The sequence below is a fragment of the Malania oleifera genome, chromosome 7 (assembly GCF_029873635.1).
Source record: "Malania oleifera isolate guangnan ecotype guangnan chromosome 7, ASM2987363v1, whole genome shotgun sequence".
NCBI lineage: Eukaryota > Viridiplantae > Streptophyta > Magnoliopsida > Santalales > Ximeniaceae > Malania > Malania oleifera.
Window position 1 is genome coordinate 38271570 of NC_080423.1, and position 144179 is coordinate 38415748.

The 144179-nt window shown below is 35.5% G+C and overlaps 1 protein-coding gene across 1 annotated transcript; it reads right to left on the minus strand.

Annotated features, from left to right (window-relative positions):
- Positions 1 to 66890: 66890 nt before the first annotated feature.
- LOC131160736 (protein SUPPRESSOR OF FRI 4) lies at positions 66891 to 106557 on the minus strand. Its single transcript, XM_058116613.1, has 7 exons — positions 106046 to 106557; positions 99965 to 100065; positions 73948 to 74071; positions 68520 to 68914; positions 68208 to 68362; positions 68060 to 68113; positions 66891 to 67313 (listed from the first exon to the last, which is right to left on the minus strand). The coding sequence occupies exons 1-7, from the start codon at positions 106237 to 106239 to the stop codon at positions 67242 to 67244; spliced, it is 1095 nt and encodes a 364-aa protein (XP_057972596.1). The 5' UTR covers positions 106240 to 106557; the 3' UTR covers positions 66891 to 67241.
- Between the last annotated feature and the right edge of the window lie 37622 nt (positions 106558 to 144179).

Sequence of the window (144179 nt, forward strand, 5' to 3'; positions counted from 1 at the left end):
GGTTTTGTTGGAAAATTGTGAATATATTGTGATATATATTATGTTATGGAGATGGTCGTGCCTTGATTTGTTTAAACTGTATATCTTTGGAAAATCATGATTTTAGATTACCAAATAGGTGTGGATTGTTTGGTTATATGAACATGCATGAGTTGTGTTTTGCTGCAATGAAATAGAAATTGGGTTCCGAATTGTTCCAGGTTGTGAAAGAGTGTCCGGCTCTATATCCAAGGGTGTGAAATACCACCTGTCATATTTGGCAAGAGTGTTTGGCTCTATATCCAAGGGTGTGAGCCTTACCGGCTGATCACCGAAGGGTGTGGATCCACCAGTTGTATCGGTACGATGCCATGGGAGCCTGGGGCTACACCATGTGCCAAGGATGCCATGTAATGCGGTCCAGCTTCGAGCCAAAGGGTGTGACGACACTGGGTTACTTGATCATGTGTGTGTGTGTGTGTGTGTGTGTGTGTGATGCACTATACTGGAACTGTTTTGTGAAAATACTGGAATTGCATTAAACTGTGTATGTTTATTGTCATGATAACACTCATATGCCACACACCGATATAATCTGGATCTGCCTTACTGGGATGTGTCTCACCCCTACTATACGTACATATTTTTCAGGTCCTTCAAGTAACTGGAACTAGCATCCTTGTGTAGAGAGCGTAGTGGTAGGTGTACTGTGCATTGCACTTGTGTAAGTGCTAGGACTTTATTGGGTTGTCTTTTTGGGGTATGGTTGGCACCAGGGTTTATGTTTTTCTTTATGGAGCCTAGACTCATTTTTTATAGACTCTGGTATGGTACGATGTATATATAGAAAGAATGTTTTCTGCTGCCTATTTGTCATATTTGTGAATGTGTATAAGGTGCTTAGGAACCTCACGGGATCAGACCCTCATTCATTAGGTATTGTATCATTGATGATTTGTATGATACAGAGACAAGTTAGGTTACTAATTCACCCCTAGGTCCCGTTACTGGGTTCAGGGCGTGACAGTTTGGTATCAGAGCTAACCAAGTTGTTAGGTCTTGTAGACATGGTTAGGCGTAGCTATATGGACATACCAGAGCATAGGATGTGGAAAATGGGTAAAGTGGGTCGAGGGTTGTTTTGTTGTTAGATAGGGACTCGATGGCGGTGCTTCATGTTTTTCCTAGAATGATGATTTCAGTAAAATCATGGCAAACCATTGATGACTTTCATGTCGGTGTGATAGGACGGGCCTAGACCTGTGAGGTGGTAGTTAATATGATTAGTTATAGATGATTGTGTTAACAAGATTCCTATTGTTTTTCAGAATGGAGCCCAAGGATAATAACTTGGAAAGTGGCTCCGAAGAGATTGCGAGTGATGAGTCTCCTTCAGTGCCTCAAGGATTGATGAGGCAAGTTATGCAGGAAATCGGAAAGAGTGTCAGGAGACGCGAATGCTCTCCTACTGCTACGGGGTGTACCATAGAGAGGTTCACACATATGCACCTTTCGACGTTTTTAGGAGGACCCGATCCGATGATGGCCGAGGACTAGGTCGAGAAGACCAAGAAAATTCTAGAAGTCCTCCACAGCACAGATAAGCAGAGAGCTCTCTACACTACCTTCTAGCTATCTAGAAAGGTAGGGCATTGGTGGACTGCGGTGAGTCTGCTGTAGAAGCAGAGAGCCGGTGTCTTAGAGATGACATGGAGCCTTTTCAAGGAGGTGTTCTTTGAGAGATACTTCTCGGTCTCCACTCGCGATGCTAAGATGGATGAGTTTTCTGCTTTGTCGCAGGGAGATATGACGGTGGAGAGGTATGTTGTTCGGTATATAGAGCTATCCCGTTTCGCACCATGTTTGATCTCAAGTGAGTACGAGAAGACTCAGAGGTTTAAAAATGGCTTGAGGAAGGATATCCGTAGGCTAGTGGGTATGCTTCAAATTCGAGAGTTCTTGGTTTTGGTGGATAAGGCCATGGTGATCGAGACCGGCATTCGCGAGGATGAGGTGGATCAGGAATCGAAGAAGAGGATAGTACCTTCTGGTTCTCAGTCTAGATCTCGTCAAGGATCATGGAAGAAAAGGAACAAGGGCTCGGGTTATAGTCAGAATACTGAGCATCAGGGTTCTTAGGGGAGCCAGTCGAGTGATCGTTGTATCAGGTGTCACAGATGGCATAGCGGTGAGTGCCAGCCATTTGGGGGTAACTGCTACAACTGTGGACAATAAGGTCACATGGCTCGAGATTGTCACGCACTAAAGAGGGGTACGCCCATTTCGACTCAGAATTAAGGGAGTAATCAGGTATCCCGGGGAACCTATCAGGTGAACACAGCTCCGGCAAGAGTATACTCATTTACTCCAGAGGACACTGAGCATGCGGGGAATGTGATGATAGGTACTATGATATTGCTTTTAAATAAAGCTGTGGTTTTATTTGATTCAGGAGTGACCCATTCCTTTATATCTGCTAACTTTGTAAAACTATGTGGGGCTGAGACCCGAGTTATGAATGAAGAATTGTCTATAGTTACACCATCTGGGAGTGTATCATTTTGTAGGAGGATGTTAGAAGACTACCCAGTGGTAATTCAAGGAAAGTTGCTACCAGAGAATCTTGTAGTATACGATATGTGGGGTTTGATGTCATACTGGGGATGGACTGGTTGTTCTCCAGTTATGCTGTGATCAACTGTCGTAAAAAGGTGGTAGTACTCAGACCTCCTGGGGAGCAGGAGTACAAATTTGTGGGATCATGTGTGCGTTCGACGCCACAGGTTCTATCGGCATTACAGACGAGGAAGCTACTCTTGGATAAATGTTAGGGGTACCTAGCTTGTGTGAGGGAACCCTCATAGGATGAGTTACAGCTCGAGGATATTCGAGTAGTTAGCGAGTTCCCAGATGTGCTTCCAGAAGATTTACCCAGTTTACCTTCAGATCATGAGGTGGAGTTTGTGATAGAGTTGCTACCTGGCAAGGCACCAATCTCTAAAGCTCCATACCGAATGGCTCCAGCAGAACATCAAGAGTTGAAGAAGCAATTGCAGGAATTACTGGACAAAGGCTTTATTGGACCTAGTGTTTCGCCTTGGGGAGCTCTAGTGAAGAAGAAGGACGGGTCTATGCATATGTGCATTGATTACTGTGAGATCAATAAGGTGACTATAAAGAACCGTTACCTATTGCCTTGTATTGATAATCTCTTTGACTAGCTGCAGGGGATGCAAGTCTTTTCGAAATCGACCTACGATCAGGGTATCATCAGGTAAGGGTTCGATCTGAAGATGTTGCCAAGACTACTTTCTGAACCAGATACGGTCACTATGAGTTCGTAGTCATGCCTTTTAGGTTGACTAATGCTATGGCAATGTTCATGGATCTGATGAACAGGGTTTTCCATAAGTACCTGGACCAGTTCGTAGTGGTGTTCATTGATGACATTATGGTATATTCGAGGAGTTCGGAAAAGCATGAAAACCATCTGAGGTTGGTACTACAGATTCCGTGGGAAAGGAAGTTGTATTCCAAGCTAAAGAAGTGTGAGTTCTGGTTGAATCAGGTCACATTTTTAGGCCATGTGGTGTCTAAAGGTGGAATCTCAGTTGATCCTAGCAAGATTGAAGATGTGGTCGACTGGGTGAGACCGAAGAGTGTGCAGGAGGTTTGGAGTTTTCTGTGACTGGCGAGTTATTATCGTCGGTTCGTGGAGGGTTTCTCTAAGTTGTCTAGACCTCTAACACGATTGACCAGGAAGGGGGTGAAGTTTGATTGGATAGAGGATTACGAGCAATGTTTTCTAAAGTTGAAGCACCATCTGGTTATTGCTCCGGTTTTGACCATTCCTTCGGGGGATGGCGGTTTTGTGATCTATAGCAACAGGTCTCTGAAGGGTTTGGGATGTGTGCTTATGCAACAGGGTAAGGTAATAGCATATGCTTCTCGAAAACTTAAGGAATATGAGAAGAATTACCCTACGCATGATCTGGAATTAGCTGCTTTAGTTTATGCTCTAAAGATCTAGCGACACTACTTGTATGATGTGCAGTGTGAGATTTTCACTGATCACAAAAGCCTCGGGTACTTTTTCACGTAGAAGGAGTTGAATATGAGGAAGAGATGGTGGCTTGAGCTTATCAAGGACTACGATTGCACCATTAGCTATCACCCAGGGAAAGCCAATGGGGTGGTTGATGCATTGAGTCAGAAGTCAGAGCATGCAGCAGAATCTACAGTAGTAGTTCAGCATCACATCAGACAGGATTTGAAAAGCCTCGTTATTGAGTTGGTGGCCGAAGATCATCAGGCTTTCATTGCTATCTTAGTAATCCATCCGACTTTACTTGAGCAATTTAAAGCCGCGCAGGCTGTTGATACGGAGTTAGTTGGGCCAGCTTCGGGCTGAAGGGTGTGATGACATCGGGTTACTTGATCATGTGTGTGTGCGTGTGATGCACTGTACTGGAACTGTTTTGTGAAAATACTGGAATTGCATTAAACTGTGTATGTTTATTGTCATGATAACACTCATATGCCACACACCGATATAACCTGGATCTGCCTTACTAAGATGTGTCTCACCCCTACTGTACGTACATATTTTTCAAGTCCTTCGAGTAACCGGAACTAGCGTCCTTGTGTAGGGAGCGTAGTGGTCGGTGTACTACAGATTACACTTGTATAAGTGCTAGGACTTTATTGGGTTTTCTTCTTGGGGTATGGTTGGCACCCGGGTTTATGTTTTGCTTTATGGAGCCTAGACTCATTTTGTATAGAGTCGGTATGTTACGATGTATGTATAGAAAGAATGTTTTCCACTGCCTATTTTTCGTATTTGTGAATGTGTATAAGGTGCTTAGGAACCCCACGGGGTCAGACCTTCATTCATTTGGTATTGTATAATTGACGATGTGTATGATGCAGGGACAAGTTAGGTTATTAATTCATCCCTGGGTCCCATTACCAGGTTCGAGGTGTGACAAGTAGTAAGATGGTATATCCACCAGGACAAGGCATGGATACGTACCTAAAGAGATTTGGCCAATGCCTTTGTCATCCAATATCGTCATGTGGTGGAAATGGCTCCAGATCAGATGACTTTGTAAAAGATGGAAAAGAAGCCCACAAAGACATTTAGAGAATACGCTCATCAGTCGAGAGACATGGCTATTCAGGTGGACCCTCCAATAAATGACCGGGAGGCCATTTCTTTGTTCGTGGTCACATTGAAAGACCCCTACTATAGGCATCTTTAGGGAGTAACTCCTCACAATTTCATGGACATTGTAGTCGCAAGAGGGAGGATAGAGGCCGATATCAAGGCAGGCCTGATCAAGAACAATGGAAATGAGGTTGGTCCAAGTAAGAAATGGTCCAAAGACAAGAGAGATGACGAGGTTTAGATGACTCAAGAGCGTCCTTACCATAAGGGTAAGAATCAATGGATAAACAAAAATTCGGCTTTTGAGCCCGCAGTTAATCATATAGCACAACAGGGTGCACGCCCACGTTTGATTGCTTGTGGTCCTCCACCGACTTTAAGGCAACAAAACCCGCGGATGCCAGAGGGAAGAATAAGAAGAGTTGAAGTTCGACCAATTCCAATGACCTACACAAAATTGTTTCCACAATTGGTTGAAAGGCATTTAGTTGCACCCATACCAACAATATTGATACAACCCCCTTTCCCCAGGTGGTTGTATCAAGCACAAGGTGCAAGCCTTAAGAGATGCGAGATGGCTAGATTTTGACGATAAAAATCCCAATATGCATAGGAATCCATTGCCAAATCATGGTAGTGATGTGGCTAACATCGGCAGATTGGAGGATTGACTGTTACCAAATTACTGAATCAATGTTAAAAAATTTCCCGAGAGGATGTTTCCATTTTGTTTAAGTCATTCTGAATTTGAATTGAATGAAATGTAGTTCAGTCTCACTACCTTGTTCCAAAATGTGACTAGCTTCGACTTGCATTTTATGTATTGACATAGGAAATGATTTCATTATAAGAAAGTAGTTAGTTGACTGTGTGAATCTACTCATTGGGGCAACAACAACAAAAAACCCGACAATATATGAAGCCTTGTTGATAATGGAGAATTTTAAGAAAAGAAGACACAAACAACTTTTGCTCAATGAAATTGATGAACGAATGGGTGTCTTAGAAGTGTGGCGAACATATTTCAATCAAATGAAGGGTGGTCATTTTGGGTCAACCAATTTTTCCCCTAAAAAAACCAAGCATTTATTTACTAGTCAAAAAACCTTTGAGCTTGAAAATTAAGACATTTTCTTCAAAGAAGTCACTTTCCAACAATTAAACTGGGCTGGGGTTTTCAAGGGTCCGACAAATCATGCAAGACGATAACAAAATACCAAAATGATGGTAGGCCATTTTTTTGCTACCTAGAAAAGCCGAGAAAAAGAAAACACCCTTTGCTACCCCCTTTGAGCTCAAAATATTCAATTTCCTATTTAACCCGTCAAATGGTCACACCCCACACTGGGGCAGTTTACAAGTCTAGTCCCAAATGAAGTCTGAATGAAAAATGAAGTCATAATTTCTTTCGCAAAAGGAAAGGTAATATATGACGAAAGAACAAAAGAAAGAATAAAAGCAAAGAAGAAGTAAAAGACATACCCCATTTGTGATCTTTGACCAATTTACCCCTTGATAATATTGATAATTTTGAGTCTTATATACCCCTTCTTCTTTAACCAATATCCACAGCCTACATTATGGTCTGAATGAAAGACTTGACTAGTTTGGCACACGTTGTTGTCTTAAATGATTTGTCAAACTCAATGTTGAGTTTGAACTACGTAATGACCTAATCTTGAAAAGGTATGTAGGCAGCTTGTCCAAGTGATATGTTCAGTCAATGCTTTGCAAACTGGGGCAGAGATTTTTATTATGGGATGGGATTTTTGAGCCTTAGTTTCCTTATTCTTGTTGAAACTAGAATCCCTGACCTACATTTCATCCCATGTCTTAAAGTCCACCCTGAAATTGGAATTTTGATTGGGCTACTTAATAAGACACTAGACAAAAAGTTCGACATGAGCAAGAAAGAATTTCTAGTTAGAAGGTTGACAATGTCACATCATGCTCATAGACATAATCATGCTCGTAAATAATTTGACTTTGTGATACCAAGTGAGTTTTTAGATTTGATATTTATTGAAATTTTTGACATGTGATACCAAAAATACTTTATAGATACCAAAGCTTAATATCACATAATGTATAGTTCATGGATACCAATATAATTACTATATCTTTCATAACTCATAGATAAAGAGCAGTATGTTTATCCTTGTGATTCATTTAAAATCATGCATGTTCAAGAATTATCCTTATATAAAAAATTTATGCTTATGCTATATATTCTCATTCTTAATTTTCAACATAGTGAGCTATACTTTTCAATATAAATCAAGTCAAGTTAATTAATACACATGTAGCATATAGCAAATCAACACATCACATGTAGGCAAGTAAGCATGTAGCATGTAACATCAAGGTGCTTATATAATAAGTTCATATTTGATATTTTCTTTATATTTTCTTACGTTAAGCCTTGTAAAAAGTCATCCTATGATTTTGGCCAACAATGTCATTTTCTATTTTATATATGTGTGAAGTCATTATTTCATTTTTGGCACCTATATTTTCTTGGGTTCGGAGGATTTTTCAAGGGAGGTTTCTTTTATTTTTCATACTTTTTTGGTTTTAACACCTTTCCTCTTAAACGGACATTCAAACTTTATATGCCCCTTTTTCTTGCATTGATAGCATATGGTGTTTGTATAGGCATTACAAGATGTGCAAGTATAGTCTTTGGATTCTTTCGAGAAATATCCCATTTAAGAATTCTTTTTCTTTTTATTTTCAATTCCATTGAAACCAATGCCTTCTTTATTTAGAGACATTCTTTGTAAGCCAATCATCTTATCAAGGTTTTCCTTTCCTTTTGTGAAGTTGTAAATAATTTTATCCTTATCTTTGATTTGATTATTGAAATCATTTAACTCTATGTCTTTCTTATTATCAACCTTCTTTAATGATTTCTCTAATTCTAAAGATGATTTTCTGATTCTATCTTCTAATTCAGAAATATACATATCTTTCTCATATACGGTAGAGGATAAGGATCGAGAGTCTTCTATCATTTGGTCATTCTTGCTTTCTAGTTTCTCAATTTTCAAGTTGTTTTCTTTTTTAACAAGATTTTTGGATTCTATTTCTTTCATTTTTGATTCATACTTATGTTCTAATTGCTTGAGTTTTGAGTCTTTATCTCTTTCAGCATTCTTTAGGAATTCTAACTCTTTCATTAAAATTTCATTCTTATTTTTCAATGAGGTGTTTTGTTTATTTGCTTTCATCAGCATCTTATGCACTTTGAATAGATCATTTTGAAGTTCATCATAAGATGGCATACCTTCATCACTTGATTCATCACTACAAGAATTATTTGAAGATTTAGTTGAGGAGCTTTTTTCGTTATCCCATGCCATAAAGCACGTGTAAGCAACCTCTTGGTCACTTATTTCATTCTCTGAACTACTTGTAGTATCCCAAGTAGTGGCTTTCATGGCCTTCTTGTTTTTCTTTTCAGACTCTTTCTTTAATAGTGGACATTCTGGTTTTAAATGTCCAGCTTTATTGCAATTGTAGCATTTAGGAGTTTTATTCTTTGATTTCTTTTTGCTGATATCTTTTTCTTCTGATTCGGAGTCTTGATTTCTTCTTTTGAATTTGTTTCTCCTTCTTAGTATCCTTGTTAGCTTTTTAGATATGAAGGCTTCTTCATCTTCATCCATTTCACTACTTGAGTTTTCTTTTAAAACTTTAAGGCTATTGTTTCTTGAGCTTTGGTTTTCCCACTCTTTTCATTCATTGTCATTTCGTATGTGATAAGAGAACCTACAAGCTCATCTAAGGAAGTGGTTTTTAGATTTCTTCCTTCGGTTATAGTAGTGGCTTTTGGTTCCCATTTAGGTGGCAGGCCTTTAATAATTTTCCTTATCATCTCATAAGTAGTGTAGGTTTTTCCTAGTGCACGTAGGGAATTGATTATATGAGTGAACCTAGTAAACATATTTTTAATTGATTCATCCGAGTTCATCTTAAAGGCTTCATTCTCGCTTGTGAGCATATCAACCCTATTATCCCTAACATCCATTGTTCCTTCATAAGTAACTTCTAGCTTATCCCATATTTCCTTAGCTGATTTACAAGTCATTACTCGATTAAATTCATTAGCATCCAAGGCACAATATAAAGCATTTATAGCACTTGAATTTGTTTGGAGCATTTTATAATCTTGAGCGGTCATATCTTTCTTCTCTTTTGGGATTTGTTTTCCATCTACTATCTTAGTGGGAATTTGATCTCCATCTATAACAACTTCCCATACTTTACAATTCATTGTTTAGAGATAGATTTGCATTCTCTTTTTTCAAAAAGTGTAGTTCAAACCACAAAAGATAGGAGGCCTAGTTGAAGATTGTCCCTCTCCAAAGGGAGCTATGCCTAAGTTAGCCATTAAGATCTTTTTACAACTACTTGTTAGGATTTGTTATAACCCCGCTCTAATACCAATTGAAATTAGGAATAGTTTCCCAAGAGAGAGGGTGAATTAGCTTTTAAAACTTTCTTTTTAGTTCTTTAAAGTGCTTAACTTCTTTTAATATTTAACCAATTCTTTGACTTGTTTATCTATTTTTTCAATCAAACAATAACTTGGTTTCTCTTAAACAATAAATTCACTTCAACACTATTAGATTGATGAAATCATTCAAGATTTAGCACTTTCTGAAATATAAACACAGTTCACTCAATCTCAAACTTTATACCATACAATCACAATATACTAATGTTATATGTAACTTCCAGCTTTTGTATTGTGTTAATCCCTGTAGTAAATGCGAGTTTGAACAAAGCCCTGTATATATAAAAATGCTTCTTTAATGTGATGTTCAATATAAGATCCAATTGCTCTTTCCAAACTTCAGAATTCAAATAAACTCTTAAGTTAGTTTATCTTTGGGATGTTTAGCCAAGTAACGTATTCCTGTATGGTTTCCGCAAAGAATGGTTCAACCAACGTACTCCCTTTCGATTTTCACAACCCAAATCAAAATCAAACTTTAAGGTTTACTTGATTTCCAAATATATGTAGTTTATATGATTTTCAAATTTAAACCATCCGTGCAATTTAAATATGTACTGAAAATAAAGAATAGGGAAAGAGAGAGTGAGACGGAGACTTTTACGAGGTTCGGCTCCCAGCCTACGTCCTCACCTTTGGAAAACCACCAAAGGATTCACTAAACATGTTCCGTTGACAGGTGGAACAAAACCTTTACAAGCGATACCCCACGCTCAAACACTCCTTCACTAGGCTAGAGCCTGCCTCTCCAAACGATGTCCCCTCGTTCAGTCACTCCTTTAGGCTAGAGCCTGCCTCTCTAAGCAATATCCCCTTACTTAACCAACGATCCAAACAATCCTGGGAACGTCAAAGAACTACAAGAAACAAGATATAATATGCGTACAAATATACTCTCACAAAGAGCAAGTTAGTACAAGTTCAACACTATATACTTCAATGTAAAATATCTATATGAAATAAAATGAAGTTTAAGTGTAGAATTCACCAATATCCTTCTTAGATGAGGATTAGTAGTAGCAATTCAGAGGAAGAAGGATTAACACTTCAGAATATCTTAGCAAAATATTTTTGCAATGAGTGAGCAAGAGAACTTGTAAGAACAAGAGTGCTTTCAGCTTCACAAACAGATTTTTCAATTCTTGGTTTAGTTTTGATTTGGAAAACCATGTATTTATAGGCAATTAGATTGTTTCCATGTTACTAAAGTTTCCTTGGAGTGTTTCCCAAGTTTTTATAAAGTTTGGAGAGCAAGCAAATAATATTTAAAATATAAAATTTTTGAAATTCCTGCCCGTTAACAGTGTTCAGATGACTGAAGTCTCGAGTTCAGTCATCTGAGGAGGTTCTGTCTCTTTAGAAAATTCAGAAAAAAATCTTCGGATGACTGAACTTAATCTTCGGTCATCTAAAGTTATTCTTCAGACGTCTGAAGTTACACTTTGGTCATCTGAAGTGCATCTGTGTGTTGTTCAGTCAGCTGAAGTTCCTCTCGTGAACAGTGTTCGGTTGGTTGACAGTTGTGACCCCGCTTTAGTGTTTCGCCCATAACTTTTTTCTGTATAACTCCAAATTAGTTTTTATTGGTTTCAAAATAAAACTAATAGAAAATCCTTCAACTTTTATGTTGAACATATTTTAAAATAAGGAGCTTTTGATAGAGAAAAATTCACATGCGGATGTATAAAAACTGACAGCATTTGGAAAAACTCTTTTTGGTGCTTTTCATTCCAAAAATGATTCTAACCTTTTTAAAATAATTTTTGACTTAATAAAAATATTTTTCCAAGTATTTTTAAAGGTATCTAGGTCCAAGAAGTTAACCTAAGAGCTTCATAATATTTCAAACGATATTTTAAACATTAAAGCACTTACATGAGACTTCTAAGACATTAACATTCTAAACGCTCAAGTCTTCATGCTCGCTATGGCTCTTGGTCTTCAAGCTTTAATATTCTTTGAACTCTCTCACTTTGCTTTTCTTTGGCTCTTTTGACTTTAAAAATTCCTTGGCTTTCAACAAATCATGCATGACCTCATATTCTTCAAGGTTTAATATATCATCTTTAAATTCATGTTTTGACTCATTTAAGTTTCATTTGATCCTTGTGAGCACTTTGACCTTACTTTCTTATATGTGAGCCCTAAAATAACATTTACTCTCACAAATATGTTAAATTCCACTTGTTTGTTAGCATCAAAACAAGATAACAAGATTTTAAGCCTTATAAGGCCAACAATGGCCACAAGCAGTTAAAGATGAATTTACTAGGGCAAATTTTGTGTTAAGCTTCTCCGTAGCCAATCCTGGTGTCTTCACATCAGAGTAGAAGTTGAAAGATTGGCCAACAATGTAATTGGGGCAAATGACAGGTTGAATTTCTAACGAATCAATTCAGGGACCCTCAAATGGGACTGGAATCTGAAAATTGGCTAAGATGAGGGTTATTGATTATAGGCACATTTGAAGAATAAAGTTCATGTATCAACATGCATTTCATCCATCAACATGCATTGCATAAGAAAGAAAATACAAATGGAATCTCATGCGACATGCATACATCTTTGCATTCATGCATCATTATGCACACATACACATAGCAACATATTCTAGCATCACAAGTAGCAACATAACAACATGTCACTACATTCTAGCATCTCAGGTAGCAACATGCATACATATAGCAATAGAGCTCCATCCATTCATACTTATCTTATTAGGCTTTTGAATAATCCTTTTGCACCCTGGGCTGAGTCATTATTGTCTTGTTGGTATCTGAAACTGGGGCAGCTGACCCCAAACACAGAATGACATACCTTGGAACTGGGGCAGCTGACCCCAGGCACACAATGATTGACCTAGAAACAGGGGCACTGGCCCAGACACAAAATGATTTAATTTGAAACTGGGGCACTAACCAGGCCTAAACTGATTTAATATGAAACCGAGTCACTAGCCCAGGTCTAAATTGATGTCAACATCAAGATCTAAGTTGACCATTTTTGGAATGGTCATTTTCGAAATGATCTTAGTTGACTATTTTTGGAATAGTCTTACCCAAAGTTGACCGTTTTCAAAATGGTCCCATCCCGCATTGATCATTTTCAGAATGATATTAGTTGACTATTTTTGGAATAGTCTCACCTTAAGTTGACCGATTTTGGAACGGTCCCATCCCCAAGGTGATCATTTTCGGAATGATCTTAGTTGACTATTTTCGAAATAGTCTTACCCAAAGTTGACCATTTTCGAAATGGTCCCATCCTGCTTTGATCATTTTTGGAATGATCTTAGTTGACTATTTTCGGAATAGTCTCACCCTAAGTTGACTGTTTTCAGAATGGTCTCACCCCCAAATTGGTCATTTTTAGAATGATCTTAGTTGAATATTTTTGGAAGAGTCTTAGTTGACCATTTTCAAAACGGTCACATCTCACATTGATCATTTTTGGAATGATCTTAGTTGACTATTTTTGGAATAGTCTTACCCAAAGTTGACCATTTTTGGAATGGTCCCATCCCGCATTGATCATTTTCGAAATGATCTTAGTTGACTATTTTCAGAATAGTCTCACCCTAAGTTGACCTTTTTCAAAACGGTCCCATCCCCAAGTTGATCATTTTCAAAATGATCTTAGTTGACTATATTTGGAATGGTCTTAGTTGGCCATTTTTGAAATGCTCTCATCCCGTGTTGATCATTTTTGGAATGATCTTAGTTGACTATTTTCGAGATAATCTTACCCAAAGTTGACTATTTTCAGAATGGTCCAATCCCGCATTGATCATTTTTTAAATGATCTTAGTTGACTTTTTTGGAAATAGTCTTACCCAAAGTTGCCCATTTTTGAAATGGTCCCATCCCATGTTGATCATTTTCAGAATGATCTTAGTTGACAATTTTCAGAATAGTCTTACCTAAAGTTGACCGTTTTCGAAATGGTCCCATCCCGTGTTGATAATTTATGGAATGATCTTAGTTGACTATTTTCGGAATAGTCTTACCCAAAGTTGACCATTTTCAGAATGGTCCCATCCCGCACTGATCATTTTCGGAATAGCCTTACCCAAATTTGACCATTTTCGGAATGGTCCCATCCCACGTTGATCATTTTCAGAATGATCTCAGTTGACTATTTTCATAATAGTCATACCCAAAGTTGACCGTTTTCGGAATGGTCCCATCCTGCATTGATCATTTTCAGAATGATCTTAGTTGACTATTTTTGAAATAATCTTATCCAAAGTTGACCATTTTCAGAATTGTCCTATCCCACATTGATCATTTTTGGAATAATCACAGTTGACTATTTTCAAAATAATCTCACCCTAAGTTGACCGTTTTTGGAATGATCCCATCTCGCGTTGATCATTTTCGGAATGATCTTAGTTGACTATTTTCGAAATAGTCTTACCCTAGTTTGACCATTTTTGGAATGGTCCCATCCCGCGTTGATCATTTTCAGAATGATCTTAGTTGACTATTTTCAAAATAGTCTCATCCAAAGTTGACCGTTTTCAGAATGGTCTCATCCCTCGCTGATCATTTTCAGAATGATCTCAATTGACTATTTTCGAAATAGTTTTACCCAAAGTTTACCATTTTCAGAATGGTCCCATCCCACACTGATCATTTTTGGAATGGTCTTAGTTGACTATTTTTGGAATAGTCTTGCCCAAAGTTGAACGTTTTTGGAATGGTCTCATCCCGCACCGATCATTTTTGGAATGATCTCAGTTGACTATTTTCGAAATAGTCTTACCCAATGTTGACCATTTTCGGAATGGTCCCATCCCGTGCTGATCATTTTTTAAATGATCTTAGTTGACTATTTTTGGAATAGTCTTACCTAAAGTTGACCATTTTCAAAATGGTCTTGTTCCACGCTGATCATTTTCAGAATGATCTTAGTTGACTATTTTTGGAATAGTCTTACCCAAAGTTTACCATTTTCGAAATGGTCCCATCCTGGGTTGATCATTTTTTAAATGATATTGGTTGACTATTTTTCAAAATAGTCTTCCCCAAAGTTGACCGTTTTCGAAATGGTCCCATCCCGCATTGATCATTTTCGAAATGATCTTAGTTGACTATTTTCTGAATAATCTCAACCTAAGTTGACTGTTTTTGGAATGATCCCATTCCACATTGATCATTTTCGAAATAATCTTAGTTGACTATTTTCGGAATAGTCTTACCCAAAGTTGACCATTTTCGGAATGGTCCCATCCCGCATTGATCATTTTCGAAATGATCTTAGTTGACTATTTTCGGAATAGTCTCACCCTAAGTTGATCATTTTCAGAATGGTCCCATTCCACGTTGATCATTTTCGGAATGATCTCGGTTGACTATTTTCAGAATGGTCCCACTGCTGTATAGCCTTGGTTGTCCTTTCCCCCATCTTTAATTGATAGCGACAAGAGGTACCAAATTGATTTAACAGCCTTAGAAAGTAATGTGGCCTGATTAAAATAAGTGTCTTTTATCTTTGCAGACTTGTTGTTACAAATAACGTGTGAGAGTTCCTATTATTACATTAAAGCAACAAGGCCTACAGAGAGGGGCAGTTGTAGACACCCCAATTTTAACCAGGCCATTTTCAGGAAGGAGATCCGACGCAACAAAATTTGACTTCGAATCTCAGAAATTGGATGATCCTTTCAAAAAAAATCTAATCGAGTCCTTTTCAAAATTAAAATTCTTTTATTTAAGTCCATGTGCTTCAAATTGAATCTCGGTGTTTTAAATTGAGTCACGGTGTCTTAAACGAGTCCTAGTATTTTAAATCGAGTACCTTCATTTTTTTGGAGTCATGTTTATTGAGTCCAAGTCTGGCGATTTCTGTTAGTTTAAGTTTTACCTTTTTAGTTTTCTCAATGCTGGGTCTCTCTTTTCAGGAGAATAATATTGGAGAATGAAAATACAAAAGAAAAAAAGGGAAATGCGTAAGAAAACAAAAATGACTACAAATATATATATATATATATATATATATATATATATATATATGTATGTATATTAAGTATATATGTATGTAAAGAAAAAATGAGTCACACTACAAACAGTGGTTGCACCAAGGCAACTCAGAGGGACATGCCTAAGGCCTATAAAAGGCTAAATGCACAGGGGGTTGGGACATCCACTTTTCATCCGCCACCTTTCTACCCTCTTCCATCCCCTAACTCGCACGCAGCAGAGAACGGTTCCCCCTCTTCCCGCTCGCTCCCTCTTCTCTCCCTAACCACCTGCATAAGCTTGCAACCTCACCATCTCCGACCACCTATGACGTCATCTTCCCCGCATGTCTTTGCACGCTACATTCACAGCAGCTCTCCAACTCAATCTCCCACTCTCATAGTCACGGCCACACTAGAGCAGTCGTAGCTGTCTCTTTTCTTCTTTCTCACAACTGGTTGCAACCTTCACCGTTTCTCACTCTCCCGTCTCGGCCTTGGATCTGCATTGTCTCTAGCACTTCCGCCATCTCCGGCAACACCCCCCCCCCCCCCCCCCAATCAACCTCGGCAACATAAAACACCCACAGCCTTGCTTACTCTCTATCTCTTCGATTCACGCACGCAGGGGCACTGTTCACGCGTCACCTTTTCTTTCAGGAATTCTCCCAAAGCCTTCATCATTCGTCACCTCGCCACTCTCTCGTCTCTCTCTCATCATCCTCACGCACCCCATAGAACCACCATCATCTCCACACCATCCCCATATCCCATCCTCCCTCCTCAACTTCTTTCTCACTGCCTCTCCATCCCTTACAGAACCACCATCATCTCCACGCCATACCCATCTCCCACCGTAGCCACCATCTTCACAATTCCCCTATATCTCTCTCATCATTCTTCAGTCCTCTGCCCACTGTTACTCTCATAGACATCTCCTCTTCACTAGCATTAAGCACCCCGGCCACCATCACAGTAACCCAACCATACACACCCACGCAACACCTCACCATCTCCGGCCACCCTCGACATCACCATTGCTCGCCTCACTCCCTCTCTCATCTTCATGGCTCTCATCCTCCTCCACGCCGGCCGTCACCAATCTCTGCAGATCCAGCCACGCACCACCACGGCTCCTTCTTCATCTTACAACTCGGATACCTTCTCCGGCAGCCCCCCAGTTGCAAACCTTCAACAACTTTGCTCTGGCCACTCCAGATTCCCCCTCTTCTCTCCCTAACCACCTGCACGAGCCACCTCAGCACACACTCTCTCACTCTCTCTCTCTCTCTCTCTCTCTCTCTCTCTCTCTCTCTCTCTCTCTCTCTCTCTCTCTCTCTCTCTCTCTCTCTCTCTCTCTCTCTCTCTCTCTCTCTCCTCTCTCCCTCACACCATTACAGCCCCTCTGCTTCATTGCCACAGCTACCATCCCCGCCATCTTCACGTCCACACCAGACTACACCTAATAGAACCACCACCATCGCCACCACCATACACCACATTGGGCCATAGCAGCAACCTTCAAACACCCCACCATCTTCTTGGCCATATTCGGATCACCGGGCTCTCCACTCATCCTCACGATTTCACTCGCATACAGGGAAGGTTCGGGCTCATCCTCCAATAGATCTGACCTCATAGGCTCTCCATTCTCTCACCCAAGCTCAGCCATCCACCCATCATCGTCTCAGATTTATAGATCTCCAGCAGCACTCCTCATCAACTTCGTCTACTCCCCATGGCCACAGTCACGACATCCCCCCGCTGTGAGTTCCCTGCATGCTAACCCATACTTAGGCGCACACACCAACACACACACACACACTGCACACACATTACACGCACACTACACGTAGAGCACTCACCCACGCACACTGCACATACGGCACTCATTCACTCATAGTTTACACACACCTGCACACACACTTTTACACAAACTAACTCACACACCAAAAAACGCCACTAACACACAATTGTTACACACACGGTATACTCTCACAGCAGCACACTCTTAATGTCTTATCTATAGGCTAGCCTTGTCTAATTAACAGAATTTATTCTTGCTGTTGTGTATCAGAGAGTTGCTTGAATTTTATTGGGGGGATGCATGTTTTTGGGTTGGTGATGTGTGATGAATTGATTGATGATGATATATAATTGGGTTTTCTTTGGGCAGTTTTAGAAAAATAAAATGACAAAAAACCTTTTCAGTTATTATGCCTATCTCATGTATTGTGGTTTATTATGATGTTTAGTTTGTTAGGGTTATTTTTATCATCATGTTCAATATTTTAGTTTTATTTATTATTATCTTTATCATTATGCATTCATGTTTAGTTTGTTGTTAGGATTATTTTTATCCTCATGTGTTTTGATAGTTCAGTATCACAATGCATCATTATATATTGTGTTATTATATTTAGTATGTGTTATGGTATTTATATTTTAGTTATTATGTTTATATTATCTATGTATCGTGGTATTTATTATATATGTGTATATGTGTATGACTGTAGGGATATCATTTTTAAAATCCATCACACTTTGTTTTCTATGAAAATATCATTATTAAAATCCATACACCTCACTTCATTTTTGAGTCATCCCAAGTTCGCATTCGGGAACATCGCGACACCCATTCTTAATTAACACCGGTCAATCACCCATTCACGGGCAGTCGACCACGTGTAGTCAACTTTTCAAAAACATACCAACTATAGGATGATTTGGACTCCTCCATGTATATATATGCAATCTAACATATCCCTAGATGACATGCAAATGTAAAAACATGCTTAAAAACCATGCATATCCTTCTTTAGAAAACATGCTTTGTTTCACAAAAACACATGTATGCTTTTAATAAACTACTATATGCTAGAATGTTCATAACCCTACATACTACAACAAGCGAATCCAATGACTACACTCACTGGCTAGAACACACATATACACAACATTCATTCATTTAAAACACAAACATGCTTAATCACTACATAGTTTTAAATTAAACATGCATGGAAATGTAAGAACATGAAGTAGGCTAACCTAAATTCAACTAATATGTAGGAAAATGGAAAAATATAGGTACACACTAAGGAATGGTTAAAAGAAGTGAGAGAAAATGACAGAATGAGAGATAATGTAAAAAGAGGATTATGGTATTGATGAACATATTGAATGACAACTGGACTTCTCTCGCCTAAAACATGTTCTCTATGTTGAGAATTTCACTTGTGAGTTTGTCCCACATTGAAAATTTTGAGTGGATGATGGGTGCTTATATACATGGTTGGGCCCAAGACCCAATAGGCTTAACCTTTTGGGTCAAGTTGGTGCTCACTCATGTGTATCAAGTCCACCCATGGGCTCCTCTAGTGTCAACAAGTGGTATCTGAGTTTGGTTCATATAAAATATGGAAGATGGCGTAGGTACTATTTATTTGATCTGATTGAGTTGGGTAGCAATAAGCCGAAAAAAAAAAAAAACTGAACCTGACTGGAAGAAAATGCATAGGAAAGCAGTTGGCAAAATTAGACAGTGGGTGAATAATAGTGTTTTTCATCATGTGACTCAAGAGACAGATGCCCAAATACTTTGGAAGAAGTTGGAGAGTCTTTATGAGAGAAGACTACTCACAACAAAGCTTTTGCAATTAGAAAGCTTGTAAATTTGAAGCTTAGAGAAGGAAAATATGTTACTGAGCATTTGAACGATTTTTAGAATTTGGTAAACCAGTTAACCAACATGAAGATGATTTTAGATAATGAACTACAAGTTTTGTTGCTATTAAGTCCTTTTCCAGATAGTTGGGAGACTCTTGTAGTATCTCTTAGCAACTCAGTCCCAAACGGTGTGTTGACCCTATTGTTTGTTAAAGATAGCTTGTTTAATAAAGAGAATGGTAGGAAAGAAATGGCTACAGATAATACTCAGGTTCTTGTTACAAAAGATAGGGGAAGAAGTTGATACAAAAATGAAAGGGGTAGAAGTAAAAGTATAAGAAAGTCAAGGTCAAGATTTAAAAATCTTGAGTGTCATTATCGTGGTAAAAATTTTCATATCAAGAAGTACTATTACAAGTGGAAGAAAGAAAATAAAAGTAACAGTAACAAGCAAGAAAAGAAAAATCAGGATAGTAATGATCACGTTGCCACTATTGTTGGAGATGATTTGGTTCTTGCTTATGATGATAATATAATTAGTGTTGTCTATAATGAAATTAATTGGGTGGTTGACAACGGTGCCTCTTTTCACATGACATCAAGGAAGGCACTGGAATTTTTTATATACTTTCGATGACTTTGGAGTTTTGAAGATGGGAAATGATGTAGTGGTACCGCTAGTAGGCACTGGAATTTTTTGCTTAAAGACCAACAATGGAACAGAATTGATACTTAATAATGTCAGGTATGCTCCTAGTGTTCGACTGCATTTAATCTCTACTAGGAGACTTGATGATGATGAATATTGTAACTTCTTTGGTAATGGACAATGGAGACTTAAGGGAGGAAATTTAATTGTGGCTCGAGGTAACAAATTTTCTAATTTATATTTTATGAATGCTTCTATTTACTTGAATTCTATGAATGCAGTTGATAGCGATATCACATCAGAGTTATGGCACAAGCGACTCAGTCACATAAGTGAGAAAGGACTCGATTGCTTGGCCGAGAAGAATTTGTTGTCTGACTTAAATGGTGCAAAACTAAAAAGATGTGTCTATTGTTTGGTTGGGAAGCAGAAAAAGGTTTCATTTAAAAGTCATCCTCTTTCCATAAAAATAGAGTTACTTGAGTTGATTCATTCAGATGTTTGTGGCCCAATAAAGGTAAGGACACTTCATGGTGCACTTTATTTTGTTACTTTTATTGATTATCATTCAAGAAAGCTTTGGGTTTATGCTTTGAAATCCAAAGATCAAGTGCTTGACATATGTTTAAAGATTTTCAGGCTTTAGTTGAGAGAGAAACTAGCAAAGAAGAAAAAATGTATTAACACTGATAATGGTGGCGAGTATTGTGGTCCATTTGATGTGTACTATAGACAACAAGGAATCTGACATTAGAAGACAGCTCCTAGGACTGCTTAGTTGAATGGTTTGGTAGAAAGGATGAACAGAACACTAGTAAAGAGAGTCGTATGTTTTCTTTCAGAAGCAAAACTACCTGGATCATTTTGGGGTGAGGCATTATATACTGTTGTTCATGTGATTAACTTGTCTCCTACTATTGCACTTCAGAGTGATGTCCCTGACAGAATATGGTATGGGAAGGATGTTTCCTATGACCATCTACGTGTGCTTGGCTGTAAAACCTTTATTCATGTGCCTAAAGATGAAAGGTCCAAGTTAGATGTCAAGGCAAGGCAGTGCATTTTTATTGGGTATGGTCAAGATGAGTTTGGCTACAGGTTTTATGATCCAGTGGGAAAGAAACTTGTGAGAAGTTGTGATGTAGTCTTCATGGCGGATCAAACCATTGAAAACATTGGCAAGACATAAAATTCTCAGTTTCAGGATAGTGATGGCTTAATTGACTTAGATTTGATTCCTTTTGAAATTTTTTCTAACACAGTTGAGATTAGCAATCAGTATGATATAGAGGCAAATGTTCAAAATGATCATGTGGTGGAAGATCACAAAACTGCTGATGAGGAAGGTGCTTCGAATATTGAACCACCTACAGCTTCACTCAAGAGGTCTACTAGAGACCGACAGCCCTCCACGAGATATCCTATAGACGAGTATCTTCTTCTAACTGATAAGGGAGAACCAGAGTGTTATGAAGAAGTCATTGAAAGTAAGTAGAAGCAACAATGGTCTAGTGCTATGGAAGATGAAATGAAATCTTTTCATGACAACCACACTTTTGAGCTAGTAAAATTACCGAAAGGTAATAGAGCTTTGAAAAATTGGTGGGTCTATAGATTAAAACCGGAAGAGAATTCTTCACTCCCATGGTACAAAGCTAGATTTGTTGTTAAAGGCTTCATTCAGAAAAAAGGGGATTGATTTTGGGGATATTTTCTCACCAGTAGTGAAAGTGTCGTCAATTCGTGTTGTTTTGGGCTTGGTTGCTAGTCTCGATTTGGAGGTTGAGCAAATGGATGTGAAAACTGCTTTCCTCTATGGCAATCTCGAGGAAGAAATCTATATTAACCAGCCTGAGGGTTTTGTGGTGAAAGGTAAGGAGATTTATGTTTGCAGATTGAAGAAGAGCTTATATGGCCTGAAACAAGCTCCTACACAATGGTATAATAAGTTCGAGTCTGTCATGGTTCAACAAGGCCACAGGAATACGACTTCAGACCATTGTGTATTTGTTCAAAAATTCGCTAATGATGATTTCATTATTTTGTTGCTTTATGTTGATGACATGCTCATTATTGGTCACAATACTTCTAGAATTGACAGGTTAAAACACATGTTGAGCAAGTATTTTTCCATGAAATACTTGGGACTAGCAAAACAAATTCTTGGCATGAGAATCTCATGTGACAGAAGTTCTAAGAAGTTATGGTTGTCTTAGGAAAAGTATATTGAGAAGGTACTTCAACAGTTTCACATAGAGAAAGCCAAAGTGGTAAGTACTCCTCTTGCTACACATTTCAAGTTAAATAGTAAACAGTCTCCTAATGATGAAAAAAGGAGAGACACGGAAAGTGTTCCATATGCATCTGCAATTGGTAGCTTAATGTACATCATGGTTTGCACAAGGCCAGATTTAGCTCATGCAGTTGGTGTAGTTGGTAGATTTCTCTCTAATCTAGGTGGAGACAATTGGAATGTTGTGAAATGGCTTATGAGGTATCTTTGTGGTATAGCTGATTTGAAACTCTATTTTGGTTCTGAAAAACCTGTTTTGGTTAACTATATAGATTCAGACATGGCTGGAGATTCGAATTCAAGAAAATCTACTTTAGGTTATTTGATTACCTTTACAAAGGGAGCTGTGTCTTGGCAATCCAGGTTGTAGAAATGTGTTAGTTTGTCCACTTCAAAAGCTGAGCTCATTGCAGTTACTGAGGCATGTAAAGAGTTCTTGTGGATGAAGAAATTGGTTCATGGACTTCGATTTACTCAGAAGAGGTTTGTGTTATTTTGTGATAACCAAAGTGTTATTCATCTCAGCAAGAATTCAACCTTTCATTGTAAATCAAAGCATATTGATGTGAGATGTCATTTGATTCGAGATGTTTTGGATTCTAAGTTGCTTGAACTTAAGAAGATCCACACTAATAAGAATGATGTTGATATGATGACAAAGGTGGTGCCTTGTGCGAAGCTTGAGTTGTGTGTCAAGGCAGCCGGTATCAAAATTGTTTGATGATCTTAATGAATGTCTTCTTCCTCTTATGAGCTGAAGGGGGAGATTTGTTAGGCCCAACCCACATTAAAAAAAGAAAAAAAAAAAAAAAGGCATATGTGCTTAAAGCCCATTAGGGCAACCAAATTAAAGGAGGCGGCTGTGGAAGTGTGTTGTGCTGCACTAGAGAGAAAAAAAAAACACAACAGCTATTGTTGTTGTGTGTGGGGAAGAACACTCACGGCCATTTTCATCAACTCGATGATCAGAATGTCTTTTGTGATCCAATTTTGCTGAAATTTGGAGAGCACATTTAGGATTTGTCAACCTTCAATATGGACGGTGGAGATCTATTTCAGAGCTTTGGAGGACTTGATTTGTAGTACTGATAGTAACTGCGTTCGGATGACTTCTTTCCTCATTCTTATTGTATCACGATTCTTTTGTGAATCCTTTTTGCTCTAAGCTTGTGAGCATTTTTGGTGACTGTACTGCTATAATTTTTGCCTCAATTATAGTGAAAATTTTACTGGGTCTCATAAGCCCCATGGTTTTTACCCTTCACATTGGAGGGGTTTTCCATGTTAAAATCATGGTGTTGTGTGATTTATTATTATTGTTGGTGGGCTATTTTTGCTCGTCACAGATTTATTTTTGGGAAAGATTTATCCGTTGTGTTAGTTGTCTTGTTACTTTCCCAACAAGTAGTATCAGAGCCGAAGGTTTGTAATTCTGGGTGAGCGACATCATAAAAAGTCGTAACGTGAAACTAATTCTCCTGACATGCTAACAATTGGAGGACCAAGTGTATGATAAAGGCCAATAAGGATTATCTAGGCTGAGAATGGATCCGAATAGGGTCAAGACGTGGGAAGTATGACTGGTTTGAAGGCACGTGGAATGCAATCCGAGCCACATAATGTAAATGCCCCAAACCCGAAACTGGGGTCCGGAGTGTTATTTAAAAATGAATCTCTGATACCAAATAATTACACAATGGAAGACCTCAATATTCATATACCAGAGTATTAAAAACTTTTGATTACAAGAATATCTCCAATAAAAAATTTAACACATCCTTGGAAATTCTAAGATAAACCACAAATAACAAATTTAACAATTGATCTAAACCTCTCTATCTAGTCCCACCCATGCTATACTGCGCTACTTCGATTCCTGTCATACTCCACAAGGCATTTAAAAAATAATTGATCATGATGGGGTGAGACACTTCTCAGTAAGACGGAATAAATTATCATCAGTGTGTGGCCAATGAATTTAGTGTATACAAAATATATGTAACGACCTCAAAATTCATATATTTTTTTAAATAATATATATATAGACCGATACTCATCTTACTCTGATACCCCTGTAATGACTACTGAAATACACCTATGCAGTGGAAAACATAAAACTTTACAACCATATATACAATACCATAATTCAGTATCTCCCCAAAATATACTTACACAAAAACATAACTCTCCAATATCATCTATCAAGACTCCTATGATCTACCCAAAATACTTCTCCCTGAAAACACTCACCCTACAAACATGGCAGTGCAACCGACCTCCTTATCTCCGAGCCTGATCTGCTCTTCTAGTTGGATCACCTAAAAATTGTTAAATTACTAGGATAAGACAATGCTCAGTAAAATGAAATATGTTATTACCAGTGTGTGGCAACTGAGTTTACATAAATAATATATTGATAAATAAATAAACTGAGGTATCATGTAAAATATAACATTGTGTAACTTACATCTATGTCACTTATAATACAACTGCATTATCTGAACTTTTTATTTATTCATACTACTAATATTATAATATATCTGTTGTTATTCTGTAAATCTATATATATACATATATATATATATATATATATGTATTAGTGAAAACTACCCTAAAAAACTGTATGTCGTGATTTAACCCCTCATGACAGGGTTGTGCGGCCCATAAGGGGAACTTAACTCTGGTTGGCCCACCAGGATAAGTCAACTAATATTATATCAATCCTTAGACCGGCCATACTGCAATCCTTCCAAAGGCTTGGTAACTAACCTCTCCCTCGTCAAACCGACCACCTCTACCTAGAATTCTGGGGAGCCTATAATACCTCCTAGGCACGGTTGACGGAAATCCACACACTATCTGAGATATGTGGTTGTACTTTGATCTGAAATAGCTACGATACTGTGCTCTGCTCACTAAATCTGACTGAAATTATTCATCAGGGTCTGATACTATATAATACTAATATATATATATATATATATATATATATATAATTATCTTACTGTTTCATCTTGATTCCAAAATAACCATAACACTATAAGACTGATCTAAAATATTGTAATATCTGACTGAAATATCTATAATATCTGACTAAATAAACTGAAATATCTGAGTGTTATGGTTTTGAAATTCTGGAAATCATGGTATTCTCTAAACACTATAAAATATCTATCTATAAAATATATGTCTATGTATACACGGTAATTCATAATTCTGTAAAATCTAAAAAAGCATATTTCTGTGCAAAAATACTGTAAATCATGATATTCTGAGAAATTGTATAAATTCTGAACTATTCTAATATTAACTCATGCCACACAACCAAATAAATAAAAATCCCTATACTGAAATCTATATTTTCTGATAATGAAGATAATTTATACTCTGTAGAATTTACCCTAAAACACATATATATTACTGATAAAATTTCTAAAATTCCTAACATAGCATATTTCCCTTACCTTCGCTGACTAAACTCGCCAACTGATTCTAACTCACGCCACAGCGTTCATAATTCCAAAATCCTGAAATCATACACATACACATCTTCCTGTTAATTAACTGAATTCCCAAAATAATTTTCATACTCACATTTCCTGAATTCATAAACTATTTATCATTTACCTAGGTTCCTGAAAACATCCTCTAAAAATTCTTAGCCTACCTGTCGTGTATACACCAACCCTGAATTTCACAAAATCCCAATTTCTCAATTTAACCTCATAAATACATTCACATCTAATCTTATACCTTCAATAATTAAATAATCCCCTAAATAACACCCTTACCTCAGTTTTGGGATGGTGCCCCAAAACCCCAAATTGAAATTCTACTCCACCTACATTGTAGAGAATCTTTCTAGGAACCGTGGTGATTCCTAATCATTGAAATTAGGCTTATTGGAGCAGAAATTGTAGAGAGAAGGGAGAGGGGTCATGGGTTTCTAGAGAGAGAAAGAGAGAGAGTAATTTGATTTGGTTTAAAAAAATAAAGCTCTTGGTTCTTTATAACTTCCAACACTGGCTAGAAAACCGTCACCGATTTTCTATGCTTCTCAAAAAACTGTCATCGATTTTCTCTTAACCGACTCCAAAATTATCATTTTACCTTTTACCCCGCCGCGGTTAAATCCTAAAATCATCGCCAGTTTTCTGGTTCCTTGAGAAGACCGTTGCGGGTTTTCTCCTACCTTAGCCAAAAATCCATTTTTCCATTTTCTTTTATTATTACAATTTCTGGGTCCCTACATTCTCCCCTCCTTACAAAATTTCGTCCTCAAAATTTACTATCTGTGCTATACACCATCCTCTGAGGAAAAATTGGCTACTTATTTTATTAGTTGTCCTCACTTATGGTAGAGGAATACCATGGTTACATATACGGTTCTTGGAGATTACAAACATATACATAAAAAAAAAAAATTCTCCCAAAAACAAAAAAACTACCTATCCTATAGCCTAATATACAACTCATACACACATCATTCTTTTCTGCATAAAATAAAACCAAATACATAAACTAAATTTACTTTACCTGAATCGCTATTGTTCTTTCTGTCTAATATTGGTCCCCACCGAACAGATGTAGGCATCTGTGTCGTATCTCCTCCTCTAACTCCCATGAGGCCTCATCCACCTTATGATTTCTCCACAATATTTTTACTAGTGGAATTCTCTTGGTATGCAACTCTTGTTCTTTTCTATCTAAGATCTACACTGGTATCTCTTCATATGCTAGGGTATCCCTGAGCTCTATCTCCTCATAGCTAATCACATAGGAGGGATCCGGGATATATTTCCTCAACATGAAAACAGGGAATATATCATGTATTCTAGATAACGCTAGTGGTAAAGCTAGCTTGTAGGCAACTGGACCCACTCTTTCTAGTATCTCGAATGGGCCAATAAACCTAGAGCTCGGCTTACCCTTCCTCCCAAACCTCATAACTCCTCTCAGTGGTGCTATTTTCAAAAACACTTGATCTCCCACATCAAACTCTAACTTCTAAGGGCGAGTATCTACGTAACTTTTCTCCCGACTCTAAACTGCACTAATCCTGTCTTTAATTAGTCAGACTTTATTGTACGCCTGCTACACTAATTCTTGTTCCAAAACTCGCCTCTCACCCATTTCATCCCAATATAGTGGAGAACGGAACCTCCTACCATACAATGCCTTGTAAGGTGTCATCTTAATGCTGGCTTGATAGCTGTTATTATACACGAAATTAACCAGTGGCATATACTGGGTCGAGCTACCCCCAAAATCCAGCACATACGCTCGTAGCATATCCTCAAGTATCTGGATCATCCTCTTTGTCTGCCCATCTGTCTAAGGATTAAAAATTGTGTTGAATGATAACTGAGACCCCAAAGCCTCCTGTAAGCTTCTCCAAAACCATGATGTGAAATGTGGGTCTCGATCTGAAACTATAGATACTGGCACTTCATGAGGTCAAACTATCTCCTGAATGTATATCTCTGCCAATATATTCATGGGGTAGCTAACTTTAATAGGTAGGAAGTGAGCAGTCTTTGTCAGCCGGTCTACAATTACCCAAATGAAATTCTGGTCATGTAACATTGGCGGAAAACCTATGACGAAGTCCATAGATATATGGTCCCACTTCCACTCGAGGATGTGGAGTGGCTGCAACTGTACTTCCGACCACTAGTACTCAACCTTTAACTGTTGGCATGTCAAACACTGCTCCACGAATTCCACCATCCCCCTCTTAATTCCACTCCACTAGAAAGATTCTCGAAGGTCCCAATACATCTTAGTGCTTCCAAGATGAACTGTGTAAAGGGATCTATGAGCCTCCTCTAAAATAACCCTCTTTATCTCAGCATCTGCATGAACACACAGTCTAGTATGAAATCGTAGGGCTCCTTCATCTGATATACTAAACTCCTCCCCCTATCCGTCTTGCACTTTATCTATCAGTTCTACCAACTCTGTGTCATTCCTCTAGGCAGCTTTAATTCTTTCTTGTAAGGTAGGATGTAACACCAGGTTGGCAATGAATGTCGTGTGATCACCCTCTATCAACTCCATGCCTAGCCTCTCCAAATCCGTCTAAATAGGATGCTGAATCTCCACTGCTGACATTGTTGCTTCTACTGCTTTCCGGCTCAGTGCATTACCCACTACGTTTGCTTTCTCTAGGTGGTAGTTAATGGTGCAATCATAATCCTTAATAAGCTCTAACCATATTCTTTGCCTCATATTCAATTCTTTTTGAAGAAATACTTTAAACTTTTATGATTAGTGAATATGTTGCATTTCCCACCATAAAGATAATGCCTCTAAATCTTTAGAGCATACACCACTACAGCTAGTTCTAAATCATGTACTGGGTAGTTCTTTTCATACACTTTAAGCTGCTGAGAAGTGTAGGCAATAAATTTCCCATGCTGCATCAACACACACCCGAGGACGTGTCACTGTATATCAAAAACCCATCCTCTTCTGATGGAATAGATAACACTGGTGCAGTGACCAGCTGCCGCTTTAACTCTTGGAAGCTCTGCTCACAATCATCTATCCATTCAAACCTCACATTCTTCCTTGTGAGTCTTGTTAGTGGACCTGATAATTTAGAGAATCTGTCCACAAAACGCCAGTAGTATCCTACCAAACCTAGGAAGCTTCTAACCTCCTGAACATTCCCCAGTCTCACCCAACTCACTACTGCTTCTATTTTACTCGGATCAACTAATATGTCATCCCCGGAGATCACATGCTCGAGGAAAGTGACCTGCCTCAACCAAAATTCACATTTCTTAAATTTTGCATACAATTTCTTTTCCCTTAACACCTGTAAGACTAGTCTCAAGTGACCCTCATGCTCCTCATAACTCTTTGAGTAGACCAGTATATCATCAATAAATATCATAACAAACTGATCTAAGTACTGATGGAACACCTAATTCATTAGATCCATAAACAATGCTGGTGCATTAGTCAATCCGAATGGCATTACTAAGAACTCATAGTGCCCGAACTTGGTTCGAAAAGCTATCTTCGAAATGTCCTCTGCTCTAACTTTCACCTGGTGATATCCCGACCGTAGGTTAATCTTAGAATAAACTTGAGTCTCCTGAAGTTGATCAAATAGATCGTCAATTTTAAGAAGAGGATATTTATTCTTGACTGTCAGTTTATTTATTTCTTTATAATCTATACACATCCTCATAGTCTTATCTTTCTTCTTCACAAATAGGACTGGTGCTCCCTAAGGCAACATGCTAGGCTTGATAAATCTTTTATCCATCAACTCCTGCAGCTGGTCTTTCAATTCTTTTAGTTTAGCTGGAGCCATTATGTACAGCACTTTAGATATTGGTGCCAACCTTGGTAGTACATCCACAATAAATTCAATCTCTCGATCTGGTAGTAAACCAGGCAATTCCTCTAGATAGACATTTGGAAATTCTCTAACTACTAGAATATTAGACTGTTTTAGTTCTTCCCTTGGCAACTCCTTTATGTAAGTAATATATCACTGGTAACCACCCTGAAGTAGTCTCCTCGCCTAAATAGCTGATACTAATTGTGGCGAGGCGCACACACGTGAACCTATAAATCTGAATTCTTGCTCACCTGGGGGTCTGAAAATCACATCTTTTCAATGACAATCTATGCTAGCATGATTAGCTGTCAACCAGTCCATACCCAATATCACATCGAACCCCTACATATCTAATACCATAAGATCGACTGGTAGTACTTTCTCCTGAATGCCCATTGGAAAATTTTTAAGTTTCCTCCTTCATTTCATTGACTCACTCGAAAAATGAGCAGCTCGGAAGCTATCCCAAGTATAGGAGTACTGTCATGTAATATTTAGCCCAAGGGCTAGATCGTCTCCTCGGGGAATGTAGTTCAATCTCAAATTTTATATAATTCCAATCAGAAAATAAGAAACAAAAGGGCACTGAATACAGTTCAGATTCAGGTTTTTTGGTTTGTTTGAGATATTCTTCAAAGAATTAAAATAACATGCAATTTAAATTCTAAATCCTAACATGCACTAAATTAACACTAAGAAATGGAAATCCTATGTTTAATAGCCGAGCAAGAATTGAAACACACGTTTGAACTTTGGAATAAAAACTAAAGACGATAACTTTCCTACTTAATATAAGCACACAATTAAAAATAAACTTATTCAAACACAAATTCAACAATAACCAAATTTCTAACGCAATTAAGAACTTAAACCAAAATTAGAAATTTAACAACTAAACAATAACTAAATATAATAACAAAATTCGGACTTTAATTAAACGAGCTTGATTCTAAATAGAACCCGACAAAATTTAATTTTAAAGAAGACAACAAATTTAAGTCCTAAAGAAGATATTTTCTTATTTTTGTATTTTTCTCTTTTTTCTTCTTTCAAGAAACCAAACCAAACCTTAAGCAAATAAAAATTAACTCAAGCAAAAATTAAATCTAATACTAATATTAACTAAGAGGGAAAAAAATTAAATAACTTCAATAATAACACCCAAACAAGCTTTAAAAATTAAAACTTTAAATAAAATTAGACCAAAGAAAAAATAACAATTATTCAATTCTCTAAAAGTAATGAAAAAAAAAAAAGAACTAAAGAAACAAAGAAGAAAGGAAAAATAGAAAGAAAGAGAGAGAGGAAGAAGGAAGAAGCTGGCCGTGGAGGTTGAAACAGCAGCAGCAGCAACATCCGTGGACAACAAGGTGGTCTCGGCTTGGGTGTTTCCACGGGCAGCAGGTGTCTTCTTGGCTGGAGTAACTTGGAGCAGCAACAGCAGGTAACCACAGTAGCAAGGAGTCTCGGGTACTTGGTTGGCCGCACACAGCAGCAAGGAGGGCGATCGCAGCTGGGAGCAATTGCAGCAGCAGCAAGGAGGATGATGCTCACGGCTGGTAGCAGTAGCAGGCAGGGAGAAAAATAAAGGAGAGAGGGGAAGAAGAAGGATAGGGAGAAAGAAGGGAGGAGAGAAGAGAGAGTTGCTGGCCAAGAGTGAGAGACAAGGGAAGCAAAAGGGTAGAGAGGGAAAGTTAGAAGAAGAGAGGAAAGGGGCGGGCTGCTGGGTAGTGAGGAGAAAAGAAAAATATAAAGGGAGAGGGTGAGCCACTACCCTATGCCCAGCGCACGGAGGACCCGGCTACGTGGCCGGGTCAAATCAAGTAAATATTTATTTATTTATTTTTCTTTTTTTCTATTTCTTATTTCTTCTTTCTTCTTCTTTTTATTTTTCAGCAAACAATAACAATTTTGACCATCCTAAAGCTTGTATCTCTCAAATCTTGAAACATGAAAGTCGTAGAGCACTTTCTCAGAATTCTCTAGAATTTTGAATCATCTTGATCGGAGTTTGGACAAAAAAATTATGCATAAATTACGAAGCGGTGCCGGTTTTAGCTTCCAATAATTTCCCTGTGATAAAAAAATACCAAAAATTCATAAATTACTCAATAAAACTCATATATTATCCATAGGATACAATATTAAAATATTGAGAGTAATTAGGTATTTAATTAAAAATATAAGTCTCAATGCATGAATTAAAGCACTTAATTACACAGTTTAAACACATAATCACTCATTACTGATCCAGCCGGCGTTGCTACTAACAATTCAACATCCATCAATTGTGCCTCAATCTCAGATAATTTAGCATATCCTAATGACAAAAAAGAATAAGTGGCACTTGTGTCAAAGAAAACAATAACTTTATATGGTAAAGCAGTAATAATACCTATCATGACGTCTCTAGCAGCCTCAGCATCTCCTAGCATCACTGCATAAACTCTCGTTGATGATGTATTCCTCTACTAGCCTCCATGGGGCACCTGGTAACCACTCCGGAATGGTCTGTGAACTGGTGTTTGGGCCAAGGGTCCCTGACATGACCAAGCCCTATGTCCTGGTCTCCCACATCGGTAGCAGACATTTTCTCCCATCCTACACTCACCTGGATGCATCTGTCCACATCTAGGGCAGATGGGATAAGTATGCTCACCCGAAACTCTCAGTGTCCTATCATCTACCTCTGTCCTCCTCTATACCAATCTCCTCTCCATGGGCCTGACTGGAACCTGCCTGAAAACCTGGAGGCATGGGGCTCTTCCCCTAGCTTGGTACTCCCACATCTTTCTGTTTGCTCTCCTCTGCTACTGTGGCTCTGTCTACTAACTCAGAGAAGTCATGTATCTTTAGAACTACCACCTACTTGTATATATCTCGCCTCAAACCTCTTTCAAACTTCCTAGCCTTTTTAGCTTCATCTGGCACTATGTATAGAGCAAATCATGACAACTCTATAAACTTTGCCACATACTACCAAACTATCAACGGCCCTTGAGTCAAACCCAAAAACTCCTACACTTTAATCTCTCAAATAATGGAGGTAAAATATCTGTCAAAGAGTATCTCTATGAATCGGCTCCAAGTTATAGGCTCTGGTATGGGTCTCTACTCCTCCAATAATTTCATGGTTATCCACTATCTTTTGTCCTCTCCTGTCAACTTATACGTGGCATAAAGGACCCTCTGCTCGTCGGTGTAGTGAAGCACCATCAGTACTTTTGCTATCTTCTGCATCCAATTCTCAGCAACTATAGGATCAGCTGCTCCTGAAAATGCTGGAGGGTGCATCTTAGCAAACTTCTCTATCGTGCACCCTTGTGCTGCAGATGGACCACCTTGCTCCCTGGAGCTCCGTGCAATTTTAGCCATGACCTGCTGAGCTACGCTGCATAAAACAGCATTTGAGTCTCCGCCGCCCATGCTAGAGGGCCCTACTCCATCTCCGCTAGCGTGAGCACTACTACCTCCAGGTTCCATCCTACAATAATAACAAATTATTCTAAGAATCTGAGCCTTATAATACTATTCTAACTAAAATATCCTCATACCTCTTATTACTTAATATAAGGTCTAATCCTACCATATGGAAATAGAAATTGATGATAGTTTACTATGGTTTTCCTGAAATCGTCACACCAGGAAAAACACAAAAATCACCCCAAAGTTCCTGTTTCTAGACTGCAGAACAAAACCCTAAATTCTCATCCTAGATTCCCAACATTAAGTCACTGATATTCTATTCTATCTTTCTCAAAATTCCATTCCTATATTCTGGTATTGTTTTTCATTGTACTCTAGACTCTACAGATCCTAGAAACCTAGGCTTTGAAACCAAAATGTAACAACCTCAAAATTCATACTTTTTTTTAAATAATATATATATATACTGATACTCATCTTACTCTGATACCCCTGTAATGACTACTGAAATACACCTATGCAGCGGAAAATATAAAACTTTACAACCATATATACAATACCAGAATTTAGTATCTCCCCAAAATATACATACACAAAAACATAACTTACCAGTATCATCTATCAAGACTCTTATTGTTGACCTTATTGGTCATATCTCGTTTTGATTATGACAAATACTATGATATTTAATGGTTAATGAGTTTGTGTGTAGGACAATCGGAGGTATCATATAGTGCACGCACATGGACTTAAAGAAGACAAAGACCCTAAAGATTGTTTTGTGTTGTAATTTATATTTATCATTTTGGGCCTGTAATATTTAATGCATTTCATGCATGTAAAAACTACAAAGCTCAAAGACCATAGAATGACTCTAGGTCCCTACACATCTCCTGAAAATTTCAAGACCATAGATGGACCCTAGGGAACACCCTTCGGTCGACAGACATCGGATTTTTTTGGTGCACTCAAAAAGGCCTAGAAATGACCCTAAGACACTCACTCACAAACTTGCATGTGTTAGAATTTTGAATAGGGTGATTGTTGCATGAAATAGGACTGAAATGCATAAAATTTGAACCTTTGGTCGACCAGCACCTCACGTTCATTTTGCCCCCGATCAACCAAACCTGGTCCAGGTCAACTGGTTGACCACAGCCCGGTCAACCAAACTTCTATAATTCAATTGGCCCCTGTTGACTGAACCCCCTGGAAGTCAACATTTTGACTTCCTGGTCGACCGAGAGAAAATTGTATTGCACCAACCTGGTTGACCGAGTTCCCACGCGTAGGAATTCAATGGTCTAGTCAATCGACAGGCCCAGTTCAAATCAGCCTGGTCGACCGAACCTCGCAAGAATTGAAAAATCACCCTTGGACATACATGTCCGGTCGACCGAATGGGCAGTTCATTTTTGGCCTGGTCAACCAAACCTCAAGAACTTCGGTCAACCGAACTTTGCTCGATCGACTAGTGCTCTCGGGTTGGACATTATTTTTTACCATGGTTTAATTTTTAAACAGGGTTAATGGGGTTAAAATAATTTAAAACAAATATAATAATACCCTACATGTCCTAACGGCTATAATTTTTCCTATCTCTATATATAGGGCTTCATTTGCAATAATTAGCATGAGATTAGCCAAAATAATTAGCAAAAATCCTCTCAATCTCAAAAACCTATTTTTGCCTATTCCACTCCATATACTCTCAAACATTCATTCCTTTGATACATCCTATCCTTGTGAGAGTGTTATATTGTGTTATTGATTATATTGTATTGCTAATACTCCCATTGTCTTACTTGAATATTTGATATTGATTTTGGGGAGTTTAGCATAGTTTATCCCACGCATTTAACTTGATAAATATTTTGTGGGGATAAATTAAGTAAGCTTACGATATTTGCATCTTGTTGCAAGTGTCCAATAGCTTGGTTTTTTTTGTGCAAATATTTTTTCAAACAAGCAAATATTTTAAAACTAGTATTGTGCATATTACATTGAAGAAAACCCTTTTGAACTAGTTCGATTATCTGATTCGTATCTTTGGAATATTCATTTTCTATTGAAGTACTTTGCTTAGATTCTAAGATATTGCTTGTATTGAACACTCATGAGCATCATGCTGATTATATTATATTGAGTGTAGATTGCACATATACACCACTGAACTTATAGTTCTTACATGTTTGGTGTGAATTGATTATACTGTGCGTAACTGGGTACATATCTGCTTTACATGAAAGCATAATCACTGTACCATTTGATTGAGTGAATATTGTTGTATTTCCAGGCGTGGCCTGAGGGGGCGGTAATCCAACCCGATAAGGATTGTGTAGGTTGAGATCAGCCCTATGTTAATTGACCTAGTTGTAAAGGTTGAGGTCAGCCCTGTGCTAATTGACCTGGTTGTTTAGGTGCTGCCCCACCCATTAAATGACCCTATAGTGGTAATCCTTGTGCTTGTTAGTCAAGGCAGGGACATAGGCAATTTGGCCAAACCTCGATAACATTTATGGGTATCGTCTTCTTTACTGCTTTATTGTGCATGCTTGATTAAATTTCTGTTGCAGTTTAAATCCCATTGTATATTTGCATTGATTTATTTTACATGCACTAGATTGACCTTAGGATTGTGTAATACTGTTGATTAGTGAATTGACCTAGGGGATAAAATTTTTAAACACCAATTCACCCCCCCCCCCTCTTGGGATTGCACCAAAGCGAACACCTATGATCTACCCAAAATACTTCTCCCTGAAAACACTTACCCTACAAACAAGGCAGTGCAATCGACCTCCTTATCTCCGAGCCTGATCTGCTCATCTAGCTGGATCACCTAGAAAATGTTAAAGTACTAGGATGAGACAATGCTCAGTAACATGAAATATGATATTACCAGTGTATGGCAACTGAGTTTACATAAATAATTTATTGATAAATAACTGAACTAAGGTATCATGTAAAATATAATACTGTGTAACTCACATCTATGTGGGTTAAAATACAACTATATTATCTGAGCTTTCTATTTATTCATACTACTAATATTATAATATATCTTTTGTTATCCTATAAATCTGTATGTATGTATATATATATATATATATATATATATATATATATATATATATATATATATATCTGAAAACTACCCTAGAAAATTGTATGTCATGATTTAACCCCTCATGACAAGGTTGTGCAGCCTATAGGTGAGACTTAACTTTAGTTGGCCCATTAGGATAAGTCAATCAATACTCTATCAATCCTTAGACTGGCCATACTGCAATCCCTCCAAAGGCTCAGTAACTGGCCTCTCCCTCGTCAAGCCGGCCACCTCTACCTAGAATTTTGAGGAGCTTGCAATCCCTCCAAGGCACGATTAATGAAAATTCACACACTATCTAAGATATGTGGTTGCACTCTTATTTGAAATAGCTACGATATCGTGCTCTGCTGACTGAATCTGACTGAAATAATTCATCAATGTCTGATACTATATAATACTAATATATATATATATATATATAATTATCTTACTATTTCTCATGATTCCAAAATAACCATAACACTGTAAAACTAATCTGAAAATACTGTAATATCTGACTGAAATATCTGTAATATCTAATTGAATAAACTAAAATATCTGAGTGTTATGGTTTTAAAATTTTGGAAATCATGGTATTTTGTAAACACTGTAAAATATCTTTCTATAAAATATTTGCCTGTAAAAATATATGTCTATAAAAATATCTGTCTGTATATAAACTGTAATTCATAATTTTATAAAATCTAGAAAAGCATATTTCTATGCAAAAATACTGTAAATCATGATATTCTGAGAAATTGCATAAATTATGAACTATTCTAATATTAACTCATGTCACACAGCCAAATAAATAAATACCCCTGTACTGAAATCTGTATTTTCTGACAATGAAGATAATTTATACTCTATAGAATTTACCCTAAAACACATATATATTACTAATAAAATTTTTAAAATTCCTAGCATAGCATATTTCCCTTACCTTCGCTAACTAAACTCGCCTACTAATTCTAACTCACGCCCACGGTATTCATAATTCCAAAATCCTGAAATTATACACATACATATCTTCATGTTAATTAACTGAATTCCCAGAATAATTTCCATACTCACATTTCCTGAATTCATGAACTATTTATCATTTACCTGGGTTCTTAAAACATCTCCTAAAAATTCTTAGCCTGCCTGTTGTGTATTTCACAAAATCTCAATTTCTCAATTTAACCTCAGAAATACATTCACATCTAAGCTTATACCTTCAATAATTAAATAATCAACCCAAATAATACCCTTACCTCAATTTTGGGATGGTCCCCCAAAACCCCAAATTGAAATTCTACTCCGCCTACATTGTAGAGAATCTTCCCAAGAACCCCGTGGTGGTTCCTGATCGTCGAAATGAGGCTTATTGGAGCATAAATTGTAGAGAGAAGGGAGAGGGGTCATGGGTTTCTGGAGAGAGAGAGAGAGAGAGAGTAATTTGATATGGTTTAAAAAAATAAAGCTCTTGGTTCTTTATAACTTCTAGCACTTGCCAAAAAACCATCGCCGGTTTTCTATGCTTCTCAGAAAATCGTCGCCAATTTTCTATTAACCGGCTTCAAAATTACCGTTTTACCTTTTACCCAACCGCGGTTAAATCCCAAAACCATCGCCGATTTTCTGGCTCCTTCAAAAAATCGTCGCTGGTTTTCTCCTGCCTTAGCCAAAAATCCATTTTTCCATTTTCTTTTATTATCAAAATTTTCGAGTCACTACAATATAACCATTTGTTAATCAACAACAACAACTATTAATACATTTATAGACTATACTCGCATATACATCATTATTTATAAGCGAGAGTTCTCAAGAATTGGGGAGATTACAAGCCCATAACATGCAGCGCCCCTTTGCTCTAATACCTTATATAACCTTACCCATTTAACTTGGGCATAGCTACAACTGATACCTATCAAGGCACTTGCCTTACTCAACAAGCCCCCGAGTGGAGAGTTTACCTCGCCCCAATCACATGTAATACCACAGTATAAAATACATTTAATATTTCACTATAAATAACTTTCACATACAAACTATAACTCACACCTATACAGTTAGAAATACACATTTTCTTCACAATATAATCAGTTTAGTAAATAATATCATTTACATAAATTTACATATATGCATAGAAGAAACCCCTTTTGGACATACAACATCATCATGTATAAACCCTCATGAACGGATTGTGCGATCCAAAGACTGGACCTAACCCTGGCTGGCCTACCACCAAACTAAGTCAAACATCATGTCTGCAAGTCTGATTTGCCTACCCAGCCTAGTCTAGACTCCAGGGAGGTACACAACCCTTCCGTGGCCAAATCGACTTTTCATTACCAACACTTCTATTCAAAACAGTGTGGTTGCACTATCTCAAATACTAGCTTTTGTACCGTGCTCTCCTCACAACTTGTCCTCAAGGTTCTTAAACCATATAATGCAATTTAAGTAATAAAAATTGTTATATAAACTCATTTCGTAATTCTGTATAAAACTTATCATATAAAAACCCAGCATTCAGCCATTATAGCAAACCCCAGCATACAACCATCACATCAAACCCAGCATATAGTCGTCATACCAAAACTTGGTGCTTAGCCGTCATATCAATCTCGACATTCAACCATCATTTCAAATTTTCACCATTTTCACCACATTTTTAGTATTTCCATCAAATAGTCCAAATCACATTTTCACGATAATACCACCAAAAAAAATACTCAGATTCAATTATGCAATAAAATATAATTAAATCTCATGCCACACGATTTATTCAATAATTATAATTATATAAATTACTGAAAAACAGGTCATTTTATACCCAATATCTATTTTACCGAAAATACCGATTTAATTATTTTCACCATTTATTTAACTCAAAATATGTATTTAAAGGAAAAATGGAGCAACCCTACTCACTTTAATTCTTTACAAAATACGTATAATAAACCAAACCAATAATTTTAAACAATCAAATCATTTAGAAAATCTACTACAATAATCCAAAAATCAAATACTTTAATTCAATTGGTTCAACTTTAAAATAACAATTATTATAAAATCCCTAGGCTCACAAATGCCAATTTAATTAACTCATAATAATAATAATAATCCAAAATTCAATTTTCATATACTGGAATATTCAGAAAAACGTGTATATAATTCCTGTAATCTCATATTATAATTCAATCAGTTAAATTATAAAAATTCTTGACATAATTTATTCCCCTTACCTTAACCTTGAAGTGGTGCCTAAGAAGCCCAAACCTAAAATCCGCTCCGATTAACTTGCATAAGGATCAAAACCGAGACCCTAGTGTGGTGTCCGATCGTTAATTTGGCTAAAGATTTAAAAGAAATTAAGGAGAGAGAGAGAGAGAGAGAGAGAGAGAGAGAGAGAGGGAGAGAGAGAGAGAGAGAGAGAAAATCTCTCTATTCTTTTTTCATCTCAGGAAATAACTTCCTGAAGCATTATGCTTCAGGATTTGATATATATTATTATATTATATTATATTAATATATTATTATATTATTTATTTATTTATTTATTTTTTATTTTTTATTTTTTATTTTTTTAATCACTACACCTAAATATTTTTGGAGTCATTACATGTAAGGCGCTAGTGGTAAGGTCTATTTGAGCAACTGTTGGGGAATTGGGCTTACTCCCATAATGGAGATGGTTTCGTTCAAGGGGGAGCAGTTGGAATTTACAAGTGAGGGGGAGATTGTTGAGAATTCCATTTGTGAGTTTGTCCCACATTGGAAAATTTGAGTGAATGATGGGTGCTTATATACATGGTTGGGCCCAAGACCCAATAGGCTTAAGCTTTTAGGTCAAGTTGGTGTCCACCCATGTGTATCAAGCCCACCCATGGGCTCCTCCGGTGTTGACACTCTAGTCCCTTTCTACATTGTTGTGCATGCTCAAGGAAGCCCCATGACTTGTTTATTTGTCGGCAATCCATAGGAGGAAAATAAAAGGAATTTGAAATTTAAAATTTAAAATTCAAACTAAATTAACTACCATGCGCATGATGAGGTAGTTAGCCCTATCTTGAGTATTGCATGACACCTATCAATTGTCAAGGACACATGACAAACCAAGGAAACCAACCAATCACAAGAAAATAAGTGTCATTCAAAAACTGTGCAAACTGATTGACTGCCCTTAAAGGATTAGTTGACCGCATAACGAGCTCATGCCAACTGCTTCACACATGTGCAAGTAGATTCATGTGGCAAAAGGGTCATGCTGGAATTGGTGTATTCCCAAGAGGGGGTGAATTAGGTATCTAAAATTTATTCCTAGGTATGCCCAAATCAGTAGCAGTAATACTCAACCTAGGGTCTGTCTATATACTCATAAACCCAAATGCGTATATAAATGTAAGATGCGAAAATTAAATCATGCGCAACATTCATAATATAACATACACGTGCAGCAAATAAATTACAGAAATGTAAAGTGCACACAGGATATGTTATTGGGGTTTGGCCAATACTACCTACGTCCCCCGCCTTGGCTTCAAGCATAAGGATTACCACTATTGCTCACTTAACGGGTGGAGCGGCACTAGTTACAACCAAGTCAAACTCCCAAGGCTAACCTTAACCTTTACAAGCTCTCCTTATGGGGCAGAGAAGGCCCTACCGATCCTTACGGGTTAGATCAAACCCCCTCAGGCCATGCCTGTAATACAACAGACAATTTAAATTTGCGTACAATTTTAATGCTTCTAAACACAAGCAGATTTGTACCGATACAGCACAGTATAACAATGCACATCAAACAGATAAGAACTATAAAGCTCAATCTGATGTCAATATGCAATCAAGTCCTAGAGTGTATTTTCAAACAATCTTTGAAACAATGTATCAATATTAATCAATCACAACTAGGGTTTCAAAGAGTAACAAGAGTATTCAAAATATTTTTAAAATGATTTTCAAAAATATTAGCTCAAGAGATATTTAAAAAAATAAGCTTGTGAAAAATAACTTTAACACAATCAAAAACACAAGCTTAATGAGCCTTGCAATAATGATGCAAAGACTCACTAGCTACAAGGTTTTCCCACACAATGATTATTAATTAAACTGGGGGAAAAACCATGGCTAAAACTCTCAATCAAAAACAATCAATCAACTAGAACAATGAGAGCTTTAAGCAAGTGGAATCAATGTGTATCACTCAAGAACACTCTTAAGAAGCTTGATTTATCAAGGAAATAGCAAAGGAAGAGTGTATGGGCTTTGTATTTTAAAAATATGCACTCAACAATTCAAGGGATTTTTAGGCTAATCCAAACGCTAATCCCCATTTAATGTGCAAATGAAGTCATATTTATAGACATTGTAAGAATTATGACCGTTAGGGACATCAAGGGAATAATTAGAATTATTTTAATTAAGATTTAAAAAATTAACCCTATTTAACCCCAATTAAGTGTGGTAAAAATTAGGTCAACCCAAGAGTTTCGGTCGATCGAGTCATAGGTTTAGTCGCCCGAACAGACACATAACCAAAAGGCATTTTTAAAGTTCGGGTGCCCGTGGATAGATTCAGGTGGCTGAACAATGCGATTTTCCAACCTGCTCAAGGTTCAGTTGCCTGATTAGAAGTTTGGTCTGCAGAACTTCAACATTCGATCGCTCGAGCTCAAAATGAACTTGAAGTTCGGGCACCCAAGGATGCTAGGAAAAGTCAAGGCTCGGGTTCGGTCAACCGTGGACATTTAGTTCAAATAAGTTCAGTCGCCCGAGCCACAGTTAACATTTTGAATTTTCACCTGTTTGGTCGACCGAGGCATTTTCAACACCACGGTTTAGTCACCCAAATCTTTTATCATTTTAGGACCTAAGTTAAATTTGTAACCTGACAACATAGATGATAGTGGGGACTTATTCTAGGTGTCAATGTAAGGTCCTAGGGTCTTTCTAAGGTCTTTATACCTAGACCCAAAAATCCAGTGTCAGTCGACCGAAGTGTGATCCCTAAGGTCATTCAATGGTCTTGAGCTTATAGGTTCCTACATGCATGATATGCATCAATTATTACAAACCGTTGGAATTTAAATAATATTACAGACCCAAACTAAAAATACAAAGAAATTAAACACTTTGGGTCTTCTTTTTCTTCAAGTTAATATATGTCGTCATCTAATTTCGTCAATTTGATCCTGCACACAAACTCGAAAAACATTAAATACCTTGTTTTGTCATTATCAAAAATGAGATAGGATTCAAAAAGTCAACAATCTCTCCCTTTTGATGATGACAAATACAAATGCAAAAATGGGTAAAGCTAAATAAAGCTCCCCCTAAGAATATATGCATACCAATTTTTGCAAGTGTATTTCTTCCTCTTTTGGCATCAACAAAAACGATCTATAAAAAAATTAATATAATTATTTTTGAAAAATATGACAATTAAGCACACAAACAATATAGCAGATCATTTAAAGATTTAAATGACATGAAAATATAGTTAAACCAGAAATATCCTCAAACCATTGCAATTTAAACATTTCATAAGACCCGTAGAAATTTGAAATTTGAAGACATGTGGCATATAAAAAATAGGTTTGAGCATAAACATTATCTAACTAGTTCGCATGCATTTTCATGTGTAGTTACCGAACTAGTTATGTAATTTAAAAAAAAATAAATATGTATATAGTATTAATAATAATAATAATAATAATAATAATAATAATAATAATAATAATAATAATAATAATAATAATAATAATAATAATAATAATAATAATAAGTCAAGAGATAAGGAGTTTTAGTTTTGAAATTTGATCTTGCCAAAAAGTATATGTAAATAAATATGTGTGTGTGTGTGTGTGTGTGTATTCCCTTTTTCATGTTTACAAAAAGGCACTGGGGTTGCTTGCTAAAGAAGAAACTTTAATTTAAAGCACATGCAAGTTAAATTTTTTTGGTGAATATTTAAGCATAAAACATCGCATGACCAAAAAAATACAACCACATGAAACTTAATGATATCGAGGATAAAACAAGATCATATGGAAAAAACGGATGACTATGGCAAAACTACATATTTTACCTTAATATTTTCAATATAATCATTTTATTTAAGCACAAGTTACACTTGATTAAAAACATATCTAAGCTAAAAAGTGTTGGAGAGCATAATATGATAGAATTTTAGTTTTGGATGCTCCCCCTATCGATTTGAATTCTAACTTAGATACAGTGAACTGCTTATACTAAATAAATATTAATTTTATTAAGTATGTCATGAAGTATAAGCAATCATTTTTAAGTCATTTAAAAAGAGTACTGGATTAAGATTTATTCATTTTACTGTTCGACCAGTATAATCATCCCTATAGGTCACACATGCATCAGAGAATATATATTAAAGCATGAAATAAAGCACATAACCAAGAACAATCCATATCAAAACATAGAGCTTTAAAAGTGGGATATGATGTTTAGGGTTCTTAGAAGAGCCTCAATATTCAAAAAGTAAAGCATGATGCATTTGAGTTCTTTATGCTCTTTCTCTAGGGATGGAGTTGGGCTCACCTAAATGTTTGAAGATTATGTAAGGATTAAATTTAATATTTAATTAGTTTTCGCTCATCCTTTCAAAAATATTTTAATATTTAATTTATCATAATCATCTTTGTACAGGTTTTATTTTGGAAAAATTCTAACGAAAATTCAGCAGCATGCCGTCTGTAAATTTGACATTTTCCTATAAAACCTCTACCTAATAAAAGGTCGTTATCAACAAAATATTCATATAAATCATGCAACAACCTAAATTCAACTACCAGCATGCAGTTCACATCCACTGCATCCGCCATGCAGGAGGCATTCTAGACTATGCATGCAATCAGGTAGCACAATTAACAATTCACATGACATATAAATCATCCATAAAAGAGATTCAATCATTTATTGCATTATGGATATCAGTTTGCAATGTCATTTATAACAACATATGAGCATAAAAGATATGATATCAAGAGAGCATTTCAATTTATAACCATGAAAGAGTAGGGCTCCCTCTGAGTTATGCACTTAATCATTTTATGCCTTTTCATCTTAAAATATCTTAGCGAAGTTTCTTAAAATTATAAATGATTTAATATTGATGGTGAATGCTTTAGGCTTATCGGACCAAAAAATCACAATGAATATTTGTTTAGATGATAAGCCAATGTCTGCCTCTTTTCTTGTGAATCTCAATGCGTGTAAAAGGGCACGGGATTAAATACTCTTAAGGATTAAAATTCCTGTTAAGTTCGAAAAGTATTCATTATGAGTGGACATTTTCCAAAATATTTTCGTGCTTAGTAATCATGTCCAAGTATGAGCAAAGAGCGTCTAGGAGAGTATAAATTTTTTAATACAGCTCTTTGGACAGTGGTATGTATCATTTAGATATAATTATAATTATGAAGCAAGGATATAGCTGGGTGAGTAGAAGGAATGTCTTATGATGAGCACTCAATATATATTAGTCATTTATAATCAATAGTGCTTCAAGCTTAGTGTGATGGCTGAACATTTTATTAGGCATTTTAGGCTTTCAAGATGAGTTTAGGACAAGATGTTTAAGTAAAAGGATTCATTTCCTAAAACTCAAACTTGTGCAATGGACAAAGTATGCTTAACTTTAGATGATCATATTTAAGCATGAGTTAAGCAATTTGACTTATTTACTAAGAAAATAATGCTTTGTCCATTTGGAAGTGGATTTTTATTCAATTATGTTATAGATAATGTTTTCATATGTTGTCCAATCATCATGATATTTCTTCATTAAGTGATTAAATTGGATATTTTACTTGAATTTTCATATTGGCTTAATTATCTAGGATTCTTAGTATTCAATATAGTGTATAGTGAATGCATCTACTAAGAATTCTCATTTTAAGCACCAACCACTTCCCAAGCCTACAGTCATCACTACCCTTAAACTTAGGAATTAAGGAAGAATTAAATAATTATGCAATATTAATTTAGATCCATTTTCCCTTAGGTCTTATGGGGTTGCTTTGCTAATTATCCATTTTATTTCCTTTTCTGAGCCTCTGGCACTTCTGAGTAAACAATTAAACCATACATGCCACATAGTTTTGCAAAATAAGCTGGTATTGAATATACATAAAAGATTGTGCTTATTTATTCTATTTTTGCTCAATGAGGCATGGCAAATAAGTTTGTAAGATAAACCCGTTTTGAAACATTTACTTCTTTTAACTCCTAAGGGTTTACCATGATTATTCCTTTCATTCTTAGCTTTGGGTGTTATGCTAGAATAATCATCCATTACTTCTTCCAAGCAAATAATTTTCAATATTTTCTTAATTTTTTTCTTTTCAAGAGTGGCATAATATTCTTTCAATTCTTTCAACTGATTTGCCACTTTCTTATTTTCATTTTTTCAAGATTGTTTTCTATTTAGACATCTGAACTAGAAACTTATGCATTTTAGATCAAGTACATTCTAGTTCTTTGTTTGAAGGCATGCTTTCAACAGCAAATTCAATACATGATTCATCACAAGAATTCTTATAATCAATATCACATGAATCATTGCATGCAGTAATATCATCAGAAACAATAGATGATTCATCATAAGTTATATCACAACATTTTTCATATGAATCATCGCATGCATTATCAATAGAACTGTCATTATATTCAATAGATGTTTCAGCATATGATATGTCACAGAATTCAACAACAGAATCATCTATAGAGGATGAGATAGGATCATATACCTCTCTATCTGTTAATGCAAATGTCCTATCATTTATCACTCCCCGAGTGATGATCTCATTCTCTCGAGATTCTCCATATTTCCTTTCGAGTTTATCCCAGATTTCCTTTGCACTTATACATGCCATAATCTTAATAAAAATGCTAGAATCTAAAGCACAATATAGAATCTCCATGGCATATGAATTTGCAGGCACTAAAATAGTGTCATTTTCATTCAAAGGCATACAAATCCCTTTTCAATCACCTGTCAGGCTCTCTAATTTATTGATTTTATGAAAATGCTCATTCTTATTTTCCTATGGGTGTAATTAACAACAAAAAACAATGGAGGACTAGTAGGTGATTGTCCCTCTCCGAATGGGGATACACCAATACGAGCGATTGCAATCTTTTTCAAAAACGTTTAAGTCTAGTGCAACGAGACTCTTATACCAATTGTTGGAATTGGTGTATTCCCAAGAGGGGGGTGAATTGGGTATTTAAAATTTATTCCTAAGTATGTCCAAATCGGCAACAGTAATACTCAACCTAGGGTCTATCTATATACTCATAAACCCAAATGCACAAATAAATGTAAGATGTGAAAATTAAATTATGCGCAACATTCATAATATAACATACACGTGTGTTGACTTTACAAGGCTTAATATCCTCTTTTGATGCTAACAAACAAGTGAAACTTAACATATTTGGTTGAGTAATGATATTTCAAGATTTAAGAATGAGAATACAAAGTAAAATGATCACAAAGATGAGTCAAAGCATGGATTCAAAGATGATATCTATTAAAACTTGAAGATCATGAGAGTGTGGATGTTAAAAAGAATGTGTTAAAAGCTTAAAGCTTGAAGACAAGAAAGTCAAAGAAAAACAAAACAAGAGAGCTCAAAAGACAAGCATGAAGACTCAAGAGCTAAGAATGTCCAAAGTCCTAGAAGTCTTTATGTAAGTACTTCGCATTTTAAATATTTTTTGAAATATTTTTGAAGTTGTTTAGGATTCAAAGACTTAGAGACCAATTCTTGAAAAACCCTTGAAAATGATTTTGAAAAGTTATATTTAAGTCTTTTAAATAACAAAAGGTTTAAAAATAAAAAATAAAAGTTTTTCAGAAAATGAAACTGGTTAGCCGACTGACCAGAACACACTGAGATTGGCCAGCTGACTGACAAACAACAAGAATGAATAAACTTGCTCAACCGATAGACAGTTTGAATTAAAATGAGTCAACCAACTGACAAACCCGATCTGTCCAGCCGACTAACTATTTTGAATGTGATTGAGTCAACCGACTAACATTTTACAAAATTTATATTTTTGGCAAACAAAAAGGCCTCAATCGCCTGTCCAGCTGACTGACTACACGAGATTTGAATTTTTGAACTTCGACGGGAAAATTCTAAAAATTAGTTTTTCAAATATGAATGTTATAAAAGCTTGGTGGACACTCCAGGTAACTTGGGGAACAAGGAAACTAATCCTAAAAAGTCTATAAATACTCTTTTAACCTCAAGAAATTAATAACCAAGGCAATCACACGGTATTCTTGAAATCAGACTCTCAATCTCTCTCAAAGTTCTCTATTGCTCACACTCCATCTAGGAGATATCTTTTGAATTGCTAGTGAATCAAAAGCTTACGGTTCTAATACTGAGTTTTCTCAATCACTAAAGAACCCTTGGTGATCTCTTTACTTGAGCTTCAGTTCTATTTCATATTGATATTCAAATTCTTGAAGTACATAGTGTTGAATTTGTACTAATCTGCTCTATTTGAGAGTATTCTTGTACGCAGTGTTTACTTCATATTTTCTTGTAGCTCTTGGGCAATTCAAGGTGTTTGGATTGTTAACCAAGCGTGGGGTATCTCTTAGAGAGGCGGGCTCTAGCCTATTGAAGGAGTGACCGAGTGAGGGGTATCACTTGGAGAGGCAGGCTCTAGACTACTGAAGGAGTGTGTAATGGTGTTGTTCTGCCCAAAAAAGAACTAGTTTAGTGGAATCCTTTGATGGTTTGCCAAAGACAAGGATGTAGGCTGAGGATAAGTCGAACCTCGTAAAAACCTGGTGTCATTATCTTTCCCTTACTCTCTTTAATTTTCAGCATACATATAAACTGCGTGGATGTTTTAAATTCTTAATTATAAATACTACGAAGTTTAGAAAATGAATAAATTAAAGTTTAAATTGTTTTTACACTTACGAAAACTGAAAGGGAGTACGTTAGTTGATCCATACTTTGCGGAAACAATAAGGAAGTACGTTGATTGGTGAAACACTCAAAGACTCTTTAACTGAAAGTTTATTTAAAGTCTAAACTTTTGGAAAGAGTGTTGGATTTTATATTGCACTTCATTTTGAGAAAGCAAAATCATTAATATAGGGTTTTATATCAGCAAACTTGCATTATCAATCTTTACTTTGAGAGGTTGAATCAAAATCATATATACAGGGCTACAAACAAACAAAAGCTAAATTCTTGTAATAAGCTGAATTTTATATCTTGGTTTGGATATTGTGTTTGATTGGATAATTGATTGGTTTGGTTGATTGATTGGTTACTTGATTGATTAAAAATTGTGTGGTTGTGAATTGTATAAAGACTTAAGTATTTATTGTGTATTGAATAAATCAACAAGAAGTTAAAAAAATCATTAAAAGAAGTAAAAGAGGTAAAAGATTCTTAAAAGGAATTAAAAGAAAATTTTTAAACCCAATTCACCCCCCACCCTCTTGGGACTACACCTTTGTTTTCAACGTGCAGTAAATAAATTGCGAAAAATGTAAAGCGCACACACAATATGTTATCAGGTTTCGGCCAATACTGCCTGCATCCCCGCCTTGGCTCACAAGCATAAGGATTACCACTATTGCTCACTTAACGGGTGGAGCAGCACTGGTTACAACTTGATCAAATTCTCAGAGCTAACATCAACCTTTACAAGCTCTCTTTATGGGGCAGAGAAGGCCCTACCAATCCTTATGGCCTAGATCAAACCCCCTCAAGCCACGTCTGGAATACAACAGACAATTTAAATTTGCATACAATTTTAATACTTCTAAACATAAGCAGATTTGTACCGATATAGCACAGTATAATCAATGCACATCAAACAGATAAGAACTATAAGCTACTGCCAATAAAGTGTGCTAACTCTCAATCTGATGTCAATATGCAATCAAGTCCTAAAGTGTATTTTCAAACAATCTTTGAAACAATGTATCAATATTAATCAATCACAACTAGGGTTTCAAAGAATTCCAACAAGAGTATTCAAAATATCTCAAAAATAATTTTCAAAAATATTAGCTCAAGAGATATTTAAAAAAAAAAATAAGCTTGTGAAAATAACTTTAACACAATCAAAAACACAAGCTTAATGAGTCTTGCAATAATGATGGAAAGACTCACTAGCTACAAGTTTTTCCCACACAATGATTATTAATTAAACTGGGGTAAAAACCATGGCTAAAACTCTCAATCAAAAACAATCAATCAACTAGAACAAGGAGAGTTTTAAGCAAGTGGAATCAATGTGGGATCACTCAAGAACACTCTTAAGAAGCTTGATTTATCAAGAGAATAGCAAAGGAAGAGTGTAGGGGCTTTGTATTTGAAAAATATGCACTCAACAATTCAGAGGTTTTTTAGGCTAATCCAAATGTTAATCCCCATTTAATTGTGCAAATGAAGTCATATTTATAGACATTGTAAGAATTATGACCGTTGGGGACATCAAGGGAATTATTTGAATTGTTTTAATTGAGTTTTGAAAAATTAACCTTGTTTAACCCCAATGAACCGTGGTAAAAATTAGACTAACCCAAGTGTTTCGGTCGACGGAGTCATAGGTTCGGTCTCCTAAACAAACACATGAGAAAAAAGGCATTTTTGAAGTTTGGGTGCCCGTGGACAAACTCGGGTGGCTGAACTATGCAATTTTTCAACCTGCTCGAGGTTCGGTAGCCTAATCAGAAGTTCAATCTGCCTAACTTCAACATTCGGTCACTCGAGCTCAAAATGAACTTGAAGTTCGGGTGCCCAAGGACACCGGGAAAAGTTAAGGCTCGGGTTCGGTCAACCGTGGACGTTTAGTTCAAATAAGTTCGATCGCCCGAGCCACAGTCAACATTTTGACTTTTCACCTGTTCGGTCGACCAAGGCATTTTCAATGCCACGGTCCAGTCACCCAAATCCTTTATTATTTTAGGACCTAAGTTAAATTTGTACCCTGATAGCATAGATGATAGTGGGGACTTATTCTAGGTGTCTGTGCAAGGTCCTAGGGTCTTTCTAAGATCTTTTTACCTAGACCCAAAAATCCAGCGGTCGACCGAAGGGTGATCCCTAAGGTTATTCAATGGTCTTGAGCTTATAGGTTCCAACATGCATGATATGCATCAATTATTACAGACCATTGGAATTTAAATAATATTACAGACCCGAATTAAAAACACAAAGAAATTAAACACTTTGGGTCTTCTTTTTCTTCAAGTTAATATATGTCGCCATATGATTTTGCCAATTTGATCTTGCACACAAACTCAACAAACATTAAATACCTTGTATTTGCCATTATCAAAAACGAGATAGGATTCAAAACGTCAACAATCTCTCCCTTTTTTATCATGACAAATACAAATGCAAAAATGGATAAAGCTAAATAAAGCTCCCCGTAAGAATATATATGCATACCAATTTTTGCAAGTGTATTTCTCCCCCTTTTGGCATCAGCAAAAAGGGTATATAAAAAAATAAATATAATTATTTTTAAAAAATATGGCAATTAAGCACACAAACAGTATAACTAGTCAATTAAAGATTTAAATGACATGAGAACATAGTCAAACCAAAAATATCCTCAAACCATTGCAATTGAAGCATTTCATAAGACCCGCAGAAATTTGGAATTTGAAGACATGTGGCATATAAAAAATAGGTTTGACCATAAACATGATCTAACTAGTTCGCAAGCATTTTCATGAATAGTTACCGAACCAGTTATGCAACTTAAAAAGTATATGTAAATAAATATGTATGTGTGTGTGTGTGTGTGTGTGTGTGTGTGTGTGTGTCCCCCTTTGATGTTTGCAAAAATGCATTGGGTTGCTTGCTGAAGAAGAAACTTTAATTTCAAGCGCATGTAAGCTAAATTTTTCTGGTGAATTTTAAGCATAAAACAACGCATGACCAGAAAAATACAACTATATGAAACTTAAAGATACATTCAAAGATAAAACAAGATCATATGGCAAAAAGGGATGACTGTGGCAAAACTACATATTTCACCTCAATATTTTCAATATAATCATTTTATTTAAGCACAAGTCACACTTGATTCAAAATGGATCTAAGTTAAAAGTGTTGGAGAGCATAATATGATAGAATTTTAGTTTTGGATGCTATAGAATTTTAGTTTTGGATGCTCCCCCTATTGATTTGAATTCTAACTTAGATACAGTGAACTGTTTATACTAAATAAAGATTAATTTCATTAAGTTTGCCACAAAGTATAAGCAATCATTTTTAAGTCATTTAAAAAAAGTATACTGGATTAAGATTTATTCATTTTACCGTTCAACCAGTATAATCATCCCTATACGTCACGCATGCATTAAAGAATATATATATATATATATATATATATATATATATATATATATTAAGGCATGAAATAAAGCACATAACTGAGAACAATCCATATCAAAACATAGAGCTTTAAAAGCGGTATATGATATTCAGGGTTCTTAGAAGAGCCTCAATATTCAAAAAGTAAAGCATGATGCATATGAATTTTTTATACTCTTTCTCTAGGGATGGAGCTGGTCTCACCTAAATGTTTGATGATTATGTAAGGATGAAATTTAATATTTAATTAGTTTTCACTCATCCTTTCATATAAATCATGCAACAACCTAAATTCAACTACCAGCATGCAGTTCGCATCCACTGCATCCGTCATGCAGGAGGCATTCTAGACTATGCATGCAATCAGGTAGCACAATTAACAATTCACATAACATACAAATCATCCATAAAAGAGATTCAATCATTTAATGCATTATGGATATCAGTTTGCAATGTCGTTGTAATCAGTTTGCAATGTCGTTTACAACGACATATGAGCATAAAAGATATGATATCAAGAGCATTTCAATTTATAACCATGAAAGAGTAGTGCTCCCCCTAAGTTATGCACTTAATCATTTGATGCCTTTTTCATCTCAAAATATCTTAGCCAAGGTTCTTAAAATTATAAATGATTTAATATTGGCGATGAATGCTTTAGGCTTATCGGACCAAAAAGTCACAATGAATATTTGTTTAGATGATAAGCCAATGTCTGTCTCTTTTCTTATAAATCTCAATGCGTGTGAGAGACACAAGATTAAATACTCTTAACAATTAAAATTTCTATTAAGTTCTAAAAGTATTCATTATGAGTGGGCATTTTACAAAATATTTTCGTGCTTAGTAATCATGTCCAGGTAAGATCAAAGAGCGTCTAGGAGAGTTTCGATGGACCAAGCCATAGGTTCGGTCGCCCGAACAGACACATAAGTAAAAAGGCGTTTTGGAAGTTCGGGTGCCCGTGGACAAGTTCGGGTGGCTGAACTAGGCGATTTCCCAACCTGCTCGAGATTCGATCGCCTGATCAGAAGTTCGGTATGCCGAACTTCAACATTCGGTCGCTCAAGCTCAAAATGAACTTGAAGTTCGGGCGCCCAAGGACGTTGGGAAAAGTCGAGGCTTAGGTTCGGTCGACCGTGGATATTTAGTTCAAATAAGTTTGGTCGCCCAAGCCACAGTCAACATTTTGACTTTTCACATGTTCAGTTGACCGAGGCATTTTCAACGCCACGGTTTAGTCACCCAAATCCTTTATCATTTTAGGGCCTAAGTTAAATTTGTACCCAAATAGCATAGATGATAGGGGGGACTTATTCTAGGTGTTTGTGCAAGGTTCTAGGGTCTTTCTAAGGTCTTTTTAAACCCAAAAATCCAGTGTCGGTCAATCGAAGGGTGATCCCTAAGGTCATTCAATGGTCTTGAGCTTATAGGTTCCTAAATGCATGATATGCATCAATTATTACAAACCATTGGAATTTAAATAATATTACAGACCCGAATTAAAAATAAAAAGAAATTAAACACTTTAGGTCTTCTTTTTCTTCAAGTCAATATGTGCCGCCATATGATTTCACCAATTTGATCATGCACACAAACTTAACAAACATTAAATACCTTGTATTTTTCATTATCAAAAATGAAATAGGACTCAAAAAGTCAACAAGTCAGTTGACCATCTATTAGTGATCAGCCAACTGTATATGAAACAATTTTATATTTCTCTTTTTCTATCTTGAAAACTCAAAAATTTCATTTCAATTATTATAAGTTTCGTTAAAAAATGACTATCGATAACGACACCAAACTGGGAGCAACAGTCCACCTCCAAGACATGCTCTAGGTTAACAAAAAATAAATTGAAAAAATTACAAGTGAATAAGGTCATAATAATTGCAATCATGTTTTTAGTCCTTTTTTATTCTAGTACTATCTTTTTTCCTATGAAGAGTGAGGATGAAGTAATTATTAAAAGGAATATTGTATCATTATTAGTAACATATGATATGCAACAAATTCACCTATATCTGACATTGTATATATAGTAGGGATACTTCATAGATTTGTTAGCAAGCCTGGTAGAGAACATTAGCATGCACTTGAGTGTGTAGTGAAATATTGAGCTAGTACCAAAGATTATGACTTATTTTATTATGCAAATCTTGTGTTTGAAATAATTTTAACTATGTTGTTGATTGCAATAAATTATTAGGTTATTCTCTATCTACCACTAGTTATGTTTTTCTTCAGTTAGTAGTGCTTTGGTTGGAAATATTTAAAAAACAAAACAAAACAAAACAAAACAACAACAACAACAATTGAAGTTGATCTTATTGATTTAGCATTATATGATAAGGAATCAATGTAGTAGAGAAGTATGTTATATGAAATTTTGATTTGAGGAAAATTAGTTTCACCTATCCTAATTAATTATGATAACATCACTACAATTGGTAGAGCAAATAATTTTCATTATAATGATAGATGCACATAAGAAGAAATATAGTACTATTATATCTTAGTTAAGTAGTGATATCATAAATGTGAATTATATAAGATCTTGTGATAATTTTACATATCCATTAAATGAGGACTTCACAAGAGAATGGAATTGGAATATAGAGGGGGATGGAGTTAAAGATTGGGGTTAAAGATTATATAATCATGAACTACCTATATGGATACCCAATCCAAGGATCAAAGATTGTATAATTGGGTTCGAATCAGATGGTGATCATAAAAAATGCACTGCTATTTATTTATTCAACTCATTATTATTGTGTAAATGTATTTATCTTGTTACATTGGGAGGTTGAATTTTTAAACTCCTAATGAATGCCTGTATCTTTTATGAGTAGAGTATTAGAGTCACAAGAGCGCCCTTAGCAAATTTAACTTATGTAAGCATGAGACAAGGGTCAATCTTTGAAAGAATTGACCTTATTGTCAAAAATGCTCATGAAATTGGGATTAGCACAAAGTAAAAATGTATTCAGCATTAAAGCTTAAGTCAATAGTTAGATAGTTATGTGTGAGTAACACTTTGTTTCTCTTAAGTAGTCATAATACTCTTTTATTGTCAAATATTTTACAAAAATTAATATTATAATAAATGGTAGATGTGTTTAAGCATTAAAGAATTGATAAATATTGGTAAATGTATGTTGTGAAAGGAAAATGTAGTTTAATTTATTATGTCATTGATACCTGAATTTTATTTTAAATATCAATTCTTTGAATGCACTTTAAACCTGCAAGTGTATTCGTTTATTCCTATTACATTTTATATTAACAAATCATTTAGCATTTAGCACTTGGTATCATTCCCACACCATGTGTACATAATTAGTGGTTTGACTAGAGAGTTTGACTATCAACAAAAAGTGTTTTCTTATGAATTTTGATTATTTTATTTATACATAATTAGTGGTCAAAATACTTAGTCATGTTGTGTTATCTTCGAGGAGACAAGTCAAAGGGTTTTTTTTTATTGTTTTGATTTGTGGGCTAAGCATAAGATTATAGAAGATTTGAATCTCCTTAAATAAGGTAAGATTTTCCTAGCCTAGCCTACTCAGAATCATGTTTGTAATCTAATAAATTTTTATTTATTTTTATATTTATACAAAATATTAAAGAAATGGGCAAGTCTCTTCAATTTACATTCTTCTCTCAACTTATTCATCTTAAGGAGAAAACATTTTCTCTCCACCTTTCCTATGGCCTATTTAGTTATGAAAAACTAATATCATTTTCTTACTCACTCTAAAAAATGAGCAACTTAAAAGTTATCCCAAGTATATGAGTTCAGATGTGTAATAATTAGTTCAAGGGTCAGATCGTCTCTTCAAGGAATGCATTTTAATTCCAAATTCGTGTAATTTCAAAAGAAATTAAGAAAACAAAAAATTTACTGAACATAGTTCAGATTCAGTTTCTTGAGATTTTTTTTTAGGTTTTTACAATAGAATTTAAGTTCTAACTAAAAATTAAATATGCGTGAAATAATTTAAATAAATATCAGATTCAATGCCAGAATAATGAAAGAACCAAATCCTGTAACCATTCTATCAAATAAAAATACTAGCTTTAAACATAAACCCAAACAAGAATAAACGCTAACTAAATAAAAAATGCTAACTTTAATAATAAAAACACCCAAGAACAATTTAAATTCTAATAAAGATTCCAAATAAGAGAAACAAATTGAAATTTTTTTTATATAATAAATAATAACTCAAACAAATATTTAAGATTTCATGCAAGACTTCTAAACTAAATAATTCAAAATAACTCAACCAAAATAAAATCCAACTACAATTTTTTATTAAATAAATACATTAAAGAAAGAGAGTAGAAAAGAGAAAGATTTAACCTAAAACTAATTAACAATATTTAAATAACAATGAAATTGAACTAATGTTTTAATAATAAAAATAAATCCAACAATTGTTTAAGATTCAAATAAAAAAAACAATAAGGAGAGAGAGAGAGAGATAGAGAGAGAGAGAGAGAGAGAGAGATTGGGAAGATGGAGTTGAAGAGGAGAGCCACAGCAGCAAGGTCTCCACGTACAATAGCCCCCAATGCTGCCCCGCCTCCTGCGAGAAAAGAAAACCCAAAAAAAAAAAAAAATAAAATAAAATCTCTCAAAACCTATACCCTACTTTTTCCTCTTGACTTTTCCATTCCCTACCTTTCTTTCCTTACCCAGCGCATCACCCACGCCCTCTAAGAGGACCCGGCTACATGGCCGGGTCACATCGTCTTTTATATTTATTTATTAATTTCTTTTCTTTTCTTTTTTCAAAAGCACCTAGTCTGCCCTCCACTTTCAATTCCAGTTCGACCATCCTAAAACTCGTATCTCTCAAAGTTCAAAACATGAAAGTCGTGGAGCACTTCCTCATCCTTCCCAAGATTTTTGAATCGTCTCGATCGGAGCTCGTACGTGAAAGTTACGACCAGATTATGGAGTATTGTCAAATAGTCCATAAAAACAGCGTATAGCAACTTCACGTCTAATTTCGACCTTGATGCAATCAATATTTCTCAAAATGCAAAACATGAAAATTGTAGAGCGTTTTCTTATCTTTCCACATCATGTTAAAACATTAGAATCGGAGGTCAAATGAGAGAGTTACGCACAAATTACGAAATATCATTGATTTTTAGCTTCCAATAGTTGCCTTGCAATAAAAAAAAATACTAAAAATTCATAAATTACTCAATAAAATCTAAATATTATAAATAGAACACAATGTTAAAATATTGAGAGTAATTAGGTATTTAATTAAAAATATAATTCATAATGCATGAATTAAAATATCTAATTATGCAATTTAAGCGCATAATCACACCCCCCAACTAAAGTTTTTCTAGTCCCTAACAAATAAGAAAACTACCAAATCCTATCTACCTCCTCTTTCGCAAGAAACAAGGTTGCATTTACTAAATGCTACAAGGCTTTAAACCCCTAAGTTGATCCTAGTGGACGAGTTGTAGTCTCGTGAGAGTTTCCAAGGCGACACCCACAAACACCAATTCTAATGAATATTAAATGAATGTACATGCAACACGAATATACCATTTCACATACATGAATATCACCAAATTACACACAAACTCATACACAATACACGTAATTCCGAAGCAAGTCATTCATGCAAGTTTCATCATTATATAACCATTAAGAATAGTATGCTCACATGAAGTTAACTAGCAATACAATTCAGAGTTAATGTAGTTATATAAATTCGAATATAAACAGACGAAATATCGAGGTATGTGTAATGTGTATGACTTGTTACACCCAGGATACCAGTGAACACCTACAGAACAGTCGCTTTGACTCAGTCTAACTAGTATACCCTCAAAAACACTCAAAAAGAATGGGTTCGCTCGTCATATGTGAGAAGGAGTGTCGTGATCAAACATCTCATATATTGTAAGGAACAAACGCTAAATGTATGGAGTGGACTAGTCTAAAAAAGATCTAACCTATCTATGAGGTGTCGGGTCCTTCACTCTAACATCTTCTCACCTACTCGCCATGTCCAACCAGACCACCCTAGATTAACTTATTCACCAACCAGGCATAAGTACATCTGAGGCATTAGGCAGTTGAAAAGTCTTCATATGTAAATAATATGTGTTGTGTCCTTAACTTTTTGCGGTATTTGTATGGAGCAGGTGTTAATCTTTCACTTCATTCATGTGCATTTCTATTTCTTTTTCTTCCTTCTACTCATTTTTCAGTTTCTTTCTTTTCATTGTCAATTAGGACAATCATTACACTTCTTTTATTGTCTTCATACCACCAAATGGAATTAAGCTTGAACAGTAGTCCATGAACTAAATCTATCTCTAGGCGTGGCTCAACCTTCACATCTTGAGTAGGCTACAAGATCTAGGTTTCTATCTCCCCCGTAGATGTCACCTCTAGGCTAGCAAGTCAAAAACCTAGACTAGTATATAAAGAGTATCCAGAAAAAAAAAAAATTGAGTTTCATGAACTCTGAACTGATGTTAAAAAACTCAAAAGAATGATAAATGGCTCAGCAATACCTCACAAGGTGTCATAGTCACCACGGACGCTCTCTCAATACTCACAAGGAACCCTAAATGCTACAAGTCACATGAACGTGTATTTTCAGCCTCATGAGAAACCATGTAAATACCAGAGTTTATATAGTCACATTAAATACCACAGTGTCACATGCAAATTATCACTCACCCCAAATAAAGTGGAACATTGTCCTCAATATGAAAACATAGGGGAGGTAGAAAAGATATGCGCGGGAAAAGTAGAGGGTACCTGGGTGGAGAAGTAATGGAAAAGAAAAACTGAAACTACAGAAAAATGTACCTGAAAATTAACTAAAAATAAAGGTAAAACAAAATGAAAAAAAGGGAAAGAAAAATATCACAGTTTGTCTGGTGGAGGCTTTAAAGGAATTTCATCTAGTAGGTGCAAGTCTATAAATTGAACCGACGAGTCTCCAAATTTGAGTCGTCACAACGAATCTGTCTTGTTACCTGCACTAAAGTTAGCCTCAAATAAATCAATATGTTCTAAGGTATCAAACAAAACATGTGTAGACTGCCTTCTTTATTTTAACAAGAAATGATCATTATTCAACATATTTTCCAGGAAATTCACTCTTTAAGAATCGGTCTTTGAGGCAAAGTTATCAGAGTAACCTTTGGTTCTTCAGTAGTATCAACATTAAAATTTTTACCTAGTTCCTTGAAAGTTAAATTCTCACCAATCTGCTCACCCTCTTTATTGGATGTACCCATCACCGTACCACTGCGGGGATTCGCTTTGACATTGCACTCCTTAACATTTATTCTAGTAGGGAATGATGGTTCCATGGCTGTCAATCTTTGAGGGTAAGGTACCACAGGTTGGTACTCTTTACTGGTCTCCGTCTCCATGTTAACTGACTTTTTCAATTATGGGCTCACTTCCTTTGATTTTTCTTTGTCCTCATCTATCTCAGTTGTAACTTCAGGTGTCTGGATAACTGTTGGTCTGTCGATGAGTATCTCAGGTTGGGAAACTTATTTTCCATTTCTCAAAGTAATAACGGTCTTCGCTGTCTCAAGAGAAACATTATGTATTTCTTACTGTTGGTGCTGGTATTCTTGAGGATTAGGCTGAGGTTCAACTGAAAATTCCCTTTTTTCTAAGATATTCAACTGCATATTCATCTCATTAATGGTGTCCCGCAATTCATTTATGGTCTTAGTATATTGATTGTTAGTTGTGACTTGAATCTGCATGAACTGCTGAAAAGCATCCTCAAGAGACTTCTCCAGTGGAGCAAGTTTTGCAATAGATTGAACTCCTGAAGGTGCATAACTCTGAGAGATCTGTTGTGGCTGATACTGATGTTGAAAAGTAGCCTGATGATATGACGGCTAATAAAGGTATGCATAGGACTAGGAAGGTTGATTCCGAAGTTACTCTATACTATTCTCCTTTTCCATCTCCATAGCATCCAATCTTCTGGTAAGGTCAACCAGACATGCCTCAACATAAAAATCATCTTTCATTTCATGCCACTCTCCACTATGTATTGCTCTCAACGGTTGAGCTGCAAATGGTCTTCTGTCAATCCTAGTGTTCCACTGTTGAGCATAGTCAACTAAATGATTCAGAAAATCCAATGCCTCATCAAGCTCCTTGTCGAAGAAATATGTTGAACACATAGTATGAATGAATTGTTTCGATTCAAGAGTCAACGCAGTGTAGAAATAGTTAACCATGCGCCATGATTCAAATCCATGGTGAGGACACATGTTAACCAGATCTCTAAATCTCTCCCAACTTTCATGAAATGTCTCATCAACTCCTTACATGAATCGACTGATCTGTTCCAACAAAAATTGAGTTCTCTGTAAGGGAAAAAATTTATGCAAAAATTTGTTTTGCATATCAGCCCAACTAGAGATAGAATTAGGCTTAAGAGAATTAAATCATGTCTTAACCTTGTCTTTCAATGAAAAAGGAAATAGATGCAATCTAATTTCCTGATTAGTAGCAGCCTCACTTATGAATGTAACACATGCAAGCTCAAAATCAATTAAATGTTGATACAGATTTTCACACTCCATCCCACAAAATTGAGGTCTCACAGATATCATTTCAGGATTAATATTAAAATTTTGTACATTCTTAGGCAATATGATGCAAGATGGTTGTGTGGTTTGTGTGAGCTGTAAAAATTCATATGCATGCGTGGTGCAGGTGCAACCATTTTTTCTTCAAAACTCTTTTTTTTTTCTTTTTTTTTTTTCTTTTTTTCTTTTTCATGAGAAAAATTAAAATAACGGGAAAAACACTAGTTTGAAATTAAAACTGACATTCCCCGGCAACAGCGCCAAAAACTTGACTCACTCTAAAAAATGAACAGCTCGAAAGCTATTCAGAGTATATGAGTTTAGTCATATAATAATTAGCCCAAGGGTCAGATCGTCTGCTCAATGAATGCATTTTAATTCCAAACTCGTGTAATTCCAAAAGAAATTAAGAAAAAAAAAATTACTGAATATAGTTTAGATTCAATTTCTTGGGATTTTTTTGGAAGTTTTTACAATAGAATTTAAGTTCTAACTAAAAATTAAATATGCATCAAATAACTTAAATAAATACCAGATCCAATGCCAGAATAATGAAAGAACTAAATCCTGCAACCATTCTATCAAATAAAAATACTAACTAAATAATTCAAAATAACCCAACCAAAATAAAATCCAACTACGACATTTTATTAAATAAATACACTAAAGAAAAAAAGTAGAAGAGAGAAAGATTCAACCTAAAACTAATTAACAATATTTAAATAACAATGCAATTGAACTAATGTTTTAATAATAAAAATAAATCCAACAATTGATTAAGATTCAAATAAAAATAATAATAAGGGGAGAGAGAGAGAGAGAGAGAGAGAGAGAGAGAGAGAGAGAAACGAGAGAATAACTAGAGAGATGGAGTTGAAGAAAAGAGCCACAGCAGCAAGGTCTCCACGCACAGTAGCCCCCAATGCTGCCTCGCCTCCTACAAGAAAAGAAAACCCCCAAAAGAAAAAAAAATCCTAAAACCTATACCCTACATTTTCCTTTTTTTTTTTTTTTTTTTTTTTTGGGCGACACCTCCATTTATTTATTGATATACCCTCACTTTTGGCAGGGGAATACTGTAGTTACAAAACAAGCAATGAGAGATTACAATAGAAAAAAAAAAAAAAAAAACTTTAAAGGCCTCCCAAAAAGCAACAAGTGTCAAATCATCTCGTAAAGGAATGCATTTTAATTCCAAATTCGTGTAATTCCAAAAGAAATTAGGAAAATAAAAAATTTACTGAATATAGTTCAGATTCAATTTCTTGAGATTTTTTTGAGGCTTTTAAATAAAATTTAAGTTTTAACTAAAAATTAAATATGCATCAAATAACTTAAATAAATACCAGATCCAATGTCAGAATAATGAAAGAACTAAATTCTGCAACCATTCTATCAAATAAAAATACTAACTGTAAGCATAAACCCAAACAAGAATAAACGCTAACTAAATAAAAACACTAACTTTAATAATAAAAATCACCCAAGAATAATTTAAATTCTAATAAAGATTCCAAATAAGAGAAACAAATTGAAACTTTTTTTTTATACAATAAATAATAAGTCAAACAAATATTTAAGATTCCATGCAAGACTTCTAAACTAAATAATTCAAAATAACCCAACCAAAATAAAATCCAACCACAACATTTTATCAAATAAAGACACTAAAGAAAGAGAGTAGAAGAGAAAAAGATTCAACCTAAAACTAATTAACAATATTTAAATAACAAGGCAATTGAACTAATGTTTTAATAATAAAAATAAATCCAACAATTATTTAAGATTCAAATAAAAATAATAATAAGGAGAGAGAGAGAGAGAGAGAGAGAGAGAAGAGAGAGAGAGAGAGAGAGAGAGAGAGAGAGAGAGGGAGAGAGAGAGAGAGAAATTAGAGAGATGGAATTGAAGAGGAGAGCCACAGCAGCAAAGTCTCCACGCAACGCACAGCCGCCCCAAATGCTGCCCCACCTCCTACAAGAAAAGAAAACCCCCAAAAGAAAAGGAAAAAAAAAAATCTCCCAAAACCTATACCCTACTTTTTCTTCTTCTTTTTTTTTTTTTTTTTTTTTTGGGCGGCACCTCCATTTATTTATTGAAATACCCTCACTTTTGGCGGAGGAATACCGTGGTTACAAGACAAGCAATGGGAGATTACAATAAAAAATAAAAAAAAATAAAAAAAACTTTAAAAACTTCCCAAAAATAACACCAACATCCAACCAAAACAGGGCTACAAGTCCAAACAAAACAAAACAAGGACCTACTAACCGAAAAAACACCCACGCATCAAATCAAATAAAAGAAAAAAAAAATACCTCATTTAAGCATATACCAATACCAAGAGGAAACCAACTAAACATATTTCATATAAGTCGTACCCATTTTCTCCAGTTTATACGAACCATTGATAACTTTATGAAGTTATTACTATTTGTAAACAAATTATTCCTCCCCATAACACCTTGTCGAGCCAAAGCATCTGCCACTTTGTTCCCTTCTCTATACCAATGATTTGTCGAAAAGTTTACTCCCTCCAATAAACCAATAAGTTGCTCTCAAAAATCCCACAAGGAGCACTTACTGGATCTTATCCAATTTACTATAATATTCGAATCACATTCAATATCAATACTAGTATGATCCAAATGTTTGCAAATCTTTATTCCTTCCATTACAGCTCTCAATTCAGTTTCATTATTTGAACAAGAGCCAAAATATTTTGAAAAACCAAAAATAAAAGAACTTGTATGGTCTCAAAGGAAGCCACCACCACCCGCCGGCCCTGGGTTCCCCAGGCTGCTCCCATCCAAATTTAGTTTCAACCTCCCTTGCCTCAGTTTTAGCCATCTCACACCTTGCATAGTTTTATTTCTTTTATTCACAATTTGCACTTTCAAATTCTGCAATATCCAAATATCAGCATCTTTTAACTGAGTCATTCCTATCATGTTCTTGCTCAAAACCCCCACCCAATACTTAATGGACAGCCACATATTTGTACTACTCTCCAATTTCCCCTCCATTCTAGCTGCACATCTCCTTCTACACAACCCCCAAACTACTAAACAAGGAATCAAATCCATCAATGTTCCCAACTTTGTTGCCTAAGGAAAGGTACACCTACCTCCACTGAAACCTTCCTCCATACATCAACAGCAAGGTCTCCTTTATTTAACACATGCTCCATATCTTCTGGTTGCCTCATCTCATAACAATTACACGCCAAAGCAAGTGATACCCCCACCCTTCTCACCTTTTCATCAACGCTTAAGCACTCAAAAGCAGTCTTCCACATACAGATAGCAATTTTCTTCAGTAACCATTTATTCCAAACTTACTTTACCCAATTAAATTTTGGAACTCTAACTCTAATAACATCCCATGTAGACTTTGTATTAAAGCAAGTATATTCAAAGAGTTTCTAAGTTTTTTCACTTTTTCCATCACTTCTTCCACTTTATTAAATCCCAGAATCCTTTGTAAATTTTCCATATCCCACACATTATTGATAACCAAATCTTTTAATCTTATATGTGAATGATCACCATTTGGACATTCTGAAAACAAAGGTCAATTATCTAGAAACTTATCATACCATAATTTTACAACGCCTTCTCTAACCTTCCACTTTCAAGTCCAATTCGAAAATTCTAAAGCCCGTATCTCTTAAAGCTTGAAACATAAAAGTCGTAGAGTACTTCCTCAGCTTTCCCCAAATTTTTGAATTGTCTCGATCGGAGTTCGGACGAGAAAGTTACGCCCAAATTACGGAGTATTGTCGAAATAGTCCATAAAAACAGCATATGATAATTTCACGTCTGATTTCGACCTTGATATAATCAGTATTTCTCAAAATGTAAAACATGAAAATTGTAGAGCATTTTCTTATATTTCTACAACATTTTGAATCATTAGAATCGGAGGTCGGATAAGAGAGTTACGCACAAATTACGAAATACCATCGGTTTTTAACTTCCAATAGTTGCCCTGCAATAAAAATATACTAAAAATTCATAAATTACTCAATAAAATCCAAATATTATAAATAGAACACAACGTTAAAATATTGAGATTAATTAGTCATTTAATTAAAAATATAATTTGTAATGTATGAATTAAAACACCTAACTATGCAATTTAAGCGCGTAATCATTTTTCATCCCATAATTTCCAAATAATTACATTATTTTACATTATGCTTTTAGATTTCCAAGATTTTACAGAAAATCTAAAAAAAAATAGTAAGATGTTTTCAACTATCTTATATAAATTTTTTTAAAAAAATTAAAATAAAATATCATTTTTATAATTAATTTTTAAAAAAAATTATAACTGTTTGAAAGAGAGCTTACCCTATTTGTTGACTTTTTGAGTCCGATTTTTGTTTTGATGCTGACGAAACACAAGAATCTTATGTGTGCATTTAGTTTGTGAACAAGTTTACAATACAGCACATACATAAGGTACAAAAGAAATCGAAGCCTGAAGAATACAAAGAACACATTCACTTGGCGGATTCTATAAAGAACAAGAAGAGCAAAAGAATATTAAAGACATTATTTGTTTTTAAATTGCATATGTATTTAGTTTATGGTTTGTAATAATTGCATGGCATGCATGATGTGAATGACAAGCTCAAAGACCATAAACTGACCTTAAGTCCCCAAACACCTACTTATACAAACAGGGATTAAACTTATTAGGTCAAAGTTGAGCTTACCTTGATTTTTCAAGGGGCTCGGTCAATCATTGCATTATAAATATCTCAGTCGACCAAACAAGTCAGAATTTAAAATGTTGACCACGTCTCAGCTAACCGACCATATATTGAATGTATTGCTCATGGTCGACCGACCAAGAAATTGAAACTTCTTCACTTGCACCGGATGACCATTCCTTTAGGTCAAAATGACCACGGTCAACCGAACTTCAAAGTTCGGCAGACCAAACCCCTTAATGGGCGACCGAAACCACATAGCCTTGTTAAATCACCTAACTTAGCCAACGGGCCAGTGGCCACGGTCGACCAAACTGGAAATTTGCTTGTGAGCCATTGTGAGTGTTCGGGCGACTGAACCTCTCGGATTGTCGTGTTTTTACATTAGTAATTAGGATTAATTTTTCATTAAACAAATTCTAAAATCTCTAATGTGTCCCCACGGTCATTTTCTTACCACACTCTATATATACCACTTGCTATATGGATCGGAGTGTTAGGCGACGAAGAAACATAATGTCGAAAAAGTAAAAGTTACTGAGATGAGAATGGTTAGATGGATGAGTGGTATAGCATTGAAAGATAAATTAAAGAATGAACATATTCGTCGTAAGTTAGGTGTAGCTCCGATAGAAGATAAGATAAGGGAGGGACAACTCAAATGGTATGGACACTTACAACGTAGGCCTTATAGTGCACCTGTAAGGAAGAGTGACTTAGTTACTATGGGGGGCAGTAGAAGGGGTAGGGGTAGACCTAAAATAACTTAGGAGGAGATAGTGATTAGGGATTTAATATCTTTGAATCTATCAAAAGAAATAGTTCATGATTGCATAAATTGACAAAAAATGATTTATATAGCCGACCTCACTTAATGGGACTAAGGCTTGATTTAGTTGTTGTTGTTGTTGTACTCTATATATACCCCCCTCATAACTCATAATTAGTAAGATGATTAGTTAAAAAATTCTCTCAAATTTTTATATCCTACTGTCATCTTTCAAAGCTTATTTTTTCATCCTCTCTTTATTATCACTTTAAAAAATTAATTTTCAAGAGTGTTTTATTCATCTTGGGCATTCTAGTTTAGCTTTTACTCTCATCTTACATTCATTTTTCAAATCTTATTCTTAAGAGTAAATCCAAAGGTTCTCCCATATATTTCATTTGACAAATATTTTTTGCTTGTGAATCTTACACATCCATTGCACTTCTATTTCATATCATACATGAGTGTATATTGTACCTATTGGGATACACTTTGCTTAATGTAAGAAGCATCTTTATTGTACACAAATAAAAGCTCTTGTGATCATGCAAGCCAAGGCCCAAGACCACTAACCAATAAAAGTTCCAACTTCTAACAGACAGGACCATGGATTTTATTTGAAAAGTAAAAATTATCTTTATGGTATTTTCTTTTTATATTAAATACTACAAATTTAAAGTGTCCTAATATGATTAAAATTTTTAAAAATTAAATATTAACAGTATATAAAATTAATTTTTTATCAACTAATTTGAATTTTTCATTCTCTCTAATTCTTTATGACTAAACATGACAAAATAAATTGAAGGAAATAATTGTGGATTAACTATGACGATATCCAAATCTAAAAATAATCATAGCAGATTTTCAAACCTTTGTTCCTGACAAATTTCTCCCAACCATGCACCCCGATAAACCAATAATAAAAAAAAAAAAAAAAAAACTGGAATAAAACCATGTATATATATTTAAAAAATAAAATGATATTTCAAACAAATTAAATTAATGGGCAGCGGGCATGTCTTCGCAGGTTCAATTTTTCCCTAGAGGGCTTTATTAATTTTGAGACGGAGAAACTCTGCTTTGCACCGTACCAAACGTAGAGAAGAAAACATGTTCACTTTTCTTTCTCCAAGAGAAACTTGTCCTTCACATTAACCCTCATGCTATTGGTTGTTCACAGCATCATACGAATAAGGGCCAAAATGGCATAATCAAAGGCCATGCAAATCAAGCCCAATCATCTGAGTGGAAAACAAAGCGTGAATACCAAAGTAACTACCATTAAAAAAAAAAAATGCAGTATAACAACTTGATAACCTAATCATCTGCATGTGATCATAAAGGGAGATCCCAAATTTTGCTTCCCTTTAGACAACATGCCAGTGAAGAAAGAATGCAATTCTCTATAAGATAAAACCCTTTATTTCAAAAATACAACACAAATTCAAACTAGGTCAACGGATCCCCATTTGAAACAGAACTTCCCGAGTCCAGAGATCCCAACAGAACCACGACCAACTCTTCTAAATACAACAATCACCAACAATTAAAAGACCTCCCCAATAGAATAATGATTCCCGCGATAGAAATGACGGATCAGTGCCAACCACTCTAAAAAGCCATACGACCTGCGAGCCTGCTTTCTAATATCCTCTTGTCTATTGCTGCATCTATTGAGCTCATCTGCGATATAGAACCATTAAACACAAAATCAGAAAGGAATTATGGGCCACAAATTATTAGAAGAAGACATTTTATCGCTTGGCTCTGTACAAGAGAAACCAAACTTTGCAAAAGAAGCTAACCTGCTCCAAGTCTGAATTCACCGTTGGATCATAAAAACAAATTGTAATGATGCAACGAATGATCAAAAGATCTGTAGGGCATAATATTCTCATTCCACCAAACCCCCAAATTTTTGAATTAAGCATGGGAGAATGAATAACAACAACGAATTCATATTTCAAAAGGATAAATACATACACTTTTCTTAACTCGGTACAATGCTAGGTTGGAGTCCTCGAGGCGATCGCAGCAAGCTTGTCAGATTGGTAAATACTAACTATCATAAAATGATAACATAATACCTACTTGAATCTTTTGATCCCATGAATTTGGCAAAATGGATGGATGAAAGGTAGTATTAAAATATTTTCCTATTAACCATCAGTGTTGAAGTTAAAATGAGGGGAAGAAAGAAATATTTGAAATGGCTCCAGATGTTATTTGCTAGGTATTTTCTTTTTCGAATACTGAGGGCAAACCAGAATCCATACAAAAATACATCCCTAAATGATAAAAAATGTAAATAACTGAATTATATATTATCCATATAAAATGAAAAATAAAGCCTACCCATTTGATTAGACGAGCAAAGCAACTCCATATCGATTTGAACGAAGTATGTTAAAGTGGTGATCAGAACTTACCTGGCTAGTTTCATCATGCACCTGATACTTCATTAAGGACATTCTTCTTTCCTCCTGCAAATATTTTGGATCATTGTCAGTGTAACAAGTTCATAACAAAGTCGATAAGAAAATTTAAAAAATATAAATAAGTATGAGGAACACTAACCATGGACATCGCTTCATCATCCCATACTAAATAGACCTCGTTAGTAGGCCGCTGGGCAGCAGGAGCTCTGTTTGCAATCACAGGAGGTGGTCCAATCGAAGGACCACTAGTGTTTGGACCAGAGGCATAAGAATGTGAATTGATCAATGCCACACCTACAACAAATAAAGACAAAACAGTACTAGAATTTTAATAATTACATAACCAACTGAAGGTCTAATAAAATACTAGACCATGGGCCTAATAAACTTCTTACAGCAGCCAACAATGAGACCAATTTGTGGCTGGTAAAAATTGGGGAATAGGAGCTACCTGCCATGGAGGTACTGCTAGAATTTGCAGTGACAGCATTTTTGAGATCTACATGCGAGCTTAATGGAATATTTGTTGACGGCATAGAGGTGGCAAATGGTGAGCTTTGACCAGGTCCATTATTATTTACGACCACAGGGAACAAAGGTTGAGATACAGAAATAGAAGGTGAGGATGAAGGCAGTCCAGGAGATATCTGTGGTAGTGGCTGAAGAGCAGGTGATGTAGATGCTGGTGGAACTGGATTTGCATTCTGCACAGGAAACAGAGGTTGTTGTGCCAATCCTAGTGGTGCAGGTGGAGGAACAGAAACAGCTGGATGCTGCGCAAACCATGGCTGGGGGCGAGGAGGAACTGGCCAACCAGCTGGTGGCACAGCAGATGCAGGATTATAACTGCGTACCAAAACAAGTAATAAATTGGTTGTCATGAACCATAGTATGCCATAGAGAATGAAATTTGCATATCGATGATAACACAATAAGATGAGCATTAAACTTGGCTAATCTAAACCATATCAACTCAATTGCTTCAGACAAACACTTCTCCACCCACTACCCCTTCCAAACCACCAAAAAAAAAACAAAACAAATCAAAAACAAAAACAAAAACAAAAAAGGAAATAATAGTGACTTATGATGAGGAGCAAGATCATGGTTAGGGTAATATGTTCTCATGAGATGCATTAACAAGAACATTTTTAAAAGAGAAGGGAAGGAGTGAGGGCGGATCTACCATGGAAACAGTGGGTTCAACTGCCCCCACTGATAGTTGAGAAAGTACTACAGCAGATACATAAATTTTAAAATTTTTAAAAGAATCTTCAAATATGCTGCCCCAATGATTTTTTTTTTTCATTCACTTTTTAAAGTACTTCTATATCATTGAAATTTGCACCCAGTGATTTTAGTCTTCATTTTTCCCGTCAATTGGGAGGCCTATCATTCTGATCTAAATCCTTCCCACCCAATCAGAAGATTAGAACCCAATATCTCTCTCCCATATAAATGCCTCAACCTCAAACTAATGCGCCCATGGGGACTTATGGCCTTCATCATACTATAAACTATTAGACTGTCAATGTTGCCCACCAACTCTCACTTCCCAAACTTACTATCAGAAGAAGGGGGGAAAATACCTCACTTCCCATACTAATTAAAAGAAACCCTGAGCTCCATCTTTTCCCATGGAGAATATATAAATATGACCTATTGTCATTTATCCGTATCTATCTATTGAAAATATAAATAAATAGCGAGTGTTTTGCTTGTGGCATACTTTTTTCAATTTTCATTTTTCCATTATGTTATTCAACTACACTATTTTTTCCAACTTTAACCCCATACAATTTAATTAAATTTACCTAAAGAGTTTTATCTGTAATATTTTTTCATAATCCACTTTAGATCCTACTTTGATACTCTTACATTCTTATATTATCTCAGTTTTTTATAATATATATCATCATGCTATCTCCTTTTAACTTTTCATTAATGTTCTATCATTTGTTTGTCTGTGGATAATAGTTGTGATAGGATTATTTCTTAGAGCTTACACCATGTGCCATGTGCATACCATTAGAAATTTATAAACTATCACTTCTTTGAGCTTTCACCATGTGCATGTTAATAGAATTTTTTTTTTAATAGAAAAAGAAATAATTAAGAAGACACGGAAGAATTTACATCAAGATGGAAGAAAATGGATCTTCCTAAAGAAATAAGAAAACCAAAAGGATTACAATAATGCTTCCCTCCAGTACCTTTGTAGATCTGACAAAAGTAAACCTTGTAAAAATCCAAAAGAATGAGCCCAAAAAAGACGCTAGGAAAACCACTCTATCCCAAAGGATGCAAGGAGGGTTTGATTTGCCATTAGAAATCCTTGTGTTACTTTCAGTCCAAAGAGTCCAAAGGAGAGCAAAGACAGCACATCTCCAGAGGATACTCCCTTCCTTACTTCTCCCAAAACCTCTGTAACACACAATCAGAAAAGCTTCAACAGTCATTGGGAAAACCACAGCCTCACCAAAGACTCAAAACAACATAAACCAAAGCCGCTTAGCCATCCTGCAGTGTAGGAACAAATAATCAATAGTTTCATTCGAGTCATGGCACATGATACATATCTCCGGATTTATAGCTTTGCGATGTCTTCTTTTTTGCAATAAATCACTGGAATTTAGCTGATAAGGTACCAAAGTCCAAATAAAAGCTATAGTTTTAGAAGGAATTTTTTCCTTCCAGATAAAATTATTCGAAGGAAAAGTACATGGAATCAAGGATCTCATAAGTTCAGAGATAGAAGATTTAGTGGAACAAAAACCAGAGGAATCCCCTACCCAAATCCTCAAGTCATCTCTCACCATGGGCAGAAAAAACTCCAGCACTCAATAAAATAGTTAAATCAACCTCCTCTCTCATTGAGATTCCTAAAAAAGTGAAAGTCCAAAAGAGAGAGAACCCCCTTCCAAATCGTAGAAAATAATCAAAGAATTGTGTAACCTAGACAATCTAAAAAGATGAGGACTAAAAGAATCCAATGAAACAACCTCACTCACCCAGATATCTTCCCAAAAAAGAATGTTGTTTTCATTACAACTTGAAAACGATTAAGAGAGGTAAAATAAAAGAGCTATCTAAGAAATGAATTTTCAAGCACTAGCATGAGAAGCACAACCACTTCCTCAGGTATTCCACCCATTTTGATGCAAACCATATTTACTTCTAATTACCATGTGCCGAAAGGAGTCAACCTCCGAGGGAAACCTCCAAAGCCATTTTTCCAACTACCGAAATGTTTTTAGACTCCATAATCCCAAGCCCCAAACCCCCTTCAAACTTAGGTCTTCTAATCCTATCCCAGCTAACTGGATGATCTCTCTTACCCTCCCTCATCTCCTGACCATAAAAAATTCCTCATTATCCTATCCAAGGTGTCCACAATCCCAACTGGAATTTTGAAGAGGGTAAGAAAATACATAGTTATATTCGATAGAGTAAAATTTAAAAGGGTATCCAATCTCCTAAAGACAAGTAAGCTCTCTTCCACCCTCCCCCCACCCACCCCCCCAGCAGCCGAACATATATATATATATACACACACACACATATATTCCCCACTCTCTCCACCACTGGGTCCCAAAACGAAATATAACTAGGATTACCACCAAGGGGAAGACCCAAATAAGTCAAGACCAATCCAAAATTGTGCAACCTGCAAGTTCCTCCAAACCCTCTTGACTCGCTCAAACATAAATTTATACCCATTATCTCACCCTAAGACATGTTAATTTTAAGACCCAAAATCTTCTCAAAGAATTTCAATAGGGGAAGTCTTGCAAAAATTCATAATAACAACCCCAAGAAAAAGGAGGATGTCATCGGTGAATTGGAGATGGGCCCCTATAATCTCCACTCCCTACCTACTTTGAGACTCCCAATAACATCGAGACCTCGGGCATGATTGGTCATTTTACTCCACAGTGTCCACACATCCACAACTAAGGTAAAGAGAAACATGGGAAGAGGATCCCCTTGCCTCAGACCCTATGAGGCTTGAAACACTCCCGTGGTTGACCATTTACTATAACTGACATTGTCACGGTGGACAAACACCCTTTTATACATTCCTTCCAATTCCCAATGAAACCCGTCAAGGCCAACACATTACCCAAGAAACTCCAACTAACCATATCATAAGCTTTTTCAAAGTCTAATTTGAGTAGAACACCCCTCCCTCTTCTTTTCACATCCTCCACCACCTCATTTACCACAAGTTCTATCCCTAATAAAGGCAGACTGTTCTAGTGTAATAGTTCTCCCTAACACCTCCCTAAGCCTCTTAGACAAAACCTTGGTGAGAATTTTATAGAGGCTAGTTAACAGAATTATCGGATAGAAGCCTCTCACTTTTTTTTTAATGCTCCTTCTTAAGAATAAGGGTTACAAACAAAGAGTTCACCTTCTTCCCCATCACCCTGTTTCTGTGGAACTCACAGAAGGAATCCATTAAATCTTCCCAAATCACCTCCCAACTATCTTCGAAAAAACAACCATGGTAAACCTATTGAGACCCGTAGCCTTACACCTATCCATCTCAAAAACTGCCTCCCCCATCTGCTCAATGTCAAAAGGCCTTCCCAACCGGTTTCCTTCAAGACTCCAATCTAAACCTTCAATCATCAATCTGTTTGTACATAAGACATTGGACATATAATAGTTAATCATTTCGAATCGAATCTTTAGAACCATCATTATATAGCTTCTTATAAAACTCGGTTATCTCTTGCCCAATTTGTACTGAATCCCGCACTATGTTTCCTTCATTTGTTTCCAACTCCTTAATCAAATTCTTCCTCCCCCTTCCATTGTTAACTTTTATGAAATATTTTGGAATTACAATCCCCTTCTTTCACCCACTTCATTCTAGATTTCTGTTTCCAACCTATACTCCCCCTAAAAAGGATAATCTCTAAATCATTACTAAGTTAGCTTCTTCTAACCCTAACCTCTTTGCTAGCCAAGCCACATTATTATTATATAGTACAATTAATTCGTGATTGGCATGCAAGTTAGTAATGATTCATACTTCATTATTCATACTTCATTTGACATGCAAGTTATCTTGGCAAATATTTTTTCAACTTAGGCGATAAAACTATATTCAAAAAATCTAATTAATTCACTCAAAAGATAATGCTTATCCCAACTAAGAACTAAACAAGTATGTGGAGAGAAAAAGCCCATACAATGCTCTACCTCATAAGTTCCTAGCAATTGACATATGATATACCATAAATGAATGCAGAACAATTTTTTTATCTGTGCCATAGATGTAGGAGAAAATCAAAAGAAATACTCGCATAGAATTTTAGAATATCCATGTATATGTACAATCTGCTAATGCTTTTGCATTTATAATCTGCAAATGATATCTATTTATTGTTCATTTTTTGCTTCGACTCACTCTATGTCCTTGATCTGCCCTGCAGAGGGCAAGGGGAAGGGAGAGATTTTTTTGTTGCGGGTTGGGGGGGGGGGGGCGCATAAACTACGTTTTTATTGAAAACAAACTCAGGGAAGGAGTATTGTCTATTTTTATCAACCAAGCGCCGCCCCCCCCCCCCCCCCTTCTCTCCCTCCCTGCCCCCAAACAATGAATGAGGAAATGTATGTTGGGAACATTCCCAATCCCAAAATAGTAACAAAACCGCTGCAGCTAAAGTAGTGAGAAAAGCCACATCCATTATTTCTGCATATAATAGGATTCATAGTTAACAGTACATCAATCTTTCCATGCAACAAAAGGAATAAAACAGCAAGATTTCCAAAATTATTTCCCAGATCTTCTTCTTTGTGAAACACCAAATAAAGCAGAAGCACAAGCAGCAAAGAGATTTTAGTAACAAAATCCAAAAAGAACATACATTGGCGGCACTAAATTGAATGTAGACTGAGGAGGAAATCCAACACCTAGTGATCCAGGTACCATGCCAGCAAGTTGGGGGGTCGAGGCCTCCGCTTTGGCCAATTTTGTTGGGGCATCTTCATCTGCCAAAGAATATCATATTCATCAGAAAGTGAACCTGTTTTAAAATTAACGAGAAATTATGGAATCATAAAGGGGACCAGGATACAGGCATACTCCACATGCAATTTAGTTTGCACAAAACCAGAATTTAAGTTAGTCGAAAAGAGCAGCTTATATTCCCAATTTTAGAAGAAAGACACTGAACACTGGTACATGTGTTCTGTGTTTATTCAACCAACTGAAATGCAACCCCTGCCAGCCTACCCTCAGCTGACTCAGTTCTTTTTCCCTTGGACAGGGGGGTGTAATATGTACTTTTGTCTAATTAAAAGTTGCACAAAACCAAGCACAACAGGAAAAAGCCTTCAAATGATGCCCAACCTGCATTAGTCAAACATGGGAGGGATCCAAGACATCATTAAATATAGATAACTTAGTTTAACTCGTAAAGCAACTCAGTTTGAGCCCATTCACATCAGCATCAAACAAAAATTAAATTGACAAAATCAATCTTCTCATCACAGAACATATTGGATGATGTGCTACCATTGAACATATCAAACCAAGCCAATTTGAGGTCAGGATGGTCTAGTTCAAATTTTAAAGAAATATTTTCATTCTATATCTTCATGCAAATAAATTTATAAGCCACATGTTTACGCATTATACACATTTTATAATCAAAAAAGAAGGTTTCTTACTAAAAACCAGATGAAGCAATGCATACAAACGCTAGCTAGGGACTTTAAAACTACCACACTCTCATGCATCATATCAAATACCCTTCCTTTCCCCAATGAGACTTGGTTAGCATTCTTAATGGGGAAAAAAAAATCCGATTCCCTTTTTATTCTAAGAGAAAGACAAGTGAATAAAAGAGGACGAAGAAACGAGAAAGGCAAAAAGAATTTTTCTATGCTTCTCCAATATGAGAGAGAGAGAGAGAGAGAGAGAGAGGGAAAGGGACGGTATATGAGACTTAGGCTTAATCCTACTGATAAAAAATGAACTTCTAAAAGGATGTGATTCAAACTGCTGTCACCACTGTGAAGGAATTGTTAGAAAGAAAAAGCCGATCCCAAGGGTTTGGCTAAAAAGCTATAAACTGGTGGAAATGTTTAAAATGACTAAAATGGATATGTCATTTTAGGAAATGTAAATAATCCGTTAATAATTTTGTAACCTTTAAAAAGAATTAAGGACACTCATGGAATAGAATAATCTGACAGAAAAAGCCAACTTTTAGCTTTTAAAAGATCCAAACAAGTAAATTTTACAAGTTTCCCAAAAAAGCTAAAACCTACCTTTTTAAAAGCTGAAAATATCAAACATTTAACACCTAACTTAACTTTTAAAAGGGAGAAATTTGTCCCAAGAAAAAAAGGAGCGGGTTGGGGGGGAATCACCCTTAGTTTCTTTTTCTAAAGTAGTTACTAGTAGTAAGAACAGCCTTTACCATGAGTACGGTCATGTGTTCAAACTTCATCCCTCTCCCCGTCCGAACTATCAAAAAAGGGAAGAGAATGAAAAAGAAGAAGATTCCTTACGAGGCGAAAAAAAATAACAATGTAGTAGAACAAAAATCAAAATTATATGCAATTATATTGCTCAAATAATTAAAATAAACCAGGTGCCACAATATCCACTTGCAAATTTTAGAACAACCTCCTTCCGAGGTTGATGGACTTTGCAGTGTCCTTTGCATGTTCCCTTTTGTCCAAAAGAACATCTGTGACTGCTTAGATATCCACCATAGGATTAGCCAAAATATAGTTATTATACTCTCAATCTTACGCATCATCATGGTTTGGTTTGCTAGGAATTCAATACATTTACATGCAAAAAATAAATGTCAAAATCAGGTCATAGGATTTTACCATTTTTATTGGAGAATTCAGTACGCAATGAGCTCACATGCATGGCACTGAAGACAAAAGACAACCTTCTTCCTTTTTTTTTTCTTTTCAATAGCAAAAAAAATTCATTAATAGGAAGAGAATTTACAAGGGAGATAAAAAGCATCTCCCGAAAAATCTAGAACAAACCAGAGAAAATCTAAAACATTAAAAACAAAAATCAAACCAACCAATTCCACCAATTCCAATTTAAATCCTGAAAGCTAGCTTCTCTAAAATTCCAAACATGACACACCATAAAGAAGTCTAAGAACTGAATCTTTTTCCACACCAAATACGAATTCTACTTCTTCCTGGAAATATCCACACATTATATTCCAACCAAAGACCCCACAAAACTGCATACTTACTACACTTCCAAAGAGCCGCCCTTTCCTTCCTTCTTCCAAAGCCCGCAAAAGAAGTGAATAATAATTTTTCCACTGAATAAGGGCAGACTGAAGTCTCTTCCATAATGCCAAACGACTTATTCCAAATCCTCCATGTGAACCTTCGTCCTTATTGGGTGAAGGAAAGCTAAATCTTGTATGCAAGCATACTTATTTGTCTGGATCATGGTCTTAAACATAGTTACCAGAAAACGCTGAACACTAGCGGACTAGGAATTGACACTGACATTTCACAACATGGTATGTTTTCATTCCAGAGAAGTTTTAATTCAATACTCTACACAGAATTTATTTTTTTATATGATAAAGTGGAATTATCACATTGTATTTCTCTTTCCTGTCATCAATCTATTTCATAAAAGATATCTTCTAGATTTAAAAATGCCTCAAAATCCTCTCTAAAATATATGGATGCCATCGCAAATTCTTCACCAATATATATCAATACACAAACACACACACACACACACACACACACCCCCTCTCCCATACCACATTTTAGAGCATTTGTCATACCTTGATCCTGTTTCGTTCCATGAATTGGAATATTCCATGTTCTAGGTAACATTGATCTTAAATTTGGGTAATTTTGCTGAAATTTCAGATTTCAAGAGGGTTTCGAACGAAAAGAATGTTCCCTTTTTTTTTGCAAAATATTGGATATACTGGTTGGAATTTCAAAAACTTAAATGTAAAACTAAAGAAAGACAAGAAAATTTGTTGTTCTTAATTTTGTCCCTAAATTATTCATGATCATCCATTTAATATTTCCAAAATTTTCATTCAGAATTTTTATAATTTACTGTAGGTTTCCACTGTTTCTATATCAAAATTAAAATTTCAATTGAAATTATGTAGATTTGAGACCTTTGAAATTTCTATTGAAATCCAAATTTTAGTCTTTGGTTTGGATATGAAGCGCATAATCATTGGAAATAAGAAACTTAAAACTCAAAATTTAGGCTCCGAACTGCCCTCTTCAACTTTGGGAAGGAGTTAAGGACTCAGAACCTAGAAATCCAAGTTGCTGTGAGGACTCGACTGATGGGGACATCTCCAGCTGCATTAGGACAGGAGTATTGAGGATCAGTTTTTTTTTTCAGCAGATGGCACATTGACATTGGATTGGAGAATCAATTTGGGGAAGGAGCTTAATGGTGGTTTCACTGAACTATGGAATAAGTGGCACAGTGCTCTTCACACTTCAGGGAGCAGCAGGTCACGAGGCTTTCAGAACAATGAGATCAGAAAATAGATTGTCAAGTATAAACTGTACTCCGTTGCCTACAGTGGACCCTTCCAAAGGGTTCTGTAGACATCTTGGGGAATGGAGATCTCGGGCAGCAGGCAGAGATGTCTAGCTTGGTCAGAGGCAGCTTGAAAAGTTTTGGGAAGTTTATATGTGTTTCTACGTTGACTTGGAAGAAGGCATGGAATTTATTTAAAAATATAATAGTATTGCTGTGCCCCAGGGTTGTGCCAACCCATATCCTCAAAAAAGGGAAAACTCATAACAGAAGTCAAGCCATTTTACTGTGAATAATAATAATAATAATAATAATAAAATGCAACGCCCAGTGTACAAGGTTATCATGCCGTTCACTCAAATCTGTTGTAAAGATTCCAGAACTCCATCAATAAGAGTAGAGTATGCATCAAAGAACCATTAGTATTCTGAAAGAAGACTCCTTTCCTCCAAAAACCTTTCTATTTCTCTCTCCAGATGCACCAAGACAAGCAGATTGGAGCAAGTTTCCAAGCATTTCCTTCCCAAGTTACCCAATGTGCTTAGTGTGGGTCATCCTTCTTTGGAAACTAAAAGCCTGTTACGTCCAACCAGTAACTTCTCAAACCTTCACCAATTCTACACTGCTTTTGGCTTGAAAGAAGCACCAAATGGATTCGCAGATACTGAGTTGGGAGTTCACCAACATCGCAGCCAAGATACTTCTCTAACAGGGAATTATCTCACTCTTTTTAGCAATGATTCCCAGACTTCATAAAGCTTCAAACGACAAGAAGACACATTTATGTAGCCAATGTATACTCCATCTGCATCACAAAAGATGACTATCATTTGCAAAGAGCAAATAGAATAGTTCTAGTACTGAACCAGAACTCAGCCAACTCAAAATCTTTACAGAAACCTCACTCCATGGTTCTACTAAGGAGATGAGTTAAGAGCTTTCATCATCAGAATAATGGAATCTCATCGTCTGAACCCCCTGGAGCACTCCAAGGAGCCTTTCAGCGACCCATCACCAGTGATTGAGTGTGATCAGTTAGCTCCATATGAGCAGATGATCATGGAACTATGGGTGGTGAAAAGAAAATCCTTCGACTTAAGAGTGAAAAGGTGAGAAAGTTGACCTCCTCAGACTAACTGAATGCGGAAGCGGGTTCTATCTACATGGAGGTTGACAAGGTTATCTGGTTTCTGAACTTAGGATTATGAATTCTGGGCTAAAGACCAATCTCATCCATGGCTTGAAAGGAAGGGAAATGCGATGAAAACTATGTTGCTCCCATGGTTTTAAATAACAGCCGTTACGCTACACGTAACGGGAATCAGAGGGCCCAAAACCGATAAGGGCCGATAATGCGGTTCGGAAAAAATTCACGGCCGTAACTGCCGTTACGGAGGCGTAACGGCACGTAACGGCCGATACTCCAACGTTACATGTCGTAACGTCCGTTACAGACCGTTACATGGCCGACAGGTAGCATATTCGCTGAAGGGCAGCAGGCAGCAGCGCTGCTTTCCCCCTCTCCCCACTCCCCAGTCCCCACACCCATCTGCCATTCAAAGGGTAAAAAGGAAAGTTACAAACTGACCTTGAAAATTTGTTGGCCTTCGGCAATAAGAAGGCTTCGAAGCCTGAGAGTGAGCACACCGAGGCTACCGAGCAGATCTACTCAGAATTGCAGACTTGCAGTTCCAGGCTTCCAGTTCCAGCAACTTGGCGAGTCACCGGCAACGGCGAAAGGTCTGCAGCAGCTCCGCCAGTTGTCGCAATCGGCACCTTCCTCCGCCAGTCGTCGCAGTCGGCACCTTCCTCCGCCAGTCGTCGCAGTCGCGACCAGCCAGCCTCTCGATTTCAGCTTCGGAGGCTCGGAGCTTGGAGTCATCGCTGGCTCGCTGCTTTGTGCTTCGACTGTTCGAGGCTCCTCCGAGTTCCCTCCAATCCCTCCCCTCTCTCGGTCTGACTCGACTACAGGCCTCAGCGTATGAGACACTCTAACACCCACAGCACTTTTCATTATGTTTTTTTTGTTTTTTAAATTATATTGTTGTACCAGTACCACAGCCCTTTTCATTCTTTTCATTCTGTTTATTTTTTAAAATTATATTTTGTTGTAAAATAGGTTTGTTAAATTGAATTAAAAAAAAAGTAATTTAATGGAGTAAAAAATTAGAAATCATTAATAATTATGTAAAATAAAATTTTCTTAATTTATAAATATTTTAATTGTATTATATTTTTTGAAAGATAATTATGAAAATTAATTCCATGACATAGCAAGCAATTATTAATATTATATAATTAATATTTTTTAAGGTTAGTAAATAATTAATATTTACCAATAATAATTGAAGCCTTTTTTATAATAATATTTGAATATCAATAATCCACTACTGCATTCACCATCTAAACAAAGCATTAAAATAATGTATGTACACAAGACATCCATGTGATGGCATTTTATATTATCTAGGCTTAATTGAGCTCTATTTTTCACCATTCTTAAAGAATTCCAAGGAATACTCTGCACAATTATTATAATATTTAGTCTTAGGATTTGCCAAACTTATAGAAATAAAATTAATTCATGGCACCAATTGGCTAACATACTATTTATGTCAGCTGGATAAAGTGGTCATTTTGATAAAGAAGATATCATATTCACTCCCATCTATTGAAAAAATATTAAATAATATTCATATTATAAAAGAAAAAAAAATTAAATAACATCTGTCACCCATTTTATGTTACATGTGTATCTACTTGCCATTTCTTGAGTAGGTTGACCTTGTTTATTAATATTTTTTAAGTTTTAAAACATAATTTTGACCTTAAATTTAAAATTAGGTAAAATAAATGTTTACATCTATTTTTTGTTTTTAGTTATCAAATAAAGTAATAGTTAATAACTTAATAAAAAAAAAATTAACCTAATAGTTAATACATTAATAAATTTGATTTTTACTAATTACTACTGGAATTTGTAGAAAAATTTAATTTTAATCCATATACTGAGAAAATGTTTAAAAAATTAAATAGTCAATTTGTAATATATGGATTTCTATTTGTGATGCTATGATGTATATGAAAGTAGAGCAAAAATCTTTTTCACCTGTTAATTTCTTATAGTTATAAATGAAAATAAAATCAAGCTATAAAAAATAATGAAAATATCTTTTTAAAGATAAAGGAATATATTTTTTTTTGTAATAAAATATCTAATATTTTATAATTTTGTTTATTTAAATATAAAAATAATAAACATTACTTATTATTTTTAATCAAATATTATACTTATTTTTACGTAATAAGTATTTAAAATTAGGACTATTTAGTACTTATTATTTAATATTTACTAAATTACTAATTATATTATTCCTGTCATTGTAGGAAGGTTGTAACTTTGTATTTTCTTTATATTTTGTGTAGAGATCATCAAATTAAGTCTATCAATATGTCACGTGATAGAGGAAATGAAAACTTACCTAGTGAAGATATTGGATGGCATTTTGGTACTGCGGTAGACGGTAATAGACATGTTATTATGTGTAAGTTATGTGGGAAGATAATCAAAGGGGGCATTACACGCTTGAAACAACACTTGGCACATAAAAAGGGTCAAGTAGCTGGATGCTCAAATGTGACCACACAAGTAAGAGAACAAATGATGAAACATCTACAACAGTATGCTGAGAAGAAAAGAGATAAACAAAAAAGGCAAGAAGAAGCAGAAGCCCAAATTAGAGGAGATTTTGAGAATTTGAGCGATGAAGAAGACTTGGAAGAAGAAAGTATGAGATTTGCTCGACAAGAAAGCATGCGATCACAACAACAATGGGAAGAGAGACAAAGATTTCGAGCAAGAACAACTGGAAGGGGTAATATTTATGAAGAGGGAGGTGGCTCTGGCAGTGGTGCTACCAGTGGTTTCAATAAAGCAAGAGCTCGATCTTATAGTGGTCGAGAAGCTGGAGGTAGTGGACGACAATGGATCAATCCTGATGCCCCTGAAGCTAGACTAAAGGCAATGGATCCTATTTTAGAAAGAAGCAAGAGTGCGAAACAACCAAAACTCAACACAAAGTTACTGAAAGGTTTAAGAAGTAAATTAGGAAAAGCGGTTGGAAAATTCCTAATTTATAATCGGATTCCAGCGAATGTAGCTGACTCTCCATTTATGCAGCCTATGCTTGATATTGCTGCAGAGGTTGGAAAGGGGGTGAAGGGTCCATCACCCTATGAGATATCTGAAATTTATTTGGAGCAAGAGTATCAAAAAATGAAAAATTATATAGCTTCTTTTGCTAGAATTTGGAAGGAAAGAGGTGTAACACTTATGTGTGATGGTTGGTCAGGACCAACTAGAAAACACATTATAAACTTTTTAGTTTATTGCGATAGAGGCACCGTGTTTCATAAATCAGTTGATGCCTCTGATGTGCCAAGCAGAACAACTGAATATTATTTCAGGTAATTTTCTAATTTTAATTGTATATGCAAATAGTATTATGAACTTGCATGTTTTTAATTAAATAGTAGTAATTATTGAATCTATAATTTCATTTCAGATTAATGGATGAGGTGGTTGAAGAAATTGGAGAGGAGAATGTTGTCCAAGTAGTGACTGATAATGAAGCTGCAATGAAGGCAGGAGGAAAATTATTAATGCAGAAGAGGCCCAATCTCTATTGGACAGCATGTGCAGCTCATTGCATAGACCTTATTCTTGAAGATATTGGAAAGAAAAGTAACGTGAAGAAGGTCTTAGAAGATGCAAGAACAATAACCTCATTTATTTACAACCACACATGGACAGTGAATTTCATGAAGAAATTCACAAATAATAGAGAGTTACTTCGCCCTGCCATCACTCGATTTGCCACAAATTTCATTGCTTTGGAGACTATTGTCAGGCATAAACAAGCACTAAGGGAAATGTTTACATCTGATGCTTGGAAAAACTCAAGGTTTGGAATGGCAAAATCAGGCCCAGCATATGCTTCAAAGAAAATTATCTTAGGCAAAGAGTTTTGGCAAAAGGCCTCTGATATAATTAAAGTGCAAGAACCCTTGGTGAAAGTTCTTAAATTGGTTGATGGTGATGAAAAACCAACCATGGGCTTCATATATGAGGCAATTGATAGGACGAAGTTGGCCATTCAAAAAGATTGCCGGTTTTACAAAGAATATTGGAAAATTATTGACAACCGGTGGAGTTTTCAGTTGCACCAAGATTTGCACGCTGCTGGTAAGTGTAAATCAAATACAATTTCTTATTATTTTAACTTTTAAATTATGCATAGTTGCATTAGAAAACTATTGATTAATATGTTTCTAAATTTAATTGTAGGGTATTTTTTGAACCCACAATTTCTTTATGGTGCCCCACCCTCTCCTGAAGTTACTAGAGAAGTCATGGATGGAGTTAAAAAAGTGATAACCAAGTTGGTACCCGATATAGATACTCAAATTCGGGCTATTAATCAAGTAAGTATTGGTTCCATTAAATTGAATAATGAATTGTTCTAGTATTCTGTAATACTTTCAAGAATAATTATTAATACATCTAATTAATTAATTATATTTCACAATTATCATTTTTTAGTTGTTGCTATATCGAGATAGGCAGGAGACTTTTGGAACCCCGTTGGCTCAAAGGGCAGTGAAACAAACAAATCCTGGTAAATATGGCTATATAGCTAAATAATGGAGAATTACTCTATTTTCTCTCTTTGTGTTCAAATTTGACTTTTGAAATACGCTATACTAACATAAAACTCTTTTTAATTATTCATGAAGCTGAATGGTGGATTCATTATGGCTTGTGTGCTCCTGAGCTCCAAAGAATAGCAATTAGAGTTCTTAGCCAGACCACATCAGCTTCGAACTGTGAGCGTAATTGGAGCACCTTTAGCCTCATCCATACGAAAACAAGAAATAGATTAAAGTACATGAGACTACAAAAACTTGTTTTCGTACATTACAACATGAGGTTAAAGTTAAGACGTACAATGAGAAGAAGCCAACGAGAAATTGAAGAGGGTTTCAATCCTATCAATTTGGACTACATTTTCGAAGAAGATGATCCTTTAAGTCAATGGTTAGAGGAGAGAGAGACACCACTACTCGACGGTCAGGACAATTCAAATTGGTTAAATGAAGAGGTTGGTGGTACTACAGAAGGAGGTGATCAACCACCAATAAACGCGCATGATGATTCAGGTTCAAGCCCTGAACGTACACAAAGTGATGACAATCTTGGTTTGAGCCCACCAAGTGATGATGATGGTAATAGTGGTGCTGGAGCTGGGGTTGGGGGGGGTGGCAGTGGTGGTGGTGGAGGCAGCGGTGTAGAATATAATTATGGATATGATACAGGGACATCATTTGGAAGGGATATATATCCTTCTGATCCTTATGGACTACATGACATACCTGAAAATTATGACTTGGGTATTCCTCCAGGGAACCAATCTTCACAACCCAGGAGAAGGAGGAGTGCTCGTGGTGACCCTAGCGATTCTACTGAAGATTCATATGGTGTGGTTCGTAGTTTTGGCGACTTTGGTTTAGATGGTTCATCATCACAATCATATGGATCTCATCCAGCATATCCACATTATGCATCTCGTGACTCACATTTTTATCCCAGTGGATCAGGAATCTCAGGATCTAGTGAGTCTTCTTCTACACACTACCTAGAGCCAGCCCCTGCCCCAACTTATAGACATTATTCAGAAGAATTTTCATCACCAGTACATTTTCAAGAGCAACAACAAAATGATGCAAACTTGGGTTCATTCAACTATGTATTTCCACAAGGATGGGGAGATAATTTCCCATCCCAATCTCAAGATACAGATGCAAATTATGAAGACCCTCCACGTCATTCTTTTTGGTGGTGACATGTGTTATATTATAAATTTGTAATATTGTATTCATGTATTTTCAACTATTTATTGATATTTGATTTTAATCACTTTTTAAATTCATGTATGTGTAATGTGTATATTGAGTATTAAGTCTATTGAGTATTGATTCATTTTTAGTAACTTTATGACTTAAATTAATTGATTCATACATTTCTACATCTTTTTACTCATTAAAGTAATGTAAACTATAAAAAAATATGCTTTTTTTTGTAAACAGCGCACTAAAATTAATATAAAAATCATAATGCCTATTAAAAAGCATTTGTAGGTTGAATGAAAGCCTTCAAAATTCATTAAAAATCATGTATTAATGGATTTCATGCTTATTTTTTAATTTTCGCATGGTTGTGCATGCGTGAAAAAAATTCACGACCGTTACGCCCGCTTCCCGTTACGTAACACCCGCGTCTCCTGCGACCCGCGACACCCGCGACCGTTTCGCGACGTTACCCGCAACCGCGATTTTGAACCATGGTTGCTCCAGCAAAAGAGGAGCAATATTGGAAGATCAGGTGGATGGAGATCTGTTATCTTCCCAAAGGGTTTTACCCCAGGGGACAGCAGAAAATTTCCACCAGAGCTGGGGGGCTTAGTAAAAGGATTCTATCCAACATCAAGTTGACGGCCTTCAGCAGGGTGGTTCCTAGTCAGCCCCTTGGCAGTTTAGATCTTACCCCCACTGTAGCCATTGTATCTACATCTACATCAAGTCACTCTCTGGATCATTGCAGAGTGAAGGATCTAGCCCACATGCTGCAAGTGTTTCACCCTATGGATCACTGCAGAGTGAAGAATCGAGCCCATATGCTCATAAGCATGTGTGGAGGAGAAAGAATCAGATGGCAGCAGACAGTTGTTTTAGCAACATTTTCAAATTTCAAACAAATGGGTGGACCATCTCTAGACCTACCTAAACTTTAGAAGTTTCAAAGAGCTTTGTGCTGTGCTTAATTTGGGCTCTAAACAAACTAGCGCTTTTGGGTACCAAAAAAAAATCCCTTCAATTTTTTCTCATGTGGCTCACAACATCCCAAAACACCATTTAAGAGTAACATCAGCTCATTCCACACCTCAACAACATAAGGATCTGAATGCCTGAAGCCCACTAATCGTGAACAAAATTTATTTGACTATGTACCTACCAATTCAATATAGATTCAAAATATATATCTTTTGGCTCACATAATGAAGAGATCCAATCTGTCCTAAAAGTTTTGCACACACAAAGAAACCTTTGATTGATCAAGGAATCACGGCTGGCATAGAAGAGAAACTGGGTGGTGAGGAGAGAGCACTTCCTTTCTATCGTACCAGGACAGACAATCCTGACAAATCCTTCAAGACCATGAAAAACTAGAAGAAAAGGTAGGATAGGAAACCTCAAGTGGTAATCTAGCTCAGGCTTGCTCTCCAAATTTTTAGCCATAATACCAATCAATGATTAGACTATTTTGGATTGCAATCCCATCAACACCAAACCACTTGGCCTACAGGAATAGTGTTTGGACAATGACAATGAGCAACAGAATGAATAGATATCCAATCGGGCACTTCCAAAATTCAAAATGATGAATAAGGCTACTGAAGCTTTTTTTTTATGGCTTTGAAGAAAAAATCTTCAATCTCTACCAAGAAATACAGAGAAGGTGCAGAGAAGAAAGTAGATTATATCACAAGAATACAAATAGCAATAAGAAAACAAAAAACATACAGGGAGCAGAAAGGGCTAGAGTTTTCAGAACAATGACAGAAATTGGGGCATATCATATTCTGAAGAGGTACAGCAAGGGATACTACTTGAAACCGTTACAAATTGCATTGGAATATCAGGGAAATAAACGACCAGAACAAGAGTTTGTTGTGAAATGTTTTCCAGAGGACTTGAAAGTGGCATCATTTGTTTGCAGGGAACTACAAACAAAAGCTATTGACGGGAATTATCAACAGTGTGAGAGGATTCAGGAATCAGAAATTGTAATTGGACCTTTCAGTCAGCTATAGCAATTAACAGAAGACTTGTTTCTTGGAGAGAGGATGCATGCCGCTGGTAGACAGCTTAATAGGGACTTTTATTATCACCTATTTTTCAGGAATGAGGAAGAAAAGACTCATTTCTGACATTTACGGGCCAGGATCCTCTAGGCAGCTTTAGTGGAACAAGTTTTATGGAGTTAAAGATAGGTGCAGTATTACATGGGTCGTTTAGAAAAAGGGCGCATAAATTTTACCAAAATACTGAAAAACAGACCAAAATCAAACTGAAATACGTTCCGGTTTGGTTTTCCGGTTCTCAGTTTTGGTTATGGTTATGGCTTTCAAAAATAAAAAACTTCAGTTTCGGTTTCAGAATGTTGCCGAGATGAGAATGCTTAGATGGATGAGTGGTATAACATTGAAAGATAAATTAAGGAATGAAAATATTCGCGGTAGGTTAGGTGTAGCTCCTATAGAAGATAAGATAGGAGAGGGAAGACTCAGATGGTATGGACACTTGCAACGTAGGTCACATAGTATACCAATGAGGAAGAGTGAGTGAGTTATTGTGGGGGGAAGTAGAAGGGGTAGGGGTAGACCTAAAATAACTTGGAAGGAGATAGTGAGTATGGATTTAATATCCCTGAATCTGTCAAAAGAAATGATCCATGATCGTATAAATTGACGGACAAGGATTCATATAGCCGACCCCATCTAATGGGACTTAAGGCTTGGTTTTTTTGTTGTTGTTGTTGTATCAAGCTGAAAACCAAAGTGAAACACCAATTAAATAAATCATGTATATCATAATTTTCTTTGTTAGAGGATATTTATGTCTTAGTATTATTATTAGTAAGCGAGTTAGTATGTTAATTAGTGAGAGTGAGAGTTAGTAAGGGCATAATTGTTATTAGAATGTATTCAATTTGTATTATAAATAGAGGGAGAAACCTATCTTCAAGTTGAGTCATTCATTTTAATCAAAATCTTAACATGGTATCAAAGCATGATCCAACCTAAACCCTATTCCCCTCAGCCGTCACCGGAAAAACGATTCCCACAGCTGTCCTTCCCAGATCCATCTCCACCCCTCATTATTTCACAAAACCAACCATATACCCAGAAACAGAACCCTCCAAAGCCTAACCCCACAAAACCCATCACCAGAGAAGCTCCCACACGCGCCAACCAAATGCCAGCAGTGCCAACCCCACGCAATGGCGTGTGAGTGAGTTTCCAGCCACCTTTTTCTTCTCTTTTTTTCTCTGCCATGTTCTGATTTCTTCTCTAGACAATATTATCTAGCTGTTGGGCCTGTTTTTTTCTCAAAAATCCAACCTTTTTCAACCATGCCCCCGTGGTACTCCATTAATTTTTGTTCAGGGTTTGCGAAGGCTTCTTTGTGAGTTTTTTGGAGCAGTGGCAGCATTCTGTCCAGTTGTGAGGCTGTGGCAGTGCCATTTCTGTCGGTGAGTCATTCACCTCGTCCATGGCTGTGTCGGTGCTTTACATAGTATGTGTGATTGCCCCGATTAGTTTTGATTGTTCTTGTTTCACATTGGTGTGGCTGCTGATTTGTGAGTGTTGGGATGGAATCTGTGAATCTCAAAACTTGTTTCCTACATCGCTGCCACAAGGGGTGCAACCTGTTCTATTTGATTCGGTTATTAGTTAAACTGAACGGAGAAATTTTCAGTTTTAAAATTTTCATAAACCGACATCGAACAGTAAACCATCAGTTTATAAAAAACCAAAACATCAGTTTTCGGTTCAGTTTGGTTAAAACTTTGCATCAGCCAAATGAGAACCGTTGGCCTATGTGGGCCTAGCATCAGCCAACTGAGGACCATTGGCCTACATGGGCCTGCAGCCCAAGCCCAGCATATGGGCTCAGTTTGTAAAGTTGAACCCTAAAGAGAGAGTGGGGGTGGAGTTGATATTTATAGAAAGGGAAACTAATTCCCTTCCCATGTGCAACCGATGCGGGACAAAGAGATGGTGTAGCCATGTAGGATTTTAGAACTGGAAGGTGGGGCAGACGGGCAGCCTTTCCATTTTGCTTGAGAAATTCAGATTGTCCCACATTGACAATCTTACAATTGGGGACTAGGGCAGCCTCTTATATAATCCCACAATGCCACCCCAAGATTCTTATACTAATTATTATAAACTGATGGTGCTAAATTAGTTCATTACTAAGGGTATTAGCCATTTTAATTTGTAATTAAAATATTAAATAATAATAATAAATGAGTAATGAGTGTGCAACAACTCTAAATATTAATATTATATAAAATTATACAGTTATAATTTATTAATTCGGTTTTCGATTTTTCGGTTCGGTTTTGGACCAAAACCGAAACCAAAATTTTTAATCTTTCCAAACCGAAACCGAAACCACAAACCGAAAGACAGAATTGAGATGTGTTTTGGTTCGATTTTGGTCCGGTTTTTGATTTTTTGGTAATTTTGTACACCCCTAGCTGCCACAGATAACAACTCAAAAGTTGGATGGAAAGAACTATGTTCAATGGTCTAAAGTTGTTCGGGTTTATTTAGCAAGATTAGAAAAATCTTACCACTTGCTCCATTTTGATCCTTCTAATAAGAAGAGAAAAGGCGTGGGCTCAAGAAGATGCCTTGATCGTTTCCCTCTTATGGAATTCAATGGAGCCACAAATTGCACGAATGTGTATGCATCTAGATGCATGCAAGGAGATTTGGGATTATGTCAAAGTAGTAACATTACGCGCATATATAATGTATCCTAGGAGTACCTTTAGTTACAACAAGGAGATAGGAGTATTGCATATTGGAGAGATGAAGCGTATTCATAAGGAGCGTAACATCGTGCAACCTATAACCGCCGACGTTCGTGAAATGCAAAAGTAGAGGAACTATATGCATGGGTTTAATTCGCAGTAGCGGGTAGCATAGCATAACGTAACGGTAACAGGTGACGGGTGTAACAGGAATCGGGAGTAGCAGATGTTACATAATGGGAAGCGAGTGTAACGGCCGTGAATTTTTTTGAAGCACGCACAACCTTTTGCATATTAGCGTACTTGCATGTTTTAAGCTTTTAGCCATTCTTAGAAAGAGTTTCGGTGTATTTTGGATCCTTTAGTTTGAGTAACTAAGTTATTTGGTAAGGGCAACAAGTTTACATTTGTTTTAAACCACCATTGATAGAAAATTACATGTGTGTGCGTATTTATACTTCTCATTGTTCTTATCTATGATAAATTCTTATATGTGCTAAATTAATTAATAAAAAAAATATATTATATACTCCATTAATCTATTAGACACATAAGACATACGAATAATATAAATATAAAATAGCTAGAAAAGAAAGAAGGTTGAAGTTGAAAAATAAAGAACATAAATATTACATTACTAATATTATAAAAAAAATATTTTCCTAACAAGTTAGTATTTTGAAATTGTTAATTAATGCATATATTGTGAGTATTTAAAGAAATAATAAATTTTGTATCATTTTCATCCTCATTATAATCTTTTCCCCCTCTTGCCACTTGGTATATTGAGAATGATATATGAAAGAGAGAGAGAAAGTGGGAAGAAAAAGTGAAAAAAATAAAATATTTTTTTGGTGTAACAGTCCTATAGCAATTATGTAACGGTCATAGCGGTCTTTACGTAACGGTGACGGTCCGTAACGGCTGCTACGGCAGAGATTTTTCTTCCCACTGATTCGCGGGGTGTAACGGTATTGGTAACCCAAAAAACCATTATGTAACGGTATTACATAATGGTCGCGGCCTTTATTTAAAACCATGAGTATATGACAATCCTTAATGTTCTAGCAGGCCTGAGACCCTGGTTTGAGGCAGTCCAGTCCTAGACACTTAGTAGTGCTGAGCTGCCATCATTTGCCTATGTTTATTCTCGGGTCTTTTGTGCTTCCATTAGCATGCATTCTCCTGCTCTTGCATCACGCTCTGAGAGAACAGCCTTTGCTACACAGGGTGATTCTAGTTCTCTACCAAAAAAAACTGCAAAAGTAATCGAGGTGGCTCAAGTGGTCATGGAGGTAGAGACGAACAAGGTAGAGGTACTCCTCACAAGTGCACTTATTGTGGACAAAGTAATCAGACTATCGCGCAGTGTTGGGATCTCCATCATAGACCTTCATGTATTGCCAATGCAGCCACCATAGCCTTCACACATTTGGGGACAGACAATGCAGCCACCACCAACTCCTCACCTTTGGGGCCAAGTGGGGGGCAATGTACTGTATCCATGTCAAAGGAAGAGTATTCCAAATTCCAGTAGTATCAAGTGTCACAACAAACTTCTCTTCCCATTGCATATCTTGCTCAAGCAGGAATCCCACAGCATGCATGTCATTCAATACTTCTCGCCCTAGTCCTTGGGTCATAGACTCCGCCACCACTAACCATATCACAGGCATACCTAGCTTCTTCTCCACTCCTCAATATCTTGCAAATTTACCTTGTGTTACTCTTGCTGATGGATCCACCACTACAATAAAGGGAATTGGGACTATAAATCTCACTTCTTTTATTTCTTTTCCTTCGGTTTTATATATTCTCAAATTTCCTTTCAATCTTATGACCATTAAAAAAATTACTAAATCCATGAATTGTTCAGTGGCATTCTTCTCTGATTCTTTGGTTATTCAGGATTTGAAGACAAGGAAGACGATTGGCGTAGGACATGAAGCTGGTGGAATCTATCAATTTAAGTCGCTATCTCCTTCTACCGCCTGCCAAATTCATTGTCACCTTGGTCATCCTTCATTGGAAAAGATAAAATGTATCGGTCCTAGTTTGAGTTTTGTGTCTAGTCTCGATTGTGTCTTGTCAGTTGGGAAAACACCACTATGTTCCTTTCACTTCCCGAGTCAATAAACGGGCTGCAAGCCCTTTTATGTTAGTTCATTTTGATGTTTGGGGTCCTCGTAGGGTTGTGTCCAAGTTGGGCTTCCAATACTTTGTAACCTTTGTGGATGATTATTCAAGAATGACTTGGTTATATTTAATAAAAGATTGTTCCAAGTTATTTCATGTATTTTGTGCCAAATAAAGACTCAATTTGGTTTGCCAATTCGAATACTTCGAAGTGATAATGCTAAAGAGTATTTCAGTGCACAATTCGCTACTTATATGACTTAGTTTGGTATTATTCATCAATCGTCCTATGTCCAAACTCTACAACAAAATGGGGTTGCAAAGAGGAAAAATAGACATTCTTGAAATCACTCGCACCTTACTTTATCAAATGCATGTACCTAACTTGTTTTGGAGTGATACTGCACTTACTACTTGTTATCTAATCAATAGGATATCATCCTCAGTTCTTAGTGGTAAAATTCCCTACTCCATTCTCTTTCCTAATTCACCTTTATTTTCTCTCCCTCCTCATATATTTGGGTGTGTCCTTTGTTCATCAACTAACTCCTGGGTGGATAAGTAGGATCCTCGTGCTATAAAATGTGTCTCTTTAGGCTACTCATATACTCAAAAGGAATATTGTTGTTATAGTCATGTGTTGTATTATTTCTTTGTTTCTGCTGATGTTACCTTCTTTGAGTCTACACCTTAGTACACCGAGTCCTTGAGTGCTTCTGATCTTAATGAGTCTCTTCCTTACCCTAATCTTCTAGATTCTACTTTGTAATCCTTGCCCAACCAAACATATGAGTCTCTATGTAATTCGAGTCCTTCTCATCATCTTGACCATCCTAATTTGTAGGTGTATCCACGACGGTGGTTCCAAGGAAGAAAGCCTCCTCTAGCTTCTACTACCACACCTTTGGTTTCCTCATCTGATGATCATACTCCCTATGATATTGACCCTCCTATTGTTGTTAGGCAAGGTAAACACATATGTAGTAATCAGGGATCCACTTTGGAATTATTCTTTCTTGCAGCCCTACTGGATCCAGTTCCCAGTTCGAGAAGAAGCCAACCCCCTACCTTCTCTGCAGACTAGAGGTAAGGATGAGGTCCACACTGCCAAGCAGAAGGTAGTCCACAACAGCAAGGGTTCAGACAAGTTTTAGAGGCAGACTGATGTCTTGGGTCATCAGTGGGAGAAGGCCGCTGCCATGACAATATTGGTCAGGTTCCTTTGGCAAAAGGTTTTGGGGGCATAGGGTGTGCTTCATTAAGGATCAGAAAGGGTGTGGGGGGAAATTTCTGGGCAAGGGTGAAGATGCAGGGAATGCAGCCAATGATAAGAGAAGTTCTATTGAAAATGATAATGGCAATAAGGATTAGACTTGTCAGAGGGCTGGGCAGACAGGTGCGGATATGGAAAAAGGTTTTAGTCCAAGCAAGTGGATTTCGATGGCAGATTACCTACAGGGGTTTTTTGGGGGGGTGGGGGTGGAGGAGCTTTAAGAGGAGATGCTGAGGGCAGCTTGTATACTGTGGACCCTTTGACTGATAGAAGGAGGGATATAGATGGGAGGGATAGCAAGGCAAAGGAGAATAAAAATAGAGTGATGCGCCAGATAGTGTGAGTGACAATGTCATTTTGGCCATGATTGTCATCTGCTTCTGGATGAGTTTTGGGAACAATATGGCTGCCATTCTTATACACCTGATTTACTAGGAGAAATAATATGTTCACCCATCTCAGAGGCTCTGATGGAAGGTTTGCAGGCTGTTCCTAACTTCCAATATTTGAGGATGATGAAATGGGTAAGGAGCAACAGTGATGCATATTGCCTACTCCTGTGGAGGAGATTAAATGGGAAGGACTTAGAAGCTCAACACCTGCTCGACAACATGGATCCGTGGTTGCAGATCGGGGAGGTAATGAAGTTTGTATAGATGGGAGTAAAAGAAAGATAAAGAAGGAGCAAAGGGAATTGGCTGGAATGGCTAACTAGCAGTGATCAATGAATTATAATGGGAAGGGTTTAAAGAGGGGCTTTTCTTATCTAGTTCTTTCAATTAGTTTTCTTTGTTTTTATTTATTACCAAATACATTTTCTGATTCTGTATTCAGAAAAAATAAATAAATAAATAAAGACAGATGAGATTGCCAAACATGATTCTTGTTTCCAGAATTTAATAAACAATTGGAAATTTGGAAACATTTGTAGGGAAAAAAAAACAAGAAACAAACAAAACATGAAATTGGCAATGTTACATAAAGGGCCCTAAGTATTGGTGAAAAAGGATGAGCAGTGTACAACTTTAAAAGACAAAATGAAGAATACATAAATATGTAATAAGCATGGATTAGCACTAGCAGAAAATAGAGACGCTGCAAAGATGGTTGAAGACTTGCACATAGACCAGGTAACAGTTCAACGAGAAAGAGTGATTTAGTTGGCACTACAGTTTTTTTCAGGGGAGGCAGAACTAGAATTACTTGGAGTGGAGTAACAAGCCAAAGATTTGATTTTAACTTTCAGAACATAGAGCCCAGAATGTGCTGAATGATTAAAAAAAAGATTCATACAACCAACTCCACCTAGCAGGACTCAAGGAATGGCTACCAGAATGGTATTCATAACATCAGTTAGAATCAATTAATCTGTTCTCCAATAGATCTGTTAGCAATAAAAAATTTCCAAATAGCAGCCCATTAAATCTGCCAATTGCTGGACCTGAAAGAACAAATAAGTCATATGGTAACATAATAAGGCCTTGAAAGCTTTCTGTCTATGCAACCATGGCAGGACACCCAGAGGAAGGGGAAGCTACTCTGTGAGGGGTCAAAACTTCTCAATATATCACTTTTTGTATTGTAAGTGTAGCCAAGTTTATTATAAATCCAAAGAAATCATTATTAATTGAAATAAAGTTCCAAATATATCACATCTTTTATTAAATGTGGTCAAGTTTAATCTAATTCTAAAATAATTAATTTATAGTTATATTTATGAATAAAACAAAACTAAAAGTTTAATCATGACATGCTACTTCTTGTGTTTAAACAGCATTCAAGAAGCATGAACAGGCGATGAATGAATAATCAAGTTGTGCGAGTGCCCAACACTCCAGCGGATGCCCGACACAATCATAACTACTCATTGAGTGAATTCTTAACAGATCAACATGCACACTCATTGTATTCATATGAGGGCATAGAAAAAACTACCTTCCAACCCAACAGTCAGAGCACTCACAAAGAAGCTTATTTTTCAACAAAAAATCTGATATACTACGAGGGCCCAAGCAAACTGAACCAGGTTCACTACACCAATTTTAGAGTCAGTTTTGGCTTAGTGCCCAAGTTGCACTACACCATGCTACATGCCAATTCTGAACCACATTTGATGTTGGGAACCATGCCTCCAATCTATGTTTTAACCATAGAAATGTCTCCCACAGATAAACCATGAGAATAACTAACAAGCAAAGCTCAAGGTCTACAACATGAGATGATTGCTTAGAATAAAATGAAATAAATAAAATAAAGGAACTGGAAAGAGCAAGTAAATTCCAAAAGAGTAAGGTTGCAAGATATAGAAACAAGCAACATAAACTACTCATATCGCCTGAGGGTGTACGAATCAGGATAAAATAAATGGGAGGCAATCTAGCATAACAGAAATACAGTGATATAAGCACCAGCTAGCTCTAACATCTTTAGTGAATGAATTTCATTAATTGGAAAATTAAGCAATTAATGGCACAGCCAAGAGAAATGGAACTATTTATAAACAAATGTCAGGCAATACCCAGACTTAACACAAATTGAGGGCCACTGGTAATCAAAGGACATTGAAAAAAACAAGCTTTTTCTCTTTCTTTCTTTCTTAGGATACCAAAAGATAAACGTTTAATTTTCACAGCCTTCATTCGTCTATCTTTATTATTTATTAAGCCCATTTAGAAAGAAGACGAATTTAAAATGTCAAAAGAAGTATTATGATGAAGAAATACTACATCATCCAGATCTCAAAACATGAATGCGCACATACAAAATAGGAGAAAGGAAGTGCACTTTAAAATTTTAATATTTTGAAACAGAAAAATTACATGACTAGCATCAAAGTTAAAGTTAAAATTGAAAAGCAGGAGACCAATTAGGGTACCAGCATAATGAAATTGTTGGCGCTTAGAAAACCAAGAGCTCCTGCACTTGCACCTGGCCATCTGGCCAACGATGATTACAAATTTTAAGCCATATTTGTCATGCATGTCTCAACTAATAACTCCAATAATGCAAGCTTCATGGACAACTTTATTTACTAGTACAATTATCTCCCAGTTAATAATAATGGGTATGAAAATAAAGAAAGAAAGCATGTGTATAACACAGGAAGTCCTATATACAGCATAGTTTGATGGTACCGTGATCTAAATGAAAATATAGAACATTCTTTTCTCAATAGAAATGATATTGCAGAACATATATGTTCCAGTAAATCAGGGAAAGAGTATCAGCATGAATACTAAGATGAGATCAAGTTCCAGTACACAAAAACATCCTCAACCAGAAACAGATGAATCACCTTTGCAAGCCAATAACTTTGTAATATAGGAAGTGGAAATTGTAGAACCAAAGGTTATAGTTAAATATAATATGACAAGAAATATTAAAGAAATTATAAGTGTAATTAGTACATGGGTCAAACAATATTGTTTAGAATAGGGTTTGCACATATGATATCCCTGAGAAACTCAAAGAATTTCTTCAAATATTTAAAAAGAAAATTGAGATAGCCATGAGAATGGTTTAAAGCTGTGAGCAGGGAGTTTTAAGTAGATATGTGTTTGTTTTTACTATTTTGCCCTCATTATTTCCTTCTGAAAACTATTAAAAAAAACATTTTTATGAGAATAAATGAAATACAAAATCATAAGGGAGGGATCAGACAGGTCTTCCCCTTCTACAATAGGATTAACTAAATTCGTAGTTAAAATAGAAAAAAAAATATTATATTATAGACCTACTCAGTAATCATTTTTGTTTTCTATTTTCAGTTTTTTGTTTCTGTAAAGCAATGTCTTAAAAGACTCAATCAAGGCTCGCCTAAAGGCAAGGCATGCCTAAAACGCCTCGAGGCTCAATCTTAAATACCAAAACCCAAAAAGGCAATGCGTTACACGTTGAGGCATATGCACTTGAACAAAAGGCATGCTTTTTTATTTGTGACTTTCTTTATTTTTTCATTATTTCTTAAAACATGTGTAATTTGTTTGCATATTTTTATCTAAAAATAAATTTTTTAGAAGGCTTATGCCTCAACACCTTAAAGCTTACTCCTTGCCTCTCATGGGCTAAAACTTAAAACACTTCGCCTTATGCCTTCGCCTTTTAGAATATTACCCAAAGATGCAAATTACAGCAACACATTTGTTTATGTTGTCAGTTTCCTGGTTTGGCTGCTGGATTTCAGCTGTTGAAAAAACTGAAAACCAAATTTTATGATTTTCAATTGTTTTGGCAACCTATTGCCAAAATACTTTAACATGTATTTTGTAAATTATGTCTTTCATTTTATACATAATTTTATATTAGAATTAAAATAAAATTATTTTATGAATTTAAAATATAATTAAAATAAAAAAAATATCCATAAAATAATTTAAAATTTAAAAAAATAATAAGGCATTTAAAAAAATAAACTTTTCTTTCAATTTCCATGTACAATAAGATTGTTGATGCAGTAAACAGATTTTTGAAAAATAATAATTAAGTAAAATAATTGATATGATTTATATTTTTACTATAATATGTTTAATTTGTATTTTTTTATTTTTTTATTTAAGTCATATTTTTTATTGCTATTTGATCCAAGGACAAAAAAAAGGAGCATTTGTTTAACCAGGTTTTTAATTTGTATTCATTTTATAAAAATTAACCAAACAGTTACAGGTTTTCAGTTTTTAGTTTTTGTTTTTGGTTTTTGTTTCCATATTTTTTGGCGGAAATACCAAACAGCCCCATACTAAACAAATCCTGACTTTACAGGGAATAGACTGACAAGTGTTCATGCAATGTAAATGTCAATGTAAATTTTCTCAACACTAAATTTGCATTTATCTGAATATGTTTGGAGAAACAGATGGCACAAACATCAGTTTGCTCTCCATAAACAAAATTTTAATTAAAAGAAAAGCTACTGAATGTCTTGTAATTTTTATAAAAGACAAGTTCATCACAGATTCACAATAATAATGTAAGAATTTAAAACAGTACATAATAGGCACACCTATATTAATATTTTTTGCATTATGAAGAAATCACAGGACACATCCTTTGCTAGAATGAAAAAAAAAAATCAATAGATATCTAGGGGTCAAAATCTAGAATTAATTCTTCAAATCTCGTGTCCCGATAGAGATTTTGGGCTTAGTTTCCAAAACCCCCACCAAGTTGATTCATTTCTTGTTAAAAAAACTAAAAATTGTTTGCTCCCCCCACCCCCACCCCACCCCAAAAAAAAGGAAGCTACTAGGGGGGGACTGAACTTGGTATTATGTATATATATATACATAAAAAAAACTGCTAGGTACCTGAAAACATTTAAAATAAATCATTTTAAGAAATGTATTAATGCATGGACAATTTTGTGATCTTTTAAAAACTAATAAACTAGAAAAAACTAGCTTTTGACTTTTAAAAGTTCCCCAAAAAGCTAAAAGCTAGCTTTTAAAAACTGAGGGGAAAAATGTTTGCCAAACATTTACCCAATTTTTATTTTCTAAAAAGACAAAGAGAAGTTCACCCAAAAGTGAGGGGTCAAACTCATGCATAATACCATGCAATGTAATACTCGATCAACAACCAATAGACAAAGCAGTGGCCATGGTTGAGTACCACCTGGGGATGTTAGCACACCCCCACGCCTCACTAAGAAGTAAAATAAACTGTTTTTCATGAAAGTAAAATAAACTGCTTTTCATGAAAATTTTTAAAACTAAGATTTTTTATTTTATTTTTTTGTGGAAAACTAAGAGACCTCATTCAAGAATAAAGAAATCACACAAAAGAGCATAAGAATCCTTCTTAGAAGAGATGAAAACAAAGAAGAACAAAATAAAAGTAAAATCGAACCAACACCACCAGCCAATCACGCTCTAAATCTGAAAAACAAATCCCTTGAAAAAACCAGCTGCAAAAGCCCACAAAGAAGCCATACATTGAATCCAATCCCATAGTAGACCAAGACATCCTCTTCCCCATAAACCATGCCTCCACAAGCCAAACCATCTCTACTCCTACCAAATCCTGTAAAAGCAATAGCCAACAACTCCTCCAAAAAACTCAAACAACTTATTTAAAACCCTCCAAGAAAAGGAAAAAGGAAGAAAATGGTTACTTGTCACTTTCCGATCTTCAAAGGGATTAGAAAGCAACATTATCGTAGAGCTGCTTGGAATCATTTTTGTTCTGTTTTCTTACAGCAAAGAAGTATGCTATAACAATGCATTTGCTTAAGTTGCTCGTTTTCGGTTTCTATTATCATTTTTTATAAAAACTAAAAACTAGATTTTATGGCTTTCAATTACTGTGACAACCCGTTCCTACTGTACTTCAATATCTAGAATTATATTTAATGAATTAAATCATTTAATCTATATCATGTTTTTAATTAAAATTAAAATGGCATGACTAATGTGAACCTAAAATTACAATTAAAACAAAAATATCCATAAAATTAACAAAGTTTGAAAAAATAATGAAAGGCATTCAAAAAATCATTTAATATCTTTCAATTTTCATGTACAATAGGATTGCTCTTGGAGCGCTGAAAAAATGAGTTCAAAATATAATAACTGTATAAAATAATTATAATTAATTCCTATTATTTATTATAATAATTTTATGATACTCTTTTACATTTAAGTAAATATTTATTATTAATTCCTATTTATATTATAATATTTTTTAAGTTATACTCTTTTACATGTTTATTGCTTTAAATATAATTTTTTTCATTGTTATTTAGTCAAAAGACAAAAAATGAACAACAGTTGAATATAGTTTTTAATTTGTCTTAACTTGGAACTACTAACTAGGTTGCTAGTTTTTAGTTTTTAGCTTCTTTTTCCAGTTTTCAGCTTTCAGTTTTCATTTTCTGGTTCTTGCTTCTATACTTTTTTTGTGGTGACACCAAAAGGCTTCATAGTTATTTATCTTTGCGGAGGATGCCTTATCCACCATCTCTTGTACTTCTTCAGTCATTAATGTAATTTTTGTTATCTAAAACAAAAAAGAGATGAATTGAGTCTCAGAATCTGAACTGTCAAAGCAAAGAACACACACATCAGAGGTAAAGCCTTAGAACCTCCTACTCTGCAATAGAGTGTAAGTATTACTCAGAATACGAATACAGACCTTAATTTACAGAAAACCCACCCCCCCCCCCCGCACTTCCACCTCTATTTCTTTTCCCAAAAAAAGAATCCCAAAAATATAATAATGAAGATGGAAAAACAAACAAGACAAACGGGCACAACATAAATGGTAACTAGAAGGGCATTTACGGATCATTACCTTCTTCTCCATAATGAGCAGCCAAGATATCAGGTGGGATTCCTTGCATTCCATATATTTCAATTTCAGTTGATTCTCTACCAGGTTTAGCATTGGGAACCCTACAAAGTGAGATCGCCCAAAAAAGAGGAATAAGTAGAAAACAGGAATCATTTTCAAAAACAGTACAATGCAATTTTTTATTTCACAAAATAGTCATTGCATATACCAATGGAAAAGATCTTTCATTCACCAGCTTCGAAGGACTCAGATTTCCGACTTATATATACTTAAGACGTTGTATCATACAGTGATTGGTTCATGTTATAATCATATTATGAGGAATTAAGTCAGTTTGTGAGAAGAAGCAAGTAAGGGCAAGTGATATGCAGGTTTATGGAGAGGGGGGCTTGGATATGTAAGCAATATTGCTTCCCTGGATGAGTCAAAACAAGAGGAATCAACTTCCATTTTTGGAATGAAATTTGGCATGGACTGGGTAGGCAGATTATGCTTATCTTGTCTCACTTCTCTGACAGTTCGACTATCAAAGTTGAAATGTACGTCATCGCTCGCATCTGATATATATAGTAAAATGGATGCTTAGCAAGGATTTCTCTGAGGTTTTACCACATGTCACAACCCTATTTTTACCTTTTTATTTCATTTTTCCCTTGTCCTCATCTGTGTCTTCCCCCACCCCGAACTCTAACCCCACGTATGTCCCCATCTTTACTCAACTCTTTGATTTCAACAATATATCCTCAGTTCCTACAGATCTACCCTCTTGAAGAAATTTATGAGCTTTTTTATTGATAGTCTGTATAAAATTGCTAATCCAGTGCATTGCAGATCTTACTGCCCAGCTTTGTTTTAAAATGATTCCTTCATTATGTTTAACATAATCTAACACTAGAACTTCATATTAATGTATGACTGTATCTCTCTTGAAAGAAGTGGGGAAGGGCCATGTGATTTACTTTCGTTTTATTCAATCTACCACCATTCTTCTCATAAGTCACAAAACCCCAAAAGCACCATTCTTCTCATATGTCACAAAACCCAAAAGCACCCCCTTTTTATGTAACGAAAGTAAGGGAAGAAACCAAAACAGGAAAAACAAACTTTGGCCAAATAGTTACAGTGCCAAACTGCCCAAACCATAAATATAAAACGATCTGGTAACGTCTATCAAAAAACAGGCTCTATAGGTAGCGAGCCGAAATCTGAGATCTCTGAATCATTGTCCTACTGCCTCTACCCCTTTCATGGTGAGTAGCTGGTCGGGCTAGACTATTCCTTTTGCTTAGAAACTTTCAAGTATTCCAGGGTTGAGTTCAACAACTCTTCAAAACACCCAGACTCTTCTCCCCTAACACATATCCCACAATCAACTAACTCACCCTCATAATCCTCGAAAGTAAACCCAGAACACACATCTCTATTTCTAGCATCTTGCCCTTCGCCACAACAATTCTAAAATCAGTTTATCACACCATCATCATTCACATTAAGATCCCACCATTATCCTTGGCCTCATCCTATAAATCAAAATCCAACCAGCCAGGTCTATAAATAACAATAGAAGCACCAAAAGAGAGATTTAATTTAAGTAATGGCTCCTAGCACAGCAAATGGAAACAAGAGTATTTGACTATGGAAAATCATAAGGAAAAGAAAGTGAGAAAGAGATGAATTTGGAATGATTAAACTGCTATCCAGACCCCTTTATTTAAAAGCATTAATGGGCACAAATAATACCCCTTCCAGCAGACACTTGAAAGAGTTGTGTCTCTTCAAATAGGCATGACTGTTGTATTCAAATTTCGAAGTGTATTTTAAAATGACAGTTATTTCCTGTAGTCATTTCATTGGAAACTTAATTGTAAAATTTAAAAAAATTAGTTTTGAATTTTAGGTCTTAATTAATCACACACTTGCATGTGCCAAGTGCTAAGTGCTAAGTGCCAAGTAAATATGTAAATATATATATATAATATTTAATTACTAGGCTCCCTCCAAATTGGATTTTAACTAGTGAGATGAAAAATAATTTATAAACTCATTTCTTATTCTTTCAAACTTCTGATAGGAAACGAGCTTTCCATCTCCCATATATTACAATCTATAAACTTAAACCCCAACAACCCCACACTTAGATTGTAATATAAAAGTTTGTCTCCCTTGTTTTTTTACAATCTATCCAGTAATCCCCCACTTAGATTGTAATATAAATATTAGTCAAATACTCATAGAGTCATGCTCACAAGTAGGTGTCTTTCAATTTAAACCTACTGTTAGTATACATATTTCAAAATCCTAATGAAATCAATTATGACTGATGCTTAAATTCTTTTGTATTAGAATTGGAAATATAACACACATGATTCTTTCATGCTTCAGTGAGAAGTTCAATGAATAATTTTAACATTATTATGTCCTTGTGCTACTGCTGGTTTTCATGAACATTTACAAAAAAACAAGCCCAATTTTTTTTTTGCTAAAAGTGGTAGCACTTCTCATGTTAATATAGGTGAATTTCCCACTATGCTCCTGTTATTGTAGGCACAATACAACTATGAACTTTATTAAGAGTAAATCACTCATCCACTTTTAACATAACAGTTACCACTGGTTATTCTTGAAATGCTCAATTCTAGTTTAATCAATCACGAATCAGCAACTTGATGTTACCCATTAAATCAATTAACTAGTAATATAACTAGGAAAAGATAAGATTCCCGTTACTGGTGATTTTAAAAGGGTTTCAAACCCATTCCAATTGTCGTGGTTTTCACCATATCCCTTGAGAAGCCTTTAGTTTGTCTAACATATTCATGTCTTAAGCTAATACTTCAAGAGTTGACATTAAATGCTTTACTAATGCTCATACTATAGGGGAGATGCAAAACCTTGTCCCACATCAGAAGTTTGAAAGAATAGAAAACGGGTTTAAAAACATTTCCCATCTCACTAGTTAAAATTAAATATGGTGGGGGCCTAGTAATTAAATATTTATGTATACATTTACTTGGCAATTTGGCACTTGGCACTTGGGTACTTGGGCACTTGCGTGTGTGATTAATTAAGACCTAAAATTCAGAATTAATTTCTTTGAATTTCTTAATTCATTTTTCAAATAAAATGACTGTTGGAAATAAATGTCATTTTAAAATGCAGTTTGAAATTTGAATACTCCATGTCTATTTGAAGAGACACAACTCCATCAAGAATGGTGTATGTTGGCAGGGGAATTATTTGTATCCCTCAATGCTTACAAATAAAAGGTCCATCTCTCTCTTCCTTATAATTTTCCATACTCAAATACGCTATTTCCAAGAGAAGTTTTGCAAAGAATTCTTCAGGATTGTTGCCTGCAGATTTCTAGTGGTTTTGTTGTATCATGGTGGTGAATTGCATAATTCTTCCTGCAATGAACTCTTTGAACGGGGGCAAATATCACCTGAAAGATAATGATGTTTCACGCCTAAAAATCACACAAATCAATTATGAATTTGTTCTTTTAACGTCCTACAGCCATAACAATTTTAAGGCGATATTCCTATGGAGTCAAATTCAGAACCTACATTAAAGTTCTGAATCAAGACTTTGACAAATTGGACAGATACAATGGGACAAAATTCACCCATTGGAAAGATAAAAAGATGTTTCTACTGACAACAGTGAATATATCCTACATTCTTGATTCGAATCTACCAAAATTTCCAAAACCAAAATCAGGTGATTCAGATAAACTACAGGCAGTTGAAAAAACCGTGAAGAGGACGAAACTGCTATAAAGAGGCCACATTCTCAACCCACTATCTAATCACCTCTATGATCTGTTTACTTCAATCAAGTCACCAAGAGAAAGCAGGATTTCGTTGGAATTCAAATACAACACAAATAAGCAAGGTGCAAGCAAATTTCTAACTATGAAATATTTTGAATTTGCTATGGTTGATGGTGTTTCTATTATGGATGAAGTGCATGAATAACAGATTTTGGTGTCTACACCTAAGGATTTAAATATTAACATTCCTGAATCCTGCAAGTTGGGGCAATAATTGCTAAACTTCCACCCAAGTGAAATGATTACAGGATAAGGCTCCTGCACACCATGGAAGATTTCACATTAGATCTGATTCAGAAACATGAACAAATCGCAGAGGAAACTTGAATTCATGCCAAGAAAAAAGATGTTTTTCCTGGATCTAAAGTGAACTACAATGATGAGAATAAAAATTCTCGAAAATTTCATATGATGGAAGGAAATATCCTGATTCCAACAATAACAGCAAACTAAAAAAAGAAATGAAATGTTGCCATTGAAAAAAGAAATGGCATTTTAAATGAGATTGTAAGAACTTGAAGAGAATATTAACTAGTGTTAGAACTTAGGACTACAAAAGAATCTAGGGAATTTCAAAATATAATGGGTCTCCATTAACGTTCTGCTTGAACCATTATTTTTTTGCATTAGTAATGGATGAAACATCCAAAATGAGGTTCTATATTGCATGCCGTTCGCAGATGGTATTTGTCTTGATTGATGAAACTAGGGGTGGGGTAGAATCTAAGTTAGAATTACGCTTAGGCACCTGCAAGCCAAATAGTGCACCAATATGGAGGAGTGAGCTAGTCACTAGTAGTAGAAGGGGTAGGAATAAACCTAAAATAACTTACAATGAGATAGGATTTAACAGCCCCCAAATTGTTAGAGGAAATTGCCCAAGATTGTGCAAATTGATAGAAAAAGATTGATGTAGCCAACCCAACCTAGTGAGACCTAAGACTTGGATATTTGTTGTTGTTGTACTTGATGAATCAAGATCTTACCATTTAATCGAATAAGCAGCCTGTAAAGAATAATGAATCCTGAAAATTTCAACATTGTTAATTATGATCATTGGTTCAAGGAAAAGGTCACCTTTTGATTTTTGCATATGAAAATTTTTAAGAAGAAATGTTATTGCTAAGGATATAATTTGACGTGATTGTGAATAATACAAACAAAAGAACATATTATGCACTTATAATTAGTAAGTTCTATTTTGCACAAATACTATACATATGAGGTTGTTCTTTCCACCACAAATAGTATTTCTAAGGGGAAAAGGGATTTGATTCAACCCTCATTCTCAATACATTTTACAAGATTCAGCAACCAGCCACTCAATCTTACTTGACATGGTGGCATACAAAAATGTCACTGGCAACGGAAACTGTACTTGCGACCCTAAAATCATCTAGCAGTTTCACATTACCAGAATGTTCTACTTATCAGCAATACAAAATTCCATCCTAAAATCAATAATGTAGAAATTTTAGTTGTACAGTGTACAAGTGAGAATAATAATGCTCTTTTTAAATCCATTTATATTATTTTCAGTGTTTAAGAAATAAAATCAAAAAAATAGAACAAGAACTTCCAGTCAAAATCTACAATAAGAAGAGGACTATTTGCAATACTAAAATTTGAGATCAGAAAACATTAATTGAAACCTAATCACATCTTTGGATTGCACTTTATAAAATAAATGGAGAGAACAGGAGAGACGTGGAGAGAGAGTAAAATGGTAAAATCCCTCATAACCCTCTTTTTGAATCTCTTCAAAAGGGCAAGATTTTAAGAAAAAAATTATTAATTTTATAATACATTTAAAAAAAAATAACACCTAGAGAAAAATAAACCTTACCATCTTAGTTAACAAATGAAAGGTCAATTTAATATAATAATATTAAATCCTTTCTTCTTCTTTTTTATTCAACTATACAAACATCAAAGCAGACAAAATCACTTATTTTCTTTGTTTTTTCTCCAGTCCCCTTTGTTTTCTTAAATCTTAGTTACAAATAAAATTATCCTTCTTTTCTCTCCTGCTTATCCAACTTACTAAAGCGGGTGTATAGAAAGATTATGAAATAGAAATCGGTGCATATGGAATAAGAAATATAAAATGGGTTGTCAAGCATTAATCGGAAACATGCCTCCCATGGAATGGTTACAGTGATCAAACAGAAAGATCCGTTCACACGCACACGCACACACAGATTAGAGATTTAGAGACGGGGAAAAAGAAAGAGGCGAGAAGAAGATACTTGGAGACAGTCTCCTTGTGGACTTGGAGGACGTGGATCGCCATGCCACTGGCGGTGGAGAGCTTCTTGTGGCAGACATGGCACTTGAAGTGCTTAGCCTTCTGGTGCTGCACCAGTATCTTCTCATCGTCAAACTCTCTATCGCAGTAATAGCAAAACACCTTCGTTGATGCCCTCTTCTTCTTCTTCCCCATGCCGACAATCCTTTGTCTTCTCTCCCTGTCACTCTTCTTCGAACCGCAATACCTTATTAGGTTTTACCTTTTCCCTCTTCTGTCACGTCGACTCCAAGATCGCGTTAGGGTCTCTCCCTCTCACTCTCGGGCAACGGCGGCTGCAGACAGCGCAGTTAGCCCGCCCTTCGCCTCTGTGATTTGCTTCCTAGAGCTTTCATTGAATCCCATATCATTGCTTCGCTCAGCCACCAAAAAAGTATATGTAAAGTATTTTGACCTAGTACCAAATTTGCTCACAATATATATTATAAACTAAGAAGATGCAAATTCACAACTATTGTTTTTAAGTACTAGTACTAGTTTTGTAACTTGCACATGTGCACATGATTATTATTATTATTATTATTATTATATAAAATTAATTGTTAGTACCAAATTTTAAAGTAAGTAAGAACAAAAAGTAATAAAAAAATATTGTGTATATGGAGGATGAATAAGTTAAGGTTTGTTTTGATATATTGAAGACTAAATATGTATTCATTTGAAAAAAAAAAGATAAAAAAATTTATTTGACAATGATTACATTGATATTTGTTATATAATCTTTATCGCCTATAATCCCTTTTTATAACTTTCATGTCCTTTAGTTCAAAAATAATAAAGATACTACATCTTATTGGATGGCATCCATAAATTCCTCCACCCAAAAATTCTTAATTACAACTTGTTTTGAAAACTTACATTTTGGAGTTTAAAATTATTTTCACAAAATTATTATTTTGAAATTGTGAAGGTTAAAGCAGTGGATAGTGCATTGAGGTCAGAAAAATAAAAGGTTTGTAAAGTTTTGATTACCGACACTACTTACTCTTTTGAAATTAAAACTTTTCTTTGTCTTCCTAATATTTGATTAAATTGAAATCATGAATTTATATTTGCAAATAGAAATACAACTAGAGTCAAGGAAATTATATTATGCTTCCTATGTTTATTAATATGTGAAATTGATGTGCAAAATTGAATACTAGGCGAAGAAAATGAGAGGTTATATGAAATGGTTCTACCCATAAACTTAAATATTGCAAATATAGCATGAATATGCTTTCACAAAATTAATATATATATATGTTCATTTTCCATAAAAAGAATCATGAAACCCATATTTAAAATAAAAATTATAAATTTGACCCCCTTTGTACTTTGTTTAGCAACATACCCAATGTATTAATGTGATCCTATCATTTAAGTCCTTTTAATTTTAAAACTCATTTAATTTGGGTATCCAAATACTTAATTAGAAATTTCAATTAATTTAGGAATCCTAACATATAGAATGAAGGGATTGATTTTTATTGATTGAGACTAAAATAGAAATGACTAGGTAATTTCAACTTCACTTAATGAGGGACCCCTTTAATTACAGTAGGTTGCTTCCTTTAATATAATTTAATTTTTATATTTTGAATAACTTCTTGTTAGTATTGTCTTCTATACTACTATAAAGAGGATTTCTCCTCTTGGTGTCATCTTTCTAAATATCCATATTATCCTCCAACAATATTTATTTTATTTCTAAAAAATTAACTTTTGGAAATATAAAAATAAAAAATCAAACAACTCACCACCAACAATCCCATTAAAAATGGAGGTAGTTCTTTTAATCAGTTTTTAATTTAGTTTGCGTTCTTCTTCTCTCCTCCAATTCCACTTCTTCCCTCTATGTTTTGTATTCATCACTTTACAACTTTCACGGGTCTACTGGTATGTTTTATTTCTTTTTTTTTTTTCATTTTTTCATTGAAAAATGATGAGCTTTTAATCAGAATCCAAAGAAAATATGTAGGGGTTTCCTCTCTCATCACGTCTCCGACGATGGCTCCATCCCAGGCTACTGCTATCCCTCTTTGTCATAATCCATCACTAATAGATTTACAAAAAAGAGAACAACTCATTGGCATTCACGGTGAAGCGCAGTGGGTTCATCTACAGGATGGTGTTGCTGACGACATCGTCTATCTCTTTCTTCTGCACACCCGCCTCAATGTCACCACCCTCCGCCCCATGTAAGAATATGTCTACGTCCCACATAAAGATAAATGCACCATATGATAAGGGAAATGAAATGACTTATGATAAGGGAAATGAAAGGTCTTATCTAAATTGAAAAGTGTTATCTTTGGATTAACTAATGTGAGATATAATGGTTGGAAGTTGAAGAGTATCCTATGAATCTATATATAGCTATTGTTATGGGGAGTAGCATGATTATTAAGATATTCTGAAAAAGTAATAGAATAGATTAAAAGTAAGGCATATAGGAATTGTCCTCAGTTTGCCTTATCTCTCTGTTCATCAGTCATATTCCTATAAGTCTGGTGGAGTACGGAAAGAGATCGGGGTGAAGCGAGAGAAACGATTTCTACAGTTTCTACGAGCATTTTTCTCGGTTGACACACGCCATTAACAATTTCGGTATGTGAAGATCATGATGATTTAAAGATCTTGTGTTTATAGTAAATAATAGCATATAATTATTTACATGTGGTATTAGAGTAATGTTGAAATTATCGTGATCTTCCCTTTATAATAAAGATCGTCTCCGTTAACCCCTTATGATCGCATTAATGTTTCGTATGATACCAAAAATTTTATATGATATTTGTTGGTGTTATTGGGTTTTATTGGTCTGAAATATCATAGTTTTGAAATCATGAACTTGCTAGCATCCTGAAACCGTTGATGGCTTTCTCTTGTACAATGATACTAAAGTGGACTGTTAAATGAAAATGCATGCAAACAATTTTATTACTTGATTATGGAACTCTCATATGTTTTATAATAGTAAGTTGACAATGTTGATAATGTTATAGACCTATTTATATTGGGTGTTCAATTGTATTTATGCATGCATAAATTGTCGAATTTTACATAAAAGTAAGCATGTAAAATTCTTATAGTCGGGTGAATAATTGTATTTAAGCGTGTATGGTTAATTATCTAGTTTTTAAAGACTAGTTTATGTTATGGCCAATTTTGTGGTATATTGTACTAATTACTTATCTAAGGAAAATTCTGTTTAGGAAAGTAAGACTTAAGCAGTTCATTGTGACTCCCCACTTACCTTGGAATTGACCTAGTATAATTTAGCACAATCATCACTAGGCCCCACTGCCACATCATCAACGCCACCTCAGTAAAAGGCGTCATAATAGTCTAGAAATTTTTCGTTATGCATGCTTTATTGTTTAATTTTAGTATAGGCAGATTTTTGCTTGGATATTTATCCATCAAAGTTTATATTGCAATCAACATGTTGTCACCGAAGTGATCTTACTGAGAAAGGTTATAAACATATAATTGAGTTATTTTTTTTTAAATATATAAATATATATATGTATATATATTATTACAATAATGATTATTTGATTATTACGGTTGACCCAAAGGTGCCCCAAATTTCAAGCTTAAATTAGTCAGGATAATTGAAATAATGGTAGTGAAATTGGGATGGATGCCTAAAGGTAATAGACCAATCAAACTTTAAAAGGTTATCAATTATGCCTAGATGGGTGCAAATTACCAGTAAATGTGAATGTTAGTATATTGCATAAGTTGATCCAAAGATTGAACGCAATTTACTAATGAAAATGTTTTACTCAGAGCTTCTTCTGTTCCGATTTTTAATGGAACAATTTTTTATGACTGGAATTGACCTAGTATAATTTAGCACAATCATCACTCGGCCCCACTGCCATGTCATCAGCGCCATGCTTTATTGTTTAATTTTAGTATGGGTAGATTTTTGCTTTGATATTTATCCATCAATGTTTATATTATAATTAGCATGTTGTCACCAAAGTGATCTTACTGAGAAAGGTTATAAACATAGAATTAAATTATATTTTTTAAATATATATATATAACAAGAATAATTATTTGATTATTACGGTTGACCCAATGGTGCACCAAATTTCAAGTAATTATTAAATTAGTCAGGATAATTGAAAGAATGGTAGTGAGATTGGGATGGATACCTAAAGGTGATAGACCAATCGAACATTAAAAGGTTATCAATTATGCCTGGATAGGTGTAAATTACCAATAAATGTGAATGTTAGTATATTACATAAGTTGATCCAAAGAGTGAACGCAATTTACTAATGGAAATGTTTTCCTCAAAACATTAATGTTGTGATCATTTTATCGCAGTGTCTATTTCTGTTTCACTACATTCACTAGCTTCTTCTATTTCGATCTTTAATGGAACAATTTTTTCTAACTGGAATGAACAGATTTAGTTTCACCTTGGTGTTTTGGGTATGGACTTAGCTTTGGGAATAGATAAATCGGCTGCTATTACTGAAACAAGCCAATTCAGAGCAGCGAGCTTTGTATAGGTAATGAGAAAGGTCGAACAAATTCAGTATTATGTTCATACGGATGTGTACAGCAAACAATATTAAATCAACACTTCATTGACTAGAAAATGCAAAGGAATATCTTAAGGCTGTGGAAGATCGGTTTCGTTTAGCAGACAAGTCCCTTGCAGGGAGATTAATGTCTAAACTTATCACCATGAAGTTTGATGGTAGCTAAGGAATGAACAAACATGTCCAAGATATGACTAATCTAGCTGTTAGACTTAAAACTTTGGGAATGAATGTTGATGAAAGCTTCTTTGTTCAATTTATTCTAAAATCTCTACCTCCTCAGTATGTGCCTTTTCAGATTCACTATAAGACTATTAAATAAAAGTGGAATGTGAATGAATTGGCGAGCATGTTAATTCATGAAGAGGCAAGGCTTAAACAATAAGGACAACATTCAATTAATGTCATGAGTCATGCAGTTGGTAGTAAAGGAAAGAAATTAAAGAAAGATTTAAAGAAAGATCCATTGAAGGTAGCGGGTACTTCTTATGGTAATGAGGCTCACAAGAAGGAACATAACGGGGCAAAGTGTTATTTCTGTCTTGGCTATGGCCATTTAAAGAAAAGCTGCACAAAGCGTAAAGCTTGGTTCGAAAAGAAAGGTAAGCTTTTAGCTTATGTATGTTTCGAATCTAACATGACACAAGTTACTTCTAACACATGATGGATTGACTCTGGTTCTACTGTTCATGTTTCAAATTCGAAGCAGGGATACCTTACAATCCAGCATATAAAGGAAAATGACCACTTTATAGTCTTGGGGAATGGAAATCAAGTACCTGTTGTTGGTTTTGGAACCTTTCAGTTGTATTTAGAGTCAAGTCATTATTTAGACATGTTCAATACTTTTTATGTTCTAATTATTTCTAGGAATTTAATATCGATGTCAATACTAGATAATGATGGTTATGGATTGTATTTTGAACATAAAGGTTTTTGTCTTATGAAAAGTGGCTTGTGCGTTGGTTCTGGTGTTTTGTCTAAGGGGTTGTATGAATTTAATCTAAATGAAAAGTTTGCTGAAACACTCCTCACCCTACATCATAATGTTGGAACTAAACGTGGTAGAGTTAATGAAAATTCCTCTTTTTTGTGACACAAAAGACTAGGTCATATATCCAGAGAGAGAATGGAGAGACTAGTAAAAGATGGGATTTTATCAAATCTTGATTTTACTGATTTCAATATATGTGTTGATTGCATTAAAGGAATACAAACCAAACATACAAAGAAATGAGTCACAAGAAGTGGGAATCTCCTAGAGATTGTTCATACTGATATATGTGGACCTTTTGATTTACCGTATTTTTGGGGGGGGGAAGTATTTTATCGCCTTTATTAATGATTTTTCACGTTATGGTTATATCTATTTGTTGCATGAAAAGTCTCAAGCGATACATGCTTTAAAAACATATATTGCTAAAGTTGAGCGACAATTAGACAGAAAGGTGAAAAAAATTTGATCTGATAGAGGTGGTGAGTATTATGGTAGGTATGATGGAATTAGACAATGTCCAGGACCATTTGCTAAATTCCTAGAAGAGCATGGTATTTGTGCACAATACAATGCCTGGTATGTCTCAGCAGAATGGTGTGGCTAAAAGACATAATCGTACTCTTATGAAAATGGTTAGAAGTATGTTAAGTAACTCCTCAGTACTCATTTCATTATGGATGGAAGCCCTTAAAACAGCTATTGATGTGCTTAATCGGGTTCCTAGTAAGATAGTTCAGAAAACTTCTTTTGAATTGTGGATAGGAAGGAAACCAAGTTTAAGGAACTTTCATGTTTGGGGTTGTCCAACAGAGGCTAGGATCTATAATCCATATGAAAGGAAATTGGATTCTAGAACTATAAGCGGGTAATTTATTGGTTACCCAAAAAAGTATAAAGGGTATAGGTTTTACTGTCCTAACCATAGTATGAGAATTGTTGAGACCGGAAATGCCAAGTTGCTTGAGAATGGTGAAATGAGTGGGAGTAATGTATCACGTAATGTGGTCATTAAAGAAATTTGGGTTCCTATCTCGATATCTAGATCTTTAATAGATATTATTGTTCCTCCAATTATTGAACAGTATGATAACATTGAACAATAATCTAGTAATCAATCACTTCACAATGAAAATGTCACCATTGAACCAATTGCAGAATAATCACAAGAAATAGCATTGAGGAGATCTCAAAGAGAAAGGAGATCAGATATTCCTGACGATTATTTGGTATATCGACAAGAATCTGACTATGATTTAGGGACTAGTAAGGATCCGGTTACGTTTTCACAAGCTATGGAAAGTAATGATTCTAAAAAGTGGATCAATGCCATAAATGATGAGTTGAAATCCATGGAACAGAATAAAGTCTGAGACATCATTGATTTTCCTGAAGGTTTTAAAATAGTTTGGTGTAAGTGGGTCTTTAAAACCAAACACGATTGTAATGGCAATATTGGACGAAATAAAGCTAGACTAGTAGCAAAGGGTTTCACTCAAAAGGAAGGTGTTGATTAGAAAGAGATGTTCTCTCCTGTATCTAAAAAGGACTCTCTTAGGATCATAATGGCTTTGGTGGCTCATTTTGATTTAGAGTTACACCAAATAGATGTGAAAACTACTTTTCTAAATGGGAATTTAGACGAAGAGGTGTATATGGATCTTCCTGAAGGTTTAATGATTGAAGGAAAGGAGCATATGGTTTGTAAATTAAAGAAGTCAATATATGGACTTAAACAAGCTTCCAAACAATGGTATTTTAAGTTCCATGATACCATCACAACCTTTGGATTTAAGGAAAATACCGTTGATTGATGTATATATCTAAAGGTCAGTGGGAGCAAGTTTATATTTCTGATTCTATATATTGATGATATTTTGCTTGCCAGTAAAGATCTTGGTTTATTGAATGAAACAAAGAGATTTCTTTCTATGAACTTTGAAATGAAAGATATTGGTGAGGTAACTTATGTGATAGGAATTGAAATATTTCGTGATAGATCACGTGGATTTTTAGGGTTGTCTCGAAAAGGATATATCAATAAAATTCTAGAATATTTCATATGGTTGAATACAAACCAACTCCTACTCTTATTTGTATAGGGGACAAGTTCAGTGAAAAGGATTGTCCACATAACGAATTAGAAAATAAAAGTATGGAAAATATTCTTTTTGCATCTGTTGTTGGAAGTTTGATGTATGTGCAAACTTGTACGAGACCAGATATCAGTTTTACAGTTGGAATGCTCGGGAGATACCAAAGTAATCCCAAAATGGAGCATTGAAAAACCGTAAAGAAGGTTTTGAGATATTTGAAAGGAACGAGACACTGTATGCTCACATATCAAAGATTATCAATTGGAGGTGATTGGTTACTCCGACTAAGATTTTGCTGGATGTGTTAATAGTCGAAAATCAACTTATGGTTATTTGTTCCTATTAGCTAGAGGAGCAATATCATGGAAAAGCGCTAAACAGACTATCATAGCAACATCTACTATGGAAGCTGAATTTGTGGCATGCTTCGAGGACACAATTCATGCTTTGTGGTTGCGGAACTTTATCTTAGGACTTCGAATTGTCGACAACTTAGCCAGGTCGCTTAGAATTTATTGTGATAATGTCGCACCAGTATTTTTCTCTAAAAACGACAAATATTCTAATGACCCTAAACATATGGAGCTCAAATATTTAGCAGTTAAGGAGGCAGTTCGGAAACAAACAGTGGTTATATAACATATTAGAACTGAGCTCATAATAGCAGATCCTTTAACTAAGGGATTGGCACCAAAAACATTTAGGGAACATGCTGATCACATGGGTCTTTGTTGTAATCATTGATGTATGATTGTGGATCTTTATGTTTTGTTCTATAACATTTGTATAATGAAATCAATGATGGTATTTCTGAACATTATTCCTGTTTACCATCAATTACGTAATTATGGAGATAGATTGTTGTTAACAGGAATAGCCTTTGACAAAAGACATTATAGGGACATTATGGTTACTTCCTATTATGGATTGTAGTTAAGTAATTTGCTAGCATTTGTGATACATGGAAGGGAAGATGTCGCTATATTGATATTTACAGCCATAACTCGGGTCAGTGAGTTATTTAATTATGATATTATGGTAATCTCACTAAAGGCATGTATAAGCTAATAGTTATGAGCATATTATGGTTATATTGTTAATCTGTATTAAAGTCATTCATATGGGCCAAGTGGGAGAATGTAAGAATATGTCTATGTCTCACATGAAAGATAAGTGCACCATATGATAAGGGAAATGAAATGACTTATGGTAAGGGAAATGAATGGTCTTATCTAAAATGAAAAGTCTTATCTATGGATTAACTAATGTGAGATAAAATGGCTGGAAGTTGAAGAGTTTCCTATAAATCTATATATAGCTATTGTTATGGAGAGTAACATGATTGTTAAGATATTATGAAAAGTAATAGAATAGATTAAAAGTAAAGCATATAGGAATTGTGCTCTCTCTGTCTTAGCTCTCTGTTCAACAGCCATATTCCCAAAAATCTGGTAGAGTACGGAAAGAGATCGAGGTGAAGCGAGAGAAACGATTTCTACGGTTTCCACGAGCGTTCTTCTCGGTTGACACACACCATGAACGATTCTAGTATATGACTTTATGACTTTCTTATTTTTTCTGCATAAAGGTAACATATATGTGAAGATCATGATGATTTAAAGATCCTGTGTTTATAGTAAATAATAGCATATAATTATTTACACCCCAAGCATCGCAAACACCTCAGCTCCTTTTCACGCGATGTCTCCTACAACCACCATAAACACTTCGGCTCCTTTTTCATGCGATGCCTCCATCTACACGTTGCCACCCTTGCCTTCTTAACGATGATACATACGTAGCTCCCTTAAACGAACTCATCCCTCGATGGCAAGTTATCTTTGGTGATGTCTTCACCGATAGGGCGTAGGTGGACTTTGCGGTAGTAATCCATGTGGTTTCTTGGGTTGAAGTGGAGAGATCTATGCCAATGGGGATCTCTGATATAATCTTATCTCATTTACTTATGGGAATGGGGGCGTGGCATACAATTTTAGTTTTATATAACTCCTACAGTAAAAAGTTGTAGAATGTTGTACACATGGATGTTGTCTTTTCTTCAATTCTTTCAAGACTCTATTTCTCTCCCTTTTAGTCTTTGGCGGCAGCTCCATCCCAGGCCTCCATACCTTCATTGTCGCTTTCCCTTTACGTGTGATTTAGAAGACAATCAATTTGAGTTTTTTTTATTTTTATTTTTTATAATAAAATATTAAATAACGATTCAGTGGGAACTTTATTTCCTACTTTAATGCATCGAGGGAAAACTCGCTAGACCATCCATTGAGTTTTGTTTGGGAAATGAAAAGTCATTTGCTGCATGAATCCAACGAGTTTTGCTCGAGTTTTTGAAGTCTTCTTCCTCCTCTATTTTCCTCGCGAAATTGTAGAGTGACAGAGTAGAGCAGAGCAGAGCAGCAGTAGTGGTAGAACAATTGGACGCTTACAGCAGGTGGCCGTTGCAGGGAGGAGCTGAACATCGTGAAGCCTCGCCGAATGTTGGGAAGAACAGTATAAAAAAGGGAGATAAGGTATGTATTTTGCTTAAGCTGAAATTCTTATATTTATTTCATTAAGATTCGTTAGTTTGATTCAAAAATTGTGTTAGTTTGTGTTATAAACTAGTATGTGATACATTCAATTTGGTTGTATTGAACCAAATTTTGTGATTGAAAGTATCATTTGAAAACCCCCATTTTTAGGTTAGGGTTTATTTTGTTTTCCTATTTAACTTTTTGAATTTGTTATTATTTTTATGTGTAATTGTTCTTGGGCAATTTGCTGTTAGTTATAAGTTTGGATTTTAGATTTTAAATTTAATTTTGTACAAATTTGGATAAAATTTGAAATAAATTTATATTTAATTTTATTCAAATGCTCATAAAATCAATTTTAAAGACTGGAAATAATGTTTCTAAGTACAATATTAAGCTTTGTTTGAAACTTGGACTACTTTCTATTACATTAGAGAAAGAAAAATATGAAAAAATTTACTCTTTGATGTTCGGTAATTAAGAAAAGTGAAGTAGAAATAAAATGTATAATGAGTTAATGAAAAAAATTTTAATTTTATGTAGAAATAAAGTGTTGAAAAATTAAACATTTTTTTAAGTTGAAACTGTTGACCTAACAAGACTTAATCTCATTTTGAAAATGACAAACCAAGGTATCTAATTGTGTTACCAAGTTATTTACGGGTATTATAGTTTAAAAGCACAATGAAAGAAGAATAATGGAAAGCCATGAAGAACACAAGTAAATGAAAGATGACTAATGAGCTTGGATGAAGACCAAACTTAAGGATATGAAGACCTAGTTAGCTTCTCATGTGTATTGCAAAATAGGTCTCATGCAATTACTTTTCAATTGATATTTGTTATAAAACTTTCAAATTAATTACTTGGACCTAGATACCTTTTAAAGACTTAAAAACTATTTTTACAAAGTCCAAATGTTATTTCAAAAGGATAAAAATCAGTTTTGGAATAAAAAATATCAAAAATATTGAATTTCAGGATGTTCGGGCACCTGAGGCTAATGCTCAATCGACCAAATGTAGGAGTCTGAACAAACTGGTCTGGCATCAAAGAGCTTAGCCGACCGAACCATAGGTTTAGTCGACCGAATGGTTACTACCATTGTTAAAGTTCTAGACAGTGTTAATTTGGGCGTCTGAACTTTGGGTTCAGTCGATCGAACATGTTCGAGCGACCAAATGTAGAGTTCAGTCAACCGAATGGCTATTGCCAGTTTTGAAATTCATAAGTTAATTGGTTCGGCCAACCGAACTACCAGTTTAGTCTACCGAAGCGTGCAATAAGTTTCGTGAATGGCCAAAAATATTTCTGATTTTCAAATATAATGTTACCAAAACTTGCACAAACAACCATGATTCAAACCTAGCTATATATAGCTAGCTCTAATCATGTTAGGGCAACTAGAACACATTGATTTACATTAAAAAATTCTATTGTGTGTCATTCCTGTTGAAACTGATTTTCTGAGTTTATTGTTTCAAAGTTCAAAGCTTTCAAAATCCAGAAAACTGAGCCAATCTCCTTGAGCTTCTTAGAAAATATCTTCTGAGAGTATTGTAGTGCTTACTGTGTACAAACTAGTTGGACATATATCTTTGTACAAATCCATTCTTATTTGTTTGTGAAAAACTGACGGCTCTGTGATTTGAGTCATTGACAAGCGGAAGGATTGTTTTTGCTTGAGAGACTTCTCCACCTATTGAAGGAGAGAGGTGTCTCCACCTACTGAAGGAGGGATTAGTGAATGCTTATAGCAGGTTGTTTGATTTGTAAATTTTGTGCGGCTGAGAATATTTTTATCAATATTAATCTACTATAAGTTTTGTTAATATCTTATAGTTTGGTTTCATATTTAAATCTTAGCTTAAAACTTAAGGATATATAAATTGATAAGATTAGTGTTTGAGAATACTGTTGTTGTAAAGAAGTTAGAGCACACATAAAATCAATTTTAAAATTGATTAAGCTTCCGCGCATAAAACTTTAAAATACCCAATTCACCCCCCTCTTGGGATTACACCTCGACTTTCAGAAACACTTTTAATTAACATTTTAGATTGGATCAACAAGGGTTCTACTTGGATCAACAATTTTATCAGAGAAAAAAAGAAGATTAATTTAATTATAGTTTCTCTTTATATAAAAATTAGGAAATATAAAATTTTGTTCAAATAGAATTAAAAATGAAAAAATAAATATTAATGATGTGTCGAATAAAGACAATAACTTCGTGTTATGCCATGTGCTTATATATACATTTTTGTTTTTCGTAGATCTTTACTATTTCTGAGGGTCTCTAAATGGTAGGAAGCTCAAGTAATGTTCTGATGACTATGTTGTTGTGTACGAGGGGGAAGGGGAAATTATCACAAGAGTGGAGGATGTTAGTTATAGTACTAGGGTTGTTCGAGCAATTCGAATTGGAAATAGGGCCAAATTAAACAAATTGAATGTGAAAATATACAAATATTTGCATATTGATCAAAACCAATATGCATTTCCGGTGACTGTATGATATCCTATACGGGGTTTAAATGATACAGTACTCTATGAGGCTGTTCCTATAACAAATGATTATGGTCTACGCATTGTGTTGGATGCACATAGCTCAGGCGTGACTGTAAAAACCCCAAAAAGAGATATAAAAGATTAATAGAATGATTTTAAAGATAAAAATAAAAATTTAAAAATTTAAAAAAAATTAATTAAAAAATATATTAATTAATTAATTAATTAAATGAATTTAAAAAGAAAAAGAAAAAAATTAATTAATTAAAATTTATTTTTATTTTATTAATAAAATATATTATTATTAATATTAATTAAATATATTATTATTATTATTATTATTATTATCCTCTTGAAGCTTAGCAAGCTTTAGGAGATAAAAAGTTATTCTTCTTCTTCTTTACTTTTCTTTTCTTTTCTTTTTGCTGCAACGCAGCTCTCTCTCTCCTCACATTCTCTCTCCCTCTCTCCTCGATTTCGTGACGAATTTTCACCCGATTGAAAATCCGAAGATACCACTGGACTTCATTCGCCGCTACCGTCATTTCTACTGGAGCGGATTGGTGGTAGGAGCGGCGTAGGTGTATTCCCTAGGGTAAGTCATTTTTCCCTTTTTCTTTAATTTCTTGCAAAATATAAGCCCAATTGATGAGCGGACACCACCATGAGAATCTAGGGATGATTCTCTACAAGTCTAGTCGGACGGAATTCTCGTGGGGGTGTCGGGCCAAAACCCCAAATTTGGGGTGCGGCGATTATTAAGGGGCTTATTTTTAATTAATTAGCATTAATTTAGAAATGCTAAAATATTAAGCATTTGAAACTGAAGTAGGATTTCTGAAATTTAGGGCCTGGGTGAGCGCCGCGGGTGTAATTTTGGGACCCGCAGGCAAAATTTGGAAAATTAAGTAGGGATATTAAATAATAGTTTAAATATTAATTTGAGGTATATGGAGCCTAGGGAAGGCTAGATGAGTATTATTTTGGAGAAATAAATTAATTAATCTGGGAAAAATGTAAATTTCAGGAGTTGAATTTCGAGTGCCAAGGGCGTGAAATTTTGCGTCCTAATGAATTTCTCAGTAGCCAGGTAAGGGAATAAACTAAAGCAGTAACTTCCATACAAATTATTATTGATTATGAGTAAATTTATTTTCAGAAAAGCATATGTTATATTGTGTATTACGAATGAAATGTACGATTGGGAAAATACTGCTATGATAATTAAAATGTATATGTATGTATGAGATGTAAGGAATTCACAATTTTAGAATATGAAGTATGACTTTTAACAGCATATGTGTGGCATGAATATTATTTTATGTGAAATGTATTATGATGTAAAAGATTTTACGAACAAAACATGTTTTCAGGTATTATGAAAAGATGAATTATGTTGTGATAGTTTTGACGATTATATGATAAATGATGTATTTTTAGAATATATATACCTGAAACAATTTTGGCGTGAGGCCATATATTTATGTTATCGGCACGAGGCCATATATATGTTATTGGCGCGAGGCCATGTATTTATGTTATCGGCACAAGGCCGTATTTATATTATTGGCGCAAGGCCATGTATTTATGTTTTCGGCACGAGGCCGTATCTATGTTTTCGGCACGAGGCCGTAATGATGTTACGTATGATCATGTATTATATGTTTTCACAACCAGGATGTTAGTTTAGTTCAGACCAGGAGCTCGGTACCATAGCTATGGGTTAATTTTGGCACGAGGCCTTATTAGTGCTACCGTCCCACGAGGGGATGGGAGATGGATAGTCGATGTGACTTTCAGTAGAGTGTGGAAGTCCACCTAGCAGTCCGGACCAGGGTGTGGCGGGCTCATCGTACTTACAGACATATTTGATTCGGCAGTGGTCGGCCAGCTATTGTCGGGTCCCGCCTTCGAGCTGCACAACCCGTCATGGGGGGTAATACATGACACCAGCTAGCTAGTCATCCTGGGTTTGTTTTTCAGTACTACAGTTATAACAGATGATTTTATGTATGTTATGATTTATTAACAGATGTGAAAATATATGTTTACCGAGTACGATATGATGATGTTTATAGAATTATGAAATGTACTATATACGTATAAATGCATTAAATATTCATGTTACCACACAGCTGTATTTAGTTTATTTTCCCTTGTTGAGAAGTGTCTCACCCCCAAACTTAATTAATTTTTTAGGAGCCCCTGAGAGACCGGCGGGTCAGGGCCGCCGTTGAGCTAGTGGGATTACCCTGTGAGAAGGGTAAGATTTTGTAATAGGGTCAGAGTTATTTTGTGTTTGACCCTAGAGATATTTTGATGTATGTGAGGATGTATAGAATGCTCTGGTATTATGTTTTATAATTGGATGTTTGAGATTTTATGTTTACTACTGCTAGGTTTTCCGCTGTGTTTTACAGGTGTCCCCGCTACCCACAGGTTCCGGTTGACCATTTTATTTATTATGTGATATTTTATGTTAAGAAATTGAGGGACGTTACAGCGACACTTGTAACTGTGTAGTTATATGTGGAGACCATTCCTCAAATTGGTGTCACCGCGAATAGGCAGACAGAGATGCATGTCGAACATGTGGTTAAAGTGGAAGAAGACACCCAACAAACATGTCATTATGAAATGACTGCGCCTGGTTGTGTTGAACCATACACAAATGCAAAGTTTGGTGGGACATCTGCTGTGGATTTGAATGAAGGTATGGGATCGTCGTTTAAGCCGTCGACGTATGAAATCCCTGTTTATCACATAGATGAATAGGGAGGGTGCTCTGAAGTTCCTACTAAAGGCCTAAGATCATTGTTCGCCATTGCGATCATTACATTAGACAAGGGGATGAATATTACGAATGATGTTTATTTAGAAAATGAAGAAATGTACGATCAGGAAATCGCTAAAGGGTTAAATAAGTTGTCCGAGCTAGGTAAGAGGATGTTCTTCGAGTCGAAGAATCAATTGATAGCTGCAATGTAGATTTATCACACTTGAACCCACCATGACTTCTACGTTATGCTATCTAACCTAGTATTATGGGTTGCTAAGTGTAAAGAGTTTGATTGTAGATGGAGATTGCGTGCAATGTTTCGTAAGAAGGACAATTTATTTGAAATCACTCAATATGGTGGTCCGCATACGCGTTTGAATGAACTGTTCGCAGGACCATAAACAAATCACATCTCCCTAATTGTTGGGGAGATAATGAATATGATTAGGGGAGATGCATCTACATCAATCGCCACATTGAAAGAACTCAGAGATCTTCATTTCGGTTATTCGATTGGGTAAATAGAAGGCAATTGTCCAAGTCTTCGGCAATTGGGAGATGTCATATCAAACTTTGCTGAAGTGGATTGAAGCGATGTGCGCATACAATCCTAGTACTGTAGTCAAGAAAAGGTGGATTCCTGTTCCAGGATGCGAAAACACTGCAATGTTGGTATTTGTATTTTGGTCGTTTGTAACATCCATTAAGGGTTTTTGTCATCGCCCTCATGTTATATGTGTACACGGGACACACCTATACGGTAAGTACAAAGGTAAACTCATAATTGATAAGTCCCCGGATGCAAATAGGCAAATTTTTTCCTTTGCTTTTGCCATTGTCCAAGAGGAAAGCTTTGACACATGGACTTGGTTTCTATATTGTCTTCATTTCGTTACCGATAGGGATGACATTTGCCTAATATCAAATAGGCATCTAGGCATTCTAACTTCGGTGTAATGAAATCTTGATTGACAACCACCATGTGCCCAGGACAGTGGACAAAGGTATGGGAACCTGACCATTAACCTTATGGAGTGTTTCAACGCCATCCTAAAAGGAGCTCGTAGCCTCCCAATAACAGCCCTTGTGCAACAGACATTTTATCGCATTGCACATTATTCCAATAGCTGATGGGAGGCTGCTCGTAAGGTAATTGTTGGAGGAAATGCATTTACTCCCCCTATGTTGCTAGTCATGGAAAGAGTGAAGCTTAAGGCGACTAGACATCGAGTCACGATGTTCATCAGGTCCACTGGTACCTTTAGCATAACATTGGCCAACATCCTCGTTGCCAACATTGTAAGTAAGTCCTGCATTTGCTCAACATAATGGTCATTCTAGGAGCTTACGTCTACATAATGAGATGGATGCGATGGATGCAAGGGAAGGTAGGAAGAAGAACACATGCAACATATGTCATGAAGAAGGACATAACCACACAAGGTATCCAAGAAGGACCCAACCAGAGGATGGAGCTGGCCCACTGCATTGACTGATAACGTCTACGAATACCTCATTTTATAGAATATGTTACTACATGATTTTTTTTTTTTATTATTTATATAGTGACTATATTCAACTTTCCCATTTTGCGTCATCTATCTAGGGCCGAGGGATCGTTCCGTGTTGACATTGGGCGAGCAGCACCGGTCCAACCAAGCACGGGTCGAGGGTCATGTGGAGCCCTTGTATTGCCGAGGGGCATGCAGTTCCTTAAGCACTTATTCGATGTGGATGATCACATCATTGCATGGATCCAAGAGGCGGTATTTATCAGTATTTACCATATTAGCCATATCCAATTGGATTAACATTTAGTCATGGCCTTCATGGAGCGATGGAGGCTGGAGACGCATACGTTCCACCTACCATAGGGTAAGGTGATGATCACGCTACAAGATATAGCGATATTGTTTGGTCTGCCCATTGACAGAAGGCCTGTCACTAGTTATACATGTGGACCAGTAGATGGTGATGCAGATCAATAGAAATGAGTGGCACTACACCGTATGTGTCAACAGTTGTTAGAGGTCATGCCATTTGACACCGAGATGCAGGGTACTTGCATCTGCATGCGATATCTACAACAACAGTTTAATATTTTACCGGCAAATGCAGATGTCGAGACTGTAACATGCTATGCACTAGCCCATATTTTGCAGTAGATATCTGGGATGCTATTTTGTGATCTGTCAGGCAATTACACCCATATGATGTTCTTACTACTGTTAGAAGACCTCACGTAAACTCACTCGTATAGTTGGGGATCTACTACTTTGGCTGGCTTTACAGAGAGATGTGTCGTGCCACACACTCATCGAGGCGTGAGATATGCGGCCCTCTACGATTACTATAGATCTAGGCATGGGAGAGATGCCCCTCCCTAGCTCCTTCGCACCTCGGTGTGCTGTAGATTAAGAGGGACAAAGATGGTCGTCCAGTTGGCCTAGTACTATTGGCATGCCTATTAGTAAAACATTTTTTACAATGGAGTTGTACCCTAAGTACTATGAATAATACTTCATAGTACTTTTTTTTTTTAATGAAAATCTCAAATTTATTGATAGCCCTCACTTATGGTGGAGGAATACCGTGGCTACAAGTAGGACACATGAGATTTACAAATAAACTATCAAAACCATCCCAAGCGTCAAAACCAATACTAAAAAAACGATTAACCATTATCCAACTAAAACAAACTAAACATGCCGATACGTAATCAAAACCAAACCAAACAAACATAAAAAAATTACCTGCAAAATGATATCAATTATGTAACGCCCAGACCTAATAGGTGGGCCCAGAGTGCTACTATTCATACATAGTCTGCACATATCTAATAACATACATAAACTACCCGCCCTAAATAGGGACATACGGGTGTATTCATACAGATCTGTGCCTTCATACATTGTGCAAAACATAACATTCATATGGATTCTAATAGACATACTAGAGTTTCTAACTGTATACTTACATACATATGACTGTACTTAAAACATAACCTGTATTGCATTCCTAAAAAGACCACCTGAACTAAGTCCGATACATATACCAAACACTTACGTGAGCTAAAAAAATAGTACTAAGCTTTGACGTCCCTCTAAAAGCCTAGGACCTATTTCCTTAAGGACCTGAAACAAAGGTTGTAAATTGGGGTAAGACACTTCTCAGTAAGGTGAAAGATATTACATCGGTGTGTGACAACATGTGTTAATTTCAGTTGAAAGCAGTTACATATAAAGCATATTCTCAATATTGTAATATAGGAGATATATAGATATAAATCCTGCAATAGCTAATTCAGTATCATAACAAGCGAGAGTTCCCGAGGTTAGGGTAGGGTATAGGCTCATACACTGTCCAATCCCTCTGTCCGGTACTCAAACTTGTGACTTTGCCCATTTTTGTTTTTAAATCATGCATATGTATATTTAGAACACCATCTAGCTTTGAAACATCATAATAACTATGCCAACACTACCCCATGGCGCGGGTTGTGCGATAATATAGTACTGATCAAGTCCTGTTCATGCAGGCATTGCCAAGCATCGTAATTTACTCTAGTCTGTCTTGGCCATCACCACCCTGGTCCGTGATCAACCAGTGGCCCTTCGTACCAATACGAATGCATAGAGACCCACATTGAGAATCAGATGTGTGGTTGCACTGTATCTTATTTCTAGCAACGGTACTGCGCTTACATAATAACATTATGCTTTTTAAGGCTTTTATAATAACGTTGAGCTTCATAAGGCTCTCATAGTAACAAGCTGCAGTCCCAATATTATATATACGATTTACAGTAAAACATAATAATCTGTTTCAAATTCATAAATCACCTATACAGTTCCAATATTTTCACAATCTCATTCATGCATTATTTCATACATTATTTCTTTCATTCAAACTGTGGTATAAACCGACACACACACTCTTGGTTTAACCCTTCCACATATATAAAGCTCGGTATATAACCGACACCTATTTTCCACATTTTCAGATAGCAAAATGGAACTTTAGTTCCTATAGTTCATATACGTATTTGTCAGTTACATATATTCCTTTTCATAACATATGTCACACTCATTTGGTTAAAAACAGACCATACATAGTATATAGTTCGAAAACATCATTTAAACAAAAAACAAGGGTTCCAGGCATCTCCTACATTAGGTTGAATACAAATAAAGTAGTTCTGACAAATTTGGAGATCATATGCCAAAACCCGACTTTTTACCAAAACCATAAAATCGAAAAAATTGACATTTTTACCTGGTGAAACTTTGCAAATAAGCAGTTATATCGTACATATAAACATAAGCTAACTTTCTAGCGGTTTAGTTTTCTAAAAATACTGATGTAAATAAATCCCCATACTTTTTCCCGAACTTCGAAACATGAGCTATACGGCTCCAAAACAGCAAACCGAGTTCTCATAACCTATAAACCAAAGAATGGTACTTCAACACAATCCTATTTACTACAGATCTATTGAACCAAAAATGAACTTATACCCTTACCTATATTTCAGGATGAAACCCGAAAATCCTCAAAACGAAGATCCGATCCGCTATAATTGTAGAGGTTTTCCCCCAATCCACGTGGTAACGTTGGATCGTGGATTCGGGTAACGAACAACGAAGGTGTAACGCCTCGAACCCTTAAACCCGAGTCCAACGCGTTATACTTGATAAAATCCCGGATAATCCATGATCCATGATATACACAGTGGAAAACATAAATATAATCTCCATATGATATAAAACCATAATCAATAATACTAGAGTTTACTACCCCTATATAACATCCATACTATCCATCCACCACCTGCATTACCATAAATACATATCTCTCCAAACATTCCAGTATTTTCACAATCATTCCTTTCATAACTGACTTAAAACATAACGACATAAAACATAAAATATATACATCTCCAAGTATTAACAAACATATACCCTTTCTCTTTATGTTCCTAAAAAATGCTAAATACCCTTGAGCTCCCTAAGCTCGACCTCAAGGATATCCTGAAAAAGAAATAATCATATTCGGGTGAGACACATCATAGTAAGGGAAGAAACAATATATTAAACACAATGTGTGACTAACATGACGTATATAAATATCATTTTAATAACATTTGTAAAGCATTTTCATAAACATTGACATCATTATTTGAATCTAAACAATCACATGCAAAGGTTTAACCCACGAGATTACCCAAGGATAGGGGTGACTACCCGCCATACAAGTAGCACCTCTCTACTCTGATACTTAGGTAACCCGAAGGTCACTATTGAAGCATACTAGAGCACTCACCTTACTTAGCGAGCCCTCAAGTGTTAAATTGATCTCGTACTCACACCGTTCAACAATAGCTTACCGGCAAAGGCCCTAAGGATAGGGAAATCTACTTGCCCATACAAGTAGGTTCCCTCTGCCCTAGTACGTTATGCAGTGACTGCCACATCTGAAGCTACTAGTGTTGTAACAACCCGAATAAAAATGGAATTTAAATAATAAAGAGGAAGGAATAACCGAGGGGAACCATCAGGGTTTCGTCGACGAATACAAGGGATTCATCGACGAAGGTTTAAGAGAATTCGTTGACGAAGACTGAATTTCGTCGACGAAGAAATACCGAGAGAGGTTTTGAGTCGACTGAATTTCGTAGATTAGGACTAAATTTCATCGACGAAATTAGTAAAGGATTTGTCGACGAATGATGTGGCTCATCGACGAATCTAGTTCTATAAATATAAAAATCTGGAATTTTTGTTACTTCATAACTAAGCAAACTCATCCTCTCTCTCTCTCTTTCCCCCTTCGGCCCTCTCTCTCTCTCTCATCGATTTTGGGCCAGATTTACGCTAGATCGACAATCCAAAGTCACCACGATGCTCTTGGGGAAGTTCTCTCCAAATCTATTGGAGTGGATCGTTGGTGAAAGCAAGTTGAAAATCATCCCTAAGTTGAGATAAGACTTTTTAATCCAAATTTGGTCTTGTGGTAGTTATAGGAAATGATATACACGCAAAAATAATGAGGTTTAATATTGGGAATTTTCAATTTCAGGGTATTGATCAAGAAATCCTACAGGGGTTAGACCAGGATATTTTAGGGGCTTTCTCAGTAGTCAAGTAAGGGAATAAACTAAAGCAGTTACTTTTCACGCAAATTATTATTATTTATGAGTAACTTGATTTCCTGAAAGTATTTACGATATTTGAATATTATGGAATAAATGTACGTTTGAGAAAAATACTGCTAATGTGATGAAACATACATATATATGTATGAGATGCCAGAAATTATGATTTTTAGAATTTAATGTATGGTTTTATACAATAAATGTGTGACATGAATATTTTTTTCCATGGAAGAATAGCATGATACGACGATGATACGAATGAAATATGTTTTGTGAAATTATGAAAGAGTACAGTATATTATGATGATTTTGAAATGCATGGTAATCGATTTAATTTCAAAATGATATGTATGATATGTTCGGCGCGAGGCCGTAATTATGATATGTTCGGCACGAGGTCATAATTATGATATGTTCGGTAGGAGGCCGTAATTATGATATGTTTGGCACGAGGCCGTAATTACGATATGTTCGGCACGAGGCCGTAATTATAAAAGATGCTATATAATCATGTACTATATGTTATAAGAACCCGGATGTTAGTTTAGTATGTTCGGAACGAGGCCGTAATTATAAAAGATGCTATATAATCATGTACTATATGTTATCAGAACCCAGATGTTAGTTTAGTTCAGTCTCAGGAGCTTGGTACTGTAGCTATATAGATCAGATATCTATGCTCAGATTAGTGCTAACCACCCCACGAGGGGGTGGGAGATGGATAGTTGATGTGCCTTTTAGTAGAGTGTGGACATCCACCTGGCAGTCCAGACCAGGGTGTGGCTGGTCCATTGTACTTACAGACATATTTGACTCAGCAGTGGTCGGCTAGCCATTGTTGGATCCCGCCTTCGGGCTGCAGAACCCGTCATGGGGGGTAATACATGACATTAGCTAACTATTCATCCTGGGTATCTTTTTAGTATTATCAGTTATAACATATGTTTTATGTACGTATGATTTATCAATAAATATGAAAGTATATGAGAATTTAGTATGTTATGATGAATGTTTATCCATATATGAAATGTACTGTATATGTATAATTGCATTAAATGTTCATGCTGTCACACAACTATATTTAGTTTATTTTCTCTTACTGAATTGTGTCTCACCCCCAACATTAATTAATTTTTCAGGAGACCCTGAGTGACCGGCAAGTCGTGGCTGCCGTTGAGTTAGTGATATTACCCCGTTAGGAGGGTAAGATTTTGTATTAGGATCAAGATTATTTTGTGCTTGATCCTAGAGTTATTTTGATGGTTTGGAGGATGTATATAAACACAGTATTATGATATTGTAGTAAACTCTGGTATTATGTTTTATGGTTGGATGGTTGAAATTTTATGCTTGCTGCTGCTTAGGTTTCCGCTGTGATTGACAGGTGTCCTCGTTACCCACTATTTCAGGTTGACTTTTCTATTTATTATGCTACATTTTACATTAAGAATTTGAGGTCGTTACAAGTGCACTCGCCTTTCTCAGCAAGCCCTCGGGCAAAGAGTACGCCCCGCCCAAATCACATCACATTCTTCGTACATAAATACTTCTAATATCATAATACATCATTCTTTCTGTCTTTATTTAATCATACACATCCATTCATGTTCATAGTTTAACATTGCATTGCATTTCACTTTAAGTGACTCTTTCTCATTTGTATCATTCACGTTTCAAATTTCATTTCATTACATTGTCATTCCATTGCATAACATTTTCATTTCATTCCTTCGTACTACAGCTGGTCTTTAGCCATCATCAGTTAGTCCACATAGAAATGCGCTAGAATATGCTAACAGCTAGTTCACATAGAAATGCGCTAGAATATGCTAACATGACTGTCTTTCAGCTGTCTTACATTTACATGGTTGCATTTAACATACACAGGCAACATTGTCTACATCATATTTTATTCTCAATACTATACTTACTTAGCCTGCATCATATACATTTAACATATATTTGCACATAATCTCATGCCACACAATTTAACAGTAAAATTCATACATATTCCTATAAAATAGGTCAACCCACATTTAACATTTAATTACTGAAATACAATTTTCATTTCTTACATAATTCTTTAGAAACTACTTTTCACTTTCATCAGTTCATTTCCACATGTACATAACTAAATAAATGGTCCTAGGCTCAGAAATAATAGTTTTACATGGTTGGCATATTAATAATTCACACAAAAACATACATATATTATAACATTGTTTATTACCTTTAATTTCATAAAATCTGCTTTAATATATAATTTCCCTTTACTTGAATTCTCGAACTACACCGACAGAAATCCCACACAGATGCCCGCTGCGCTCACCCGGACCTTGATTCAAAAACCCTAGTTCCATTAAATTATTCCTAAATAAAATACAATTTAAATATTTCCTAGGGTCATAATTCCCAAATAAATAGTTATACCCGCAAATATAACCAATTTGCCAAATTTTCCAAATCTCACTTTGGAGTGGGACCTAGAAAACCCCAATTGAAAATTTACTCACGTCAAAATGACGACAATTGCAACTAGGACCACGTGGCGGTACCCAATCGTCGATTTAACAACATATTTAAAGAGAAATTGGAAAATTAGGAAAAAAATTGCCTTACCCTAAGAATGGTGTCTACACCACTCCCACGACAAATCTACTTTAGTCAAAATGTCAGTAGCGGAACTAGGAATCCAACAGCACCTTCCATTTCCCGATTCGCTGCAAATCCGCTGAGAAATTGAGAGAGAGAGAGAGAGAGAGAGGCGGAGACGGACGTGAGCTGGGACGCGCAGAAGGAATTTTAGGGGGACGGGTGCGTGAGTCTCTCTGTCTTTAAAATCAAATTGATCTCCTGAAGCTTAGAGGGTTACTCTTTTTTTTTATATATATATTATATATTATAATAATATATTATATTATATTAACATATATTAATATGTTATGTTATATAATTTAATTAATGATTAACATTACTTAATTAATTATTCAATTTAATTAATTATTTAATTTAATTTAATTTTTTATTTGTTGATTTATTTATTTATTTATTTTGTTTTTTTTATCACTACAGAAGGATTGAAGATAGAGAGAAAGAGTTCGCCGGTTCTAGAGAGAGAGAGAGAGTGTGAGAGCTTTTGTGATTTCTTAACCATTAAGCAACTAAAATTGATATTTATAGACCCCTTGACCCGGTCAAATTCGTCGACAAGTCGGGGCTTTCGTCGATGAACCACCAAGGTTGTTCATCGACGAACCTCTTCCTTCGTTTACAAACCCCAGTTCGATATTTTTTTCATCGTCGAGGCTCTGAATTTCATCGGCGAACCTTGTAAGGCATTCGTCGATGAGAACCTTGGCTTCGTCGACGAATCCTAGTCTGATATTTTTCCTGTCGGTCGGGATCTCTTCATCGTCGACGCTCTAAATTTTGGCGACGAATCCTTATAGGGCATTTGTCGACGAGAACCTTGGCTTCGTCAACAAAGCCTGCCAAAATTACCTTTTTACCCTTTTCTGAATTATTTCCTTATTTTTTGGGTTCGGGTGTCTACAAATTACCTACAAACATACACCAGAGGAAAAACAAGGAAAACCAAAAATGAAAATTGAAGACGAAGGCTTGGAATACTTATCTTATCCATACGAATGAGACCTCTCATTTTACTCGACAACACATCACCTACAAAATATATCTTCGTGTTGCCTCCCTAGCCTTAATGAGCCAAGAAATCTGTCACCTGATTACTTCGTTGTACTTACTGCTTGTTACATTCTAATATTTACATTTTCATTTTGTACAGGTGGAGGGAAGAGATGAGAGCGTTGTCAGTTGCATAACAAACATTGCCCTGGTCAGTTTCAAGTTGGACATGCACCAGGAGCAAAAGGTATTCAACTTTAACAAATCTCAGTTTTTTTTTATTCGAGATATGAATTGTTTGCTTAAATTTTATTTATGTTTATGTGCAGTTCATATGGAGGTTGTACATTGATAAGGTTATAGCCAACTTACCCGACGATTATGACGTCGGGAGTGACTTTTGGGTAACCCAAGTGTCACTCATATGCTTTCATATTGTCGAGAGGTATCTCCCTGACCGAGTTCTGCGGCAGTTTGGCTATCGCTAAGGCATTCCTAACGCCTTCTCGACATTATAGATACACTTACCTCCGCACGACTTCCATACAGTTGATGGACGCGATTGAGGGGTGACCAATTGGACAACTTTCCATGGGATCTATGTGGATGCATGGTAGCATCGAAGAGAGCATATTATGCTAGTGGAGCTGGAGGACGATCCTTTGCATCCAGATGACCCATACTTGAGGTGGTATAGGTCCATCACACGACGCTTCGTGGATAGGACCGCCGCTGTATATATGAACCTCGTAAGTAGACATTAACCCACACATTGTACTTTTGTTATGTGTATTTTATTATGTGAATGTACTTACTAAATTTTGTTCTATATTGCACGTTGACGTACTACACGAGGTAGATTCGATCTCTCCAGATCCTGTAGTACAGGAATTGGTGAGAGCTGGATAGACAATTGTCCATGAGGGCGGACGATGGAGCCATGTACCTCGACCTAATCCGTCTACACAAGGAGGTCGAGGAGCTCCAGTACGAGGAGGAAATGCTCACATCCAGTGTTTCACGGAGTCACTCTGGTGAGCCGCTTGTTGTACAGAGGGAGATGTGTTTGGCTTGTCAGCGCCCTATGCATATTCGGTGAGAGTTGACATTGCGAGGCAATCCAGTAGCAGGTCATACACTGCAGATGTTCCTTCATCCTCCAAGCCTTCAGGTTTGAGTACCCCATCTGACACTACTACCACCTCATCCATGTCATTCTTCTTGGACGATAGTGTAAATGTGGAGGACATGGATGCACCAGCCATGCCACCTCATTCTTATCTAGCATCATTATATGAGTCATCTCCTTATTTGCTTCATATGAATGATGATGATGCTGTACCTCAGGGCTGGGATGATAGACATACAGGATGACAACGGGGCAAGAGACTGGATGGAGATGACTAGGAAGGAGAGGGTGGACATAGACGACAGCCACCTTGAGACTAGAGATGACCTCCGTGTGGCACTTGAGTAGGCATTTGTTGTATATGTACTTATATTGTGTTGTATAGAAGTCGATTCTTTTGTTATCATTTTTATAGCATCGATTCTTTTCATTTCATTTGTATGGCCTCATTGCATTATTTCTATATAATTGGGGATGTTTATTTGTTGTTCCTCAATATGTATATGTGTATGAAAGTTGTAAACATATTGGTATTGATTGCCGATGAAAAATGTTTTATTTGAATAGGTGCATAGATGGATATACTCGATTTTAGTAGGAGTGTAACAACCCAAAAATCTATACCATTTGTTTTTCAATTAATTAAACTTTACTATATATTAAAACTTAATTTACTCTGATACCCTTAGATTATCTACTATAACATCGCAGGCCCCAAATGAGCACTGAGGAAAACAAGTTCATTTTGCACACCTATGCAACAAGAAACATAAAACTGTACATCCATATTTACAATACCAGAATTCAATAATTCCCCCAAAATATACATACACAAAAACACATCTCCTAGGAACATCCACAAAAAACCTTGGAAAGCTACCCAAAAATAGGTCTCCCTGAAAACACTTACCCCATAACCAGGGCAATGCAACAATTCCTCTATCGGCGAGCCTGATCTGCTCGTCTAGTTGGATCACCTTAGAAATGTTAAATCATTGGAATGAGACAACACTCAATAAGAGGAAATATGTTATTACTAGTGTGTGGCGACTGAGTTCCATAAATACTAGGCTGATAAATATCTGAAAGTGTAAAAGCTAATAAAACAATATATAGTACAACTTACATCTTTTATAGTTTAAAATACAACCGTAATATCTGAGTTTTCTACTTTTCATACTTCTAGTATCATAACATATCTGCTGATATTCTGTAAATCTGTATACATATACATAACTGTGATATTTACTCTGAAAAATTGTACATCATGATTTAACCCCTCATGATAGGGTTGTGCGGCTCATAGGCGGGACTTAACTCTGGTTGGCCTACCAGGATAAGTCAACTGTAACACTACCAACCCTCAGCCCGACCATCTGCAATCTCTCCAAGGCACGGTACTAGTATCTACCTCGTCGAACCAGCCACCATAACCCAGTCTTATGGGGAGCCTGCAATCTCTCCAGGCATGGTTGACGAAATCCTCCACACTCTATCTGAGATGTGTGATTGCACTCAGATCTGTAATAGCAACGGTACCATTCTCTGCTGATATCTAAACTGATTCATCAGGGTCTGATATTGTATAATACTATTTTCAATATATACATTTTACTGTTTCGTTATGATTCCAAAATAACCATAATACTGAAAACTATTCTAAAAATACTGTAATATCTTAACTGTAATAGCTATAATAACTAATCTGTAATATCTAAGCTGTATAAACTGTAATATTATAGTGTTATGGCTTTAAAGTTCTGGGAATCATGGTAATCTGTAAATGCTATAAAATATCTATCGGTATATACACTGTAATTCATAATTCTGTAAAATATGATAAAACATATTTCTGCAATAATACTGTAAATCATAGTAATTTGAAAGCTGTAGAATTTTTGTACTGATATGATAATATCTCATGCCACACAACTAAATAAATAAATATTCCATATTCTGAAAACTGTATCTTCTAATATACAAATAATTTGCATACTAGATAATAATCTAGAAAAACATAGAATTTACTAGTAAACATTTCAAAATTCCTAGCATAACATATTTTTCTTACCTATCTGATTCAGAGACTTGCCTTGTAAGAACCCGAATCGTGATATATGAGTTTATTGTGTAAAAGAGGGGGGAAATGGAAATTCTGTAGACTTCGTCAACGAAGCCTAAATTCGTCGACGAAGATTGAGGCTTTTTGTTGACGAAATTCAGAGGTTCATCGACGAAGAAAAGCCGAGAGGCGGAAATTGGAAATATCAGGCTTCGTCGATGAAATCTCCGATTGCTCGACGAAATCCCTGACTTTTCGTTGATGAAGGCACCTTTTCGTCGACGAAATCCCTCGGGTCAAAGGTCTATAAAAGGATCTTTTGGGTTACTTCTTGGCTAAGTTATGGATTATCTCTCTCTCTCTCTCTCTCTAGAATTCGAAGCTCTCTCTTTCTCTCTCTCCTTGATTCCTTCGCCGTTTGTCGCCAGATTCACAAATCCAAAGTTACTACGAGGATCAGTGAAGGATTCTCTACGTTTTTACTGGATCAAAATCTCGTTTTGAAAGATTTCGGGGTTCGGCCAAAATCGAGGTAAGGCTCGGTTTTCATTTCTGATTCGGTATATTTATAGTAGTACGGATTGTAAGTATGTTTTGTACTATGGTTTGTAGGTTTCAGAGTCTCGGTTCGTAGTTTTGAGGACCGTAGAGTTCGTAGTTGGTTTTCGGGTTAAGGTAAAGGGATTCTGTTTATATCAGTCTATTTTTGAAATCAGGATCGGTAAGCTTATAGGCTACGATCGTATGTATGTTATGACTACTTATTTGGGGAAATCTATCGGGTAAAAATACGGGATTTTCGGGTTATAGTTTTTAGGAAAATTGGGAATTTTGGGTATCATCTCTATTTTATTTGGAAAACCGTTTGTCTTGTTTAAACTGTATTATTGAGGTGACCGTAATCCATATTTGCATAAACTATATACTTGAAATTGTAAGTGATATGAATTGCCGTAAACCAAATAAGTGTAGTATGTATGGATGTATATAATTGTTCTAGATATTTGTAAAACAGCTATGTGGCGGCTAATTACCGTATGCTGAAATGTATAGGAACGTGAGTTCCAAAATGATTCCAAGTTTTGTGAAATCGGCTAGGGGCGGCTAATTACCATACGCCAAGAGTGACCGGCTCTATATCCGAGGGTGTGAAATATCACCAATCTAGTTCTGGTTGGTCACCAAAGTGGTGTGAGCTATATGCTACATCGTATGATGCAATGGATTCACTGTGGGCCTAGGTCGTCGCATCGTAGTTGGCACGTGGCAATGTAATCAGGGTGAGACTAGGTGACCTTGTGTAGTTGCGTATGTAGCAATGGATTCACTATTGGGCCTAAGTCGTAGATCTTCGTAGTTGCATGTGTAGAAACATAATTGCTGTGATACTAGGTGACCTTGTGTAGTTGCGTATGATGCAATGGATTCACCATTGGGCCTTGATCATCGCAGCGTAGTTTGCGTATATAGCAATGTAATCACTGTGAGATGAGGTGACCTGGTGTAGTTGCGAACTAGTGTGACGACACCAACCGTATGTATGTATGTTGGGTATCGTATGAACTAGAATGGTTTTCTAAAAACACTGGAACTGCATGTATATGTATGAAACTGTACGAATTGTTTCAAACTGTATCGTATGTATAGTGTTATGAAGTATGTAAAATGACACTAGTATGCCACACACTAATATAAACTGTTTTCTTCCTTACTGAGAGGTGTCTCACGCCGAATGTACGTACAATATTTTTCAGGGCCTTTAGGTAGCGATAAGTAGCATCCTAGCGTCTGGAAGCAAGGGCATCGTAGCTACTGCTAGTACCTTCTAGGTACAAGTTTTGGTATCCAGGTTGTCAGGATAGTATTGTAGATACCTGGGGTATGTTTTGTAATATGGGAATGCATATCGTAGATTGTACAGTATAGACTCTGGTATGGTATCATTTATGTAAAGAAAAACCATATTCCGTTATGTATTTTTGATGAGTATGGAGGATTGTATGTATGTATGTAGGGAATCCGTTCACCCCACGGGATCAGACCCTCTTTATATGTGGTATCATGTATGTTTTTATTGATATAGAGACAGGTTAGGTTACTAAATTCACCCCTGGGTCCCATTTTCGGGTTCGGGGCGTGACATGCCTCTAATTCAACTTGCATGCCCTCGGCGTACCAACCTCAAAATCTTGTAATTACATATATATAAATTCCCTAGTGAAACATTGTATTTCCCAGAAAATCAACATACTCACATTTCCTGAATTTGCCTATTCGTAATTTCCTAAACTATAATTTACCTGGGTTCATGGAAAAATAACCGCTGAGGTCCTCAACCCATGCCTACAGGGTCCCAAAAATACCCTAATCCTAAAATCATAACACCCTAATTTTACTCCACAAAACACCAGTATATTATCATACAATACAAAATCTGAACTTAGATAAACCTAGTAATACTAGAAATACCAAAATAATCTACTTATCCTGAAATTGGGATGGTGTCCAAACTTCTCAAATCAATATTCTGCTCCAATTAGGTTGTAGAGAATCTCCCCGGGATCATCGTGGTAGCTTCTAATCATCGAACCGGGAATAAACGGAGCCAAAAATCTATAGAGAAGTGAGAGAAACCAATTCTAGAAAGAGAGAGAAGATAGAAGCTAATTTTGTCGTCAAAAATTCGATTTTTGCGCTTATATAGATGGTTGACCACGTGGCTTTGTCGACGAGCCACGTCATCTTGTCAACGAGGCCCAGAAGGGAGTTCGTCGACGAACTCATAACTTTCATCGACAAACTTCAGGCCCTGAAATCGCCCCTCTCGGTATATTTTCATCGACGACACTAAGACTCATCCACGAATCCTATAGGGAGTTCGTTGACGAAACTAGGGCATTCGTCTACAAACCCTGTTTTAACATTTTTAATTTATCCTTCTCTCTATTATTATTATTATTATTATTATTATTATTATTATTATTATTTATTATAATTTTTGGGTCTTCACAAGGAGACTTTGCCGAAATTTTTACAGTTATTTGATGTACTATGAATGTAAATGAAAGTTATGAAATACTATTATCGATTGCCGATATTTATTCATTAATTCAACGTAGTGTGAATGTCAAAATTTGTGTATGAAAGTTGTGAACATACTAGTATCGACTGGCAATGAAAAATGCTTTCTTTGAATAGGTGCATAGATGGATATACTCGATTTTAAGAGGAGACTCTGCCGAAATTTTTATAACAATTTGATGTACTGTGAATGTGTATGAAAGTTGTGAAATACAAAATGTTATTTATTGTAGTTATTTAAAGTCATAATTGAAATACAAAAGTTATTCAAGTGCAATACCTTTTAATAATATATTGGTGAGTAATTATTATTGTATTTTTTGTTTTAACATATTAAGGTAAAGGAATATGCACATTCTTAATGAAGTTTTTTTTTTTTTTAAAGAACATTTTGATATTTTTTCCAATTTTGTGTAGTAAGAGGGACAATGAACATAGAAAAATGAACGTTTTTTTTATTAAAAAAATTACATTTTGAAGAAGGTAGTGCAAAACTCGCTGGACATCCAATGAGTTTTAGCTGCCACATGTCAATCAGTGGGCAACCCTTGTTGTTTAAAACTCGTTGGACCATTCAGCAAGTTTTGGGACACATCAAAGTGGGAAATAAAGTTATCACCAAACCATTATTTAATATTTTAATATAAAAAATTAAAAAAGGATACAACTCCAATCAGTTTCCCTTTGCTTTCAGAAAAGTAAGGTGTACTCCTAAGAGGGGGGTGAATTGGGATTAAAAAAAATTCCTTCTACAAATTCTTTTAATAAGTTTCTTTAGTTAGTTTTGAATCCTAGCTTATCTTTCTTTTCAGTTGTCAGACACAAACACAATGATTAATAAATCCTTTGAACTTTAACCAATTTCAATCACACAAGTATAATTGATTTGCAATGATCAATACTCAATCCAATCAATAAGGTAAACTTGTTTTCATAATAAAGTAAAACTTTAAGCATCCTTCCAAAATTTAGATTTTGATATCAAACAAGTTACTTGAGTTTAAGTTGGCTAATGAACTTTGATATTTATCGACGTACTTCCTTTATTCAAGATTTATGCAATCAACGTACTTTCTTTAATCAAGGTTTCCACAATTATTAAAATCAAATTAATTTTTAGCAATTAACTAAGCATCCACGCAATTTTAATGTGCAAAATATTAAAGAGAGTAGAGTAAGGAGAGTGACACCGTATTTTTACAAGGTTCGGTCCAAGACCTATGTCCTTGCCCCAAGCAAACTGCTATGAGGATTTTCCTTTCTAAATTTTTTATTAGGCCAAAGTTACGACTTCTCTAATAAGAATCTCCTCTCGTTAATTCAACGATCCAATCCCTTGATTTGTCAACAAATCTCCCTAACAAGAATTCCCTCTCGCTAGTCCAATGATTTAACAACTTGAACCATAAAAAACAACAAGATACAATTTGTGTATGATGACACTCCCAAAAGAGCTGATTAGTACAATTGAATGCACAATAGAAAATACTTCAATTCAATATCAATATAGAAAGAAGCTCAGAAATTTATCACCAAGTTCTCTTTTAGATTTGAATTTCTCAGTAAGTGAGAAAGGAATCGTGTGATTTGATCAGTAAAAATTTTAGTAAGAAAACTTTAGCAGAGTGTATGCAGTGAGAGTTTGAAGAGTATGAACAATATTGCTTGAATGCTGATTACAATTTATTGGTGTGTGAAATCCTTTGTTTCCCATATTTTAGCCCAACTCTATATATACCCCCTCATTACTCATAATTAGTAACAAGATTAGCCCAAAAATTCTCTCAAAGTTTATACTAAATTTTTTACTCTCTTTTATTATTCTTTTGATAAATCTTACAAGAGAGCATTGTTTTTGAGCATTCACTTGGGCATTTATTTTTTACAAATCATTTAACTCTCTTTTCATTCTTCATTTGAAAAATCTATTTTGGAAGAGAGGTTTTGTTTGGGGCATTTTTATTCAAGGCATTTACTCTCAATATTCATGCCTTGAATTTCATTCTTTTTGAGAGTAAGCTTCTTGAATCTCCCATGTGTTTTATTGATAAATATTATTTGGAGAAAATTTATATTGGTTACTTTGAAAGACTTGAGCACATATATTTTTTATTGGAAAAGTCTTCTTGCATTTGTGCTCATATTAATGTACATTATTTTGCAAGATCATTAGAAAGCAAAAACTCTAGCTTCCATTGAGCAAGTTTTTGAAAATCTTTTGGGAAGAGATCTTTTGAGGTTGAATCTTTGAAATATTCATTGTATATATTTTACTCAAAGATTCCGAAAAGTTATTTTGAGAAAAATCACCATACTCACACTGAACTTATTTTCATATCATACGTGAGTGTATTTTGAGTTGTAGACATATTTGCTTATATTAGAAGCATATTTTATTGTACAAAATATTTTATTCGATTATCTGTTGTATTCTCGATGTGTGGTCGGAAGAGGGAGACTAGCCTTGTGAATAGTCTTGAACTTACTCAGACCCGGTTAGGAGAGCACCAGACTGGTTTAGACCCGGTTAGGAGAACTAGGCGCACTATCCTGGTAAGGTGTTGTAAAAGGTGTCACTCCACTCATGAAGTGAGCAACTAGTGGAATCCTTGAGCTATAACTTAAGACGGGGACGTAGATAGTATTGGTCGAACCCCGGATAACATATCTTGCGCATACTTTTCAATTTCCACACTTTATTTACTACACATGTATGTTATTGTTTATTGTTTCAATTGTTTTATATACCAAGTTTGCTTTATCTGCTTAAATATCATCTCAGTAGAATATTTGTGAAATTGGGAAATACTTAGACAAACTCTAGGTTGTGTAATACTGTTGTTATCTAGTTTAACTTAGGCATAAATTTTTTAAATACCCAATTGACCCCCCCTCTTGGAAATACCCCAAATCCAACACATGTACCAAACCCCTTCCAAAACCTCCGATCAACCGATTTTACAAAAAAAAATTTCAATATCCAAGCAGTAATATCTATACAATAAAAATAGTGGAGGATTTGCAAAGATTTGACCCTCAAAACTGGGATACACCAAAAAAATGAGTCATTGCAATCTTTATGCAAATAGTGATTAAGCTTATTGCAACCTTACTTTGATACCAATTGTTGGAATTGGTATGATCTCAAGAGGGCGGGTGAATTGGGTTTTAAAAATATTTTGGCTAAATTAAACATTTACACTAATTCACCACAGTTCATATCTCATTTACTATAATAACGTGTATGAAAAATGATGAAACTATACGTTCAAACATACACGTGCGATATATCTCATTTAACCCAAATGTGTGCATACAAATAATAATAATAGTAAGTAAACTAGCATACACATATGGAAATTAAAGTGCAGAAAGTAAATGAGATAGAGAGAGAGTGATACAAGATATTTGTTGTCGAGGTTCAGCCTAACCAGCCTACGTCTCCACCTTGGGCATACCCCCCAAAGATTCCACTATCCCTGTTCACTTAAACGGGTGGAGCAAAAGCCATTACAACCTCTCCTTACGGGGCGAGGTAAATCTCAGTTCAATTACAAGGTTGAGCCCAACTTGTCTCACTTACGAGGTTAAGACTCCCTAATTCAATTTCCGGGCTGAACCCAATCGGTCTTACTTACGGGGCTGAGACTCCCCAGTTCAATTCTGAGCTGAACCCAACCGGTACAATAAAAATCATTTTTGTACAAGATAATTCTTTTGAAATTACAAGCAAAGATGTACACGTTTAAGCTCTACAATGCACTCTCTAATATGATATGAAATTAATGTTCAGTAGAGTAAGGGTGTTTTCAAAATAATTGTGCAATCTTTGAGTACGATATAAATGAAATTTTTGCACAAATGAAAAGTATATGATCTTTGATTTAAAATAGATTATGAAATAAAATACTTCAAAGATCTTTAGATCCACAAATGAAATCTCTGAAAATTATTTTTCAAAATAGAGTATAGGAGATTTTGAAGTTTTAGCTCAAATATGGATTTGTGTAATAAAGCAATCAAAAATAAATGTCCAAATGAAAATATGCTCTCTTCCAAAGATTTTCAAAAGGGTAAGTGAAAAAGAGTTAGGGATATAAAAATTTGACCCCAAAAAGAATTTTTGAAATAAAAGTTCAAATGGGGGAACTTTGATTAAAAAATTATTTGAGAGAATTTAAGAACTAATCAAAGTTGCTAATCTAAACAAATGAAAGGGCTATTTATAGTTTTTTCGAAAAATATGACTGTTGGGACATGCTAGGTATTATTAGATTTGTTTAATTAAATTTTAACCCCAGTTACCACAGTTAATTATTAGCAACTAGAGAGTTTCGGTCGCTCGGTCCTTAGGGTCGGTCGCACGAACATACACAAAGGGAAAAGTAAATTTTTGGGGTTTAGTTGACCGTGGAAAACAATCGATTGGGTGAGCTAGGCGATTTTACAAATCTTTGTGGTTTCGATCGCCCGATGAATGGTTCAATCTACCAAGCCTCACAATTTGGTTGCCCGAGGTGATTTTGAACTAAAAGTTTGGTCGCCCGGGGACAGTGGAAAAGTCAGTAACTAGGGTTCGGTCAACCGTGGAAGATATGTTCATTTTTGTTTGGTCCCTTAAGGCTTAGTCAACAATTTGACTTTTTGGCCTACAATGTGTTCGGTCGACCAAGGTGTGTATAACTGAAATGGGTCGCTCAATTGGGGCTATTGAAGTACCCAAAAAATCCAACGTAAGTCGACCGAAGTCTGCCCTAATGTCTGTTTATGGCCTATCTGAGCATTAAGTCATATTATGCAGGATGTATGCATTTATTACAGACCAAATAATAAAAGTTAAATGCATATACAATAAATGTCATCGTCTTTTGCTCTTTCTTCATAGGATACGCCAAGCTGCGTGTATGCTTTAACTCCCGTCTTGGCTTCCATTTCTTTTTTGCCTTATGTGTGTGTTGAATAGTAAATTTATTCAAGCACTTAAAAACACACATAAGAAATTAGAATTTTTTCAGCATCAAAACAGGGATTTGACTCAAAAAGTCAACATGTCATATGTTTTGAGTAGATTATTTGCAACAATATTGGTATTTGTCAGCCCACTGAGGTACGAGATCTTTGGGATGAATTTCACACGTACATGGTTGAATATTATCCATCATCAAGTACCACAACTGTTTCATCACACATTCCTAGACTTATGCACAATTTGAATGATTTGTTGTTGCAACATGGCAAGTGAGTTACTAATTTCAATTTGCCAAGATCCACTGAAGTATATGAATGCACTTCTCTTCCACCAAAAATTAAACAAGATGAGCTTTCAATTCCCATTGCTGATGAACACTTAAGTGCAATCAATATTGCAATGCCCCAAAAATAATTATTACAGGAGGATGTAGTGGTTTCAAAAAATTAATAATAATTAAAAGTTAAAATTAATTAATTAATTAATTAATTAATTAATTATTATTAATTAAATTATATAATATAATATATTAATATGCATAAATTGGCGAAAAAGGATTCATATAGTCGACCTCACTTAGTTGCACTACAAAAAAACTAGTTTTTAGTGATGAAACTATTAGTGACTGATTCAATTTCGTCACTAAAAGTAGGGTATTAGTGACGATTTCAGCAACCGTCACTAATACGACACTATTAGTTATGGATATGAAATCGTCACTAATAGTTTCATCATTAAAACCCGAAAAATATAATGGGAAAACATTTTTTCCGCAAAAATTATCCTAAAAAAATATTAGCAACGATTTCTGCGGTATTAGTGATGAATTAAATCCGTCACTAAAAGATACTTATTAGTGACAGTTAAAATTCGTCACTAAAAGACACTTATTAGTAACGGTTAAATAACCGTCACTACTTTTATTTAAAAAAATAAAAAAAAATTAGTTCAGAGTATTAGTGACGAATTTAAGTATTCGTCACCATTCGCCCTTTATTAGTGACTGATTTGGGAATTATTACTAATGCTTCCTTTATTTAAAAAATAATAATAAAAAAAAAATAGTTCAGAGTATTAGTGACAGATCTTGAAATTTGTCACTATTAACCCTTTAGTAGTGGCGGATTTGGGAACCGTCACTAATGCTTCCTTTATTTAAGAGTCGTCACTATTAGCCCTTTATTAGTGACGGATTTGGGAACCGTCACTAATGCTTCCTTTATTTAAAAAAAAAAAAGAAAAAATTTAGTTCAAAGTATTAGTGACGAATTTGAAGATGCGTCATTATTAGTCCCTTATTAGTGACAGATTTGGAAACCGTCACTCATGCTTCATTTATTTTAAAAAAAAAATAGTTCAGAGTATTAGTGACGAATTTAAAAATTCGTCGCTATTAGCTCTTTATTAGTGACGAATTTGGGAACCGTCACTAATGCTTTCTTTATTTAAAAAATAAATAAAAATAAAATTTAGTTTAGAGTATTTAATGACGAATCTTGAAATTCGTCACTATTATCCTTTATTAGTGATGGATTTGGGAACCGTCACTAATGCTTCCTATATTTTTTTTAAAAAAA

Coding starts and splice junctions, on each gene's coding strand:
- LOC131160736 (XM_058116613.1), bottom strand. CDS start 106,239: ATGGGGAAGAAGAAGAAGAGGGCATCAACGAAGGTGTTTTGCTATTAC. Junction 74,072..99,964: donor TGCTCATTATGGAGAAGAAG/GTAATGATCCGT, acceptor ATTCTTTGGCAG/ATGAAGATGCCCCAACAAAA. Junction 68,114..68,207: donor ATGATGAAGCGATGTCCATG/GTTAGTGTTCCT, acceptor AAATATTTGCAG/GAGGAAAGAAGAATGTCCTT.